This window comes from Chiroxiphia lanceolata, chromosome 14, assembly GCF_009829145.1.
Source record: "Chiroxiphia lanceolata isolate bChiLan1 chromosome 14, bChiLan1.pri, whole genome shotgun sequence".
Classification (NCBI taxonomy): Eukaryota; Metazoa; Chordata; class Aves; order Passeriformes; family Pipridae; genus Chiroxiphia; species Chiroxiphia lanceolata.
In genome coordinates this window covers 19,149,662-19,259,196 of record NC_045650.1, presented here as the reverse complement: position 1 = coordinate 19,259,196, position 109,535 = coordinate 19,149,662, and the positions used below count along the sequence as shown (strand labels likewise).

At 48.8% G+C, this 109,535-nt stretch overlaps 5 protein-coding genes and 1 long non-coding RNA gene across 9 annotated transcripts; 5 read left to right on the top strand and 1 right to left on the bottom strand.

The window, feature by feature from the left end:
- The first annotated feature begins 13,218 nt into the window (after positions 1-13,218).
- LPAR4 (lysophosphatidic acid receptor 4) lies at positions 13,219-27,053 on the top strand. Of its 3 annotated transcripts, none has more exons than XM_032702357.1 (2): positions 13,219-13,533; positions 24,269-27,053. In XM_032702357.1, exon 2 carries the CDS (start codon positions 24,422-24,424, stop codon positions 25,466-25,468), a length of 1,047 nt encoding a protein of 348 aa, XP_032558248.1. In that variant the 5' UTR covers positions 13,219-13,533; positions 24,269-24,421; the 3' UTR covers positions 25,469-27,053. The 3 variants fall into 3 exon arrangements, with proteins under 3 accessions (XP_032558248.1, XP_032558249.1, XP_032558250.1); XM_032702358.1 differs by lacking the exon at positions 13,219-13,533 and adding an exon at positions 13,965-14,477; XM_032702359.1 differs by lacking the exon at positions 13,219-13,533 and adding an exon at positions 19,009-19,703.
- Positions 27,054-27,770: 717 nt separating this feature from the next.
- On the top strand, positions 27,771-32,360 carry LOC116794040. Its single transcript, XR_004359673.1, has 3 exons — positions 27,771-27,859; positions 31,340-31,661; positions 32,216-32,360. It is a non-coding gene; the product is annotated as an uncharacterized LOC116794040 (long non-coding RNA).
- Positions 32,361-54,045: 21,685 nt separating this feature from the next.
- Positions 54,046-62,034, top strand: LOC116793786 (putative P2Y purinoceptor 10). The gene is made up of 2 exons (XM_032701908.1): positions 54,046-54,179; positions 58,999-62,034. The coding sequence occupies exon 2, from the start codon at positions 59,001-59,003 to the stop codon at positions 60,021-60,023; it is 1,023 nt and encodes a 340-aa protein (XP_032557799.1). The 5' UTR covers positions 54,046-54,179; positions 58,999-59,000; the 3' UTR covers positions 60,024-62,034.
- Positions 62,035-65,423: 3,389 nt separating this feature from the next.
- LOC116793785 (putative P2Y purinoceptor 10) lies at positions 65,424-71,239 on the top strand. The gene is made up of 2 exons (XM_032701907.1): positions 65,424-65,801; positions 69,049-71,239. Exon 2 carries the CDS (start codon positions 69,099-69,101, stop codon positions 70,206-70,208), a length of 1,110 nt encoding a protein of 369 aa, XP_032557798.1. The 5' UTR covers positions 65,424-65,801; positions 69,049-69,098; the 3' UTR covers positions 70,209-71,239.
- A 4,922-nt stretch (positions 71,240-76,161) lies between these two features.
- Positions 76,162-83,818, top strand: GPR174 (G protein-coupled receptor 174). 2 transcript variants are annotated; one of them, XM_032701909.1, is made up of 3 exons: positions 76,162-76,233; positions 77,727-77,798; positions 81,112-83,818. In XM_032701909.1, the coding sequence occupies exon 3, from the start codon at positions 81,513-81,515 to the stop codon at positions 82,488-82,490; it is 978 nt and encodes a 325-aa protein (XP_032557800.1). In that variant the 5' UTR covers positions 76,162-76,233; positions 77,727-77,798; positions 81,112-81,512; the 3' UTR covers positions 82,491-83,818. The 2 variants fall into 2 exon arrangements, with proteins under 2 accessions (XP_032557800.1, XP_032557801.1); XM_032701910.1 differs by lacking the exon at positions 77,727-77,798 and having other exon boundaries at positions 76,174-76,233.
- Positions 83,819-91,153: 7,335 nt separating this feature from the next.
- On the bottom strand, positions 91,154-101,000 carry ITM2A (integral membrane protein 2A). The gene is made up of 6 exons (XM_032701911.1): positions 100,834-101,000; positions 97,217-97,348; positions 96,807-96,995; positions 95,608-95,718; positions 94,367-94,517; positions 91,154-92,235 (listed from the first exon to the last, which is right to left on the bottom strand). Exons 1-6 carry the CDS (start codon positions 100,915-100,917, stop codon positions 92,147-92,149), a joined length of 756 nt encoding a protein of 251 aa, XP_032557802.1. The 5' UTR covers positions 100,918-101,000; the 3' UTR covers positions 91,154-92,146.
- Positions 101,001-109,535: the final 8,535 nt, after the last annotated feature.

The window sequence follows — 109,535 nt, the reverse complement described above, 5'->3', positions numbered from 1 at the left end:
CTCCACAAAGCTCTGAGACACTCGGACACCTTCAGCACTCAGCCAGGAAAATTATCAGGGTCAGTTTATTTTTCCCAATGCACCTGTGGGCTGGGGGAGGGTGGCAGACTCTCGTGGCTCAGACAGTGGGGGAGGACAGGCGGTTCTCTCTGCTGGCACTTGGCGTGGCCGTGTCTGCCCACAGGGCTGTGTGCTCCCTGTGGGCTGTGTGCTCCCTGCCCACAGCACCACGGCTGGAAAAACAACCAGAGGCAGGGCAGGCAGAGCTGCTGCTCTCCATGGCAACCCCCGGCCAACTCTGGGAGCGGGGTGGCTGCCAGAGCTCTGGGGGCTGCACTGGGCTGCTCGATGTGACCTGGGTTTGCGGGCGAGCTCGGCCGGTGCCCACAGCTCACCCTGCTTGGTGTGGGACCCCTGAGCTGAACAGAGCCCTCAGTGTGAGAACAGAGCGGGGCTCTCACTGAACGAGCCTCCCTGGCTTCGTTTCTGGGCACAGTTAATGAGCAGAGGCCGAGCAGCAGCTCCAGCCCTGCAGGGACGGGGGCCCTCGGACACAGCCAGGACCCCCAGCACAGCACGGGGAGTGTCTGCAGTGCTTGGTGCTAACACAGGGCCATGTTTGTAAGTGCAGACATGCAAACTCACACAAACCCATGAGGAATCACGGAATTCATTATGGTTTGAGAAGCCCTCTAAGATCATCGAGTCCAACTGCTAACCTCAGACTGCCGCCCTCACCGCTAAACCGTGTCCCCAAGTGCCACACCTGCACGTTTTTTGAACGTTTCCAGTGATGGTCACTGCACCCCTGCCCTGGGCAGCCTGTGCCACGGCTTGACAACCCTTTCCAGGAAGAAATTTTCTCTATTATCCAGTTTAAACCTCCCCTGGCACAACTTGAGGCTGTTTCCTCTTTTCTGTCACTTGTTACCTGGGAGAAGAGAATAACCCCCCCGGCTCCCCCTTCCTGTCAGGGAGTTGTGAAGAACAAGAAAGTCCCCCCTGAGCCTCCTTTTCTCCAGGCTGAGCCCCCCCAGCTCCCTCAGCCACTCCTGGTGCTCCAGACCCTTCCCCAGCTCTGTTCCTTTCCCTGGCCACACTCCAGCCCCTCAATGTCTTTCTCATCACGAGGGGCCCTGATACCGTCGTGAGGCTCTAAGAATGTGTTGAATTACCTGCTTTCCACTACTATGAAAAGCCAGAAAAAAAGCTCCTGGAGAAGTCTAAGTTTACCTGAAAATCAAGCCAAACGAGTTTCCCTCCCCCTTTCTGTGCACTTCTGTCATGGAGTGAGTTTGAACGTGGAGGTATCGAGTTCGCAGCAGTTTAAATGCTGAACGTGGCCTGGAAAAGCAGAGCTTTTTAAAGGATTTCATTGACTGTTGTTTCCCCTGCGCCGTCTCCTGCTTGTGCAAATGGCACGTCCCCCCTTCCACAAGTGCTCCATTCATCTGACCTGGCTACCAGATCTCCCAGAGTTGTTGGTCCAGCCCCGGTGCCTCGGCCTCATTAAAGGGTTTGTGTTTGGGGGCCGTGCTGTGGCTCCTTTCATCTCCTGGCCCCATCTGGGCTATTTTTACCCGGCAGGTTCCAGGGCTGGGCCAGTTGCTGGGTCACTTCTCTGTGCCCTGAGTGTTTGTGGAGACCTGCTCAGCTGAGAGCAACCTCAGTGCTCCACACAGAGCTTGGAGCGGGCTCAGAGTCGAGGCAGCTCAAGAAATCCTCCCAGACTGAGGAAAACTCACCCAAACACACCAATCCAAAGGTGCACGGGCTGAGGGACAGCCCAGACACCAAACCCCTGCCAGCTTGTTCTCACAGAGCTTTGGTGAGAAGAGATTTTGCTCTATTTGTGTTCCAAGGCTTCTTTTGAGGGAGTTTATAACATTTGTCCTGGTTTGTGTAACATTCCCTCCCGCTCGTTCCCCAGAAGCACCAGCTGCTCCCTGAGGGAGAAGGGACCAGAGACTTGCCTTCCTTTCTCCCTCCCAGCTTCCAACCTCCATTTAGAGGGCAGGGACACAAGTCAGCAGATTATGAGCTGGGAGCCACATCTCCAAACTCTTTTTCTCTGCACCATAAAGGTCAGTGACAACACTCCCAAACTGCATTTAAATTGCATTTTCTCAACCTGTCCCGAGAATCTCCACTGCTGTTGTTTGAGGAACCACTTGAAACCTGGGCAGGAAAAACTCCTCTGAACTAGATAAACTCTTTCTTTGAAAGACTTGGTCAGTTTTTCAAGTCCTGTTTTATCATCCTGTGCACCAAAATGGAGTGGCAGCTTGTGGAGAAAACAATATGAAGAAAATATACAGAAGATATACTTTCTGGTGCAAAAACCATGCAGATTTCACAGCTTTGGAGGGCTCTGTTAGCAGCCTAAATCTGTTCCACTGCTCTCTCCACACATGGCTGATGTTCAGACACTGGGTAGGAAGCAAATTCTTAATGCCAGTGTATGAAATCATTGTTATTTGTAGAAGCAACTCATACAAAGCCAACAAAATGGTCTCAAACCCTTGTTTCTGTCAGTGCTGCCAAGGCAGTTCTGCAAAACACAATTATTTTGTATATTAAAACCTTCCTCCTCCTTTACCAAGGAGTTCTCATTGCACCTGAACCTCTTGCCCAGGCTGGGTAAATCTGACAGTTGTGGCTCAAACCACAGTTTTTCAGTGTAAGGCATGTGGAGAACTGTTGCTTTGAACCACAAACAGCACAAAGAGTTGCCAGTTGTCCTCATCCAGCCACGGATGTTGGTGTAGGTAAAGCTACACGACCCACTGACAGGGCCCAGTGACACACAGCAAACCAGGAAGCCTTTGAGAGTTACCACAGCTTTGGGAACACAGATGTCCACCTGCCAACAGCAAAATTCAAGATCTCCTTGTGGCAGCTCCAGGATATGCAGATTTCTGCCAAGCTTTCCCTCAGAATGCAACAAACACAAATCAAAGTGAATCCCAAAGGGTATTCAGGAATCTCACAAGAGAAAATACACATCTTTACAGTCAGGTTTTCCCTTGTTCTCTCTAATCAAACATACAGGTCCCTAAGCAAAAATATTTCTGCAAGCAAGCACATATTTCTCTAAACAAATGTATATTTCTCTAAACAAACATGTATTTCTCTAAACAAATGTATATTTCTCTAAGCAAACATGTACTTCTCTAAACAAATGTATATTTCTCTAAGCAAACATGTATTTATCTAAACAAACATATGCTGCACATTTCAGGAAAGTTAATACAAAATATCCATCCCTGGATTTCAGGATCCCCTGGTATTTTGAACGGCCTGTATTAAGAACTTCTGCAAGTTCTTTTCTGGTGGCTGGATATCTAAAAACCTCTTTGTGCCTGTTGCCCTCCCAGTAAATTTGGTAGGAACAGTAAATTGGCATTCCTTGCTGGACCCTGCCCTGGGTGGAGGAGAAGCCTCGTGGGATGCCCAGCTCCCCCCTGCCCCGTGGGGGGACAAACCACCCAGTGAAACATGGCAGTGACGTCTGGATTGGAAAAGAGAAAACATCCCGAGCTGTCAGAGAGCAGCAGCTGGTAAATCTATACATAGGAAAACAAATACCCACGAGCTCTGATTGCTGAGCTCACAGCAGAGATTACTTACCTTGGCACGTCCACATTCAAGACATTGGGCTGTAATTCCTTCCCAGTGCTAAGCAAAACCATGTGTTCCTCAGGAACAAGGGGAAAATTTAACTCCAGGGCTGGGCAAAGAGTGAGCTGGACAAAAGGAGGCTCAGGGGGGACCTTCTCTCTCTCTGTAACTCCCTGACAGGAGGGGGAGCCGGGGAAGGGTCGGGCTCTGCTCCCAGGGAAAAAGGGACAGGAGGAGAGGGAACGGCCTCCAGCTGTGCCAGGGGAGGGTCAGGTGGGACATCAGGAAGAATTTCTCCATGGAAAGTGTGCCCAGGGCAGTGGTGGAGTCACCATCCTTGGAAGAGTTCAATAAACACGTTGATGTGGCAGTTGGGGACATGGGTCAGTGGTGGCATTGGCAGTGCTGGGGGAATGGCTGGACTTGATGATCTCAGAGGGCTTTTCCAATCTTAATGATCCCAAGTGACCCTCATGCAGCCCAAACAACATGCAGAGGAAGCAAAACTGAGCTCAAGCACTGGGGAATTTTTCCCTTCCATCAGGTGGCTTTATAAAGATTCTTCCTCCCTTCTTTCTCCAGAGAAAGGTACATTATTTAAAATAAACCTAGAAATGGTTTTAAAGCTGCTGCTCCCACCGCTCACCACTCAAAACAGGCTTAATTCTAGTTCACCATCCCAAGGATGATATTTGGTTGGTGTTGAAAAACCATTGCTTGATGTCACTGTCCTCATTAAAACATAACCCAGTCAAAAAGAAAGAAAAGCACATAAAAAAGGAAGATTGGGAAACACGAGACGCTGGTCCCTGGGCTGTGCTCTCCACCATCCAGGCCAGCAGCTCCCCAGGAGTGGGCACAGCATCAGGGGCAGCAGCTGCCCGAGGCACCTGCCAAGTGCTCCTGTCACCAGAGATGCATCAGCAGCACCACAAGTCGACGGGAGCCGAGTTGGAGCAGGAAGAGCCAACAAAAAGTTAAAAAAAAAGAGGTTCCAGTTTCCTGTCACTCTCATTGCACACAGATGTCACCAAGGCTGAAGGACACCTCAGCCAAAGGAGTGAAACCCTAATTCCCAAGGGATCCTTAGAATTAAGTCATTTACTCCAAGGTGAAGGGGAGGAGCATGTGCTTGGCAGGTGAGGGCAGCACGGCCCGAAGGGCTGGGGGTGAGGGAACACTCAAACATCGGGAGGAGGTGGTGGAGTCCCCACCCCTGGAGGTGTCCAAGGAAGGACTGGATGTGGCACTCAGTGTTCTGGGCTGGGGGACAAGGCGGGGAGCAGGCACAGGCTGGACTCGATGGCCTCAGAGGGCTTTTCCAACCTCCCAGTGATTCTGGGATTCTGTGAATTTGGAAGAGGTTCAGTGGGATTTTGGAAGAGGATAGGAGAGGTGGTTTGGGAAAACTAAAGAAAACAAAAAGAGAGGAAGTAATGTTTACAGAAGAGGTGTAACAACGACTCGGCAGAGAGGGGAGAGGCTCTGGCAACTCCTGCTGGTCAGAGAAATGTAGGATCAAAGCAGCATTTAGGGAGGACCCACTCCCTTTCAAACTGCTTCAGTGAACCACACTCAGCACAAGTGAGAGTGGTGAACTCTTTAAGCAGGACCTGCCATGTAACTGTGCTATTTAAAGATGTGTCAGTGTTAGGATAAATATAGGATCTGCTAGTAATGATCCCACAGGTCACCTCATGGGAATAATTACCGTGAGCTGCAGCCGAGCACAGCCAGGGCACTGCCACAGCCACAGCTCCTGAGGCAAAACCTCCCTGTGCCGCTGTGGGAAACTGCCCTGGAAGGGCTGGACATGGAGCTGGGTCTGGCCCATCACCCAGAGACCCCTCCCAGGGCTGGTCCCACTGCCCCTCCCAGTGCAGGGACCCGGCCACGCATGGCTGTCACAGTTCTGCAGGAGATGGGGTGACAACCCCGAGGACCTGGACAAATTCCAGGCTGTTTAATTGCTTTCTGTCTCCCTGAATTCCCCCAGTGCTTCCCTTTGGGTGTGCTGGTCTCTGCTTCCTGCCTCAAATGGCAGCTGGAGCTGGAAACCCCAGGATGGAGCTGAGAGCTGCTGAAGGTGCTGCCCTGACTGGAAACCAAGGACTTGGATTATACAACCATATTGCAGCCCAAGGAGCTTGGGCAGGAGGCAGTCAGGTGTATTATAAACAAGAAAAGCATCCTATTTCCCCCCATTCCACAGCCAGTTTGCCCTGGGGGAGCCCATCATGATTAATAATTAGTGCAAGAAACAAGAAACCAGCAGGAAAGACATTAATCAGACCATGTAAATCTAGAGGGGTCGATTTGCTTTGGTCTTTTCCCTTCAGTCAATACAACCACTATTAAATGTGAAGTAAAATCCTTGCTCTAAGTAAATCCTCTCCCACAGGAGAAGCAAGACAGCAAAGGAGGGAAGACACGAAACCGGGAGTGAATCCTGGGAGATGCATTTGTCCTTCCCTGTTCCCTTAGTGCTGATCAAATGGGAAGTCCATGAATTATGAGTGAGGGGCTCAGGTTTCAGGGAGAGCTGTTCCCTGGAGCAGCACGGGGGGCAGTGGTGCCTTCCCGAGGCTTGGAAGGACATCATGAGTCAACAGGGAAAAGGCAAAAGGAAAAAAAATATAGTCCTGGCCCTGTTGGTGCTGCTTCCCTTTTTAAAACAAAGCTTTTAAAAGAGATTCTTCTCTTCTGGTAACAAAGGGAAATATTATACAAGGATTTCCATTCTTATCTAGGAAGCTCCTGGACAAGGTGGCCTTTCCCCTGGCATGGTGAGCTGCCTCTCCAGACTCCTCCTCCCTCAGGAATAAAAACGTTTTCATTATATAGGCTATGATTAGGCAACTCCTGAGCTCAGTCAAACTGTTAAACGCTAAAGAAACATCTTTTTCCTATCATTTCTGGTTTAAGTGGCAACACACTTAGGCCTCGTTAGCAGAATCTTTCCTCTTTACTGCTCTTTTCCACAGAACATCCTGCTTTCTGTAGGAACAAGGGCACTTTTTTAGTCTCTGGCAGAAGAAACCTTAAGAAATTATTTTACGGATAGAAAAAGCTTTGGGAAAAAAAAAGGCATAACCCTAAGGCATTAAATATGGATATTTCTCCCCTCAGAAACCGCTTTTCAGTCAGAAAAACAAACCAATTAAGACCAAAATAACGTCCATGAGTCACAGAAAGATTCTCAAAGCTGTCAGACAAGGGCACTACCGACAGAGCCGGTCGGATATCCCCCTGAACATCCACGATAGGGAACCTTCCAGAGCAGGAGCGACCGAAGCTTAATTGCAACGAGATAGAGGCGAGGCCAAAGTCCCACCAGCCACGGGCTGGGGAGAGCAGGAGCTCAGGGAGGTGCAGCAGGAATAATAACGCTGTGATTTGCATAACACTGGGAGAGTTTGTGCAACAGAAAAGCACGGACGGGGCACGATTAGCTCTGGATTAGCCGCGTTAATGAGCTTTAGTGCCGGGCCCTGGGAGAGGGACAGCCCAGAGGTTTGGACCTCGAGGGGAGCTGCAAACACATCCTGTGAGCTGGACACTGGTCGTGCTCCCAACAGTCTTTTGGGTTAAGATGGAATCATGGAGTGGTTTGGGTTGGAAGGGACCTTAAAGCCCATCCAGTCCCACCCCCTGCCACAGGTTCCACTAGCCCACGTTGCTCCAAGCCCCGTCCAACTTGGCCTTGGACACTCCCAGGGATCCAGGGGCAACCACAGCTTCTCTGGGCAACCTGTGCCAGGGTCTCACCACCCTCCCAGCCAACAATTCCTTCCCAAAATCCCACCCAACCCTGCCCTCCAGCAGCACGAAGCCACAGCACAGAATTTCTCCAACACTCAAAGGGGGCATCCCTGGAGAAGACGGGGGGAAACACAGGCTGCACCAGCTCCTAGGTAATGCAATAACATGGATGCTAATGAAAATTGGGAATATTTAGCTGTTCATCCCTTCCCCATGTTCCTTTCACCACTAACTTCTCTGATCACAGCCATGCTACTCTATATTGTGATGCTGCAAGAGGCTCCCTGGACAGTCAAGGCACAGAACATGATGAGTTTGAACAGTTTAGCCCTGTTTTCATTCTCCATCAGGGACAGAGCCATAAAGTGGTTTTTCAGGCCATAAATCTTGGAGAGAAGCCAAACAGGAATTTTTATGATATCTTTTACACTTTTTTAAAGTGTTTGTTTTGTTTTAGGTGGGTTGGCAGTTGCTTCTAATCCTTCTCCTTATTATGTTGTGGTTGGGTTGTTAGTGGCATTTGTCATAGGATGGGGATGGTTGATGAGTCTGGGGATGTCTTTTGTGTCGCTGATGTTGTTAATGGCATATTCAGGTGACTGGTGCAGAGCTGAGGGGAGGGACCACCCTGGGGCTGTGAATCCCCCAGCATCACCCTGTGCTCTGTGGCACAGCCAAAATCCTGCAAGTCCCCAAAAAACACTGCAGAGTGGGAACCAGAACATGCTGGGGGGGAAACGTCCCCTCCAAGTGTCCCTAGGGAAGCAGGAGCCCTCCAGAGAGGGCAGGACCTGGGTTAATTGAGATTTCTTATAAAAATACAGAAAACAAGGACGGACACAGGCAAGGCAAATGCTTTGTGCTGTTGGGAAATGCAGGGCTTGATGGGCAGTGTGCCCTCACCTCTCCCCCTTCTCCATCTCCACCTCGTGGGGAGAGGACCTCCACAGAGACCTCCCATCCCAGCTCCCTGCTTTCCAAGGCTCTTCTAAATCTGTGACTCAAAAATGCAACTAAAGACATTATTAACAACAACATCAGTGCTCTGCTCACTAAGAATTGCCCATCACTGTGCTGAAGGATTTCTTTCCATCATATGTACACCATGGTTTTGTCTAGTTTTCCATTATTCAGCCCATGTGGGCTTTTCCCACTTCCCTTGGGAGCCTCCACTGAGGCTCAACACTCCTCATTGTTAGAAAACTTCCTGATATTCAGCTGCTTCTTCCTTCTATTCATCCCAGCAGGATTGTGCTCCTGCCCGGCTGTGCCTCCAATTGTTTGGGTGCTCCAACCCTTCCAAACCCGGATTTTTTGCTGTCAGAACACAGAATATATTCATTGACTCCTCTTGGCCTTTGGGCTTGTTGAAATTTAATATCTTTCCACTGCTCCCAGATGCTGCCCCTGCTCTGCCTGGACTTCTCTTCATTTACTGCCCTGCAGTGGCTCTTCATCCTTCCCAATCCTCCTGGTTACTCAGGTTACTCCAGTAAAGACCAGCACTTGTTGATGTCCTGTTCCAGTCTGACTGCAGGCAGCCCTTGGCATCAGCCCAGGGAGGCTGGGAGGGATGGAATATGGGTACAGGACCTCCTGCTGGCACAGGACCTCCAGCTTGGGTTGGGAGGGACCTGAGAGATCATCCAGTTCCAACCCCCTGGCCATGGGCAGGATCATGTTCCACTATCCCTGCTAAAAAACCAGGCTCCACCATGCCTGGAATAGGAGCCACTGCCTGGATATCACTGGGATTCAGACAAAAAGAAGAAATCAACTTTATTTCACCCAATTCTCACTCGAACCTGCTCTGCTCCCCAGCACAAAGGGAAATGTTCCAGTGTCCCCTTGGACACGGTCAGACACCACAGGAGGGATGTCACAGCTCGGGAATCAGGCTCTGCTCAGCTGGTGCTGGCAGAAGCTCTGCTGGGAAACACCTGTTCCCTCTCCCAGGGGTAGCATTTCGGGATCACTGGTGCCTCTTTCAAAACAACGGTGCCCGTTCCCGCCGGCTCTGGGGCTGCAGGGCTGGGAAAGTGCCCCTTTGTCTGGGGAAAAAGGACCAACAGACCCAGATCCCACAGCAGATTAGGACACAGCAAGTGTCTGAACCTGTTCTGGAGGAGGGAATAATCAGGAATGTCTTTCTGGCCAGGAGTGACTCCTGGATGTGGTTTCTGGAGGGAGACACTGGGGACTAGATTTGGTCGTGCAAATTGAAAATGGCTCCAGGTTATGGGGAAGGCAAAAATGAGTCTGCAAACTGAATCCCTTCCCCATCAACAAGAGAAATTAAAGGCTCTGAAATGGTTGAGACAACCTTAGAAGAGCTGGATTTAATTACTGCAGGACATGGAAAGCAGGGGAGAGAGGCAGGGCACTAACATGGGGCTCTGGCCAGGGGGTGACAGTCCCCTGGCAAATAAAAGCAAAGGTTGGGGACAAAACACAAGGTCTGGAAGGATATTCAGGTTCAGGCCCTGGTGCCACTCGAGCTTTGAATTTGCCTGAGCTAGCAAAAAACATGAATTTTTGGTTTACTTTTCCTGCACTGAAACACATTTCAGCAGCTCATGATCTACTGCCTTTGCTTAAGTGCATTTAATACAGAAAGGCCTAAACATTTGGAGAAGAAAAATCCTGGCATCTGTTAGCAAAAAAGTCCTGTTGGATAGAGAAGTAATGGAATGTTAAGTGCTGATAAATAACAAACCAGGATTTTTAAATGAAGCCTTTTAAAAATTGCAAGGGGACTGCTTCAAATGGGCACTTACTTTCATTTTTCTTCTCTGCCATCTCTCTACAGCACTTAAAAGTATTAAAAAGCTCCTTCTAAATGTACATTTATTAAACTAAAAACTGAACAGGATGAGGTTTTGCACTTCCATTTGTTTCCAAAGTGATTTTTGATTGCTGTGTTATAAAACTCTTTAAAAAGGATTTCAGATGGAAACCCTGACAAACCATTGAGAATTGGTGAACACCACAGCATTTGGGAGCTCCTGGAGGGTTACAGGATCATAAGGTCATGGAATGGTTTGCGTTGGAAGGGCCCTTAAAGCCTCATCTCATCCCACCCCCTGCCATGGGCAGGAACACCTTCCACTAGACCAGGTTGCTCCAACCTGATTCTGCTACATCTGCTCAGGAATTTTCCTTTAAAATCTCTTCCAGCACCAACTGCAGCTTCTGTAAAGTGACTTTTTTCCTTTTTTCCCCCCAAGAAAATGCCAGTATTACTGGTTTTTTCCTTTAGTTTTGCTGGGAAACACCTCAGTGAAAAGGCCCATTCAAACAGAATTGAATGTTGGTTTAATCATCCCAATAACGGCCCTCTGGGATCACCCAGACATTAAACATTATCCCACAGGACTTGTGGTCCTAAAGCTGATGCTTTAAAAGTGTAAAAGCTTGGGGAGCTGGATGAGAGAATGATACAAGATATCATGGATGTCTTGCAGACAGGCAAAATTCCTAAATCCAACAGTTTGAAGCACAAAGTTGGTATTTTGGCATCGTGGGGGTACCTTGTTCCCCAGGCAGGGTCCCTAAACCCCCCTGGTGCCATGGAGTCACTCCTGGCACCCTTTTTAGCTTGTTCATGGACTCTCTGGATGGGAGGCTCCATGGAAACCTCGGGATGAACCAAAGCCATGAAATATTTACCTCCCCAATGACAAATGAATTCTGCTGTTGCAGGAAAGCACAGGAAGGAAATGATTCCTGCCAATGAACAGAGGAGGGAAGGGACAAGTTAATACCTCTGTCATATATATTCTGGTGGCCTTTAAATGCCATTTTGATTTGGGTTCTGCTTTCTGGCTCCTTTGAGTGCTCCTAAGGGCCCAGAAGAAGAAAATTGGCACAACAAAGCGTCATTTTACTGACAATATTCGCTGGGTTTGACAGCAGAAGAATTAAGCTGGGAAATGCAAAATTATTTTTAAAATTCAGGTATGCCTGTGTGGCTGAAACCCATGGAAAGTGCATATGCCAGTCCCAAAGCCACCCAAGCACTGACACAACCAGAGACATCCCAGAAGCATCATAGCAGTGGGGTATCAGAAAATCCTGCAAACGAGGGGAAACTGCTGCTCAAACACGTTGTGCCTTCTCAGCAGCCTCGGGTTCCAATAAGATAACAGCCCAGTTTCCCTTGTTTTCCAAAATAACCCGAGATTATTGATGTGCTGCCAATATTTTAACAAGGAGAGTTCACCACATCCCACCCTGTCCCCAGTCTGGGACGAGCACCATGGGATCAGGGTGGGGACCCCAAATGGGTTGAGCAGAGATGAAGAGCCCAGGAGTCGATTCATTGTTTTTCCATCTTAAAGAAAACACTTGCCTGTAACTGTAACCCAGAAGAGAGGCAGCCTCTCCTTTCTTCATGTTTGGCAAATAAACCCCATGTTAAGGGCACTTCGTTGGAAATGTTTGTACTTTATTTATTTTTGAAAAAAGACACAGAGTGGGTTGATAGCACAGCTTTTGGCCTATTTGAGCTGGTGTGAAGAAGGATAAAGCCCTGTGTGTGTGTTGCTTTGAAAAATGGACCTTGGAGGGCAGCAGGAATATATTGCTCTGGGGATGTTTTCTTTCTCATCAACACCAAAAATTTTGTGTTCCATAGGGAAAAAGGTTGGGATTTTACTTTTTTTTTTTTGGTGATCTCTAGAGATTGGAGAGTGGCATCACGGGTCAACCTAGAGATTCCACTTCTCCAGCTTCCAGTTTTGGCTACAGCTAGCAGAAAAAAATGCTCCTTTCTAAAGAAAAAAAAATCCAAACAACCCCCAAAATAAGTGGTGACTGAACAACCTGCTCACTAGAGATGTTTTTGGATTCAATGCCAATCACGGATGGATATGAAGCGGGAACCACTGCAATGGTTTAGAAGGATGGACCCCATAAGGGGCAGAAATACCATTCCCAGTCTCCTGACAGATTAGAGGTAACATTATTAGTTCTCCCAGGCCTTGAAGTTCCCAACAGCTGAAGACTTTTGTTAGGAGTCTTTAATTAAACCAATAACTCCGGAGAGAAAGCAAACATCCCAACCAGGCACAGCTGCCTGGGTCCCTTCCAGCAGCAGAGCTGGCACAGCCACCACATTCTGCCCAAATGCTGCGAGAGGCACACAAGTTTTGTTGTAAGATTTATGTTGTATTTAATCTTCCAGGAGTCACCCGTCGCCTCTCTAATGGGTTTGCCCAGCTCTGGTAGTTGGGAAGCTCAGACAGAAGATGTTAATCTGTGAAGGGTTTCAGTGAGCTCGTTCTAATCTGTGTCAGCACCCCCGGCCTCCCACATCCTTCTTTGCCCTAAAAAGGGCGATTTCAATCGCCGAGGTGTTGGTTAACCGGTCCCCACTGAGAGCTCCCAGCCTCGCATAAGAATGGGTGTGAAAGTCTCGTCTCCCCGGGGATCAGGATTTCCACAAGACCAGCCCGAAAATGCCCAAAGCCACGAGACTGGATTTCTGCATGTAAACTTACTGGCGATACCGGCGGATTTTACATCCTGAGCCCTCTGCCAGCCCCCACACTCAGCTGTGACCAGTGACACCCGATGCCTTTGGCCACCCCTTCACCATTCACCCACATTTTTTGTCTCTTCAGCAGCTAAACAAGTAAAATGGACCTTTGACCCTGAGGAGCAGGAAACATCTGCCCCGACACCATTTTCAATCCGAATCCACGCTCCTGTTTTTAGGTTTGGTTAAACCGTGAGCTCTGCGAGGCTGAGGTTTTGCAGCCTGCAGTTGGGCTGTTACATGAGATATTCAGGAAGTTATTTGCATGGCTGGATAAAAGCCTGTGGCAGCAGCTGGTGCTGCAGAGGCGACTCCGCGGCCACCAGCCCAAGGAATAACATCAGCTCCAGCTTCACAATGAGTTGTTTACTGGCCTTGGCTGCCTGTGGGAACAGCCAAGGAGAGCGGAGGAAGAGGAGAGACAAACACAATGCGAGCGAGACGCGTTAGGTGGGAGGCTGGGCTTTAGCAGCAGCCCCAGGATCACGGACCTATGGAACCAGAGAGGCTGAAAATGAAATAAAGGGGCACCGGCTGCAGCAAATGAAGCCGCTGAGCTGTTCCTGCTGCCAGAAGATCCTCGTGGCCAGTGGAAGGGCTTGATATTGAAGGTAAGAGAGAAAAATAAACAGCTTTTAGGCGGGGGCTGTGCTGGGGGCAGATTCACCGAGCGGCTCCCGGGGGAGCTCCCGGGCGGACACAGCCACGCTTCCCTGGAGCACTTGGAACGATGACCCTGGAAGTGGAAAGCTGACCGGGTTTCCAACAGGAATCCAGCGCTTTCAGAGTAAGCTGCTGGGGGAAAAGAGCCCAGACTTTTAGTCAGCTCCTTTGAGAAGATATAACACAAACAAACCCCAACCTAACAAACAACCCCTTTCCAAATCTCTTCAGAAAGATACTTTATTTTTATGGCCAGCTCTGCTCTGCAGCTTCCCAGTCTTACCCTCTGCTTTCCCGACTCCCAGCTCCCCCCTCTCCTGCTCACTTTTTTAATTGGGAGGCAAAACAATTGCAGCCGTGGAAAGGAAAATCCGAGCTCTAAAGAGCTTTTCCCACCGGGCACGCTCTCCCAGGCCGGGTCCACCAGCTAATTGCTCAGGAAATCCGCGCTGCTCATTGTCGGGCTGTCCTTAAACTGCTAATTCCGAACTGGGAGAGGCTCTGGAAGGGAATCCGGGGCTAGTGCCCCGCGAGAGGGACCCACAGAGCCCCGCCGGGGGCGGGCTCAGCGCTAATAACACATCCCTGCCCAATGGAAAGCGCTTCCTATGGAGACCCCCAAGAGTTCCCCCTGCCCAGACATCGGGGCCATTCCTGCGTCCCGTTTTCCCAAGACACGATGGCAGAGCTCGGCAGCGCCGATCCCTGTCGGAACAAAGGCCGGGAAGCGGCTGCCACCCACCGCGGGGCTTAGGGATGAACGGCTGAACTCCGGCAATCCCGGAGGTTTTCCGCGTGGGAATAACGCGGCCCGCGTTCCACAAAGGATCCATGGGGGCTGTCAGGGCGGGATCCCGCTGAACCAGCGAGCCCTGGGAATGGTGCTGCCCTGGTAAGTCCCTGCTCCCAACCCTCTCCAAGTCAGGGAAAAGCAGCCGGATTTCAGGGCAGGGTCGCGGTGGTTCCTAAAGCTCAGGCTCGGATGGATCTGGGGGGTGAGACCAGCCGGGATGGGCTGGAGCCGGGATTAGCGAGGTTTGTCCTGGAGCCGGGATTAGCGAGGTTTGTCCTGGAGCCGGGATTAGCGAGGTTTGTCCTGCCCTGGCAGATCTCTCCCTGCGGCTGGGACGGGAAGGGCGGCCGGATCTGCTGAAAGGGGGAAAGATGAGCTCCAAGTTTTGGGAAGTAATCGCTGTGTGAGCTGCTCCCCAGCCTGGCAGGGGCATCGTTACCACTCCCCCCATCACCCTCACTGTGGCACCGCAGATGACAAGTTAAGGACTTTTCTGTGCTGTTGCTTCTTTTGTGTTTGAGAAAAATAGCCCTTGGTTCCAGCTTTCTTTTGTACTTGAACTCAGCATCATAAAGACACTTGAAGCTTAAAAAAGGGGTGGTATGCAAATGTGGCATAAGCATAGACTTTCAGCTTGCAGTGATAGATGTTTTCAGCTTCATGTAATGGAGAGCTGGTTTCTGTGAGCTATGTTAAAATGAGGAATTAAGTTATAAATTTTTAGACTGAAAAACTGAAAAAAAAAGTATCACTTTGGCTTTCATTTATGGCTAAAATCTACTCCTTTTAAGCTGCAAAATTCAATGAGAAAAAATCAAATACAGCTCTAAGCAGATAGAAAAACTGGTGCCAGAAGCAAAATGAATGATGAGCACATGATTTAAAGATTCAGCTGTTTAGAAGAAAGGGGATTTAACACAATATAAGCCCACTGCAGAAGAATTTGCAGGAAAAGTTTAGGATTTTAATGACATTCCCTAATCTTTGTTTGAGAGGAGACAGTCGTGTGTGGTTTTTGTATTGCTGCCCTCCATGAGCAGAACAGTAAAATCCAGAGGATGGGAAGTGCAAAGTTCACAGCTCAGTGATAAGGATATTCCCCCCTCAGAGCACTTTTCCATCTTCTTTCCCTTAGGAGGATTCCCAAAGCTGAAAACAAACCAAGCAGGAAACCTTGGTGCTTTGGGGGGTTCAAACCCTCTGGATTTCAAAAGAAAATTCTGAAACACATGAGATGGAGGGAGGAAGGGGTGGGAGGGGAGGCTGAGCACACATTTCTAAATGACTGAAAATGAGAATCCTCCTCGGTTGATAAAAATCAGTGCCTTTCAAATCCTGGAGTGGAGAGCTCTGCACAGACACAAGTAACTCCTCAAGTCCCCTCAACTCTCATTCAGAGCATCCTAAGGAGGCACAGAACGTGCAAACCTGCAGCTCAGACCCCTGAGGAGCTGGGATGGAAACATTCCCTGTGCAGGGAGAGGATGCACTCCCAGCTGTAAGATGGTTCCCCCCTCCAGCTGTGACCTCATGGCTGGAGCACCAGGGTAGGAATTGAGGGAATTTGAGCCAGACTTTGGGTCAGATCCCCAGGAAAGGGTGCCCTGTGGGAGGGTTCGTGGCAAAGCAGTTTGGATTCTGTTCTGCTGGTGCTGCCTTGGCACTTGGATCATGGCCATTGCAGCCATGGAGATTGATTCCAGTGTCCAGGATCCAGCTGTGCCAGCTGTCCCTGACTCTGCTTAATGCATTTTTGGGATCTGGGGCTCTTTCCTAGTGTCTGAGTGTTGGTGGAGGGTGTGGTGGTCCCAGCCTGGTGGCTCAGAGTGCTCCAGGATCCCAAACAAGACACGGTGAGCTATCCCATCACAGCCTGGGATGGGTTGGGTTGGCTCCTGGAGCACACAGCCACCCTCAGGAGGTCTTTCCAGGTCAAGTGTGTGTGCAGAGGCTCACTCTGCTCCTCCTCCCTAAATAAGGATCCGATTTAGTCTCAGGGAAGAGGAGCCACCACCTTTCACAAAAGGGAAATTCTCTCCCTGAAAAGAGGAGTTCTTTATTCCCAGAGCAGACAGTGGCTCTGCAAGGCTTCCTCCTGCACCAGCTTCCCAGTTCAGCCCCATAAAGGGGAGTAAAGATCCACCCAGCTCCAGAGCCAACCCAGCCTTAGCTGACCCTAGCTGCAGGAAAGTTTGCTGAATTATTTGTAATGGGTTGGGTTTGCAAAAAAAGGAGTCTCTTTATCCTGGCAAGTGGAATTAAGGGACATTCATCAGTCCCTGAGCCCCGAGACAAAGGTGGGTGCTGGCAGCAGAGCAGGTTCTTTCTCTGGACAAAACACGATTTCATTGTACTTGGAGCCCCTGTTATGGCTGTGAACAGACAGCCACATCACACCTCATATTTTCAGCTAATAATATTCCCATTTTCATGTCTTGAACCTGCAGATAAGGCGCCCTCTTCCACCCCAGCCTGTGCTTTGCAAGTGGAAATCACCATATTTAGCAGTAAAAACAGCATCCATCCCTTACACAAAATGTCATTCCCCTACTCTCAACTCATGGTTAGCAATCTGATTTCTAAGAAACTTCACTGTTCAAACATTTATTGTTGGTTGGGATTTGATATTTTTGCAGTGTGGAGTCATTTCTTACTTAATTTAACACTTTAGTGCAAATTCCCTGTCTGTAGTTCTCCCTGTGCTCCCTCACACACCCTTCCATCAGACACCACAGGATATTTTTCAGAACCTGAATGCTTTTCCACACAGGTGAGGTGAGGGAGATGACATGGAAACCCCAGTCATGCTCCAAATTCCTTGCTGAGGAACGTGTCCCGAGGGGAACAGGGAATCCAGCAGCTCCAGGAAGGGATTGGGGATCTCCAGGGTGCAAGGACAGACCATGGAGCAGATGAAACCAAGGCTGGTGATGCCACATCCATGCTCTGTCAGAGGGAGTTCTGTCCAAGGCCAGGTTGGATGGGGCTTGGAGCAACCTGGGCTGGTGGAAGGTGTCCCTGCCCATGGCAGGGGGTGGGAGTGGATGAGCTTTAAGCTCCCTTCCAACACAAACCATTTTATGAGTCTCAAACCTTCCCTTTTCCCCACAGAATAAACCAATTTAAGAGAATAAAGCCCTGTTTTATCAACTCCCTGCAGTCAATAAATGCAGGGCACAGATCCCTCGAGGTCCTAAACACGGATTGTGTCCAGCCCCATGGAAAGACTGTCCCCAGCACCCCCAAGAAAACCAAGCACAGCCCCTCCCACCCAGCTCAGCTGGCCAAGGTGAAATAGGTGTTTGTGCTCCTGGATAGCAGCTTGTTGGTGCTAATGGGCACAGGGAAGGGAAAAAAAAGCCCATAAATTTGGGATAAAGAGGTGAAAGTTCATCTCTCCTGCTTCAGCAAAAGGGCTGCAGAGGATCCCAGTGGGTCGGACAAGGCCGGGTGAAAGGAGGGTTTCATGTGGCTGAGAAAAGGCACCAAGGAGCCAAAAAGCCAAGCAATCACCAAGGAACCACTGGAAATTGTGTCAGGGAAAGCGAAGAAAGGAAGCTTGTTGGGCAGGCCCCTGACTGGAAGGCCTTTGGAACTGTAAGCAAATAAACCTTGGCCTGTTGTTGGAGTCCCCAGTGGTTTAGGGAAACAAGACTCGCTTATTTTTTATGTTTTTTTCTTAACCACGCTTTGTAAATAAACAAGGCGACATCAAAGACACGGCAACCTCCACCACAAACATTATTCCTGGGTGAAAACGACCTGGTCAGACAGAGTAACTCTGCTTTTCATCAGTTCATCAGCTTTTCTTTGCATCTAAATCTTCTCCAGTGAATCAAGCCATGCCACTGTACAGCAATCCCCCCTCGGTGAGAGCCCTGGGGGTCACAACAAGCAGCATTCCTGCTGCCCTCCATCCACAGGGGCAAAGCAAAAATAATGTAAACCTTGCTGGGAAGTTTGGGGTGAGTTCCATCGTTTCGGGGCTGTGGACCAGCCCCTCTGGAAGCTGCAGTGGATGGGGAAAGCCGAGCCCGTCAAGGGTTAAAGGGGTGATGTAAATGGAGAGAGACATTCTCAGTGAAAACAAAAAGAGAGTCATGCCCTGAGGATCAGTGGCTGAATGTGGGGTAAGGCAGTTCACTATTCTCTTCTGAAGGAAACATTTTAATTAGCTCAATACAAAACAGATACAGCCCAGAGAAGGCACCACGAGCAGGAAATGCTTTGTAAGTCTCAGAGGACAGTGAGGAGACAACGGCGGTGCTGAGCAATTAAAAACCAAAAGAGAAAAAAGGAAAGAAAAAAAGCAAAGCGCCTTTAGGGTTCGCTCCGGGAGAGGCTCAGGTTTCCTCCTCCCTGCTCCATCCTGGAGGGGAGTTAAATTGGGGTCCTGCTGCAGTTCGTTCACAACAGAAGGTTGTGCTGAACCTGGAGGGTGTGTGAGGTCCCCCAGGAGCCAAAACCACCCCAGGAGAAGGGAGTGGCCGGTGCTCTCCCACCTCATCCCAGCGGGTCCCGGGGCTCTCCCGTGGTGGCTGAATGAAAGGAGACGCCTCGGGGGTCCCGTGTTTTGGGGCTTTTTTTCTATCAAAGAGCATTTGAAAAGCAGCTGGTGAATCCTGACTGAAGCGAGTAACTCACAATTCCACCTTCCCAGCAGGTACAGGAGACCTTGTTCCACCCACAGCAAATCCCGGGGAGTGTCGGGACCGATGGCACTGAAGGACCTCAGCACAATAAGTGTCAAAGCCATGAATAAGAGCCTTCCTGCCTTGTCTTTTATGCTAATCACCCGAAAACGTCCCCTTTCCCCAGCACACCGGCCGGGCATTCACTCGATAAACCAGGCAAGAAAGGCTCTTTGAAGCTGCACAAACCTTCCCCGGACTTCAAAGTCACACTTCTGTCTGCTCCTGTCCTACTGTTCTCGAATACATCACTTGGGATTAGGAAATGAAAGAGATTAAAGCATTTCTCTCCTTCCCATCGCTTTGGATCCTCAATAGAGCTTTGTTTACAGGCAGCTGCTCTGCTTCCCACCCTGCAATCCCACCCTTTCCCTGCTCCCACCACACCAGGGGAGGTGACTGGGAAGCTGCAAGAGGCTCTGGGGAGGATGGAGAGGCCACAGACTGGTCGGTTTAAGAGCCAAGCCCAAAACTGGTGTCCCAAACTATTTCCCATTCCCAGACATTTCTCCGGATCCAGCATCCAGCTCGGGCTGGTCCAGTTTTCCATAAGACCACACTGGGAAAACAGAGCTGTGCAGAACCAGTTACTACCCTGACAGCCTCATACAGGGGAAATTGCCCCAAACTAGAGGTTTGTCCTTATATCCCTTTTCAGTTGATTCTCTCCGAGTTCTCTACAAACAAAAACATCCAATGAAACTTTTATCAAAAAGCAAAAGTACGAGTCAGTGGAGATCCCACTGCAGGAACTGAGTTACAAATAATTTTTCAGGTAGAAAAAGTTTCTTTTTCATCACACAGCTTCCATTTTACCTACTCAAACAGTTGCAGTTTATCTCACCTTTCTTATGGTTCTCCTGCCTGGAAGAACTAGAGTCCTACAGCCCTATACAGAATTATCATCTCTGCAAAAATCTTCCAAAAAATCAAACATCCCCCCCAACAAAACCCTTTTTTTTGAGCCTTCTACCTAACTGAAGTGGACTGAAGGAGGGAAATAAGCCCCAAGAAGTTGCAGGAATGAGTTTGTGGTTGCAAAGCCATAACCTGGGCTCGGTGGTGGGAGCGAGTTACACATCACACACTGATTGTAGCAATAGGGTCAGTACCAGGGGAGGGCAAACTCTCCAGTGAATGTAGTTCTTGTCAAGAGAAGGCACAAAGCACATGCTGTGCCCGAGGAAAATACCTGTTTATTGCCAAGGTCAGGGGCTGAGACAACACAACAAGTGGTGCCATGACCTTGAGACACTTGGGGACAAACCCCAGAGAAACCCCCAAATTCCCAATATCCCCACCCGGAATCCTTCAGGTTTTGGCTTCTGTACCTATAAACCCTCTGTTTCTCAAGATTTAAGAGATAACCTGAGCACACACAGTGATAATCTGGCCAGAGATCCCTGAGATTTGGAAGGTTTTCACATCAGGGCTGTAGCAACCTCACAAGAAGAGACTTTGCAGCGTTTAGTTATTTAAATGAACACACAGGATGTCCTGCAGATTCACACTGATAAAGTTCCACTCATCTGACATCTCACAGGAGAAAAAGAAAATGTGGTGATGCAAAAAATGTCAGTCCTGACCTTCACCCTGTTTTTCCTGACCTCAGTTTGCTGGACACGTGGAGAATGGGATCTGGGGGAATGGGCTCAATGGAATTACAGAGTTTCGTTTTTACCTGCAGTAATTTCTGTTCTCACAGATAGTTGTTGATCTGAGTCAAGCTGCAGTGTGGCTGTTTGGAAGGTTTCTTGGGGTGCCGGGAGGAGGAAACACAAGAATTGTAAACAGGATACTCAGGCACCATAGGAAGTCACAGGGACAAGTTTTCCTTTCTTTCCAGTACATGGAGGATGGGATATTTCTACAAGTGGGAGCAAATCCTGGAGCTACTCTGCTGAGCCATAACTCTGAATGACAGGGTGACATGAGTAAGTGATGGTTTGCTTGTACCATCCCTGCTATGAGAGAGAATATTCTGAATATTATCACAATATATATTAAACTGTCCTCCCAGTTTAAGTATAGGATTTAAAGCTTTGCTCTGCCTAAAATACAGAGTGGTAAAGTGGTCTTCTTTATATTTACTTAATTCAGCTTTTTAAAATATATTGCTTTACTCTTTCCCAGCAAGACAATAGCAGTGGTGCCCGTGGTGTCCATGAGGAGCATCCTACTGCTTTAATCCCTGGTGAAAAGGGAGGAAAGTGAATTTTACACTCCAAAAACTCAATCTGTAGAGTCATACTACAGAATTTAAAGCACATGGCTGGGTTTCAAAGCCACTTGTCAGCTTGTTTCAACCCCTCAGGGTTCCGTAGGTAAACAAGCCAGGCTGTATTTTAAAGCCCATAAGTTAACTAGACAATTGCTGGCAGGCAATTCCCAGAGATTACCCACTAGAAAAAAACTGGGATAAGACCTTGAGGTTGTCTGGTGCAGAGCAGGGAGCAAAGATTAAAGTGAGGGAGCATCTTTTCTCTGTGAGGAGCAGCTGGGTCAGGCAAGGAGCACTTTGCCAGTGGGAAAGGGGAGAGTTTCAAACCTGCTGTGCCAGGCTGTGTCTTGAGGAGCTGCCAAAGCCCTGGACAGATTGGAAGGCGGGGTTTCCATCTATGTGAGGTTTCAAAGAACACCCAGTCCCTCTCAAACCTCCCCAGCCAGGACCCAGATGTGAAGCCTGGACCAGGAGAGTCTGGCACACCTGGTTTTCACACACTAACAGGAGTCACATTTCAGCATAAACAAAAAGTGTTCCTGATGGAGATAACAGGCAGTTCTGTACTGAAGGGGAGGTACAAGCCAAGAATTTAATGCTTTAGGCTGAGGGTTAAGCCAAGGCACAGCTATTCCTGTTGGAGTTCATGTGCACTTTTCAATCCAATAAGTTCTTGCTTAAAGGCATTTTAACTTTCAGGCAAGACCTTTCCTTATTTAGACTGCCACAGATCCAAAGACAGTGCACATTTGAGATTTTACTGCTATACTTCCCATAATTTAAATGTTTGATGTTTTTTTTAGGCTACTTCACAACAAAGCTCATTTGGTCATGAATTTAGTAGGAAAAACTCCTAGATGAGCACAATCCAAAGGGGTCCAAGGGACAGTTTACTCCCTACCTGTCCTTGTGCAGCAGCACAATGAAGTCCCTGCTGTAGAAAAAGCCCCAAGGTGGGATTGGTCTCCTCTGCCATTGCCACACTGTCAACATCAACCAGACAAAGACAGATCTGCCCTTGGTCTGATCATCTGCTAGTGCTGGACGTCATCACAAGTGTGCAACTCAAAATGAAATCAGAAGGAAGGAAGAATTGACTCAGGGGGGTGCAATGTGTGCACAGAGACACCCCCGAGAGCCACGGGCTGTTCTGGAGCTCAGAGCACAGCAAAGCCACCCAAAGCACCCCTTCCCTCCCCAGCCTGCAGAGAGCCAGGGAATCCTTCAGCTGGGAAAAGACCTCCTTTGAGTCCAACCCTCCCACAGGGCTCCAACTCATCTTTTTGGGTGTCCAAAGGTTCAGGTCACTTGAAAGCCAGCTGGGAAGGGAGATCTGGTCACCCTCCCTTCCTGCTGCTTGGCTTTGTGTCCAGCTAACCTACAGGGTGTGAAGATGAGGTGCTGCCTCATATCTGGGTCACAGCACTGGTTTTGGGAAGCCTGTGGTTCTCCAGGCATTCCCAGGTGAGGGCAGAACTGGCACCTTCCACCTGGCAAAGCCGTGGCTGTTCCACCTTCCCCACCTTCCTTGACATCCCACCAGCTGATCCACCGCCAGCTCGAGTGCAACAAGAACAGTCAGCCTGAGCTCGGCTGGGAGGAAAACATATGGAAAGCATCTGATTTTGACCATTTGCATCCCAAATTGTCCCAAATCCATGCTTTCTCCCCCAGTTTATTTGTTTATATGTTGCCATTTCAACCTTTAGCACAACTCAGTGACACGTTTGCTGTCGAAACTGCGCTGTCAGGGGGTCACCCTCTGGAGAGGATCCTGCTCCTCCCAAGGGTTTCGGCTCTAAGTCACTCAGAGTTGTAACTACTAAGAGGTTTCTTAGATTACAAGGAGATTACAAACTTTGTTTAGTATTTGGTTGGCTGTGATTTACAAGGCAAAGGTCTCTCCCTCAGTGATCCAGCTTTGCTCCACGTTTCCAAGACGTGCCGTGCCCACGATCCAACTCCCAGACCCTCCCTCAGCTCACAAACCCTTCCTGCTCCAACCAGGGAGACTTTCCAAGGGTTTATCCTCACAGGCATTAAAAGTACTTAGAATAGCAAGAAGGGAAGATCAAGACAGTTCAGAGAGCACTTTTTTCCTAACAAACAATGTGGTTACATCAACCCTACGTATCTCTAAAGCTTGCTGAGCTGGGACAAAGGTTTACAACACGAGATTTCCCGAATTTCAGGTTCCAAACCTCGAGAAAGAGTGAAAAAGAAAGGCAGCTGTCAGTACACATTAAGGAATCCCTTTTTGGGAAGCATTTTACCCTTGCAAAAAGAGTCCTTTTGGAAGTAATACCATTTTTGCAGACGTTTTTAAGGAAAATAAAAAAGGGCAGCAATTTCCAAAAGCGGCAAACACAACTTTGGAAAGTGTTTTTGAGAAACATTTCTGAGGCACAACATGGCAATTTTTCACTTTGAAAAACATGTATAAGGATGCTCTCAGTTTCAAGTAGAAAAAAGGCAAAGCAGGTCTTGGTTATCATAGGTTTGGGGTTTTCTTTTAATATTTTTGCTTCAGAAAATGCTGAAAATCCACAGATTTTCAATCTCTGCACAGTTTTTAAAGCAAACACTAAAACTTTCAGCTTCTTTCACCTCTTTTTGCAAGTTTAGGTGAATATTTCAGACTCTCTGATTGGGCAGTATCATGGGTCCACAATTCAATTTTTTTCCAAACACACTGGGCCAATTCCAGTCCAGATTTTAAATAAATATGTTTCTAAGCAGCAAGCTGGAATTAGGGATCACTCTCCTTCCATTAGGAGGATGAGGCATGAAAGGAAAGGAAAGGCTGAGTGCAGCAAGTGATTTCAAAAAATCCCAATAACAGTGGAATCTGTAAAGGCCTCCCTGAAAATTAATTCCTGGTCTGGTTTGCACATCCATTAATTTGGGAAGGGAAGAGAACATGTTCTCCTGCACAACTACCTGGCATGACTGATGGCAACTCTCTCTCTCTCCTTTAGGATGAAAGGATCCGTGATGGAACCGTGGTAGCAGAGTGTCCATCAGCCTCCCTGGAATGCGTTCCTTGGGGAAGGGACGAGCTCACGGCCTTATTTTATGGATGTCCCTGCAGTAGACTTTGAAGGCCTTTGGAAGCACATCCCAAACTTGGCATGGGAAACCACAGCAACAATCATACCTGTCTGACAGATGATTCCTTCAAGTACAACCTGTATGGAGCCGTGTACAGCGTGGTTTTCATCCTCGGCCTGATCACAAACTGTGCCTCCCTCTTCGTCTTCTGCTTCCGCATGAGGATGAGGAGCGAGACCGCCATCTTCATGACCAACCTGGCGGTGTCCGACCTGCTCTTCGTGTTCACCTTGCCCTTTAAAATCTTCTACAACTTCAACAGGCACTGGCCCTTCGGAGACAGCCTGTGCAAGATTTCTGGCACGGCCTTTCTCACCAACATCTACGGGAGCATGTTGTTCCTCACCTGCATCAGCGTCGACCGGTTCCTCGCCATCGTGTACCCGTTCCGCTCCCGCACCATCAGGACCAGGAGGAACTCTGCCATAGTCTGTGCTGGGGTCTGGATTCTGGTCCTCAGCGGTGGGATTTCAGCTTCGCTGTTCTCCACCACCAACGTTTCCAACACCAGCACGACCTGTTTCGAGGGTTTCTCCAAACGTATCTGGAAAACCTACCTGTCCAAGATCACCATATTTATTGAGGTGGTGGGGTTCATCATTCCCTTGCTCCTCAACCTCACGTGCTCCTCGTTAGTTCTCCGGACTCTGCGGAAACCCGCCACCTTGTCCCAGATTGGGACAAACAAAGAGAAAGTACTGAAGATGATCGTTGTGCACGTGGCCATTTTTGTCGTGTGCTTCGTGCCCTACAACTCCATCCTGTTCCTCTACGCCCTGGTCCGGTCCCAGGCCATCGCCAACTGCTCCCTGGAGAGGTTTGCACGGACCATGTACCCCATCACCTTGTGCATCGCGACCCTGAACTGCTGCTTCGACCCCTTCATCTACTACTTCACATCAGAGTCCTTCCAGAAGTCATTCAACATAAAAACCCAGATCAAAATGGATTCTCTTTTCAAGACAGAGACACCTCTGACAAAGACGGCGCTGCCGGCGCCGCAGGACGAGCTGAGTGACCAGGCCATCACCAACGGGGGAGACCCCACCTCTGAATCCCATTTCTAGAGAGATGTTTACACGTGGAGTTATCCCCCGTTAGCTCTTGATTGACACCCCGTGTGGGAGGGCTGCTCCACAACAGTGGGTTCACATGTGGTGTCGATGAAGAAAAGCTGCTGGGGGACAACTGCACCCCCAGACAAACCCTCACCCAGGGATGGTCCCGTCAGACTCAACGGCTGAACACGAAATACAAAAATCCCAATGGATCTCCCTCTGGAGATGGTGGATAGGCAACAACACGTGCACCAACCGAGGAGGAAACAGAACAACTTGAATCCCAAAATGCCGACATTTGGCATTCTTCCCCCCCCCGGCAGTTGACGTGGGGACCGGTTGGGAAATAGAAAATTTCATTTTCCTGGAGATTCCTGCCAATATTTCCTGGCTTCTGGAGATGCATCATCGTATGTTAACTCAGTAACTTCACACAATATGTATGTTTGCTTAAAAAGGCATAATAAAAGCTTGTGGCTTTTCCTTATTCCACTGCAAGAGTGTGCAGCCTGGTTTTCCTAGAGACAGGAATTTACTGTGTGGAGAAGTTTGAAGTGTAAATAACTGTTTTGAAAGTAGGCAAAAAGAGTTGCTTGGTGACAGAAGAGAAAAATAATAAGAGAAAACATAATTAATAATGCAGTGTTGAAATAAGTTTCATTTTCGCAAGATTAAGCTGCCTTTTAATTTATTTTAAATTTAAATGCCACCTCAAGGGAGAAGGAAAGAGTGAAAAGTTCTGTTGCACCTGGGGTTTCATATTCAGGGGATTATATATGATTATTTCTGAGAAGGGCTGGGCTATACAAAGTCAGCTGGAAAAGGGCCTGAACCCCAGAATTCTTCCAAGGGCAAAGCTCTTGTGTGGAAACCAAGAGCAGCTGAAGGACCACGGAGCAGTGACCTCACTGGATTATGGACAACTGGTGTCAGAACAGCCAATTAGGAGAAAATCTTGTGAGTGATTGCTTAATGGGTTTTGCTATACAGTCAATTAATTAAAAGGGCTCAAAGTAACTCCCCAAAACCAGTAAATCAATTTGCTGCACTCTTTTCTTAGTTGGTTACAGCAACATTGTCTTGTTTTCCAATTCATTTATTCCATTTCCTTTCATAGATGACAGAAAAATATGGAAAGTTAACTGTCTGCAGTCATTCCATTTGATCAGATGGTTCATTTCTCCAGCTATTGATTCATAGTTGAAGCTCTGCTGACCTTCACAGGCTGATTCATTCTTAAGTGTGAGATGCACAAATGAGGAAAACAATTTAAATTGGACAAAGTTACAGCTTGTTAGATCAGCAATCGACCTTTTCCATGGGACAGCATAAAGCTACTTCTAGGACTATGCTGCCAAAAAAAAGAGAGACTAAGTATTAATTGAACAGATGTTTTCCACTCAACTGTGTTTTAAGTGTCTGTGCTGAAGCCTCGTGAGATGTGAGAGCTGCACGTCCAATGTGATCACTACTCAAAGCTACAGAGGTTTAAGTGTGAAAAGAATTCAGCTGTAAAATATGTTAATGCTTTGAAGGGAATATTTATTTAGCACTGCATTCACTTTGAATAAAGAAGTCAGTTGCTTACCAAGGCTGACAGACCCCAGAAATAATCCTATTTCAGCCCTGAAGTGTCACTTATTGGCTCTTACTGGAGAAACAGTGTTTGATCAACTCCTTGTATACAGAGAGTGTGAGAGCAGCCAAAATATTCTGTATCATTACACATCTCTCAGTTCCAAGTTACATTGAGATTTGCTGGAAACTTGCACACAAGACTGGCTGGGGAGGGTTTTGCTGTATATTAAACCCTCAGATGAGCACTTTCAAGCAGAAAAATGTGAAAACAAGGAAAGATCTTTCACCCAAGTTGGTGGATGAGGTCGATGTGGCAGGACAAGGGAATTTCTCAGCAGCTGGGAAGGGTTTGCCTCAAGCAGAAGGAGGAGCTGGACTTTAAGAAGCAGCAATATTTGCCATTTAACCAAGGCAAAGTGTCAGGCAGTGCCCTGCCCCTTTCCTGCCAGACCCAAACCCTTCAGGGGGATTTTTCAAATCCATATTTCCTTTGGCTGGTGAGCCTGTTCCAACACTCCCCACGAAGTGTCTGCTCTGCAGAGGAGCTGTTTCTGTGCCTTCACATCAAAAGGCAAAGTGAGGCCAGAGGGATTTTTCAGGTTTCCACCCTGGGAGGGTGTTCCATGTGCAGCAAACCGTCCTTCACCCCAAACCATCCTTCACCCCAAACCATCCTTCACCCCAAACCATCCTTCACCCCAAACCATCCTTCACCCCAAACCATCCTTCACCCCAAACCATCCTTCACCCCAAACCATCCTTCACCCCGGGAGAAGAGGAGGGTTGTGGAGCCACCAACGACTCTGACACATCCCAAACTGGGTGAGAGATGGGACACCCTCCTCCAGCACCCCACCAATAAATGGTTGTTAAAATCATGTTTAACGAGACAAAAGCTGCGTTTTTAGGGATGGGAGAAGGAATGAGGGTGGAAAGAATTCACTAACAAGCCCTGTTTTTTGGGGGTGGGTGAGAGAAAGAACGAGAGCGAGAAGGATTTGCTAAAAATTGAGGGTGCATTTAGAATCACAGAATCCTGAGTTGGAAGGGACCCACCAGGATCATGGAAGTCCCAACTCCTGGCCCTGCACTGGTCACCCCAACAATCCCCCCCACGTCTAAAAACCCATCTCCCTATTTGCAAGAAAAATATATGATACATGAATAAAGGTTCTTCTCCAAGGCAAACCCCTGATTAATTCAGTTTTACAGAGAGATGAGGGACCTGTTTACACACAGCCTGGTCTCAGTGGGCAACATCCAACTGTCACCTCGTAAATCTGGTTTTAAAGCTGCTTCTTCCCACTTGCAGGCAAGAAGCAGTCAGATGAGATTCCTGAATTCTGTGGAGTTTGGGAGCTTTGTGGGACAGGACTGTTCTCACACGTGGTGGCTGCAGATTCATTTGCAAGAGTCCTGCAAGACCTTGTGCTCAGTGTGTGCTCCACAGACCTTCCTCTAGTTAAATCCAAGGAAAGAGAGAAAAATCCAGCCTAGAAACCACTGTCTGGACTTGTTAAGGAAATGTTAAAAGAGGGGGGGGGAAATTCTGTGGGACTGGACAAGCTCCAGCCTCTACATCCATGGCTGGACTGTAATCCCAGTATAATGGGTGTCTTTTTTGAAGCCAAACCAGTGCCAATGGTTACAAATTTCTGTTTGCAGTTTTATGGGGCAAGAGCTGTGGTTGATATTCTCACATAAAATGTAACACTATCATCATGTGCCAAATGCTAACTGAAAAGAGCCATTATTTTGTAATTTAAGACCTTATAAATTATATGGAGATCACATGTTGACTGACACATCTGGTGGGAGAGGTCTTGACTGATCTTTTTTTTCTAGGCCAGGTACACGGAGTAAACACTCCATGGTTTGTGTATAAATAACCAGTTATGCATTCAGAGAGAGGAAAAGTAATTTTTCAGATGTCAGGAAAGCCAAGCTGGGAGGAGAGGGTGGTAGAAAAGTGGATTCACAGTTTTTCTGGCCGAGGGGCAGCTGAGTGTTCCTCCTGCCCTGACAAAGGGCTGTTGTCAGCAAAGGCAGATGCCACAATTATGAGTTTAAAAACAAAAATCCAATTAATTAGAAGCTGATGCTGTTAGCTGAAGCTGAGACAGGGCCCAGCAATGCTCAGCTGTTAAACATACAACATAAATCCTGGATTTCCTTGCTCCCAGCCAGCTCCCTGTTCCCACTGCCCAGCCCTTCCCACGGCATCCATCCACCACGAGCTCCTCTGAGTGACACCAGGGGCTCCACACCAGGTGAAAGGTGCCAAGAGCTCCTGGGACAGCATCAACTCCACCAGCTTTGTACAGTCACTGCAAACCTTCAGGCCATGTCCACAAAACCAAGGGCAAAGGGGCAGCACAAGCCACTTATGAAAGTAAGGACAAAAGGCTCCTGGCTGCTCCTCCTCACCTCGCTCACTGCAGACCTGCTGTGTGGATTCAGCCTTTAAGTCCCTCTAAACCTATCCCTGGGACATTTTAGGCAGCTCTCCCTGGGCTGGATGATGGAGTGAGACTCAGCAAAAAGCTGTGGGACCCAGAGAGGGCTCTGATGAGCAGCTGGTGAAGGAACACGGGATCCAGCACACTGAGGAGATGATACAACATCTCTGATGACCTTCCCAAAGGCCAGTGTCCCTTAGGAGTCCCCAGTAACACTCCGTGTCATTCCCAGAGGGTGGATTTGCTGTCAAACAGGCAGGGATTTCCCCTCTCAGAACAGGGACAGCAGCAGGTCCAGTGAAAGTGGCTTTTGGAGTGACCTGCTGGAACCCCAGGACCCTCAGCACGGGGTGACCCCAAAGCTCTGCTGTGTCCCCCAGGACAGGATGCAAAGAGCTCTCTGGGCAGGATTTAGGAACAGGGACAAAGCCCCCCTCACTTCACTAAGCAGATTATGTTGCTCAGCATTAATTTAAGAAAGAGCCATAGTTTTTCCTCACAGGATTAGCAGCCCAAGCCTTGTTTCCCCCCTAATACCAGGAAAGCTGTAAGTTTTAGTTCTGAATGCTGACCTTGAGCTCACCCCAGAGCCCAATCTGGGCACGAGCTGGGTGTTCACCCTCTGACATGTTCCTAAGGGTCATAACCCCCAAGATACCAATCCCTGGTTGTTCTGGCACCCCTGAAGGGAGGGTGGCCATGGGGGGAGGACAACAGGGACCTTCAAGCCACCTCTGCAGCTCTGGTTGGTGCATCACAGATCCCCTCTCTCAGAACAGAGGGCAGGGGTGTGGGGAAGGGATTTTCATTTCCCTGTGAAGTCTCAAATACAACCCCTGAACAACTCCCTGGCTGATAACACCAGCACCTCAAAGCCATCTCATCCTTGAAGCCCAGCACCAAGGCAGCATATCTGTGGTTCAAATCAGAGCTACCCAGACTGAAAAAACACTATTTCACTGTTCAATATAGAACTGAACCCACTGCACACATCATTCACACTGTGCAGCCTTCTGACATCCCCCAGCAGACAATCACCTTCCTTACTCCAAGAGCCTGACTCATGCTCCCTTTTTATTTAGTTGTCTGAACCTGTTTGGGTTTGCACCCCAGTTCTCAGAACACCTTCTGCTGATAGAGCAACATGCCCTTGGCAAAGAATAAAAAGTACTAAGAATATCCTTTGCAGTTATCAAGGAAGCAGCATCTGAGAAAGGACAGTTCTCACCATATCCTGTTAGACAAAGCAGGACAGACTGAGGCTGTGGATCAGTCACAAGGCCAAAAAGAGGGGGGAAGAAAAATCAGAATAACCAGCATAAAACAGTGAGAACAACTGCCTGGGTGCTTGAGGGGTCTGTGTGTGACAGACTGGGATGGCCTTGAGCCAGGTTGGGACTGGTGTTAAAACTGCAGGGCTGGACCTTTAGGCTATTTAGGGATTTTAAAAATCACACAAGGATTTGTCTGTCACCAAAACCTCAGACTTTGAGTGATCAAACATTTCAGTGAGGGGCCCAAGGACAGTGGAACACTCAGAAGTTGTTTAGAAGTAAAAAAACCAGCAAACTGATATTGTTACTAATTGTGAACAAATAACAGACCCCTCAATATGGAAGCCACTGAACATTAAACCCACATAAACCTGTTATAAGCAAAAGTGCCTTAGTTACTACTAATTAATCAAATTTTTAGTTGTACCTTCTGCTCAGGCCATCAATCTTTTCCCACAGTGATAAGAGGTACAGAACAAGGTGTTGTATTAGAGCCAGAGATTTGTTATTCAGTTTAAGGGGTATTTGGGGGCATAATTCACACTGACAGCACCAGTTTGTGTCCTCAGGGCCTGAAGAGCTGCCCCACTACAATGCCCAGGGCACACTGATGTGGAAAAGCCCCACATGCCAGGGAACCAGCTCTGAATGACGTGGTAACAGTGACTGAGAAATGCAAAAAGGTCACAAGTCTGATTCTTTCTAAACAACTGACTGAGCCCCCAAAATCTTTGCAAGGTGCTCTGCAGAAACAATGTTAAAAAACCACCACAGCTCTGCTACAGGAGGACTGACCCAGGGGAAGAATAAGGAGTCCAAGATAACCCCAAATGCATCTCCAGGAACTTATTTAGGGAATTCTAGAAGGAGTAGCTTGTACTACAACGGAGGGTAAGGATCTGGGGACATGTTTTATGGTCGTGCACTTGGCAGTGCCGGGTTAAGGGTTGGACTCGACCTTGGATGTCTTTTCCAACCTAAACAATTGTGTGATTTGGAAGGAGGAAGGCTGAGGGAGAGGAGAGGGGCTGTGTGTTGGAATTAGAACATAAATTTCCCCAAATAACATTCGGGCTTGAATCTTCCCCAGGACTCACATCCCCTTGCCAAGCTGGGTGAGCGCCAGGCAGCTCACACCTGAAACCCCTGCCTCGGTCCAGCTCCGTGCTCCAGGCTTAATAAATCCCAGCTCTGGGCAGGGATTGCTGGAAAGGGAACAAGGTTTCCATTCGGGGCTTGGTTTGCACCTGGCCAGCCCCGAGCAGGAGCAGGGCCAGCCCCGGGTGTCTGCACAGCCCCAGCCTCAGCCCCTCAGGTGCTCTCCAAACAGATTTGCAACGGGGGGTTTTGATGACAAACAGGAGGGGTTTAATCACAACAAGCTGGAAAATTGTTTTGCAAACGAGTTTTATCACCTTGGACTGGAGGTTTTGTCTCCATCTTAGGCTGGAGGAGGGAAGAAAAGCCCGGCCCATTGCCAAAGGCACCCCCCTTGTCTGTGAGTCACCGCTTGACTCTGCCTGCGGGACAGGAGCCATCTGACAACAATAGGAGTCTGCACTTTGCATCCCAGAGTTCAACAAGCTCACGAGCCCTAAAAATAAACCCTGCTAAGCTGCTGAGGTCGTATTTTCCTCCCAAATTTCCTGCTGAGCCGCTCCAGCCATCATTTGACCACATACTGCCTCATTGATAGACCTTCCAGGTTATAGGCAGAGAGGTTTAATTAGTAAGGAAGGAAGAAGGGAATTCCTGTTGGTGGGTTGTTTTTTTTTTTTTGAGGGGGGGATAGGAGGGAAGAACAGATGAGACAAAAAGAATTATGAGCAGTGTACACATTTTCCTGGCACTGGAGTTGCTGCAGAGTAAGGGATGCTGTAGAACACCTCCTTCTTCCTCACGGGTCTGTCCTTCCTTCCCTTCATCAAGAACGGGTTAAATAAAGCAACATCTGCAGAAACTCCACAACAGATGAGCCCTAATCAGGGAGAGATAAATATAAGTATCTGGGATGTGTGTGGGGGTGTAGGATACCAAGGGGCTTTGTGAGAAACGGGTGCCAAGTCACTTGAGCAGCGGATTAGGGTTGGCAGGGATTCCAGGGAACCTGGCCCAGCACTGGGAAAACGTGCTGCAGGACTGCCAGCCACGGCAGCACCGACAGGAAAGTACACACTGAGTGTCCCGGGTCAAACAGGACAGCTCAGGGAGAAGGGAAATGCTGCAACAAGATCTATGTCACAGATGTGTGGAACAAACTCCTGATTAGGCAGAGAAACCTGTGGTGCGTGAGCGAAGCTGGAATTACCCTGGGGTTCAGGATGACTTGTCCCACATGTGGGAGCTCCTAGAAGCAGCTCTGTGTAATCTTTACATCTTCCTGTGTGTGTTTAGGGAAAACCCAAGGCCAGAGTTCCCGTTCTGACAAGAGTTGTGATTGGGAAATGGGAGCTTTAGAGGTCACAGTCTCAGAAAAAGGGTCTCTCTGGATGTTTTACAGGCCAGGTTGGACAGGGCTTGAAGCAACCTGGTCTGGTGGAAGGTGTCTCTGCCCATGGCAGGGCATGGAACTGGATGAGCTTTAAGGTCACTCCAACCCAACCCACTCTGTGATCCTATAAGGGGGTCAAATCCTCTGCTCCTAAGGGATGTTCTCAGTGCTTTCCCCCATGGAAGCAGCAGCCTCTGCACCAGCAGTGCAACATCCTTGATTCCTGCAGAGCCTCTTAGCTGCACTGTCTCATCATTAAAAATGACCTTTATCTGGTTCCAGTGATCAACACCCCCCATCTCCCTGCTCCAAACAGGAAACCCCAGTCAGCACCACGCAGGGCTCTGAGCAAACAGTGACTCTTCCAGCAGCTGTTGCTGCAGAGTTTTCACACCTCTCTCTGTTCTTCCCCTTGCTCTTCTGCTCCAGATTTCCCTGGGGGGAGATGGGTAACACAGGAGATTTAAAGCAGCTCCCCATAAACCCAGCTCAGTTTTCCAGCCCCAGCAGGAAAATCTCCTCTGCTGAGGCTGCACAGGCAGTTGCAGCTGGAGCAGGGGGAGCCCAATGGCTACAACAGGATATATTTTTACTGGCTTTGTCTCACTTGACTGCTGCAGAAAGCAACCTAAGGGCTCTAGGCAAGGAGCAGAGATCAAATTTACTTCCTTTCCTTGCAGAGTTTGAAGTGAAGGAGCGTATTCCAGAGTGCTCTCTTATGAAAACATATCAAGCATATTTTTACTCCTTTTTCCTCCCCCCTCCTTTCTCTTTTCCTTTTTTGCAATAACCTCTGGATAAAGTCCAGGGACAGGGCCTGGTGTCTGTCTGGATCATTGACACTGCACTGGATGGGCTGAGCCACATCCCAGTTTGAGGTACATTAAAGGACGTGTTCACAGGAAGAATTCAACCAGCTCAATTTTGGGCCCTGTGAGAGGCCTGTAGGCACCTCACAGAGCTGCTGAAAGCTGTGCCTCAGCTTCATAACACCCTCCAAGCCACAACTGTGAGGGGCTTATCACACAGAGTCAGATTGTGCAGCTCAAGGTCACATCTTGCCCTGCATGGAAGAGCAGAGCCCAACTGCAGCCTCACACCACGGGGAAAAAAACCCTCTCACTTCAGTTATGTCACTGTTTTTTTGTTATTTGTTCTTCCCAAACCTCCATCTGCCCAGTTATTTTTGTAACAATGGAGCTCAGCATCGCAGCATTCCACAGTTTCAGACCTCAAGAAGCAATTGGCTAAAAAACAAGTGATCTCAGAGGTTTCCACTTCATTTCTCAGGACAAAAAACTGGTGACAGGGGCAGGTTTCTGATTCTGAAAAGCCAGAGGAAGGAAGCTCCATCCCCGTATGGAAACCAGTATTTTAACTAAGGAAACACAGGATAAATTGAAACACAAAGGGATGCAAATACTTCAGAGGTTGAACTGTGTGTTAGGTAGCAAGTCCCAGTGGTATTTTGGAGACTGTCCTAATAAACAGGCTGTTTATTCCCAGCACCATAGTGACCAAAAATCACTGGTGTCAGCTCTGCTTGTACTGCAGCCAGGTTTGCAGGAAATCAGGGAAGGAATTTTGATTACAAGTGATCAGTGCTGAAGATGCCTATTCAGAGAAAAAGACTTTTCATCCAGTTCCTTTTGTTTCTTGATTCATAGTCAAGCTCTAATACTATGGCCTGGCAAGTTGGAATTCCCATAGCAACTCCTTTTAAGCAGGGAAAGCTGGCAAAGGGGAAAGGGCACTATTTAAATACCTAATTCCTATTTCTTCTACAGCAAATCTGATGCCAAACACACAAACACTTATTTTTAAGCCTAATCTAAAAGTAAAAACTCCTCTAAAGTGAAAGTCCAATGTGAAAATCCTTCATTTTAGGATCTGCAAATTCTTGGTCTGCTCTTGCTGTGTGGTCTGTGTATCCCTACTCCACTTAACACTTGTGTTTCCTGATGGAAGAGGAGAAATGGAAAGATTTGTGGTGAAGATGCAGGGCAAGAGAGCAAAGGAGGGTTTATTTTCAGGGGAATCACACAGAAACACTTATTCTTCTCTCCTGTAGTCCCTGATGTCAGAGCACTTATCTTTTGTAATCACACTGATGGGCAGAAGAAGAACCAGAGCAGGCTGTTGACATGGAAACTAATTTCCCTTTAAATAATCTAGATTTTCTCCATTAGCTGAAGGACTGTTTATTTAGAAATACACAGAAAAGAAGGAACCCAGCCCACTCTGCTGTCCACATTCATTTGTTTCTGAGCAAACCCACCCGTGAGTGGCTCCAGCTCAGGGCTGTGACACAGGTGGGACTGAGGCTGAACCCCAAAACAACCCTTAGAGACTGTGCAGACCTTCCTGAAGCCATCCCCAAATCCAAAGGGTTAAAACCAGGCCTAAAGAGCTGTGCTGAGCTGGCCCAGGGTCAGAGAAACCCTGGCTCAGGGTTTGGCTCAGGGCTCACACCGAGCTCCTGTTCCCCACATTCTGTATTTCTGCTTTTTCAGGGTGTTTTTCCCCAACCATGGAAATGACACAGGCAATTTTTCCTTAAAACAACAACAACCCCCCCCAGACACTGAGCTGTACAGTCCAACCAACCAAGCCATAAAGCCAGAGCCTGCAGACTCCTGCAGTTTGGACACCTGAAGCAGCAAACACCCCCTGCCCGGGGCCTCGTGCATGAGGCTTCTGCAGCCACAAAGTTGACAACAGTGTTTTACCTCCTCTAAAAATTCAACATTTCAGTCAAATCCAGCAGTGGGAAGCAGGCTGGGAATATCCAGGTGTGCCACATTTCACTTTAGGTGGCCAGTGGTCCAGCACGACCACGGTTATGCCTGACCATGTGATGCCAGACCACCGTGGCCACCCTGGATTTCATGTTAGTTTTTAAGAAAACAGCTGTGGAATTGTTTCAAAATACCAAGAATTTAGTCTCTAGGCAATGTCAGTATTTCTCTTTGGCCTTTGAAGCTCTGGTGATGAAAATGATGAGAAGTGAGGTCAGAATTCCTGCCTGGTCCAGGGCTCAGGGCCGTTTCCAAACACACTCCCATTTCCCTTTGCCAGTTCTCTCACATCACCAGGATTGCTCACGAGACACCCCAACAAACAAAAATGCAAACTATCCCATCTCAAAATAAGGCTCTAGATTGTGAGACATCCTTTCTTTCAGCTTCCATGAACAACATAAGCATAGGACACCAGCTCCTTACCTCTGCTCCAAAGGCACGATGTGGGACCTCATCAGGGCTGGTGTCTGTGGGCAGATGGTGCTCCTGGCACATTCCAGGACTGATCAGTCAGGATCAGGTTTGAGGATCATCCCAACACTTTCTGCCTTTGCTCTGGAGTGGAACCCTGAAAAGGAACAGCTTCATCAGCCTGTGTTTGTGCCCCTGCCCCACTGCAGGCACAGAGATGTCACCCACCCTTAGGCAGGTCCTGCTTACAGAGCCTTGGGACACTTCTGAAGGTAAGATCAGCCCTAGTTCTGGTTTTGCAGCATCTCCCTGCCCTTGGAAATCCACCTGGGTATTTCCTGGTAACTGCTGCTCCCCAAACACATCTCCCCACCTGCCCCTCAGCTGGATTTTACCCAGTTCATGGTGTGACCCTGAGGGAAAGAATCAGAGCTGAGAGTGGGAGCAGCCAATATGGGTTGGGGGCTTCCACCTAATTAAAAAATAGAGAAAGCAGAGTGAAAGTCCTTCCATGATCCCAGGGGAATGGGGGGATTCAACGAACACCAGATAGAGATGAAAAGGGGACGTGCAAACAACTGGCAGAAAGACATGAAGGGGTAACATGGGACTGGGGAAATAAAGAGGGAAAGCAGAAGGAAACCCGTAAGAGCTGGGTCCAGAGCAGATGTAATGGGGCAGAGGGGGGAGGTGATGTAGGACAGATAGGAAAGAAAAACCCTAAACAAAGCATAAAATGGAGAGATAAGTTAAAGCAGCATGAGTCACATTTTTATAGCCACCCCCATCTATCACAGGCTTCAACTGCCCCAGAGAAAAGGGCAGAGGCTCAGAGGTCCAGAGTCAGTGATGTTATCAACTCCTACACACAAGTGTCTCAAACAGCATCCACACCAGCAGCCCATCCTGTCCTCCTCTACAGAAATGACTGGGCTGGTGTAGCAAGACAGGAAATAAAAACACAGCAGTGCTCGTGCCAGGAGAGCCCAGCAAGGGGCAGCTGCTCTTGTGGGACCCCATATGGGGCTAAGGGGGCAGAAAACCACCTCCTCCCCACCACGTGTCAATTAACTCCTAAATAATTAGCAGGCCCAAGACAGTGAGATCCCATCACTTTTCTGTTGACCAGAACATCACCGAACTTCTACAACTTTACATCAAACTAATTGAGCCCCCAAAATCCATGTGGTGGGTGCTCAGATTTCTGGGGAAGGCAACTACTGATTTCCTCTGAAATCCCTCAGGGCCGAGGCACCTGCTTTGCTCAGCACCTGAGCTCTCACTGGGAACATCCCCAGACCCCTTTTTCTGGGGATTTTTTGAACCTGTTTGTGGTGCAGCAGCACAGCCCCTGCTCCAGCTGCAAACTCCTCATCAGCCTGGCTCTGGCAGGAGAGTTTTGATGCCAACGGGGGGTGGGTGACTGACACCCCCATTCCCACCCAAACCCCATCCTCCCTGCAGCCATCCAAGACCTGACAGCATCCAGAGGGCTGTTTTCATGGAGGTGGAAGTCCCCATCTCCAAGGCTTTCTTCCTGCTCTCAGCTCAGTAAAACTTCAGGAGGCAACAACTCATGATTTAAAGACACCTCAGACTCTGATTTCACACCCCCCCCCTCTGTGTGTGCTGCAGTCTGCAGGTGAGCTGGTCACCACTCCTAGATTTGGGAAGAAAAAAAATCAGGATTTTCCAGGATATGTCTTGTGATTCATTGCAAACCACAAACTCTTGTTCTCTGAACTGCATCCTATTGAACTTGCTGGCTCTGCAGTGAGGTGAAAGATTAATACTGAGCCTTAGAAATCGCAGGGGCTTTTTGAGACCCCTTTGAGTGGTGCCAGTAAGAAGTTTTTGGCGAGTTTTAATCCTTCTTTCCCACCAAGGAGAGCTGGAAGGTGGCCAAGGCTACGTGGGAGCCCTGGTGCCTTGGACAGCTTTATGGGAGCACTGGTGCTTTGTTTGTCCTAATGCCCAGAAGGCACAAGTGACTTGTCTCCTCTCCTGATCCTCCTCCTGCAGGAACTCTGTGTCAATACACTCCATAGGAAAAGTCTGGGAATTCTGCACTCGCTGTCATTAGGACTTGGGTCTCTTCAATTAACCCCTTCAGTGTTCAAAGTGCTGTGCTGGAATCCAAAGACTTGGGTTCCAGCATTCCTGGGTCTTCAGGACTCTCCCCAAGACATGCCCAAATCCCTGCTCTTTATCCCAAAGGACAGCTCCCAGAACTGGGCTGACCTTCCCTTTTCTAAGGCAGATTTTGGGGAAGTCTGAGCCCTGAAGGTGCTAAAGGATGCTCCTCAGTTTTACACATGTAATTATTTGGGTTCTGTGTACAAGGAGAGCATTTTCCAGTGGCAAAGGATTCCATCCACACAATCAGTTCTCCTCTGGTGCTTAGAAAAGCAAGTGAATCCAAGGTGCTCCCAAATTACTTAGTTTGATTGCTTGGCTTTCTGAACTAAAAGCGTTGTCTCACACAAGCGAATAGGGTTTCAGTTGCTGCAAAAATAAGGAAAAGAGCCACGTTTTCTTTTCGGGTGTGAAGTTCATTGTATCCCAGACGAAAGGGTTGTAGATATAAAAAAATAAGAGAGAGCAATTCAAAATGTGCATCAAGGGAAGAGGTGCAGAAATTGCGAAGCATTTAGTAAAGAACACAAATCTAGTTGTGAGAAATCACATTTTAGGGTAAAAACCACAAAACAATGTCTGCATTAGGGGCTGTTCACTGAAGACTGGTCCTGGATTATACTTTCAAATGCAGCAACATGAAAGAAAACCCTCAGTAGCTCCAGGCTACAAACTGTGTATGAAAAGCTGCTGAGTGACACCCAGAGCTGAGAAGGGCTGAGAGCACCAGAGGGCAGCCGTGGGACACCAGAGATGTCCTGCAGCTCACAGGAACCAGGAAAACACAGCAGAAAGAGCTGCCTTCCATAAATTCATCTCCTGACAGAGAAAAGTGAGGGTGTCTGTGGAGGAGAAGCATCCTGGCCACCCACACGACCCCTGTAAGTAGAGGAAAGATAAGGGAAAACAATTCATAAGGACCCCTCCAAACCAGCTCATCTGAAAGCTGCTTATCCAAGGCACTGCAAGTCCTCCTGCCATGTATTCACAGCGAGAATTTCTCCCCTCCAGCTGCTTCTTTAAGTCCTTTTCCTCTAATCTGCCTTCTTTTTTCCACCACTGACAGGTTCCTTTGATGAAATGCTTGTTATTCCAATGCCAGGAGTTGTTTTCCCGCTGCACTGCCCTGAGCTACAGATTGACTGTCAGTAAAACCCCAAACCTGGGTTATCTACACCGGGGAAGCCCCATCTTGCACAAATCCCATTGGGATTCAAAGCCACGGGATCATCACCAGGAGGAAATTCAGCAATGTCAGGAATAAGGGTAGAGATAATTAAAGGGAAAAAAAATAAAGGCTGGATCACATTTTTTATAAAGGAAAGGGAGATATTGAGCCATGGGGGAATAAATTCTTCTTTCATCTCTTACAAGAGACTCTAAAAGGAAAGAATCAGAATTATAGAATCCCAGGATGGTTTGGGTTGGAAGGAATCTTAAAGCCCATCCAGTTCCACCCCCTGCCATGGGCAGGGACACCTTCCACTAGCCCAGGTTGCTCCAAGCCCTGTCCAACCTGGCCTTGGACACTTCCAGGGGTCCAGGGGCAGCCACATCTTCTCTGGGCAACCTGTGCCAGGGCTTCCCCACCCTCACAGGGAAGAATTCCTTCCCAATATCCATCTAATCCTGCCCTCTGGCAGCGGGAAGCCATTCCCCCTTGTCCTGTCCCTCCATCCCTTGTCCCAAGTCCCTCTCCAGCTCTCCTGGAGCCCCTTTAGGCACTGGAAGGGGCTCTCAGGTCCCCCTGAAGCCTTCTCTTCTCCAGGTGACCCCCCCCCAGCTCTCCCAGCCTGGTGAAGTTTGTGCTCAGGAGTTTGTTTGCAGTTTTCCAAAGTACCCATTGGGAAGGGATGTGCTGCCATCCTGCGTTCAGAGGGACACACTGGACAAGGAAAGGAACTCCTGGCAGCTCTGGGGGGCAGAGAACAGCTCTGCTGTGCAAAACCTCCACACCAGCCTGGAACACCAGCTACTCCCAGGCACCAGCATTAGGTCCTGCTTTACTGCCCTGAGCAGCTCAGCTCGTTTGCCCAAATGAGCTCTAAAATACTCCTATGGAAAGAAAGTTTCTCCCCAACAGTGTGGTGCTTCCTCAGGGTTCTGAAACTCCCTTCAAATGGCACTGAGAGAATCAACAGGAGGATGGCAAGAGTAGAAAAAAACAACTCAGAGCTGACTAAATCAAATTATTCAACCAAGTCGTCACACAAACTTCTCCTCTTCTGCCTTTTCCATCTTGACCCAGACCCAGGGATGGGGCTCAGGTGTGAAACAAACCCCAGCTGTGCCTGTTTTCCAGCTTTTCTTCCACCACTTTCCCTCCTTCTCATGAGAAATTGTTCACTGATTATCAAATTTCTCTCAGACTTCAGTTCAGAGTCACCCTTGGGCAATAAAAGCCCTTGGTACTGAGATGGCAGGGCCACAATTCCACAGGCAGTGGTATAGAAATTCTTGGAATTGGCAGTGTGAGACTCTTGAAATACAGGTCTTTCCAGTGATTCTCCTTATAAATCCACTTATCCAGAGTGTCCTTGCCCTCAGATGGAATTTGGACATCACAGGAGATTTTTTAAACAACTATTGCTACAAGATGGACACAAAGTAACTGTCACACAAGAATCCCAAACTCTTGATGTCTCCATAATCCCACAGTGGGTCAGACACAGCCTGAAAGACCCTTAGCTTCCCATGGGAAGCTGATGTGAAACTGTCTGACCTTCAAAGCAGACACAGCTGAAGTGGTTAAAACCGAAAAAACAACACAACAAAAGCACCTGTTGGAGCGTCAGCCAAGCAGAGTTATTTCTCCTTTGAGGTTTAGGAGAACAAAGGGCTTTGTGCTCTCCACTTTCACACTTTTTAGCAAGTTATTTAATCCCAAATTGGAGGCACCTGGAGCTTTGCCCGGGCCCACCACGAGGGCACAGAGGGAGGGTTCATTTGTCCTGTTTTCATGGAGAACAGGCACAACCCTGAGCACTGACCCAGCTCTCCTCCACCCTGAAGTTCTGCTCATCCATGAGCTCAAGTGCTTTTCCAGTTGACTGGAAACTCGAGGGACTGGATCAGCTGCCTTGGCTCTTTCTAGGGAAGGAGGAGCTAAATATCCATGGTTTTGGTAGCAAAGTTGCATGTTCAAGATAAAGACCTGAGAGATAACTTGTGTCATGGAATCTCCTGAGTTGGGACCCACAGGGATCAGAGTCCAACTCTTTTCCCTGCCCAGGACAACCCCAAAATGCCACCCTGTGCCCAAGAGTGCTGCCCAAACACTTTTTGTCAGTGATGTCCTGGGAGAGGTCAATTATTTATTTATGTCCATAAGCCAATGACTGGCAGGTCCCCTCACAGGCCCTGGAATGGTCACAGCACCCAGGGGTGCCTGAGGGGGGACCCTCAGGATGGTGCCCTGCTCCTGGATGGGAACAGAGTGACAGGGACTCGTTGTCACTGCTCCCTCTGTCCCCACAGCCAGGACACCCTGCCTGCAACAGGGGGGAACCCATTATTGCTGCCCATCTAGGTATATTTTTAATTAAAGATAAAACCCCAACAGCTGCACAGAGTGAGGAGCAAGGGAGGGATGAAACAGCAAGGGGATGAAGCACTTGTTTGTGGAACCTTTGCTTAAAGCCCCCAGGTGTGTATTCACTGCTAAAATAAATGTAGGTTGGGTGAAAAAGTCTGTCAGACCAAAAGTGGTGAAAGAGCTTCATGTCAAAATTTCAGCAAATTCTTTGTTGCAACAAAACCTCTTTTCCTCATTTCAGACCTTCTCAATAGCACTGAAATCATTTTCTGCTTTCCCTACACCCACAGACATTTTTTCACTCTTGTTTTCATTTCAGCCAGAAACCATGTAAAGTTCATTTAAAACTACTTCAAATAGGGTATTTTTTGTGATTATTTTGTTGCCTTGTGGGTTTTTTTGACAATTAATATTTTCTTGTATTGCTTCACATCCATTTCCAACTCCACATCCTTAGACTTCTGTGCTAACAATTCAAGACAGGATCCAGACTTTAATAGCACATTTGCAATGTTTTATATGTATAAATTCCTTCATTTCATTGCATTTCAGTAGTAGATACCTGCCAGCCTGGGGCAAATAATGGCTTACAGAAATTTTACTATCTGAAGTGGAAGTGAAGCTTATTGTTACAAATAGTCACATAATGAGGTTAAAAGGGCCATAAATCTTCACAAAGTCAAGTTCCTTCCTGCTCTGAAGGCAAATTTTCAGCCAGGGAAAGTCTGTTTAGCCAGAGCTTGAGGCTGAAAAATAGGCTTAAAATAGCAAGTCAGCCCAAGAAGCTAAAAAATCATTGTTATAAAAATAATTTCCCCTGTAAATACAATAGCTTGGAATTGAGATGAGCTCCACAGCCACTGCCAGAGAGCAAGAAACAGGTGACAGGGGTTGGCAGGGAAGAAGGGGGGGTTACATCACCCTGTTAGTGGGGGTTTTGTGGTTGAAAAGAAGGAAAAACAGGACAAGGGGCCAAGCCCCTGCTCTGACCTTCATGCCAGGTTAGATGCAAAAAGCATTTTGGCAATTTATTTAAAGTGAAATTTAGGGGCTTAAATCCCCAGCTGACATCCCCCAGATTCCCTCAGTCTGAGCTCTGGAGCAAGCTTGATCCCAAAACCCTTCCGTGGCTCCAGATCTGGGCCAGGACCTGCCTGATTGCTGAGGAGTCATCTTGGCTTTCCTTTAGTCTCTGGAGCAAGACAGGCTCTGGAATTCTGCTCTCCTACAAGAGGTGCCTGACCCAAGCCCACCCTGACCATGCCCCTTTCTCCTGGGCACCCAAAGGAGGGCCCAGCACAGGGAGCTCATGGCACAGGACCCAACAGACCCTCTGGAGAAGCTAAGCCCAACCATTCCCTGTTTCTGCACTCCAAAGAGCCAGGGCCAGCAGAGCTCCCACACAGGTGACATTTTCCTAAAAAATAAAAGTAAGAAGTGGTTCCTGGGCTCAGTGAGCTCAGCTCGGGTTGGTGGCTGCTCCAGAGCCCGTTTTAAGACACTTCACTCTTCCCTGGGAAGCACCAACACCTCATCAAGCCCTGCAGCCACTCTGAACCCTAAAATGAACCACTCTAACACTGACCTTGAAGCCTACAAATCCATTATTTGATCCAACACCTTTATTTGGAAGAAAAGACTATTCAGGCATCCTCAGGAATTTGGGTACAACCTCAGACTGAGCAGGAGGATGCCAGGGAGCAGGAGGGTGGCTGCTCCCTAAAAACAGGGGACTGGGAGCCAAGGGTGGTGCCAGCACAAGCAGTGCCCTCCCCCCCCAGGGCAGGCAGCTCATCCCATCAACAGCCCAGTGTCCATCCAGGCATTCCAGACAGGAATAAAGGGAAACAGAGCCAGGGGCAAAATCCCAGCTGGAAACCAACCACAACATGCACCCAAGGGCCCATCCCAGAGGGAAGTTACCTGCAGGGTGAAGGTCTGTGCTGGAGGCAGAGGCATAGCTGGGCAGCCCAGGGCAAGAAAGGAGGGAAGGGCTCCAGGCTGAGCTTAAATAGAACCAGAGGCAGGTGTGGGGAGCCCCAGGTGAGGCTGTTCAGGGCCATTAAGGGGTAATGAGCTTGCAAGGATTTAGTAACTGGGTGTAGCAGCTGCCTCCAGCTCAGAATATTCTGGGATTCTGTGAGATATCTCTGCTGTGACTTTGTGGTCTGGGGGGCCCTGCAGCCTCCAGATCTTCTACAATGAGACACTGAGTCACTCTCACACAACCTTCCTTTCACCAGCCCCCTAAAACCTCCTTCCTTTTCCAGCAAACCTCTGTCTGCCTGCACAGTGCCTGCACAGTGCTCTTTCCTCTCTTTTTTCCTCCCCTCACCACAACCATAACTACTGGACATGGATTGGGAATGTGCCCTCTTTCTGCACTGGGGATCTGAGCAACTTCTGAAATTCTCCAGGAGATCCTGTATGTCCTGTAGACCCAGAGGGTTGTGGCAGCCCCACGTCCATCTGCCTTTCCCTGTGTTACCCCTTTCAGAGTCTTTTCCAGGACTGCTCAGAAAAAGGTTCTAGATGAAGTGCCACACCAGCAGGTAACTAGAGAGGATGGCACAACCTGGAAACCAGCCCCAGGAATGGAAGTTTGGTTTGAAAGCACAGAAATAGGGAGAGCTCTCAGTCCTGTGATGCAGGGTCTGTGTGACAGTGGCACAGTGGCTGCCTCCCTCTCCAGATGGAGCAGGGAATGGCTTGAGAACCAGCTGCTGTTTCAGAGGGAGGGATTGGAGACTGCTGTGGTCTTTAGGAAGGCTAAAAGACCCAAAAGTCCATGAGGATCTCTTGGGGGGGCTGTGGGCTGGCTGGCGTGGTCCATCCACTCACAGAGCTCAGGGATGTGATCTCCCATCAGGGTAGGCAGATTCAGAGGCAGAGCCAGATAAACAGTGACACGAAGGGCTGGGGACAAAGGGACAAGACCAAAATGAGAAATCAGAAGAAGAAATAAGAAATATCTTGGCCCTTGTGGTTTCTTGGTCCTACCTGCGAAACAGAGCTAATGCCTCTGTCTGCCTCAGTGGGCTGAACACGAGGCTCTCAAATAATTAATCAGGGTCGTTATATAAATACACAAACACTCATCTCACAGCTCGGTTGTCTCCAGACCTGTTGCCTGGGGAACTAATAACAGTTCAGCCACAGCTGCACGAAACCGTGTGGGCTCTGCTGCCCACAGAGCTGCTCAAATATCCCCCCCAGCTCCTGCACAGAGCTCTGTGTGCTCTCACAGCCACCCTGCTCGGGGCTGAATGCTTGGAGGGGGAAGGTTCTGTGGCTGCAGCACAGGATGGGTGTCCCACAGGGTTATCCAGCACTCCAGAGGTTGTTTGGATCCTGCTCGGGGCAGTCCCGCCTCGGTCAAACAGACCAGGAGAGCCATGGGGGTACAGGACACATTTACACAGAAGGACACACAGTTCCCAATTTGTCACTGCAAAGAGAATCTCCTCTTCAGGAGATCAAATCCACCTTCCCGTGGGATGCCACAGCTCCTTCCCAGCTCCCTTTGCCTGTTTGGAAGGAAGGTGAGGGCTCGGTGAGTTCAGCTGGGTGGATGTTGTGTGCCAGGCAGGTGTGCCCAGGGTGCCACTCTCAGCAGCCTTTGGCCCAAGGTTCCTCTCCTGTTTAGAAAAAAAAGCATTTTTTCCCTCCAAGCTGTCTTTGCTGACCTACATGGGGAGATCTTTTGCTGGTGATCAGCTTTCCATCAGCAAGCACATTCCCAGACACTCAGGCTGAAGCTGGACGGAGGACTTGGGACTCTTAAAAGTGGTTTTGGTAAGACAGGAATCAGCACTGACATCAGATAATGGACATTTCCTGCTGCAGCTTCAGCCTGACTTCAACAAGAAACCAACCCTCTGCTCTGCAGAGGTTCTACATTCAGTGTCTGTGGTGACACTCAGTGCCAGGCTGCACGTGGCCACTCTCCTCTTCCTCCTCCTGCAAGCCCAGGACGTGCTCATCCTTTTCCTACACCTCTCCCACGGCAGCCCCTTCCAGGGCTCAGCCACTTCTTGCTTTCCTGAGCTGTCTGAGCACCCCCAGCCCAGCTGAGCTGCAGAGGTGAAGCTGCTGAGCCCTCACATGCTCTGGCTGGAATTTTCCTCCCATTCCAAGAGCTGCTGGGGAAGGTACATATTCCTTTCCTCCCAAGCATCTGACAAAAGGCAGGATATTACTTCCATGAAGCCTGATGTCTCTTGCTCTGCAGAAATCTAATTAATGCCTGTTAATGCAGCTAATTTGAAATGCCTGATACAACAACTGCCCAGTGCTCCTTCCAGACATCAGTTCTCCTTCCAGACATCAGTTCTCCTTTCAGCTAGAAAGAAAGGAAGAAAAAGGAATCCATGGATGATTTTTGCACCCTGACACCATTAAAAAATTCAGTAAAACTTTCACATCGCTGATGTCTCGACCACAAACCAGTGGTTTCTTTTTTTTTCCCCTCCAACTGCACAATAATTCTCAGAAAAAAAAAAATTGCACCCTGAATTTATGAGCTGCAGTTATTCCAGACAGAGTGGTTTGTCACATAAAATGGTGGCTAAAAATGGTTTTTATCTGGACACAAAGATGGTGAGATCCTGGGAAAAGTAGAGAAGAGGCTGATATTGATGTGGAAGAGGAACATGATGGATCTGGGTGCTGCTTACGAACAGAAAACAGAAAAAGAACAACCCCAAAGTGTTTTATGTAAACTCAGCAAGCCAAAAAAACACAAACCTGACTCAAACAAAAAAGTCCAAACCCAGTAACAGCCTGAAATGAGAAAGTGTAAAGTCCAGCTCTAATTCACAGCCAGTTATAACCTCCCAGTCAGAGCCCAGTGCAAACTGGGATGAGCTATGGCTTCGTTCAGGGGGGAGCACAGGACTGTCGTGACTTCCACTGATCTCAGGGAGGAAGGGAAGCAAAGAACATTGCTTTCAGTCTAGAATTAGATTTCTTAAGAAGCCAAGTCTCAACTGCTTTTCTCTTTCACTACTAGTTGGGATGTTCTACGTGTGGAGCCTCCCCACACTCTCCATTTTCTCAACAGATTTTAGAAGCAGAGGCATTATCCCAGTCCCAAAAGCTTCTTCTCAATCTCCCAAATAGATTCTCAAAGGTTTTCATTTAAAAGCAGCAAGATTTGAAAGTTCCAATCAAATTAACCCCCCATTTTTTGTGGGATATTTCTTTTTTCAAGGGAGGGGAGGGCTGTTAGGATCTAGTGCCTTAAGGAGGTATCTCAGCTAAACTGCAAGGCATTTGTGAGATATGTTCATTGTAAATGCCCCAAATGTTGGCAAAAACTGGGGATTTTGCCAGTTAAAGCTCAGAATTAATGAAGTTGTGGTACTTGTTCAAGGGAAGTGCAACTGGTACTTTCTCTGTTCAAGTATAACTGTAACGCAGGGGGGAAATAAATTTAGGCTGACTCAAAGGCAACAAATTCCTTCTTCCAGCTCATTAATCCTATATATCATCATATGTGCTTAGAAACATCAACTCAGAGTCAAATCCCTTCAGGCAACTGATATCTTACCTTCAGAAATACCATCTGAGAAACTGGTAGTGTGATAAAACCCACATTATGCATAGAAAATGAAATAAAAATTATAGATGATTACTATATATATTATACAGATGGAAAGAAAATGAAATAAAAAGTGAGAAAGCAAGGGGAAAAAATTAGAAAAATAGGATGTAGCTCAACCATTGTGTCATCCCAGAATCTGAAGGATTCTTTCTGCCTGAAATGTGGCCAAACTTCACTTAATTTTTTTCTGTGAAAAGACCTGCAGAATGCTGCAGATGTGACTTAAATATTATTGTGTTGCATTTCCTCCCCAGGTGTCAGAGGAAACCGGTGAGTGAGGAGTGAAAGACGAATTTGAAAGAGAAAATCGAAAAAAGGAGCGAACCCAAACACAGAGACACTGGAGAAAGGAGAAGGAAAAAAATCAACAGGGCCAAGGAATTCCGGCTGCCAAGGAAATCTTGAGTCCTCCATCCAAATGAGCTGCTGGTAAGAGTAAAGGCTTACTCATTCCTCCCTACACACAGCTGGGTTTAACAGCCCTCGTGGGGTGCAGTGAAGGACGATGTTCTCCGGGTCTGGCACGGGGACCTGCTTGGCTCCTGCTCTGCTCCCTCCCACCAGGCTCAGGAGACCAAATCCACCTTCCTGTGGGATGTCACAGCTCCTCCCCAGCTCCCCTTTGCCTGTTTGCCCAGAACTTGTTGTACTGTAGGTCTGGAAGGCACAAACCTGGCTCATGACTGGTGGTGTTCGGCTTCAGTGGAGTTTGAGCACATCCAGGCACTTAAAGCTCACGAAAGATCCTTATAAGCAAAAAAAAACCACAAACAGATTAAGCTGAGCTAATGTTTCTCGGGAAGAGCTGAGATAAAGCTGCTCTATTTCATGGACACACATCCCTGCACCTCTGCTCTCGGGCAGGCAAATGAAACCAGCTCCCAAGCCTTTGTCCTGCTCTGTTACAGTCAAGGAAAGCAGTGATAAAGTAAAACTATCTCGTGTCTTTTCATTATTCCAATCCAACAGAGAAATCTGTGCTGCAGATGTTTTGATTTGTAGGTACTGCCAGTGTTTCTGATCTTAATGAAATGATAACATGTTTCATGAGGATGTTTTCTGCCATCAATCATCCTCCTCAGAGCAGCTTCCCAGAGCAGACCTGAGAAGCAGCTGCTGCTCTTGATCTCTTGGTGTCAGTCGTTGGTGTCATTGAACTCATTTTTCTCTCTGACCAGGTTTACATCTTGATACCAGGCCTAGGCCTAGCCCTGTGTCCATGGTTGTGAGACACCCTGTTTGTCCCACATGGCACCTGACTGGGTTCAAGGCCAGGTTGGATGGGGCTTGGAGCAACCTGGTCTAGTGGAAGGTGTCCTTGCCCGTGGCTGTGGGTGGAACCAGATGATTTTAGGGTCCCTTCCAACCCAAACCATCCTGGGATTCTATGAATAACCTGACAAGGATGAGGTGCAACCTGGCCTTGGACACCTCCAGGGATGGGGCAGCCGCAACTTCTCTGGGCAACTTGTGCCAGGGCCTCCCCACCCTCACAGGGAAGAATTTCTTCCCAATATCTCGCCTAAATCTCTCCTAGTTTTTAAATGTAATTAAGTTTTCCCTTTGCTGCAATCTTTGCTGCTGTTGCCCTGATGAAGTGAAAGGGGAAGCACAGCCTTGTGAAGAAGATGTGATGAAGAACACGGCTGGGGTTGATGGTGTTCATTAGGAGGGTATTTTCCAGTCTCTTGGGAATTCCCCACGGAGTTCATTGCTTTTTGTGTTCCAGTTCTCATGGTGTGCTTCTCCTTCGCTTTGCAGCCACCCCGTGCAGGCTGCAGCACCTGGCAGTGTCACCTGGGACAAGGGCACACCAGAGGCTTTTGAGGCAGCCCCACAGAATCATGGAATCCCAGGATGGTTTGGGTTAGAAAGGACCTTAAAGCTCATCCAGTTCCACCCCCTGCCATGGGTAGGGACACCTTCTACTAGCCCAGGCTGCTCCAAGCCCTGTCCAACCCGGCCACAACCTCTCTAGGTTGTTCCAGCTCCTTCCAGCCTTCCAGGTGCCCACTCCTCTGCCTCTCCCCACGTGGGAAATGATGATGTGCCCATGCTGGTCACCAGAGTCACGTAGCAGATGCGAACTCCTTTGGTCTGTGAGAGGAAGTCCTAAAAACATGCAAATACTTGAACCCAGAACCATAGACCTTCCCACACCGGTTTCACCAGCCTTCCCCTGCTGACCAGGCCCTCCCACTTCCCAGATGAGCTGTGCCCATGGGAATGGTTCCATTACAGGCTGAAAACCTCCTTTCCTGAGAGCCAGGGGTGATATCTCGGGGAGGATCCCAACGGGGATGTCCAGATTCACACCACTCCCACAGCATGTGAGAGTTGACATGTGACAGTTCTAACGTGAGTTTGGTTCCCTGGTGTGATGTTCCAAGACAAGAAGATCCTTATGCAGAGAACTCTAAACCTTGTTCATTTACAACCTTTAAACTGAGTTGGATCTCGCCAGACTGTGCCAGTGTTTCTCCTCCAGGAAAACTCCAGGAAAATAAAGCTCCAGAAGACATGTAAAGGATGAGTTCTACACCCTGTGCAGATAAGGAAAAGGCATCTCATGTGCCAGCTTGTAGCAGCTGCTCCAGGGTTACTCACCACCACACAGACCCCCTTGGGATGGGAACTGTTACAAAGAAATCAAACTGGGCAAAGAAATTCAAATCACCACTGACAAAAATAGGAGTTCATTTCCCTCCCCAGGTCCCTATCCCTCAAATTATTCCTTTATCCCCTCCAAAAGGGTCACTGGGTTCTGCCTGTCAAGGGATTCTGAACTGCAAAGGAGGGAGAAGAAGTTTCAGCAGAGACAACCACTGAGGTTATTTTTAGCACCAGCTGGATGGAAAATACTTCTCAGAGTCTCTGGCTGGTGAGAGGAGAAGACATTTCCTCCTTTTTAGCTTCTGCTGAAAAACAGAAGTTAGGAAACAACCAACAATAACAAAGGGCAACAGTTCTGACGGGCAAATCCTTGTGGCTGCTGTCGGCAAACCCCAGACAGCCCAGGAGAAAAGCTCCTGGAGTTTCCTCCAGCTCCAGGGATCCAAGGTGCTCAGCTGCTCCCAGTAAAATCTGGGGCAAGCTTCCAAGGTTTTGGGTACCCCAGACTTGAAAGCATTCCAAGATTTCCTTTCCCTTTCTGCTACCAGAGAGGAATGTTTTTGTTTTGTAGGAACACTCGGTGTGAACGTTTTCAGTTCGTTGTTTATCCACAGTTTCCAGAGCGCAGGGAAGGGAGCGACTGCCGTGGGATGCAGCCAGGGATGGGCTAAGGCAGAGCCAGCAGGCTGCTCTATTAAGAAATGCTCCTGTTTCAAATTAAAAATCTCTCCATTTCCAACAGACTCGGCCTCTCTGTCGGGCAGAAATGCCCTGTGTGTGTGTCTGTGCTGGGAGCAGATGAAACAATTAAAACATGATTTAACTCCCGGTGTAACTGTGGCTCTGGAACAGCACAAGAGTCTCTAACGAGCAACGAGGCTTCAGTGGCCAGAAAATGCAGGCAGAGAATTAGAGATTATTTCTCACAGTCCACCCCCTTCTTACCTTTTCCATGTGGCTGCTGCTTCTCTTTTTTTAGTGAAAGAAAAACTATTATCAGCTCAGGCCCCACATACAGAGATAAAAGGGCAGAATTTTACAATGTTTGCCACTCTCTGTTCCTTTTTTTGTTATCTGACTGTTTACAATAAACAACATATTTATGTAATTTAATCTGCATATGTGCTTTGCACTTTCTAAGTCATTGTGCTCCTTTAAATAAGCCTCTAAATTTTCCATGGGAAGAATCACAGAATCTGGATATAAAGATTTATTTTTTGCTTTAAGTTTAGTCAACTTTTGACTAAACTTAGATAAACTTCTTGGTAGTGTCTTTTGTTGAATATCTGCTTTTCCACACTACAAAGTTGACAGCAAAATCAATTTGCTATCCATGCTATGACATGAAATCTAAGGCTTTATTTCATTTATTGGATGCTCCACCCATGTAATTATTATTTATTGGATGCTCCATCCCTGGAAGTGTCCAAGGCCAGGTTGGACGGGGCTTGGAGCAACCTGGGCTAGTGGAAGGTGGGTGGGACTGGATAAGCTTTAAGATCCTTTCCAACCCAAACCATCCTGGGATTCCATCATTTCAGATAAGTGTTAATAATTATATAATACTGTTAAAATTTGTATATACTAATGCATTGGGGTTTTATATATATATTAATAATAATTCAGACACGCAACTGTTTTTCCCCTCGTTCCTACTAAAGGGCTGTAATTTGTCTTATTTGAGATTTTTCTCCCTTCTTTGATTTCTCCCCCTGTGCACGTGGAAAACATCAGACCTAAAAACCCAGTTTCCAAATATCCCAGGAACTAAAGCACACTGGTGCTGTTCCTGTCTGGTCAGCGCTTTGGATTTTGGGAAAGAGCTAGGAAAGCAAACAGGAGCATGAAAAAGGCACAGGAACAGGTTTCTACATGTGATCATTCTTTTGAACGTGATCTTTCTTTTGAAATCAGCTCCCTTACAGCAAACAGGAAAATGAGGAGCCATTTTTCTGCATTAAAACCACAGCTTTGCTCAATTATCCCTCACAGGACGGTGGCAGCACCAGCGTTGGTGCCCAGGTGGTTTTGCAGGAGCCAAACTCTCCTCTAACACAGGTAATTATGTTAACTAATATTTCTGGGAAGCGGTGGCCAAGAGCAGGAACAGCCTAATGCTCCAAAAATCGAAGTTTTACCTCCATAATTGGGGCAAAGGGCTCTGCAGGGAGATTACAGCTGTAACCAGTGGAACTGCCTGCAGAATCTCTCCAGTCAGGCCCCTTTATCAGCAGAAAAAGCCACTTCCTTGCCCTGTGTCTGCAGGATAATTGACAGGCAACACTGATAAACAAGGCTGGAATCCTCCAGGCTGCTTCTACCACAGTCCCTTCTACACCTGAGGGTGCAAGACACTGCTCAGGTCACCCAGAAGCTTGTGGAACGTTTGTAACCTCCCAGCTGAGCTTCACAAAAGCCCAGGTAGCAAAAGTCCTTCCATTTGGGGCAGGAAGACGTTCTCCTGCCTTTGCAACTGCATCAATTTAAGCAAGAAGAGCATTATGTGGTGATTTTAGATTGGATAAATTCCAGCAACTATGCTTCCATTGCTGATTGAATTAAAAATCAGCTAAACAGGATGTGCTGATAAACACTGAGCACCAGCCAAACTCTCACTATTGCTTTGCATAAGCCCATAGAAATAATTTTAAAATAAACACCTGGCAAGCTCCCAGCTTGTACCAACCTCCTTCCACAACTTGTGGAAATGGGACTGTCTGGAAAGCACAGTGCTGGATTTTAGGGGTTGCTCGTCTGGGGCATGAATTCTTTGAATCAGACCCATTAGTTTTGGTTTCTGAGGTTTCTGAGCAGTCAGACATCAACATCTCCATTGTCCTCACATCAGGTGATCACTGCAGTGATGTTTAACTTCACACCAAGACCACAACAGTGCAGAGTTGAACTGCCAAGGACGGGGACAGTCAAGTTGAACTGCCAAGAGCAGGGACAGTCGTGTGCTGGGAGCCAGAGGGAGATCCCAAAAGGGCAAACCAGGTCAGATTCCCAGTGGCTTTCTGAAAATCCAAACCATTAGATCCTCCAGGGGGTGAAGCCCTGGCCTCACCCAAGTGTTCAGCCCCTGGGATGAGGGGGAGGCTGGATCTGTGCCCCTTTCTCGAAGCAATGTCACAAGTGCCACCCTTTGGTGTTGCTGGCAGGGAGCTCCAGCGAGTGTAAACTGAGCCTCTGGCTGATTTAGTTCAGGAGAAATGTCAAGCAAGGTTCACACAGTGCTAAAAAAAGCCATTGGGAAGTAGGACCTCATCCCCAAGAAGACCGAGCCCGAGGTGGGACAGAGCAGCCGCCAGCTGAGGCTCCTGCACAGCGGGCACTGTCCTCGGTCAGGAGGGGAGAGCAAAGCTGAGCTTCCAGGGAGGAGCAGGCAGGACCCTCGGGAGTGTTTCCATGGTCAGCTCAGAGCTGTGCTTGGAGAGGAGGAAGAGCTGGAGAGGAGGAAGGGGTGCCCCACACCCAGCTCCCCTTGGGACCTTCTCCCACGTGGGTGCCGAGCCACCCCGGCGGAGCTACGGGAGAGAAAACACGTGGGACAAAGGCACATAACCCAATTTTGGGGCTGCTGGGAACACACCTGGCCGGGGCCGAGCTCGGCAGGGCTGGGAGCCGAGCGATTCCCGGCAGAGCAGCAGGGACTGGGATCCAGCAGCCCCAGCACCGCCCGCAGGCAAAGCAGCACCTTGTGGCACCGTGATGTCACCCAGGTCCCCGTGCTCGTGTAAACAGGGCTGGAGGGGGGCAGAGGGACTCGACACTTCCTCCTGAGCTGGGCTGCGCTGAGCTGGGCTCTGTCTGCAAGGTAAGGCTGCTTTTAAACTCTCTCCTTGGATCTAGGACCACCTCAGTGCGCCCGTGCTGCTCCCCGAAAAATCCTCCCTCTCCTCGGGCTTTTCCTTGGGGATTGGCTCTTGAGAGGAGCAGATCTGTGGCACTTTGAGTCTTGCAACAGCAGCAGCCGCTGTCCTGGTGTGCCAACCCTCTGTGTGAACACATGGAGGAGTTGAAACAGCAGCTGCTGGTGCTGGAGACAGCAAAATGTTAAGCGTGGGCAATTAGAGGTGCTCCAGCTCTCCTCCAGCATCATTACTGGCACAGTTACAATTTTCTTCTCTTGCCTGATTTCTTGGGGAATATATTGTATTTAAAAGTCATTCTCTGCAATAGGAGCAACTTGCAAATCTGTTTTTTTCCAATGGCAATTTGTATTGCCATAAAAAAACCTACAGGCTGCCTGTTTTGTGCCACTCAACCCTCTGTGACTGAGCTGCAGCAGGAGGAAATTATTAATAGTCAGGGGACACAATATGACAAAAATAGCAAGATTGCTTGGACAGGCATTTGTTAATGAGAATCCTGAGGTGGTTTTAATTCATAATTCAAACTGCAGTCACTGCTCTGGATTAAAACTTAACAGACTGAAGTTTTAAGCTGTAATTTGTAAAAGGCGGTTTTTTGCAGTTTTTGCTTTCACTTGCACCAGCAGCTCAGCTCTGCTGGGAGCCCAGCAAAGCAGCACGTGTGGGTTTGGTGCTCACAGACAGGATTCATGGTGGGTGGCCCCTGAGTGTGACATTTCTTCAAGTGAATGGAGAGGGAATCCCAGGGAATGGGGGTCAGGATGTCAGACTGCAGGAGAGGGTTCCTCAGCAGGCTGGAGCAGGAGCCGTGCAGGGAAAGTGGGATTTTGGTTCTAGGGCATGTTTTTTAGTGTCAAATGAAAGTGCTGGGACTTTGGCTCCAGTTCCAACATCCCCAGCCACGGGAATTACATCCATGCTGCAAATCCCTGCACGGGACAGCCCTTGCCCAGCCTGGGAGAAGCTGCAGCTGCTGGTGCAGGAGGGAGAGTTGCACCAGTGCTGCAAAATGAAAATTTCTCTGAAAACCCAGAGCTGCTCTTTTTCTGTGAAGAAAAAGTCCCTTTAACTGCTGAATGTTCCACTCCAAGGGCAGAGGTTTCGCCTCGTTGCAAGTGCAGTGGGTCACTCATAGCCCTGCTGGGAGGGCAGAGATATTTGTGTCCTCATCAAATCCATCAGCCTCTCTGCTCATGGACATCTCAGAAAGATCCAGCACTCTGGAATGACATTCCTGTGCTTCTCAGTCCTTTCCAGAGGAACACATTTTTCCTAGAAATGCCATGGTTATTTTCCAAAGATCCAGCAATAACATGCACACTTATTGTGTCCTTTTTGCAACAGCCTCAGAAATACAGACTAACAAAAATGTAAAAAATAGTAGTTAGATCACATTGTGTTTGCTTATCACCAATTTTTTTTTGAATTTCATAATCTGAGGGCACTGTTGCAGTAGGAGCTGTCTCTGCAACATGTAAATCAGCACTGATAAAATCTGATGGAACTTCTCAGCCTTCTACAGCCTTTGCTGCACACACACATCATGCAGAGAAGAACTTTGCTTTCTTGACAGCTCTGGAAACCTCATTTTAAGGCACTGAGTGGTATTTCTGTGTGTCTGCTTTTGTGCAGAGGTGGGAGGATAAGGGGATGGTGTAGGACTGAACTTCAGTCTCAGCAGAAGTGGGAGGAAGGGCAGAAACGCAGTAATTTTGTGGTCCCCTGTGCATATGTCTGGGAGCATTTTGTCTAAAGAGATGGTTTAATCTGGTTATATTTTTATGGCTTTGTAGTGAAGTCATTCATGTTCAGGCTGATGAGCCAGCAGACACCAGCCCTGTGTGCACTAACTGTGTTCATGCCTTAGCTCTGCCAGCCAGGTCACCCTGCTCAGCCCCTTCCCTTCAGTGCCTGACCCCGAGTTCCCTGAATGCAGAGAGGGATATTCTGACTCCAGGGAAATCCCTCTCCTGTTCACAGTCCCTATGTTATATTTGTTTGGAGTGGTGGGGCTGGGACATCACCTGCATTCCCACAGGGTGGGTTTTGTAACCTCTTGGCTCCAAGGTTCACCTCAGCTCCATGGTCTCCATCACAGTGCAGCTTTCCAGGGCTCTTCTACCTGTAAATAGAATCATTGAATCATTTAGGTTGGAAAAGACCTGTAAGATCATCAGCAGAGATGACACCAGCAATGGGACCACTCCTGGGAGCATTTTCCCCCTAATATCAGTTATTCAGCAACACAAGATGTTTTCAATTTGGTGTCACTCTAGAAGATAACACTCACAGCGCCGCCTCTGCCACTCAGACAGCACTTGGGGGTTAGAAGTGTAGCTTAAAGAGGGCGAAGAAATGAAATCTTGATTAACTCTGACACCTTGTGGACAATTAGCAGAAGGAGGTGATGGGCGAGGGGGAGCCTCCCCACGCTGTGGGGTGTGCTCAGCCCTGGGCTGCTCCCTGTGCCTGGGCATGGTTTGCTGCTAGCAGAGAGTGATGGCTGAGCTCTGGTGTCACCCTCGTGTCACAGAGACACATCCTGGACAAGCTGGTTTACCCCAAACAGCCCGTTCAGAGCCCAGTTTGAGTCAGCACCAACCCCCTGATCGCTGGTGCTGCACTCTGGTCACACGGGATGTAAATAAGGACTAACTGTAGCTGAGGACCTCAGTGAGCAACTGGTTGATGTGACTCACTGGAGTGAAGAACATGCACACATGGCCAGCATTTAAATATAAACCTGGCCTTAAAATACAGCGTTTTGCAAATGTCCCTAATCCTCCGTGGTTTCAGTTGGGTTTGGAGGAGCACCAGGCAGTCAGTCAGTCACACCTCACATCCAAGAAAAAACAGGCAGATAATGACACTGAAAATGGCTCTTTAATGGCTTCTTAGCAAAGTGAGAGGTCACCTGAAGGGACAGTAACTGGGTGTGGAGAGCAATGCTCTTACCAGAGACAAGGGCAGCAGATGGCCCCGTCCAGCTGGAACTGCAAAACCAGATGGAAATGAAACATCTCGAGCCCCAGAAATTTCCAGCACTGCCAGGAAATAGGATGTAACCCACATTTACCATTCTGAGAAGCAACAGCCTGAGGGAACACCCCAGTGCTCAGCTCCATGCCCTGCCACTCCCTGTCTCAGTGTCCCGAACACCAGGACGGAGAGTGGGAGGCCTCCAGTGTTGCTTCTCAGACTGGTGGAGACAAATCCATGAGCCAGCTGCATTTTTCTGCTGTGTTTCCAGCACCATTTGAGCCTCTTCCCTCTTCATGGGCATGTTATGGTGTTGTGAGAGGAGCAGTGTCCTGGGATGGGGCAGCTGGGGAACATGAACATCTTGTCCCAGAGCTGCCTTGTGGAGAGGGTTGTTGGGAATGAACTGGAGGGATAAAACCAGCTCTGAGGCCTCCAGCAGTTGTGCCGTCTTGGAGGAGGAAGGGGCCTAGACAGAGAGTTTCTCAACTGCAGCACTTCTGTGATGTTTGGCGCAGCTGAAGCTGCAGGAGATAAACATGCAGACCTCGGTTTTTGAAGGCATGAAAGAGAGGTTGAAAAAAAAAACAAGAATCTGTGTGGGGAGCCCACAGGAGCAGTGTCACTGTTGGTATCAGCCAGAGCCAGACCACCCATGGTGAGGGTGGCTGTGTCCCATGAGGACCTTGACATCTCTGGGCTTTCTGGGGCCTGAATCCCAACCCTTCCATGGCAGCCTGGAGCAGTGTCTGTATGAGCTGCCAAATCCAAGCACCTCAACGACTAACAACCTGAAAAAACAGCTACTGGTGTTCTGTGTCACTGAGAGCTCCAAACTCAACCCTTTTTTTATAGCATGAAGGAAAAAAACCTTAGTAACGGGGTAGGAGTTACTAATATGTACCTACAGAGACAGTTCTTCTGGCAAATGCCCCTTGCCAGTGGTGCAGGAAATGAGTCAGAAGCAGTGAATCAGTGTCTGCAGTGCCACATGAAATAGGAAGCTGATATTCAGTTTTAACCGTTATATTAACACAGGAGGGAATCACTGTAATGAGAATTATAACCCTGGCAGGAAAACCCCAGCAAAACCAAACTCCTCCTGCCTGTGTTGCCTTCCTGAAAACAAGTTACACAACTTACTGGTCCCAGTTCCAAAAGCTGACAAGACAAAGGTGGCCCAACAGTTCAACATGTGGCGTTTTACCAACACAGCTGTGCCCAACAGAGCCCAGCACACACCTGAAAGTGTCCAGGGCCAGGCTGGACAGGGCTTGGAGCAGCCTGGTCTAGTGAAAGGTCTCCCTGCCCCTGGTAGGGAGCTGGAATGAGATGGTCTTTAAGGTCCCTTCCAACCCAAATCATTCCATGGTTCCATGACTCAGTGGTTGTCACCCACATTCTGATCACTGGGCAATGTGATTGCTCACACACAGAGGTTGGGCTATGGGCCACCTTTCACCCCTGATACCCAGAGACCTAACCACAGGTGACCTCAAGGAGGTGGCCAAAAGGACAGGCAGCTTCTCATGCTGCTCTGTGACCAGTATAGTACAGCTTCACCCGTGCTTGTGGGACTGACACACCAGGAATGGTCCCCAGTTCTGTGGGAACAGTGGGACCTCTGAAAGGGCAGCTTTGAAGAAGGCAGCAGAATGCATCATACAGACAACAATTCCAAACCTCTACTTTGCACTGAACAGTCAAACAGGAAAGCCAAACATGAGTATTGACACCTCCCTCAGTGCCTTTGCCTTTACATCCCATTTTTGTTCCTGACAGGAATGACCCACCTGCCCCACACCACCACAGACACTTCCAGCAGCCCAGTCATGATCCAGAGCAACCAGTCCTGCTCCAGCAACAACATCACGTTCAAGTCCACCCTGTACGCCACCACCTACACCCTCATCTTCATCCCCGGGCTCCTGGCCAACAGCGCTGCCCTGTGGGTCCTGTGCCGCTTCATCAGCAGGAAGAGCAAAGCCATCATCTTCATGATCAACCTGGCCGTGGCCGACCTGGCCCACGTGCTCTCACTGCCCCTGAGAATATACTACTACATCAACCACACCTGGCCTTTTGGGAGCTTCCTCTGCCTGCTGTGCTTCTACCTGAAGTACCTCAACATGTACGCCAGCATCTGCTTCCTCACCTGCATCAGCATCCAGCGCTACTTCTTCCTGTACCAGCCCTTCAGGGCCAAGGACTGGAAGCGGCGCTACGACGTGGCCATCAGCGCCGTGGTCTGGCTCTTCGTGGGGGTGGCCTGCCTGCCCTTCCCCATCATGAGGGGCTACGGGCTGGCCAACAACAGCCACACCTGCTTCGCCGACCTCCAGGTGCGGCCCATCCGAAGCAGCGTGGCCACGGTGCTGATGACGGGCATGGCCGAGCTCTTCGGCTTCGTGGGCCCGCTCGTCATCATCTTGTTCTGCACCTGGAAAACAAAGAACTCCCTCCGGGGCTTCCACATCCCGCAGGAGAACAGCGGCGAGAGGCGCAAGGCCCAGCGGATGGTTTCCATGTGTGCCGTGGTGTTCTGCGTGTGTTTTGCCCCCTACCACATCAACTTCTTCTTCTACATGTTGGTGAAAGAGAACGTCATCACCGACTGCTTCCTGAGCACCATCACGCTCTACACACAACCCTTCTGCTTAAGCCTCGCCAGTCTGGACTGCTGCCTGGATCCCATCATCTATTTCTTCACAACTTCGGAGTTCCAGGACCAGATATCCAGGCACAGCAGCATGGCCATCAGGAGCCGGCTCATGAGCAAGGAGAGCGGCTCATCGGTTAAGGAGTGACAGGAAAGTCAGCTGAAAAAAACTCAGATATTTCATAGGAGATCTGGGACTGTTCTGGGATACTCAATTACCAACTCCATTGTGGAAGATCCTGCCAGTGCAGGGGAGTTTGGTGGCAGTGAAAATCTTTGATACACAGAAGATAAACCTCTGTCTATGACCGGTGTGTTGGGATCTGATGAGCGACCCACCTGGTGTGACCCTCCCCACCCCTGGGCCACCCACGCCCGACCTGGCTGGACTAGGAAACACACAGGAGGGAGAGACAAAGCTTTTGCTAGGAAGTGGTGGAAAAGTCCCAGGGGCTTTTCTTCTATTTTCCCAGTTCCATGGCTCTAGGATGAAGCCAAAGACAATCCCACATCCATACACTGACATCTGCTGAAGTGTCTTCTCTGGGACAACCACACAAGAACATAAAAATGGCCAGTAATCACAAGAGACAACTGAGGCTGTGGACAGGTGGAGGCTCCAGCCCACTCCTGGCTTTGTGTGCATCCCACTGCTCACCACCTCTGCTTCACCTTTCCCACACTCACCTTCCCACTCCCCTCCTCCATTTCCTCCTCACCCACCTCTGTTTGCTCCTTCACTGCTGACACATCCTATAACTTGCACCTACAGCTGGTGCAAGACCCCCTGAAAGACAAGTCTCCTCCAGCACCACAGAGAGTGGCACCTTCCCTTGCTCCGAGTGACTTTCTTCCCCTCCAAGCTGCCCCTGTTGGCAAGGGGAGCATCAGGACATGATCAGGACACGTTCTTCACCTTTGGACCCTGAGGGACAGGACCATGGTGGTCCTGCCACTCGTGCAGGTGGATTTATTGATGGTGGTGGCACCACTCAGGTCCTCACTCTCTTCTTTGTGGGGCGTCTTGGGCCAGAGGTACCTGAGGTGAATCTGCCCCATAAAAGCTCAGCTCAACAAGTTCAATCGATGTAGCTTTTTAAAAGAGGTCCTTGCCAAGGTGATGCCACTTACAGAGCACAGGCTAAGTGCATAAATTATTGTGGTTTTTTTCTGCCAGCTCCTCTCATGATCCTAATGTTTACATTTTTATGTAGCTGTGCAAAGCAGTGACAAGGGAGGACGCCATTCACCCCTTACATTAAATTAGTGACAGCTCTTCAGCTAAGTCTACCCACTGTGTAACTTCCAGGGTATCCTTGTGATACCTGGGAGTTGATTTGGCTGAACACAGGCACCAATCTGTTGCCTTTGAAAGCCTGTATATTTTCAAGAGAACGTGTACAATTTGTACAATGTGCAGTCTTGCAACAGAAAATATCTTACATGTTGCTACAAAACCAGCAGAACGACCAGAAACACTTGCTAAGTGTATTTTAAATCTTACCATTCAATTCCACTGAGTTACATTTGAACTCAGCCAAATATTTTCTGTATGTTATGTTTTCCCACTTCTCTGTTTTGCAAAACAAATGGGGGAAAGCAAACAGTAGCCAGGTTTAAACAACCATTTCACTGGGGTTGCTCTAAAAGGTGGTGGCACACTGACTAAGCACAATAAGCTCCCATAGTTCTCCTCCCACGTGTGAGAAGATGACTGTGGGCTGCAGTAGCATGAACTGGATCCTGCACTGGGGTTGATGGAAATGTTTTCTGTGATGTAACTGGCAGTTTGGGATGCCAGTGACACCCAGAATTGTTTACACACTGCAAGTAGTCCCTTCACAAAGGGGTTGATGCTCAGGAACAGAGTTAACCAGAATAAAATTGTTCTCAATTCAGCAGTTTCTCATAAGCTACACTCTGTATGATGTTGTCAGTGAAGGAGACTTTAGTTTTGAAGGTTGTTTTGAGGGTTTTTATAGACCTTGCTCGGCTGGCACATGACTGGGAGCTGTTTCCTGTCATTTCTTTCTCGTACAATCCTCCCTTGATCAGGTGAAAACAAGTCAAAGGCACCGTTATGGGAACTGTGTAGCTTGTTCTATGTTTTTCTTCCCAGGAACTGATGCTTTAAAAAATAAACACAGTTTTGCAAACATGAGCTGCATTTCATAGTTATCACTGGCATCTGGAAAACTCTGTGGGATCAGCTCCTCCTTGGATCGAGGAGTTCAAATGATGGAGCACATCAGCTTTTATAGATTTCTTGCTTGTCCACAGAGAGGTTTTCACCCTCACTAGTGTTTGTTTATTTATTTATTTAAATCTACCACACTCACATTGAATTTAGAAGCTCCCCAGTTCCAGCCACTCGAGTCATGTCACTGTGACATGCAGGTGACCAGACAACTCTGTGTTGTTCAGCTGCCAGATGGGGTTAAATCACAAAAGAAAGTCAACCAGGATGGTCATGAGGGTGAACTGGTCTAGAGAGCAACAACTCAAAGCAAAAAGAGGTCAAAGAGAACTTGGAGTTTTCTGAAAGCACCTAAAAAAGCAAAGATGATCAGTTTGGCCTCCACAAACCCAGATGTGAAATCCAAAGGTTAGTTCAGGTTCTCCAATGCCTCAGTGTGTGTCTCAAGAGAAGAACAGACAAATCCAGAGTTCTCTTGAGGAGAACAGTATTTCAGGTGCCCTCAGGGCTGGTCAGGGCTTGATCTGACACAGGACCTGAGCTGCAGGTGCTGGTTTATCTGCCAGTGCTCTCAAACATTCAAAGGTACAACATACCCTGTTCCAGTTCCTGTAATTCACCCTATTTCCTGTGACCAGAAAACATGTTTATTATTTTGACAAGAGTAAACACAATTTCATGATGTTGCTCCTGGATTATCTCTTGTGTTGGTCCCACTGCCCAGACTCACCAGCTATAAAAAGGCATCTTCATCCTTCTTGGGCAGACACAAAAAAAAGTGTTTCAACAGAGATGCCACAGAAAGGCAGAATTTAACCAGATCAAAAGGTTGGGAACAGCACAATGCCAGGAATGTGAAGGGTGGATCTGAAGGGCTCGTGGTGCTGGGGGATCTTTGTGTCCAGACTGGTCCTGAAGGGAATTGCTCAAGGTGGAAACATGGTGAGGTCTCCAAGCCACCTGCACAGACACAGTGCATGACCCCATGGCACAACCCTGGGCAAAACCACAGCATAACCTGTTCTTTTCCTCTAGAACACAAGCCATTCACCTGTTAGCAAAAGAAAATGTGTTTTCTGCGGTGCCACCCCATTTTAACCACTATCAGAGGTCTGGTATCTCCTCTCCTGCTTGAAAGAGCCCCCCTGTGCACGACAGCAAATGTTTTGGGGAAGAAGCCCTGTGGGATTTAATGCCTTTCTGCAAACTCAGGTTCTGAGCTGCAGGATCTCGTGAGCACCCCACCTTCATTTGCTTCCCTGAAATGAAATCACTCCCTCTCTGCACAGAGAAAAACCAAAATATGCTGTAAATGCAGGATAACAGCTCAACAACCCAAAAATACGAAACCGCTTCATTTCATTGAAAAGATTTTGGGGATGACTGGTGCATTTTAACCAAAAATGCTGTTTGTGGATTAGACAAGGGCTTAGCCCAAAAAGTAAGGGAGTGATTGACAATTATTTGCTGCAAAAAATAAATCCAAGCTTCCCCAAAACGCTCCCCCTGTAGAGAGAACTGTGCAGGGCTGAGGGGGACTCACCAGCCCCACGGGCCACGTGCCAATGGCTCAACTCAACCCACAGAAAGTGTGCACAAGGGTGAGCTGCTTTGTGTGAACAAACCCTCCTCCTCCCCTTATTTTTCATACATCCTTCAGGTGCATCCTGTCAGATATTCTCAGTGCTGAGCGCTTGAGAGGTGCTGATCATCTGCATTTGGTCTCCTGCCCACAGGATACCAGGCTACAGGCAGAGACAACCTTCATCTGGAGGCCTTAGGGAAAGTCTCCCAGTTATTTAAAAATTCCTTTGTGCCTTCTGCCTTTGAAAGGAGGACACTGCCAAGTGTAAAATGCACGTTGATGTGGGTAATGAGCCAGAAATACAAACGCTACCCAAAAACGTGCTCTCGGTTGAAAGAAGAACAGAGAGGTTGAGTGGTGTGTGTTGAAGGAGGAGGCTTGATGTCAATCTATCAGCATTTCATGGCCAGGAACATTGTGATCTTCTCCAAAAGTTCTCCAAAAATCCAAGAAGCAGAGGAAGGACTCGACATGGTTACAAACCCCTCGCTGTGGTCCGACATCCCCCGACCTCTCCTTCCTCAGCTATAAACAACCAGCTAAAAATAGGGCTCAGGGATGGCTGGATGAGCTGCTGGGGACACAGAAGTAGGATGTCCCAGGCAGGATATCCTGATAAAACAGCCACTTTGCTTCGGGATTAACCTCTGACCGCTGGGGAGGGCCGGGCGCAGTGCCAGCCTCCCTGCTGGGATCTGGGAATGCTTCACAAATACACCAGCTCTGCTCCTTCTTCCAGGGATCAGCATCAGCTGCTGCAAAAGATGCCCAGGAAGAAAACCTGGAATGATAAACACCTCTTGCATCTTCCAAATCCCTTTGCTGTCAGTGGAGATGACCAGTGTGGGGCTCCATGTTGCCCAGAGAAGTGGCTGCTCCATCCCTGGAAGTGGTCAAGGCCAGGTTGGACAGGGCTTGGAGCAACCTGGGCTGGTGAAAGCTGTCCCTACCCATGGCAGGGGGTGGGAATGAGATGGTCCTTACAGTCCCAATCCAAACCATTCCAGGATTCCATGATTTCCTTGCAGATAGAAACCTGGTAGCTGAGTGGGTGGCAGAGCTGATGGATTCTGGTGCACTCTCGATCCCAGACCCTGAACTGGGAACTAAAGCTTCCTTCTTTCTCTTCCTCAGCTCTGTTCTCGTTAACTTTGAGGGGTCATAGAACCAGTTACAGAAAATTGATTAATAGAGCAAGAATGGTTCTATTTATACTTTACCTAGAACTAGAAAAGGAAAGATGCCGACAGCCAGATAATCCATAGAGCTCTGGGCTGTGAGATGTGACGCTGGATATCAGGTAAAACTGTCCAACTGGAAATGAGGCACCTCAGAAGTTACACCACAGTATGTATATACCTGCAGTGCTCAGCAATGCAGAAAGGTGGTCATGCTCAGCAGGCAGTAAAAGAACTAAAAATTATATATATATATATATATATATGCATATAGAAAGGCAAGGAATTAAAGGAGGTAAAAAGAAAAAAATTGGGAATGATGCACATTATGAGGTTTTTTTATACAATGATATTTTGGGAAAATCTCCACCTTAAACCATACTATTATTTCAGGAATAAAGTCCAAACCCTTTAGCCTGTAGCCTTGATAGTCTGAGGCTAACCAAGCTTCCAAGAAAATGAAGGAAAATTACTCCCTTCCAGTAACTTACACTGGCAGAGAGTTCAGTTTTCCTTCAGCGAGCCCTTATTGGAAGGTTGGTGCTTCTGTATTTTATAGCTTTTAGCAGGCAAATGGCAAGTGCCCTTGGAGAGGAGCAGGAGCAGCTCGAGGGAAGAGCAACATCACCTCCCACAACTCCTGTGCCGAAACAGGGACAGAAATCCATGGTCTCCATCCCACGGCACTTGGACCAAACGACGTCATCGCCTTCCCAGCGGCTTTAACGTCATTAGCTGCACACGTTTTGTGGGAGAAGAGAAACAAAATACAGGATTTCCTGTTCTGCAGCCACCGGACTGGGCTGCAGATGCCGGCAGGATTCCAGCCCTCCGAAAACATGTGGAAGTTAAACGAGGAGCCGCTGGGATGGCTGAGGAGCTCGGTGGGCAATAAAAGCCGGGCGCTCGCTGCTCGTGCTCTCTAGCATGGCTGTGCCCCCCCTGGGGCACGGCAGGCACGGGAAGGTGAGTGGCATTTCTGTCTTTTCCTCGGTAGAATGAAGCTGGTGCAGTTTGCAGCGATGGTATTGCTTTTTTTAGGTCCTCAGGAGATGGTATCGGGCAGAGCCGGGCGACGTCCTGTGCCCGTGCCACGAGCGTCTCGCTCGGCTCCCGGGGTGGGTGAGCACAGTGGGTGCATGGGGCAGGCTGCTGCAGGGGGCAGGATGTGGGGAAAGCCTGTTTGATCCCAAACCTCTCCATTTGATCCCAAACCCCTCAGTTTTGCCCTTAGTGACAGAGGCTGCCGTAATTGCCCAACTCTGTTTACACGTTTCCTATTAGTGCCGAGATTAAACAAACAAAATGATTGCTTACAACGTCAGTGCCAGAAAACTCCACCACCTAAACCAGGAGCTTTTTTTTCAAGCCAAAAGTGGATCTAGTTTTTCTCCCAAGCCTGCTTTTCTCTCCAGCATCCCAGGGTTGAAGGGAGGCAGCTCTGCTCCCATCCTCTAGCTCTGGGGCTCTCCCCAGCCATGCCTGGAGTTCAGCTTCAGTCTGGACTGGCCAAGCAGGCCATGGAAAAGATGAGGATGAGTTTGCCAATGAATTGGGAGCAGTAAATGCAGTAATACCACCGTGGTGTGGGGCTGGGTGGGGCACAGGGTGATTCAGAGGAGCCGGGCGGTTTCCAGCAGTGACAGCCACATAACGCCTCCAGGAACAGATACTGCTCCAAAACACTCTGAAAATGAACCCAGAGATGCCTTGGCCTCCTAATTAATTGCAAAGGTACTTGATGTTTAATGAATTGTGGTGCTGCATCCACAACCAGGAGTCTGACTTCTTGGGCAGTGATACTGGTCTCCCCTCTGAAATTGCAGCTGGATAAAACTCAGCTTTGCCACTTAAAACAGTGGCTTCTGCCCATGAATAAAGCCATGTGTGGATGAAATAGGGAAAATAATCAAGGAAAAAGCAGGGAGGGTCCTGTCCAAGATTTATAAAGTTGCGGAACTAAACTCCAGCCAAAGGCCACAGGAGCATCTCTGTCCTGACACCAACAGCAAAGCAGGGGGAGCTGGAGGGGCTTTGGGCAAAGGGAAAACTGGAAAACAATAATAAGTTTTAAAATCCATCCTCCCAGGAATTGTTGTAATGAACAAGCCTGGCCTGACCCCAGAGCAGGGTGGAGATCTCTCCTGCTTTCCTGCCAGTGCCCTCACAAGCACTGCCATCCAACACTGTGTGTGACAGCCAGCACTCCTGACACACAGACACTCCTGTGCTCCCAGGGAAAGCCAAAACATGGAGAAAAACAACAAGGAGGCTCTTCATGGACAAGGTTTAGGATTTGGGCTGAGGCACACAGCAGGGAGGAGATGGCAGGACAGGGATGCTGGTGCCCTGTAATCCTTTCTATGTGCCCACACCTACAAGTGCCACCCATGTCACTGGACAACTGTGACAAAAGCTGCTCCCTGGCAATTTTCCCTCCCTGTTTTCTGCAGGGATGTGAAGACAAGGTGTCCTGCCACCCTTTGCCAGGGTTAAACAGTCAGTGCAAAGGGCACTGCCCTGCAGAGGCCCCTTGTGGGTTTTGAGGCAGGTGAGGAACAAGCACAGGGATACTGCAGGGAAGAAAAGGGTTTGTTTCCCACTGTCTCTTCATGACAGACGTCCCCTCTCCTGCCTTTCCCAACTCAGTGGAGCAATCAGAAACCTCTGACACAGTCAGCAGCCAAAAAGTGCCCTCACCCAGCAGCCTCAGTTCCACTTCAACCTTGCTATTTTTTGCAACCAAACCCTGAAAAAAATAACTAAAAGGAAGAAGGCAGTTTAGGAAGGGCTCAATTTGGAAAGCAGGGTGTGAGCATCAACCCTCCTTGCAGCAGAGCAGGGCACTGAGCAGCCAGCTGAGAGGCCAAGGATATATTTGATGTATTTATCTGTATATAAATATATAAAATATGTATTTCCTCCTGAAACTGAAGTCATGGTAACCCCACTGAAGAGCTGCTCAGCTGAGGAGGAGCAGGGAGGAAGAGCCTTCACTCTGTGCCTCAAAGCAGCTCCGGTCACCACTGCGGGCAATTCGTTCTTGGAAATCCATCCTGGGGTGAACACAAGGCTCAGGGCTGTGGGAAACAGCACCATGTCTGCTTCTTAATTAATTACCAGTGCTGAGGGGTCGGTGACAGCGACAGGAGGAGCTGAGGGCTCTGCCAGACCCAGCTCCAGGCAGCACAGGCTGCCCACAGGCTGTTTCCCAGGGGAAAATCTGTTTGTTACAGATGATGCTCCAACTCTTTGATTTGTGATGTGCTGCTGCCAGATCACCTCTTCCTGAAAGAGCAGATTGTTTCCCATGGGCTCTGCTCAGGAATGGCAAAATCCATCACCTCTCCAGAGAGCACCTGTGAACTCTCCATGACCCACTGATCCCCCCTCAGCGCTGACTGGGTGAGGTGGGCTGGGCAAATGGATGAAAAGAATTTCTGCTTTAACTAGAAGGGAGATGTATTTATCTTCCTGCATGTCCTGAGCAGCTACTGAAGGATAATTCCTGCTGCTGAGGGATAATTCCTGTTCCTGCAGCACGATGCCTGCGCAATGTGCTGGGAGTGCTGGAATTGAGTTAGCAGGACCAGCAGAGCAACTGGCGTGTGTTGGGCCAGTTATTAGTTTATAAATCCAGCCTTAAATCTGGAGCCAGAGCTGATAGATCTGTCTGCACCTCTCCCACTGGCCTCTGCTCCAGCTGCCTGCCAGCACCAGCCTTTGCAGATGTTAATTATTCCCTTTGCTGCTGATTCACATCAGATTTCTGCAAGGATCTGCAAAGACAGTGTCTAGATCCATTTAAAATCCCTGTTTATTTACAGTCCCACCAAAATTTCCTGTAGGCATCAGAGAGCACGAATTTGACAGGAGCTGGATGGAAAACTTAATAAAATAAAGTTGGTCCTTAACAACCCTGGGGAGCTAAAGCAACTCTCTGGCATCAGCAATGAAGAGACTGAGGCTGCAGAGCCTAGTGGGCATGTCACTGTAACTGGGGTATCTCATGAGATCCTGAGGAGCACATCCAAAGGAGATGGGTGGAAGATGCCCAGGATCACTCTCTGTGAGAGGGGTCTGGCTCCACACCCTTCCCAAAACACCCACACTGACTTGCCCATACACCTACACGAAACTTATTCTTCAGTACTAAAGTGCAGCTGCCCCACAGAGATGTTTTGGCTTTACAGTACATTTTTACTCCCCACAGAAACCCTCCACCTGCCTTAACCACCCCATGAGCAAAGAGACTCAGCCGAGATGGAGAGCAACGCGTCCTTCGGGAACTGCACCGACCCCCAGATGTCCTTCCAGTCCACCCTGTACGCCACCACCTACACCCTCATCTTCATCCCCGGGCTCCTGGCCAACAGCGCTGCCCTGTGGGTCCTGTGCCGCTTCATCAGCAGGAAGAGCAAAGCCATCATCTTCATGATCAACCTGGCCGTGGCCGACCTGGCCCACGTGCTCTCGCTGCCCCTACGGACGTATTATTACATCAACCACAGCTGGCCCTTCGGGAGCTTCCTCTGCCAGGTGTGCTTCTACCTGAAGTACCTCAACATGTACGCCAGCATCTGCTTCCTCACCTGCATCAGCATCCAGCGCTACCTGTTCCTGCTGCACCCCTTCAGGGCCAAGGGCTGGAAGCGCCGCTATGACGTGGCCACCAGCGCCCTGGTCTGGCTCTTCGTGGGGGCCGCGTGCCTGCCCCTCATCATCGTGAGGAGCCCGGCCCTGTCCAGCAACATCAACACCTGCTTCTCGGACCTGGGGGTGAAGCAGCTCAGCCCCGGCGCCTCCATCGCGCTGGTGACGGTGGCGGAGCTGTTCGGGTTCGTCATTCCCTTCGGGATCATCGCGGGCTGCACGTGGAAGATGTGGCAGTCGCTGCGGGAGGGCCCCGCGCAGCTGCAGAACGCGGGCGAGAAGCAGAAGGCCCTGAGGATGGTGCTGATGTGCTCGGCCGTGTTCTTCATCTGCTTCACCCCCTACCACATCAACTTCCCCTTCTTCATGATGGTCATCGAGAACCTCATCCGGGACTGCGCCGTGCACCGGAGCACGCTGCGCTTCCACCCCATCTCCCTGTGCCTGGCCAGCCTCAACTGCTGCCTGGACCCCGTCCTCTACTACTTCATGACCTCCGAGTTCCAGGACCAGCTGCTGCGCCACGGCTGCGTCGCCCTCCGGGCCCGGCTTGCCCAGCGCCGCAGCAGCCTCTCCACCGCCGACACTGACATCCTCACCAGGAACAGAAACTTCCCACGCTTCAGGTTTTGGTCTCTCCCCAAGTTCTTTGGCCGAATAAACAGCGTGGAAATGCCCCCTGTGCCGCCCGACGAGCTGCTGCTGGAGTCCATCTCCTGAACATCGGCAGCTCTGCCCCTGCAGGGGCTTCTCGCCGCTCGAGGACTGCATTAGGTCTCCAAACACACCTTGAATTCCCCTTGTGTGCCACAGATGGCAGGATCTGACCCAGCAGGATGTTGTGATGCCAAAAGACTTGCTGGTTGTGTTGTTGCTGCTGGGGGCTGTCGCCTGACACCACTTTCTGTTGGAATACTGTTAAAATCCCTCCAAAAGCTGTCAGCAGTGCCAGAGCTCCTTGTGCTGAACCACAGCAGCTTCAGTCCCCTCTCATTTTGGTGTTTCAGTGCTTCTACATATTTGTCACATTTGAAAATCCTTCTGAATCCTGAGTTGTGAGCGAGCTCTGGGAGTTCCAGCTCTGAACATGGGCACCTACAGCCCGTAGTAACTTAGAGCATCCACCACACTCACAGGAGGCTCTGGATCAGGATAGCTCAGTATCTCCACATAAACTGAACCTCTTTCCACTACAAAAATCCACCACCCAGACCTGATCCAGGCTAATCTGGACTGCAAGACTAAAACTCTACCAACACACACCAAGCAAAGATCATTAACCTACAGCCCACCAGTGTTAAAGGGAGTGTGCAAACAAACTGGGCTCAGCTCACACTACTGGGAAAGGCACCCAGAGCTCAGCAAGAGGATCCACCCTGGCTCCTGGGAGCTGCAGGGTGCTCAGCTGATGGGGGGGATGAATATTTGAAGACAAATAGTGATGGATATGCCACAAGCAAAGAGGAAGATGAAGGACATCTCCCTGGGCACGTTTACTCACAGAAACCTGGTGTGAGCTGCAAAAGTGAGGACTCATGTTGGTGTTGCTGTTTCTTGTGTTGTTATGAGGAGTGTTGTGTTATTTATCACCTTGCTGACGTCTGTGGTTGCAGATTCAGATATTATCCAAACATTCAGTTTTGCTTTGAATACCAGCAAATGTCCCAACCCTCGCCGGGTCCCGAGAAAAGTTTACAAAACTGACCCAAGTACATCCTGAAAGCTTCAAATTCCAAGGAAATAAAATGATCCCAACACGTATTTTAGCTTCAGGAATATTACTTTAAGTGCTTGTAAATGCCCTGAGAGCAGACATGGTGCATAATAAGAATAATTATACAATTTGGGGATGGACACCCCAGTCTGGGGCTCAAAGAGGTGCCATTGTCACCACGGCCCCTCACAGAGTGGCCAGTGCAAGGGGCTATGAGGTTTCCTCCTCCTGGGCCAAGGCAATGCCAAAAAACCCTTAGGGAATTATATAAGTAAACGTAGGCAGAGAGGGTTTGATAGAAAACAGCTTTTCCCGTGATTGGATGCACATTTCCAAGCCATGCAGCATTTCTGGGAAGAACAGAGAGGGCGGGGGTTTATCCTCACAGTGCTCAGGCTGGAGGGGGGGACCAGATGGGGAGATCCAGACAACCTGGAGGAATTTGCTTTGGTACCTACAGCCTGCCAGGGACTGGCAGCAAACCCCGGGACAGGCAGCAAACACGCTGCCCTGCGGCTCATTCTGTCCCGAATCTCCTCCTCCTCTCACAAAAAATATAAATAACAAAAGGGCATGTTTTCCTTGTTTGCCTCGGGGCAAAAAAAAAAAAATTAAAAAAAAAAAGTTTTCAGGGGTGGAAAAATGCTGTTTCAGATGGCCCAACCCAGCAGCGTGTGGAGGCAAAACAGGAAAGCCGGGAAAACCTCACCGATACCGGGACTGGCTCCGGGCACAGACAGGACCAGTCACACCACCAGCACCTTCACCAGGAGTGTGGGTTTTCCTGGGGGTGTGTTTTGGGAATGGTACAACCCTGAGTAGCTGGGCTGGACATCCAGGTAGCCCTCAGTGACCACAGACAGGTATTTATAAGTCCTGCTGACCCACAAATCCCGTATAGCGGCTCCAACCTTCCCAGCAGCACCAGCTCCGGGTTTCCCAGTAGCTCCAGTTCCCACTGGGACTTTGCCAGCCTGTTTTCACATTGCTTTGCTGACATTTCTGCAGTGCAGCTTCCCCCTCCCAAACAGAAAACAGGAAAGAGAAAGCAAACCAAGAACTCTCACTAATCTGTCACGTGTGAACTGTCACAGTGAACCCTTCCCTGGGCTGTGGGAAATACAGCAGGAAAATCCCTTCCTGGGACAGATGCACTGGGGAGCAAGGATTTTGCTGGGGTTTGTGCAAACCAAGCCCTGAAGAAACATTCTTTTTCAGTAGAAACTGGTGCTTTCTGCCCTTCTGGAGCCACAAGACACCTGCTAGCCTCCTGTTTTATCAGTCATAGAACCACCATGGAACAGTTTGGGTTGGGAGGGATCTTAAAGCCCATCCAGTCCCACCCCCTGCCATGGGCAGGGACACCTTCCACCAGCCCAGGTTGCTCCAAGCCCCATCCAACCTGGCCTTGGACACTTCCAGGGATGGGGCAGCCACAGCTTCTCTGGGCAACCTGTGCCAGGGCCTCCCCACCCTCACAGGGAGGAATTCCCCCAGTATCCCAATATCCCATCTAACCCTACACTTACATATACCTGCAGTTATGCAGTACTTGGGAGTATCCAAGAAGACATCCCTGTGCACAGCTCTTTCTAGGGCCCCACAGGGAAGGAGGGGAGTTGCTTTTCTCTCTGCTAAAATTACCTTTATCCTCCCTCCATGACCACACACTTCCAGTCCAACCCCAAAGTGACTTTGCCTCTGGAAAACCACTCAGCCCCAGCAGAGCTCACACCACTGAGCCAGCAGTGAGCCTCAGACTCTCCTGATTTTTGGCACCACTGCTGGCAAGGAGCAGCTTCTCCACCCACCCACCTTGTGCTGGAGAGGGGGAAGTGCTGTGCCTGGCAAAGGAACAAACACCAACACGGGCTTCAGTGCTGAGTACAACCCAAATACACAGAGAGCAAATTCTGCTGCTTCAAGCCCAGCTGAGCCAGGGAGCAGTTTTCCAGACAGCCGTGATTTCATCAGACCCCAATCCAATTTTGTGGTCCGTGGGCTCAGCCAACACCACCCTGCACAGCCCAAGTCACGGGGTGTGGTGGGACAGCACCCCAGGGGTGTCTGTCAGTCCCTCCTGTGCTGCAGGGTCCTCTTGGGGACACAAGGGAGGGGATTTGGGAATTCTGCCTGGATGCCATGGCCACGTTCAGCACTGCGAGGGTGCTCGACACCGCGAGGAACAGCCAAAACCTCAGCCCTGCCCCAGCCAGGAGGTCCCTTCCAGCAGGCACTGCCTCAGTTCAGTCCTGCTCCTTCAACAGGGATTTTTGGTTTGTAAAGAAAGATCCCCTGCCTTAGGCAAACAGGGCAGGAAAACACAGGGGATTTTAGCCCCAGCCCAGTGCCAGAGCTGTGTCTGCATCCCTGGCTCTGTGCAAGCCCAGCTGCATCCCCCTTTCCAGACACGCTCCTGCCAGTGTGTGTGCCCTCCCCTGGGACATCACCAGCCATGTGGAGAGCAGACACATGACCCATTCCCAGGAATTATTGCTATTAAAGACTCTCTGCAGATCAGAAAGGCCTCGTTTGCTTCTCCCTAAGGAAATCCCACAAGGTCATGAAGGACATTCTTAGCTAACCTGAAAACTTCCAATTCTTATAAGGTAAAAATGTGAGTAAAGGTAAAATATAAATAATAAGAGAAAAATACAACAATGTGATAAAATTTTATCTTACACTGTAAAATAATTGCTTTATGATTTGGTGCCCAGTCCTGATTTTTGGTGGCCTCAACTACAGAAGGACTGGGGAGGGTCTGGCCAGTGCTGCCACTCTGTGCCCTGGGGACAGCACAGCTCAGAGACTGGCACTTGGCTACCAGTAAAGGCACCCTTAGTTCCCACCCACACCCCCCAAGGAGGCTCTTGGAGTGATGGGAAATGGGATGGACGCTGGTGGTGATGCACACAGAGAGCAAAACAGGATATGGTTGTGCTCTGAAAGGTGTTTCTGAAACAAAAACTCTCTCAGTGCAGCACATCCACTCCCTGCCCGAGCTCAGGCTCTGCTTTCTCATAAACAGGCTGGTTCCTGGGGAAATGAAAGTGAAGTGGAGAATCCATCACATGTGTGAGTGGGAACAGCAAAGGAGTCCATCCCCAAGGCCAGGTGTGCTCAGCCACGAGGGGGTTGGTCCTTCTGCTCTTCCTGGGACTGGCCTCAGTTTTATGGTCTATTAAAGTCACTTCCAAACCATCCCCCTCAGTCCCCGTGGGAGGCAGGGGGTACCAGGGGCACACAGGGAAAGGATGGGAGGGCAGGGACAGAGCCTGGGGACCACCAGGGGTGACATCACAGAGTTTTGGGGTGAGGGAGAGGAAGTAAAAGGTTTTTCTTTAAATCCCTACAGTGAGAACACTTTGCAAAGTGTGAGAGCAGCAGAGGCAGCTGCTGGGAGGTGCTGGGAATGCTTCACATCCCAGATCCTGCTGAAATTAGGGAAACACCCCGGGACTGACGTGACCTGAGGCAGCATCCTCCACTGAGGGCTCAGAGCCCATCCCAGGAGATCACAACAGCAACAAACCCCATTTCAGCACTAAACCCCAAACCCTCAAAGCTGCCAATCCAAAAACATCAGAGAGAAACCCAGCCCTGCACCCAGGGGACAACTCTGCGGTGAAGATCCCACAGTGCTGAAGGCTCTGGCTCCCACACTACACTAATTAAGGCACATCAAGTCATCAGCAGCCTCAAAAGAAGGCTGGAAGCTTTAACCAGCAGGACTATCAGCTGCTGGAATGGGGACATGGCTGCATTTCTGGGAGGTGTGATCCCAGTGAGCAGCGGTGCCACCACAGGGATGACAAACCCCATGCCCTGCAAGGCTGTAAGAGCCCACAATGTGCCCAAGAGATTAATTTCTTATAAACCAAAATAAAAAGGGGTATCTAGAGCTACAAACCCCTGCCGTAAATAGGAATTGTGATCTGAGTAAATCAATGATGCCTGAAAGGTGTAGGTGGCACAGAGACCCTGGTACCTGCTGCAGGTATGAGATGCTGGGGTGGGGACACAGCACCTCACTACCTGTGTGACCCTTTGCAGAGCTGAAACCCTCTCCACAAACCATGCTGCAAAGTGTGTCCTGTTCTCCTGAGCAGACATGTAAGAAAAATGAGTAAATGCAAATTACGAAGTTGCAAATCTTCAATTTGATTTGCAAGGTTGAATTGCTACAGAAATGGTTAAAAAAAGTCACTTTTTCAAATTAACCAATTGAATGGAGAATCAGTGATCACTCTTGATCTTAAGAGGTGGTAATTCTAATGTTTCTTGAGCTGGAGTCCCCAGCTGGATAACCGGGGAAGTGCCGCTTTTCAAAATCAAACCAGAGCCAGCTCTGCCCTCTGCCGATGGGGACCACGATGGCTCGGGAACTTGGGGATGGGTGACACCGCTTCAGGGCACTCTTGGAAGAGTCCTCGGCTCTCACCCTGGTTTGCTCCGTGAAATCCACTGAACAAGAAAATAACGACCATGGAGAACCTGCTGCTTTTGGAGGAGCCCAAACCTGACCCTGATCAGCCCCCCTGAGCACTGGAACTGCAGCACGGGGGTAACAACATCCAGATGAGAGAGAAGGGGACAGCGAGGGGAAGGAAAATAATGGATGAAGCATCTCACTCCCTCAGCCTCAGCCCCGTGCCCTTCACAGAGGGGCTCTGCCAGTGGGCACCTGCCCCTGGGAGCCAGCTCTGCTTTACCAGGGGTCGAGCATCCCCAGACCCCCTCCTCTGACAGCAAGGGCAGCTACTGGGGCAACAGTTCCCAAAACACCCTGAAACCACCATCAGGTCTACAAATACAGACATAAAAGCACAAAAATAGAAAAGGAAAGAGGAGGAGGGTCCAGGCAGGCCCCAGGGCAGGGGGAGCACCCCAAAAGCGGTGCCCTCCCACCCCGTTCCTCTGCGCGGGCGCAGCCGCAGCTCCACCAGTTGCACTTTTGCTTTGCACGTCGAGGGAGGGACCTGTTGGCAGCACCCACAGGGCCACACGGAGCAGCCTGGCAGGACAGCAAAGGTAGGACTGATCCCTCTGTCCCAGCCAGCTCTGGTTCCAGCTAAAGGGTTTAAACTGGGCTTGTTTTCGATAACTGCAACAGAGCCGGTGCCGCTTCTGGCGGGTGCTGGGAGTGTTCAGAGGGGATGGGACACCCCAGGGAGGGACAGGAGGGTCCTGCCTTAGCACCAACCCTGTGTGTCTCCAGAAGTTAATGGGCAGAAGGCAGGAGACAGAGTAAGCCCAGGTACAGGTAAGGAGCTAATAACTCATGTTTTGCAAGAGCGAGCTCCTGTGCCTGCTCACGGATGCTCTGAGTACCCAAGGGAGAGCAGGGGGATGGCTGGAGCCAAAATATCCAGATATAAAGTGTCAAACTGTATTTTCTGCTATCATTATGTGAGCATCAAGAAGCTGAATTTAAGGATTAACATCAAATCCAGTGATTCTCAGCCTTTGCAAACCCACAGCTGCCTGGGGTGGGACTTGTTTGTAAGTGGACTCTGAGGCCACGCAGCCCCATCCCCACAACTGACCCAATTCTCTCACTGCTCTGGATTTTCCTGGGGTTTGTCTCATTCGATTTGTCCCATGGGTTTTCCCAAGTGGTCTGTTCCTCATAGGAGGCACCACACGAATTTTCCACAGGTCTTTTTCCACTTAATTGCAAGAATCAGGGAAGGGAGGAGGCAGGCTTATCACAGCCCAGGGGGATGTGCCCTGGTGACTTGGGTGGAAAACTCACAGCTTTGGTGCTCCTTGCTCTGAACATCTCCCAGGAATGCTGGGGCGTGCCAGGGAGGAGAAGAGAGCTGGGGGATTAGGATAACACACAGCACGGCTGCTCTGCGTTATTTTTCCCTTCTTAACCAAGATTAATATTGACAAAGGAGGACAGGAGCTTTTGCAAAGGATTAAAAGGCCAAAGCAGAGTATTTCATATGGCATTAAAACAGAGCATTTCATAGAATATGCTGAGTTGGAAGGGACCCATCAGGATCAAGTCCAGCTCTTGGCCCTGCACAGGACACTCCAAAAATCCCACCATGTTTTCCTGTATATTCTTGGAATTCAGTTAATACAGCAAAGGGCAATGTTGCCCCTCTGGAGGAAGACACAAACCACAAATATTTACAAGGAAACTGCTTCAAGGCAGAGAAGCTTTTATCCTCCCCTGATGTGAATTAAAAGAATCGAAAAGAAAACCTGTGCAATGATCAGTCTCTAGTTCTGTGACTTCTGTTCTCAGTTAATACCTAGTATTAATTAATACCCACTAGTTACTAATAGTTATCTCTGCCAAAACAGGACAGCAGCACTTCAGGTGAGCTGAAGAACAAGTGGGCACTGGGAGAAGCCCAGCACAGGACACCACTGGGCCCTGTCCCCACACCCCCAGAGAACCCACACGGGGGGACAGAACCACCCTCACTCCACCTCCACCAACGCAGCATCAGCAGGAAACTAAATTTCCATTTCGTATCACCCATGTGCATGTTCTGCTTTTATTTTAGGTTGTGGAGGAGAAGGAGTTAAAATAGAAGAGAGGTGCCAGGCAGCAGCACAGCCCAGCTCCCCCCAGAAGGGTAAGTCAGCTGGTGACACCAGGGTGCTGCTGCTGTGCCCGAGTCACCTCTGGCACAGGCCTGACGTGTTCTTACAGCACAAACACAGCCCCAAACTGAACCCAGGGTGGCTTGGCACCCACAGCTCACCTGTGCCAGCAGCAAGAACGGTGCTTGGGGGCAGGATCCATCCAGGCTGATCCCTCACCCTGGCTCTGGGAAGGAGCAGGAGGTGTGGGACAGCATCCCAGCTCCTGGGGGAACCTGAGCTCCAAGAGGGTTCCAGACACAACCCCACAGCAGGGACAGCACCCCAAACTGTACATGTTTGTACATGTACTGCCCTCCCCCCGGCTGGATTTAAAGCCTCTCCCCCACCCAGCTGGGTTTAAGGGCTGTTGTAGCTTTTCCTGGGGTAAAACCCTCAGGACTTGCTAACGAGCCCCTGGGTTGACTCATGATTTTTAAGCACCCTCAGGTGTAGCTGCTGAGCCCTGATGGGCTCTGAGGGGGGTGATGGGCTGTGATGAGGGCACGGGGCAGAGCCCACAGGTGTGACCCCTCAGTGACTGCTCCCACATCCCAGCCCCTGCACTGCTCACATGGCCACAGGGTTGCCCTTCAGCACGTGGAAGATGCTGCACACAGGCCATGGCCAGATGTAACAAGCTCGTTTAGGGTCTGGCTGCAAAATTTACCTGCTGCCTCTGCCTCATGAAGCACAAAGTCTTCGTCCAGTGCCCCAACGTGGCTGCCTGGGGGGTCTCCTTGGCAAAATCAGGGGGAAAATCCACTCAGGGGAAGAAGGGGGCTGTGCCTGGGGAGAGCCTCTCCCCTGCCCCTCTGTGCTGGGGGGAAGCAAGCATGGAGCACACGAAACAAAATTTCCTCTTTCTGGAGCTTTTTTTAGCCTCCTGCTGGTTTTTACACAGCACGTGGGGCTGAACTTTGTGATGTTGCTGTTTGGGATTTCCAGAGCACTGTTTCTCACGTTGCTGAGTTTTTATACCCCTCTCCCCGAGCTCCAAGGGTGTTTCTGGGGGCTCTGGGTGAGCACCCTCAGTGCTGCCCGCCTTTAGCTGGGCCTTCTGGGACCCCTCGTGCCACAGGGAGAGGCAGAAGGTGCTCCCAGTGCATCCCTGACCAGGGCCAGGCTGGAGGAAGCAGGGCATGGAGTTCCAGGAAAGTTGCTGTGCAGTGGGGATGGGAAGTGCAGGAGCTGGGGCACAGCAGGAAAAACATGAGTGTGCACATGTGTGTGCAGTGGCTGTGGATGGGCTGGGGTTGCACTTTGTCCTTCCCCCTGTGTGTCTCATGGCCCAGACACAGAGTTAAAGTGAGTTTACCCTTGTGGGAATGCAGCAGGAGGAAAAAGGAGCATGATTGAGTCTCCCTGAGTGGGTGACAGGAGCCCCTGCCAAGAGGTGAAAGACAAGCTGCCTTAAATTAATTAAAAAAAAAAAAGAAGATTAGAGAAATCACTGTGAGGAAGAGCTGGGTGACGTGGGCTTAGGGCTTTGTCCTGCCCTGGATGCCCCATGGATGATGCCCCATGGATGATGCCCCATGGATGATGCTCAGCCTGGTGCAGTGGTGCCAGCTGTGCTGCCATCTGGGCAGGGAGAGATGACACCTGAGCTCCTCTGCTGGTGCCTGGGAGCAAATGTCAGGCAAGGAGCTGATGGAATCATGGAATGGTTTGGGGCTGGAAGGGACCTTAAAGACATCTCATTCCACCCCTGCCATGGGCAGGGACACTTTCCTTAAAGCCCCAGCCAACCTGGCCTTGGACACTCCCAGGGATGTGCCAGTCAAGCCCCATCAAATGGAAATCAAGGCCCTCAGCCCAAGTTACCCACCAGTGATGGATAAAACCCCAGGGGTTTTAGGTGAGCACCAGTGAGTTTTCCTGCTTGATAAAGAGATTACTCACATTCCTAAAGGTTTGTGCATTGGAAGTTGGAGGGAGAATTGCTAAAGGAATTGGAAAGTCTTTGAGCTGAAAGCTGGTTTCTCTATGGTTTATTAATCATTGCTCCTGGAGTTTAATGGGATTATTTCAGGAGCCATTTTGCTCCACTGGTTCTGTGGATGCTGGCTCCCTGCAAGGAAGGAAGATTGTCTCAGTCTCCTTGGAATCATCACTCAGTGGTGATGAAAAGGCAGGAGAAACTACACAAACAGACACAGAAAGGCTGCACTCCCCCCAACCATTTCCTTTTGTAGAATATTTTCTGTTTCCACTCAAAGCTACTTCAAAGTTTCGGTGCCATCACACCAAGTATTGAACATCAGCACTGTTAATAAGCGTTCACATTTTAATGCCTGCACCTCAAAGCACAGGAAAAACCAGCAGGGACTGCAGCAGGGTGTCATTTTACCTTTCAAATGAAAAAAAAATAAATTAAAACCTTTAAAATTAAATAACTGTGCCTTTGGCATCTGGGTTGGTACCTCCAAACTTCTCCCACTTAGACCTGCAGGTTAATTCTTCATGTAGAAGCCAAAGGCAAACCTGAGAGAGTTTGGGCAGAAATCTGAATTTCCTCCAGATTTTTCAGAGCTGGCTGAGGTTTTTGTGTCTGGCACATTCAGATAACATCAGCTCTTTACCGTGCAAACAATTTGAAACAAAGTCCACCCACAATCCCCTTAGTGCCAGTGTCTGGTATTTCCAGCAGCCCCAGCAGTCCCAGGGTGGGTGAGGAAAGGCTTGGAAAAAGCAGCTGTGAGAAAATCAGATTCACTCTACTGCAGGTTGTTGTGCAGCAGAAGGTGGTCAATAAGTGGCCAATTGTCCCTGCTTGCAGCAGGGATGGTTCATGTTCTGTTTATGAGCAGAAATGAAAAAGCTGACCCTGGTTTGGTGAAAGCCACCGAGCTGTGACTTCCCCTCCTGACGTGGCGGCTGCTCCAGTGGGAAATGTTTGTGTCCCATCACGTGTTACACCAGGAGCAGATCTCCCTCTGCCACCTCTGGCCGTGGGGAGGGTTGAACCTTCAGAAGGGCTTTCCTGGGCAGAACAGGGGAGTGTGATGTGAGAGTGTCCCAGCCAGCCTGGGGGAGGCAGGCACGGCGCTCGCCGGAGCATCTCAGCCACGTGCCTGGACACAGGGAGACCAACAGAACTGGTTTGTAGCAGCAATTAAACACATTTTCCATTTATTCCTCAGTGGTTTCACACCTCCACTGGACAAGGCATGGTTCTTGTTAGGCAGGAGGAGAGCTGACCATCTCCAAAGCCACAAAGGTTTCTGCTGGACAGAGGTTCCCATGGCTCTGTTTGACCTGTGCCTCCCCACAATGCTCTAACTGCATCTTTCTGTCTTCCAGCTGTGGGGCCACGTCAGTTGTTGAATTCCTGCATTGAGAGAAGTGGCTGAAATGCCACCCAAAAGGTGACAGAGACACAGCTCTGTGAGGCCCTGCCCTCCTGGGCACACGGCAATGCCCTTCCCAGCGTGGATCCCCTCCCTGCCCATCCTGCAGGACAGCACAGCAAGGGCTGGTACCATCTGACAGGGAGCATGAGCATGGCACGTGAGCAGGGCTTGGATTAACTCCCTCACCCCAAAGTGACAGAGCTCCTCCCCAGAGCAGCCAGGAACCAGACCCTCACACAGGGATTCCAGGGCTGAAACACTTCACTGAAGCAGCTGAGGACAAGGTGGCTGCAGGGCACGCTGAGGGACATGTTATGATGCCGGGGCTGAGCACGGGCCCCGAGCGCAACCATGACCAACAGCTCCAACTGCACAGAGACAGACCTGAAGCGCTACTACGCCGTCACCTACACGGTGATCCTCATCCCCGGCCTCATAGCAAACACACTGGCCCTGTGGGTCTTCTACGGGTACATGAAGGAGACTAAAAGGGCCGTGATATTTATGATCAATTTGGCCATCGCCGATTTACTGCAGGTTCTGTCCCTGCCCCTGAGGATTTTCTATTACCTGACGGGCACGTGGGAATTCGGGGGAGGGCTCTGCCTGCTCTGCTTCTACCTGAAGTACGTCAATATGTACGCCAGCATCTTCTTCCTGGTGTGCATCAGCGTGAGGAGGTACCTGTTCCTCATGCACCCCTTCAGGTTCAGCGACTGCAGGCGTGTCTGTGACATCTACGTCAGCGTCGTGGGCTGGGTCGTGGTCTGCGTGGCCTGTCTGCCCTTCCCGCTCCTCAGGCTCCACAAGGATAACAAAAACACCTGCTTCGTGGATCTGCCCATCAAGGAGCTCGACCTTCCCACCTCCATTACGCTGATGACAATAGGGGAGCTGGTGGGGTTCGTGACACCCCTGCTCATCATCCTGTACTGCTCGTGGAAGACCATCCTGTCACTAAAAGAGAAAAACTCTGCTTTGCACGACCTGGGGGAGAAGAAAAAGGCTTTGAAGATGATTCTCACCTGCGCCCTGGTGTTCCTGATTTGCTTTGCACCTTATCACATCGGCTTCCCCCTGGACTTCTTTGTGAAGACGAAGCAGATCAAGGGGGGCTGTGTGCAGAAGGTGATCTCGGTGTTCCACGCCGTGGCTCTGTGCCTCGCCAGCCTCAACTCCTGCGTCGACCCCGTCATCTACTACTTTACCACAGATGAGTTCAGGAGACGCCTCTCCAGGCAGGATTTGCACGACAGCATCCAGCTCCACCACCTCAGCTACACCAGGAAACACTCCAGGGACGTGCTCATGGAGGACACCACAGAATAGAGACTCACTAGATGTTGGGCTTTGGCCCACTGCTCTCCCCATGACTCAGGCAAACTTCTGCTTTCAGTGAGGGTTGGAGTAAACAAACAACCCCCCCCCCCCCAAACCCCAAACCTGACCAAAGACGTGTTGATTTAATACTTTAGTTGCAATTTTTCTCTGAATATAAATAACAACATTTCCATTCCTAAGCTGGGCAGGCTGGAGCAGGTGGAGGACAAGGACCCGTGGCAGAAGTGATGCTGTGCCCTGTTGTCACCTGTGGCACTTCCCAGCCACGTCCTGGTCATGCACTTCAGCAAGAGGCAGCAAAGATTTTGGGCTCCTGCTATGCAAAATGAATTTGAGCCAAAAAAATTACAGGATGACACAATATTATATATTTCTGAAGCACAAGACAATCCAGCAGGGACTAACCTGTGCCAGGAGCCTCCAGCCACGTTGACCACAGAGTGAGGAGCAAAAAGTGGCCCCAAAGGACTTGCCATTTAAATAATTAAAGAAACCTCACTTTTGGGGTGTAGCAAATGACAGACCCCCAAATCACACAGTCATTGAAGCTTCTAGACACTATTTTTGTGCCATCAGTTCCCATTTCTGGCTGGAAAGTCACGTGGTTTGGAGCCATGTTGTGTAGGGGGCTGTGTTTGGAGGGTGTTTATTCAGGCTTTCAGGTCCTCTTTTCACCAAAAATGGGGCAAATTATTTCCCTTTCACTGATAACTGACCCACAGATCACATCCACTCCTCATTAGCAGGATTAAAACACAGTCAGAGGATCCAAACCTTTCCAGAGTTTGCTTTGAAACTCCCTGTGAAGCAGAGTCAAAGGTGCCACCCAAGAGGCTATAAGTGATTACTAAGAAAGGCTCAAATGTGGATGTATTTTTAATAATAACCTCTTCAAAATCAAGCCACAGAAGCTTTGGGACTTTGGGATTTCATTTGTTCCTTCTTGTAAAATGTATTTTTCTGTGAACATTTGAAATGTTACAGTTTGAATGTAAAATGCTGTGACAGTCTGAGTTTTTATTTATGCCAATGTTGTTTTATAATTTATAGGAAAAACATAAATATTGTAGGAAAATCATGTGGAGCCCAGAGAGCATCAGAACACAGATTTTCTTTTTTTCTTTTCAAAAACTCTTCCAGATAATAAAACAAAACTCCACCACCTCATTCCTACAGGAATCTGAGCCAGTTCTATACCTGAGTGAAGGCTGAGAAAGCACTGATAAATCAAGGAAACCACAGAGTACATTGTAATACGTTAACAACAGTGAAAAAAAAATATTTATTTTTGTATTTCCTCTTGTGTATAATAAATCCTTTTTAAAAATGTTTTTAAATGTGGTTCTTGGCCCACTTTTCCTTTTCCATGACCAACACACACTTACAGGGACCAACACGTGGCAGCACCCGGGTTGCTGATGCCTCTTGAGCACCTGCAGAACATTTCAGAGGCAAAATTATTTTAACTTCTCTCTTGTGCACTGAGGAGAAAAGCAAAGGGGTGGGTTTAGCTGGACAATAAGAATTCCTAAAGCTGCAGGAATCAAGCCCATCACTGCCCTTTCTGGTCCCCACGGGAGGGGACCTGTCCAACCCCCCAGAGCTACTTTTAGCTCCCGAGGGGAAAAAGATGTTACAAAAAGCGGTGTCAGAAGTTCAGAAATTGGTCAGTGAGAGAAACCTCAACAAGCTGATGTTTCCCCCCAAGAAAATCCCATGGGTGCACCCACTGCCACAGCAATGGGGGTTATTCAGATCAGAATTAAACATCTCTTTCTTACAGGAAGTGGGGTGGGGATGAGTCCAGGAGGGACCTGCCTGCCCTTCCCTGTGGCACCTCTGCTCCAGGTGGGATCTGTTTGGCCACACGCTCCATCACTGAGGTTTCACAAGCCCCAGGAGATGCTGCCATGGACTTTTGGAGAATCAAGGCAGCACTTAAATTAACAGGAGGTGTATTTTCATGCCCCAGACCAATCACACACCAGCAGGGAGGTTCTCTGCTGCCTTTCTGCCACCCAGGAAAGTCTCACATGGGGATGGCACGTGGCACAGGGGAGGTTTGGAGGAGCCAAGCAATGCCCAAGCACTGCTGCAGCAGAAACAAGTGCTGTTTGGTGGCTGTTCTGCCCAGCTCTTAGCTCTGTGCTTGGCAAGATCCCACTCCTCACCTGGACTTTGTTCTCCATCAGTCTGTTCAGAGCCAGCAGAAGCTGAGGTTCCCATGAAAATCTTTTCTCTGGAAAGATTTTTGAGTAATATAATCTGAATAATCTCTTCTCAGCACAGGACTGGGAATCTGAATGAGAACATAACTGAGAGCATGAAAAAATACCCCAAAACATCCCCTTTACTCTGCATGAAGTATTTCCTCTGCTTGCAGCTCTGCCCCCAGAGGGTTGTTATCGCTGAGGAGCAAAGCACTGAGGTCTCTGCCAATGATCTCACCAGGCTGAGTCTGTGCTGGAGTGACAAGTGGCTTTTGGACACTGAATTAGGCTTAATTTGGGCTGGGCCAAAAGAAAAGCCATCAGGGCAGCAGCACAGAGCCAGGGAAGGTCTTGGGGATGCTTTGGCAGCTTAAGCTGTTTAAAAAGAGCATTAAGGGTTTTGATAAGTCTTATTTACACAGAAGACAAGGCGAGTGAGGCTGACTCGGGGCTGGTTGGAGCAGCTCTGGGTGTATTTCTGACACCACCCATCCCAGTGCCGTTTCCATGGGCTTTCCCCACCTCCCAGCCTGAGAGCTGCAGGAGATTTCATCGCCCCCCAGGCTGCACTCCTCAGCTTCCTCTGCCCCTGTCACCACAATGGGTGCACTGGGGCTTTGGTTACTCATGGTGAGACCTGAACTGCACGTGCATGTGAAGGCTGGCACAGAAGTGGGAGCACACACCTGCTTCTCTGCCCGTGTTCCTCTTCACACCCTGACAAGGGCAGAGCCCCTCAAACTGCTCAGCCAACACCTGAACCGCCCAATTCCTGAAGTCTGGTGGCAGTGAATTCCCTATTTTGGCTATATGGCATTGCTGGCAAACACACTTCTGCTGCTTTGAGCCATCACGTGATGGCATCTTTGCTGTCCCTCCCTCTTGCACCAGGAGCAACTGGTTCCCTTTTCAGCTCCTCTGCAGGACTCGTGCTGTGGTGGAGGTGAGGTCTCACCATGCTCAGGACCTCCAGCCACCTCCTATCCCTGGAGGTGGGAGCAGAGCCACGTGCCAATGGCCATGGCACAGCTCCTCCAGCATTTCCAGTGCCCTCTTCATCTCCTCTGCCATCACCAGCCACTGCTCATGAACCCAAAATATCTCCTTTCAGCACAAAAAGAGCTGACTTACAGCTCCTCTTACCTAAGCAGAATTTTCCCCCCCTTACATGTCTTTTTTTATCAGCACTAGGTTTTATTTGCTATTTTGTCAGCTGGTTGCTCAACATCCTGGGCAGCCTCCTCGTTTCTCTGTAACTGTTAGATTTTCCTGCCCGGGTTAAGCTGCAGCAGCAGCAGCAAATTTTGACACATAACTGCACAGTTCACTTCCTTTTTTGCTGTTAGAGCCCAAAAATGAGCATTGTCCCCAGCTTGTTGGGCACAAAGGCACTCACACCAACCCACAGCCAGTGACCCACACACAAGACCACCCTGTCCAGCACAAAATCAAAGAGATAAAATCTTGTCAGAGATGGTTTGATAAAAACCTGTGAAAAAATAAGTTGGACCTGTCAAAGCAGTGTTTGGTTAAGTCAGGGCACAGGAGCTCCAGTCTTTGGGGTGATAAACTGAGCTCTGTGAATGTGACCTACAGGATCTACAGCAGTGGCCAGGAGATCTCGTCTGGAAAAATAAAAAAAAGCCAGTTACTTAAAGCATCAAGAACCAAACAACAGTAATAAAATGCAGTCATGTCACTGCTCCTCCCTGTAGTGAGGGAAACCTGCAGCTTCCACTTGATGACCAAAAATCCCCTGGAAGGGAAGGGAAGAGGAAGGTGATTTGGTTCTGGGGGGGTGATGATCCCAGTGGTAACTTGGCAATAAATAATTAATTCCCTGCTTTGGTTTCTCTGCACTTGGCAGTCGTAGCTTTTGTCACCCTCATGTCCTCAGCCCTGTTCACTGATTAATTCTTAATTTTTTAAAAATCAGAATCACAGAATATGCTGAATTGAAAGGGACCCATCAGGATAATCAAGTCCCACTCCTGACCCTGCACAAGGCACACCAAGAATCCCACCCTGTCCCTCAGAGCGTTGTCCAAACGCTCCTTGAGCTCAGGGAGCTGTAGAAGCCTTGTCACCCTGCCTGAAGCTGAAGCAGTTACAGCTTTGCCTCCTCACAGTGACAAAAAAACCCCCAAAGCCGGGGGAGGTTCAGCCTCTCACCCGAGCAGCGCCGGTGCTTCCGTGGTGGGAGCGGAGCTGTAACGGCCCCTTCCCACCCACCCCAGACAGGAAAGCCTTTGTGCTTATCAGCTACATCTGTGCTGCACTGAGAGCTGCTCTCATGGGCCTCTGAGGGCTCTCTGCCCTCCTCAGAGCTTCACACAAGTCACAGGTCACCACTGGAGCGGGTGGATCTCTGGATGATGCTCCAGAAACATCTCTTCCTCTTCCCGACTCTCTGAAAGGGTTTTCCATGGTGGAGCTGTGCTGGTGGAGGTGGTTTGGCAAAGGCAGCATGTCTGGGCTGAGGAGAGCCTGTCCCCAGGATTGCTGGCTCCTGGGGCACTGCTCAGGCCTGAGTTTCCCTGTAGATCAAGACCCTTGACTGAGGGAAAAGAGAGTTTCTGGTTGAGGGCCTTGAGTGTAGGAAAAAACAGTGAGCTCCAGGCCTCCACAGCCTTTAGAATCCCAGGATGGTTTGGGTTGGAAGAGACCTTAAAGACCAGCTGGTTCCACCCCTGCCATGGGCAGGGACACCTTCCACTAGCCCAGGTTGCTCCAAGCCCTGTCCAACCTGGCTTTGGACACTTCCAGGGATGGAGCAGCCACAGCTTCTTTGGGCAACCTGTGCCAGGGCCTCCCCACCCTCCCAGCCGAGAATTCCTTCCCAATATCCCATCGAGACCTCCTCCATCCATGGATCTATTCCTGATGGATCCCACACGCTGATGCTCCCACTCCAGAATTAAAGCACCTGGTTCCATTCCAACAAGGGATTAGGTCTGTGGGAAGGAAGTTCCTTGTTCCAGAATCAGGTGTCCACCCGTGGGCTTAACCCAGAGAGCTTCAAACGTCACCAAGGCCTAAAAGGGAACAGCTCAAGGGAACCCAAATGCTTCTGTAAGACACAACATCTACATCCACAGTCAGAAGGAGTTCTCAGACAGTAAACTCACTTTCACATCTGTTAACGTGGAACTTGGGGGTGTCCCAGTACAAAAAGAGAGAAAATACACCTAAGTAAACAGAATAGTTGAACTGTAAGAAATAATTTCCTTGGGAGGTAGAGTTTAGGTGGAGAGCCTCTAATTATTTCAAGACAGGAAATACACCCATCTGTACTGCCTAGGCAATATCACAAATATATGCACTTAATGAAGGACCAATTTTAATGAAATTATGCGGCTGTAATTATCCATATTGTAATTATTTTCGTTGCAGCCTGGAAGCTTCAATCAGTGCTGGCATTTGGGCTCTGTGCCACAGTTGGCAGCAAAGCCACCCCTCTATGGCCTGGAACTAGGGCAGGCACAGCAGCTTTAATCCTTCCAAACCTGTCCTGGAGCTCAGCCCTCCCAGGGTGGTGATGCAGCCCCAAAGTGGAGGTTTGGGGGGCTGCACCCCATTTATGTGGCCCCACACTGCTCTGCTCTGGTGACGCCACACCTGGAGTGCCGTGTCCAGGTCTGGTGCCTCCAATAAAAGGAGGGCACAGAACTGCTGGAACAAGTCCGGAAGAGGCCATGAATCAAAGAATGGTTTGGGTCAGAAGGGACTTTAAAGCCCAGCCAGTCCCACCCCCTGCCACGGGCAGGGACACCTTCTACTAGCCCAGGTTGGTCCAACCTGGCCTTGGACACTTTCAGGGATGGGGCAGCCACAGCTTCTCTGGGCAACCTGTGCCAGGGCCTCCCCACCCTCACAGTAAAATAATTCTTCCTAATATCTCACCTACATTTCCCCTCTTTCAGTTTTCACTCATTCCCCCTTGTCCTGTCACTCCAGTTCCTGTCACCCTGGATTCCTTGCTGGCCCCTTCAGATCCTGGAAGGTGCTGTGGGGTCTCCACACAACGTTCTCTTTCTCCAGGCTGAACAGCCCCAGCTCTCACAGCCTGCCTCCACAGGGGAGGCATTATCATTATCAGCTTCATGGCCTCTCTGGCCTCACTCCAACAGTTCCATGTCCTTCTTAGATGATAAGGGGACCAGAGCACCTCCCCTGTGGAGATTCTGAAGTTCTAAGTGTAGACCAGCACCTCCTGTAATGGAAGGCTCTGTCACCACCAGCCACCCACACCTCACAGTCACATGAAGCCAGGAGGCTTCTGCAAAGGTCAACGGCACCTCCTCCGAGTAACAAATCCAAGTGTGTTCTTAATAATTATTTTTCTCTTGTGTCTTTCTGATTAATGTCCTTGAACTTGAAGAAAAAAAAATAAATCACATGTAATGCTGGAAGAGGAAATATCCAAAGCACTGGACTGCCAACTTAACATTGCTAAAGGTATTTAAAACTTACATGTAAATGAACAGGTCAGAAAAACAACCTGCAAGCTAAAATAAACTGTCAATACATCATTGCAGAGCTGCTGATTGCCCTGTGCACACTGGCTGCTTTTCCAGTAAACACACATGTAAAGGAAGCTATTATAGTAAATAAGTTTGCATTTGCATCCCAGCAGTGTCATCCCTTCATCACCACACCCATGCCTGCAGTGCAGTCCTACCCAGATATTAAACAGGGTTTTGCACAGGTTACAGTTGTATGATCAAAACGATCCTCACTAAAAAAAACTAAGCAAAGACACTAAAAATCAGCTAAAGGAGGCTCTGATCAAATCATTTTAAGGTTCAATTTTGCCAAAATACCTGAAAAACTCTCTGTTAGATGAATACACCAAGTCTTTACCAGTTCCGCACACTTTACACCCAAATGTTTGCTGCCTGTGCCATCTACTGGTGCAAAGGGCTCCAACTCGTGCTCCCTCCTGCTTCCTACAGACCAGCTGAACACAGGACATGTTCAAAGCCAGACACAGCATGAGGAGATCCCAGGCATACCTTAAAACTCCAGTCTTTTGGCTTGGACACCCAGCCCAAAATGCTCAGGGACAGATCACACATGAGAGCAGCCCAGCTCCTCTCACTGCGGGAACAGGTAACGAACAATCCGTTCCTCCGTGTCCTGGCGCCCTGCCTGGAACATCTAATGACTTCTCAAGGAACTGACTTCATTGCTTTTAAAAGCTTTACCAGGCAAAGGTAAAAGAAAGTGTTTCAGCCCCTCTGGAAGCAGGTCCAGCACTCCTGTCCATGGCTGGAGGTGGCCAGACTCTGCACAGACACTCTGAGCTGGAAGGAACAATTCCTGGGGTCTATTTTCCATAAAATCAAACCTCCTGCTGCAAGAAAGCGCTTCTTGCTCTCCACAACCAACACATTTCCAAGCCCTTCCACTCCAGGCTACCAAAACAAACCCATCCTGGTTGTCCCCCAGACAATCCCGAGGAGGGAATCCCCACTTGCCCAAGCACACAGCAAGTCTGGAGCAGAAACATCCCAGTGCAGCTGCTTCCCCCAGCAACACTCCTGAGGAAAGCAAACCTGACTCTGTGACAGTGATTACAGCTTTCTGCAGCATTTTATTTCAGTAAATTCAAGTATATAATGAATACTCTCCTACACACACTATTTTAGAGCCAAAGCTGTATTTTTGGGACACATCCTCTGCATGGCATCACCCAACACCTCGGGGGAAGAGCTGTGTCGGTCTCTGCGTTAGAATTCCTGTGTTCTCTCCTCTGCAGAGTTTCATGAGCAATGACTGACTCCTACAGCCACTTCTCACTCCCCCCAGTCCTCTGCACAGAAATCCTGCTGTTTTCCTTCCAGCTGTATAATCCCAGCCACTTTCCAGGAAAGCCAGAAGGGGTCAGGACACACTTTAGCTCTTTGAGTCACAGACATTTCACTGCAGGACTGTTCTCTCTGAGCTCTCAGCCCAGCAGAGCTCAGGGGCAGAGCTGACCCCAAACTGCTCATTAACCCTCCACTGTCTCAGTCTATCATGACATGCTGAACAACCCCCTCATTAACAGTGCCCTGGGTACACTGGGACAGGCCAACCTTCCATCACAGCCTCATCAACACCAGTATTCAAATGAATTGCTAAAGACACCCCTGCCTTGCTGTGCCCTAAGTGCTCTGCTCAGCTTCCAGCACTGACCACAGCGAGAGCTCCCCGTGGGGATCACGGCTGCATTTCACACAGCAGTCAGAGCTGGAGTGAGGGGTCTGTTCTTCCCTCTGCTCCTCGAGCTTGTTTGGCACCACAAAGCATTTCCACAGCACCAGGAAGAGGAAATCCAGCTTCACAAGCTGAGAAAGAGATTAAGAGGGGTAAAAGGAAGAGCACTGCACGCTGCCCCAGGCCCACAGCATCACTCCCCTCACCTCTGAGCACCAGGAAGTCACACAAACACCAAAGTTTTAGAGAAACATTTATTATAGGGTTGCAGAATTTATGCCAATATAAAGTCCCTTAATAAAACTCTCGAGTTTATCGACTGCAGGACACTAACTCTTGGTTATCTTTAAACTGCAGCTTTCAAAAAAAAGGAACATTGCTCTGACTGCAGCAGTAAAGCTACTTGCTCATAAAAAGTTGATCTAAAAAGTTTATATAAGCTGGAGTAGTTTAAGTTTACAACTACAGTCACATTCACAAGTGAGCTACAGCAGAAGAGATCCTTGAAAGAGGAAGTTACGGGATAAACCAAGTCCTAACCAAAAATACTGACAAGCTTTAAGAGCAACTCTATCCAAATCTAACAACTAAATGCCACAAAACCAAACCGAGGGAGAAGAACTCAACGTAAGCTCGGGGAAGGTTCCAAATATACATACGAATTCAATACAGTAATTGCACAAAAGAAACAGGGTAGTGTTAAAGGTTTCTGGTCACTGAGCTTGGATTTTACATGCTTCACACATGGTCGTTAAAATAAACCTTTAATGATCCGGATCGGGGGGGTTGAGCCAGGACAGGGAGCGCAGAGCTACTCTACAGAACTACACAAGATGTGCAAACCACAGATTATTAATATTAATCATTCTGTGAAAGTTAAGGTGAACATAACTGGTTCCAGCCAAGGAACTGGTTAACATTTTTATATATATATATATTTTTCTGCCATTCCCAGGTTACACTAAATCAAACACATTCAACAGATAAACTGGTATTAGCCTTCTAAAAAAGAAAACCCTTACTCCAATTTAAGTTTTACATGAGACAACTAAAAAGTTATACCAAGGATCAACGAAAGCTGAAATGGTGACTTTGTCTTTTGAAATACAAGCAGTACACAGAAGATGCATAAGGCTTTTGATTATCACTGCACGGTTTAATTTCAGAAGTCGATGTCTAACGCTCAGACTTCCCAAGGGAGGTGTGAAGAGGTCACCTCTCATCCACCACCCTTCACTGCTGACAGATCTTTGTTTCAACAACGAAAGAGTTTTCGAAGTGTCTGATGGAGTGACAGTTCTCTGCTGCCCGTTTCTGCACACCTGGGGACGAGAGAGGACGAGAGCTGAGTAAAGCACAGCCACAGCCCAGCAGCAAGGACTGCCGGGTTTGGATCATCACAAACAGCAGCAAGATACCATCACTCAGTACATGGTGTTTCTTCAGCCAGGGGTTGCCAGCAGAGCCTGGCATTGGGTTGTTTTCCATCAGAAATCCCCCACCCAGTGTGCATTTCCCAGGGTGTGCTCTGCAGAGCTGCCTTCACCTTGGGAGGATTTGCCACTCAGCTCATGACCTCCCTTTAAGTTTTTCCTAACACTACTAAAGTGATTTTCTCTATTTTGGGACATGCCAGCATTGGGTCTGACCCAGGCAGTTTACCTGTATCAGCTGTGACTCTTCACTAGGGGACAAGAACAGAGCAGTTCTAGAATCAAAGACAAGCTGCTCACCTAAGGCACTTCAGCAATTAAGAGAAGATTTATGCATTGCTTCATAAGCAGAGAATGTTCACAGTAACCAAGAGAAGTACTAGCTCTTAAACCAAACCCAGCAGGGCACTGCTGTAGTTTATAAACACTTAAAACAGGCTGTGCTGCAATTCCAAGGCATTAAGATGGAGATGAAGTTTCCAATGCCCATCTAACAGGATGACCTGTCTGGTTTCTCCCAGGCCTTCAAGTTAGAAATCCAGGGAACTGTCACAGAACCTGAGGTCAGTTTGATCCAACAGATCACCCAGGAACTCTACAAAATCCAAGAGCCAAAGCAGCAACAGCTACATGAGAGAAGCTAAAGGAGTCTATCCGTTTCTGATTTATGTGTGCATGGCTCGGACACACTGCAATAAAGGTGTGCTTTATTATTATTATTATTATTGTTGTTGTTGTTGTTGTTAATAATAATAATAATAATAAATGTGATTGGGAAGGCAAGACAAGCCCTGAACAATTTTCTCCTCAGCAGCAGCAGGCTGCTGTTTGACTTGACTTTCCACCCTCTCCCCTCCACAGGCAAACAAGGAGAGTTATAACACAGCAACAGTACCAGGAAACATTATTCATTTACCAGAATTCTTTTGTGCGAGAATTCTGTAGAAATCTTTTACTCTGCAGTGAAGATGTCAACAACATGCTCTAGCAGGATGATTTAAGGAAACATCACAAACACTCTTCACAGTACTGTCTGCAGACTTGCAGCGACAGCAGCTGTCAATTTAGCCCTGTTCCCAAAAATCATCCTCCCAACAGCTCACAGACACGTGCCTCTCCCTCCCAGGAGGGCAGCAGTTCCTCTGCCTTCACGTGCCCTACACCATGAGTTACAAAGAATCCCTTCTATGTTCCCACATAGGGAGCCTGCCCTCCATCCAGAACAGGACATTGTACAAGCAGCACATGTGGCTCCTGATGCTGCAACTGGGCTGAGGGAACTCTTGCCTAAGAGCTTGGCAGGAAAACAGGAGCAGAGAGTTCCAACAAACCAAACATTTGCATTCTGAAAGGCTCTATCTGACAAAGGATTAGCTCCCTGGGTTTGGTGAGAACAGCAGATATGAAATGATTGAAGAGCTACAGTGAACCAAAATTCACAGCAATGGATTTCTGTACCCCAGGCCTCCTCCCAGAAGGTAAAAGCACTGACATCTCAGGCTCTTCCTAAGAATGGCAGGGTGGCAGGAGGAGACAGGCAACGAAGGAACAGCTCAGCAGCTCCTCTGAAGTGTCCTTCCTCTTTCAGAGAGGAAGTCTGGGATGTCCGGAGCTCACTGTTCAATTACTTTGTTTTTCAGAGCAAGTGAAGCAGAAGATAATGTTTGTACTTGGTGTTCCTGTAACCCAGTTTGAGATAGGACAGTGACAGAATAAGCTGCACCTACAGAGACTCACATTATCTGACGGATTATATGAATTTTGGGGCCAAACTAACTTACAACTTCAACCAAAAGACATAACAGAAATAAGCTTAAATTCCAGTAATTCTGTAAGTGAAACTTTCTCAGCATGTTCAAGTGACACATACATGGAAGCACAGGAAATAGCCAGCACATCTATGCTTGGCCTCAGCTCATGCTCAGCACTCAGATTTCCAAGTGTAAAAACTCCCAGGGTTTAAGTATCTCCCTCCTCCCTACTGAACAATAGATTTATTTTGTTACTGAGGGGAACTTACCCAGGATCTGGTCTCTGCGCTGGAGTCTGAAGGTCTCTTTTCCCACACAGAGCTGGTAGATGAAGATGCCCAGATCAGACACATTATCAATCTCCTCTGTGACCACCATCTCCTCACGGACCAGGTAGGTCTGAGGCAGGTAAGAGCCAGTCTGAAAGAGAAAAAACCTGAAGATACAGACTTCTGCTAACAGACAAACCTCTACATTTTACTCCTTGTTTTGGAAGGGCTTCAGGCTGCAGATTGCAGCTTTCCTTCTATTTAATACTAAGATATGCTGGGCTTGACCAGCTGCATACCAGAGAAGTTAAAACCTGACAAAGGCCATTTCAAACAGTTGCAGTTACACCCAAACAAAGCACATTTAACCTCAACGCTGCCGGCCTCACCTGAAGCAAATGTAAACAGAACCTGGCCAAGTTTATTTGTGCACAACAAAGTTTGCAGTTAAAGGAGAAACAAAGTATTGTGAAAGGTTCTAGGTTTGAGGCAATATATTTCTAATATAAAAAAAGCAGGGCAACACACAAAAGGCTTCATCAGAAGATCACAGCACTACAAACAGCTTCCCACCCCTCACAAGCAACTCCTAAAAACAGAGGCAGGGAGACGCTCCAGGGAGACACAGAGCTTGTCTTCAAGAAGCAAACAAGACCAGTGGCCTCTCGAATTAGGTCTAAAACAGTCAATGACTTTTTTAAAAAGTCCATTTGACACCCCATAACTGAGTACTGCATTTAATTGGGAAGTAGCAGTAAGCTCTATGAACTTGACCCATAAGTCACCTTGGAAAAACACCAGTTTTAGTGACTGAAGAGTCCAAATGCTTGTGGTGAGCTCATAACTGCAGTGCCAACAACAAGGGAACAAGTTACCATTGTTCTTTTCATCAAAACTCTCACGGGGCAAACGAGCTTTCCGGGAGGAACTTTCAGGTTTAGGCTTTCAATGATATTTGGAGCTTTATCAAATTCCTTTCTAACAGCTAAATTTAACATTATCTGCTGGTTGCTTTCAGCTCTCATAAAGCCAGGTATTAATAAGAGCATTAGGCATGAATCTACTCAACATAATATCCACTGACAGCTGGCCTTAACTCCAGCACAGTGACTGAGCCGGGGGATTATGGACTTTGATGGCAGGAGGACTGTTCCAGTAAGAGCCTGGAGTTCAGGAGCAGCACCAGCTCTCTTATCAAAAGCCATCTTGTCAGCACAAGTCAGCAGCAAAGCTCCACATACCGCCAGCTTTGCAAAGAGATCCATCAGGTTCCTTGGAGGCATCACTATGGACGTGTTCAGCGGGATCACGTAGCAGTTGCCCAGTTGCAAGTCGAGATACGCTGTCAAAAGCTATTTTAGAAAAATAAGGTTTCAATTAATTAAGGGGGCCTTGGATTATTAAAACACAGCTTTACAAGGACTAAGGAGGAAGCTGAAGAAGCTGAGATCACACACAGCTACTCTCAAGAGATGCATTCAGGAACTGTCTACTGTGAGAACTGAAATGTTAACAGCTTTGCAAGCCAAAAGTGGTTACGGTGATAGTTTACAAAACTTCTGTACAGAATAGAAAGCTGACTATAAAAGCAGTTTTTATCATAATTCTAAAGGAGTACAGTTTGTACTAACACAGAGGAAGTATTTGTGATCATGCTCTCAAAACTGAAGAGGTCTAATTAGGTACAGTGCAAACAAAAGGTAGCCAGCTGCTGAGAAACAATCATTCCCTGTAAATAGTTCTTCAGGAAAAGTATTAAGCTCTAGAAGGTCTCATCAGCATTACCACCGAGCACAAGAACTGCAGAAACCAGAATTATCTATTTATTCTATCAACATGGCCAAGCTTGGCTTTACAAACAACCTACCAGAGCTTTTACAGCTGACTAAGGATAAATGTTAATACTACTGCCATGACTTCAATAAAAAAGTCAAATTAAAGCCATCCTCCCATCTTGGCCTCACAGAAAACCCATGCAAGTAACACAGCGTTGTCAGGTCAAGGTTTCAGCTGCTTCAAGTGCTTTTTCAATTCCCTTCTCCAAGGCCCACACCTGTTTGCAACTCTGCATTTTGCTGTAAGTTTGGCAAAGCCGTAGGCTGAATCCTCAGTTTCCTAGCTCACATTCACAATATTCTTCTACCCTCACTGCCATTTACAGGGGGTTCCTGACCAAACAGCAAGTGGCACTTCCAGACATCCCATGGGCAACAACATTTAAAGTTGCATGGCAGGGAGATGTATCGTCCTGAGAAACAACTCAGGGAGAGGAGTTCACCCCCACGTGACTCCAACACCCTCGCAAAGTTAATCCTGTTGCAGAGTTCAAGGGGTCATATCCCCCACACTGAACCCAACCCCGAAGAGCAGCTCGCGCTGGCAGAGCTGTGAGGCCCCAGAGTGGCAGCCCCGGGGCGGTGCCGTGCCCGCTGTGCCTCACCCTGTCGAAGTCGTGCACGATGGCGGCGGGGTCGCTGTCGGAGAACTTGGGCACGGGCACGTCGATGATGGCGATGTTGTCGTCCTCGCGGATCTCGGCCTCCTCGGCGATGGGCAGGAAGTACGGCTCGGCCGCCCGCTCCCGGCCCTCGTTCTCAAAGTAGCACATCTCCCCTCGGTACACCTTGTGCTGGGAGAGCAGGCTGGTTAGGCACAGCACACGAGCCTGAAAGCTGCATCTCTGACAGCTCTGCTGCGACGCAGCACGGGTCTGTCACGCCTGCAGCTCTTATAAAGGACACCGCGGTCCTCACATCCCACTTCCTGAAGGTTTTCTAGTGTAGTGTAATCCATTTATAATTACACTCTTATATTCACTGCTGCTTAAACAAAAAAGAACTTGGAGATTACCTTGGGCATGAAATACTTGTAGATGCAGGCTCCTCCAACAACCACCCCCGCCAAGATGAAGGCGAGACCCAGCAGAGTCAACAGGCATCTTCCAGACGAGCTTTCACCCCTGTGTGTGGCAACTTCTGGGTCCTTGAAATAAAGAGGGATGAGAACTTAGAAAGTGCAGCTGCTCTGAATTTAAAGTGAGCTGTTATCGACTGCTTCACTTTGACCCACCATCATCATCTGTGAGAACTGCAAGCCAGAATCATACAATAAGAAAAGACTTACATGAAATATTACTGCATCAGATTAAGATCAATTTTCAAACAGTCCTGAGAGTATTTTCTTAGTCAGATGATGTTTTCTAGACAAACCCTTGTCCAGAAACTATTTGAAGTGTAAGAAATTTAAATAACTTTAATAATAAAGATACAGTGCTGCAGCTACAACATAGTTCAAAGAAAAAGCAGGATTTGTAGATCAAGGTCATTGAGGAACAGAGTGTTTTCAGGCCTCTCCCCTCTCCTCCTCTTGCTATCACGTGCACTAGCACTACTTTTCCTCACAAAGCTGGATTAAGAGACGAAGCCAAGATGCGACTTTGGTGGCTGGGGAACAGACAACTGGCACAAACCACCAGGTTTAAGAACTTTTAATAGGCACAAGCAAAGTCCACTCTGAAAGAAAACCACTCGTCAGCTTAAACTCAGCTTCCAACTATGCCAAATAAAAACAAGGCCCTGTGGCACATCCTACCCTGCAGCTTCAAAATACTGCCTCTTCTACCCAAATCCCAGGAAGTTTTGTTTCTAGCAGCCTGAAACGTCCCTCTTTAGTCCAATAACTTGTTCTACCCCCACCTGGTGTTCCCTCAAACACAAGATGACTGCACCCAAGGGAAACTACTCTCACATAACATGGTGGTGAGTTGAGCAATACCAACCAGAACTGCAGTGGTGGTGTCTGAATGGCAGATTTAACCCTCCAGAGTTCCTTCAGCACCTTCCCAGACTTCCAGGTGAAAGGCTGACACAAGCCAAGTGGAGAGGGGAACAGCAAAAATACTTTGCCCAAAGGAAATGTCTGTTCTGATGGTTTGGTGTTTCAAACACACACTGTGTTTGGGTCTTTCAAATGAAAAAAAAAAAAAAAAAAAAGGCAAAAGCCCAAAACAACCAAACCCACAACATTTAGATAACCTCTGTATTTGGTCAAGTATGTCCCTTTAGTGGTTCCTGATTCTGGGATTTAGTAGCTCACTTTCAAGACCTGCTCTTTGTACTGGTCAGGAAAGAAGAAAACTGGATTGCACAGTAAAAGATCTTTTCCTGTGAGGTGCTCCCAGTCAGTGGCTGGACTGGGCACAGCAGCTTCCATGGCCTTCATTGGGTCCCACTGTCTGCACTCCCAGAGAACACAGCACATGAAGTGACCTGTGCTCACAAGCCACAGCATTATCACCAAGGCTCCACATATTCCCTGCTCAGCAAGATGCAGCAGCATAAAAGTCAAACATCAGTTATGCAAGTCCTGAAACAAAACCCAAGCTGTTTTGTGAAAGTCAATACTCCCACATTCCACTCGCACATCCTCCAAACACAAAAATGTTGCTTCAGCAAGACACAAGCTGCTACAATTGGCTTGATAAGCATTTGTTCAAAACAAAACAAAACAAAAAACCTGAAAAAGCAAACTCAACTTCAAGTCAGAATTATGCCACATTTATATGGTGCTACGTGAAAAGCATTTTTCAGGGTTAACCAGCTTTATTAATTCTGTTCTCTTCACGTTCTCCCACCTGAACCTACACCTTTCAGTGCCTTACTCATCCAGCCTGTCACTACTTGAACACACCAGTCTGCAGCAGTTTTGGCACCCCAGCCATCCCAGTGCCGGGATGATGTCGACATGTAATTAGCTGCACTGGCACTACACCTATTTCAAACAGAGCAAAGGGATTTTAGCACATTAAGCAGCAATGTGGACAGCTCAACCTGAAGGGCTGACAGAGCCGAGAACACAAGAAGACTTTGCTCCAGTAGGTTACAAAACCTCTGCTCAAAAATAACAGATAAAAATCATTAAAAAACCTACACAGAAAATGCAGTGCTAAGCTGTAACAAGCTTAGACCTTGTTACAAATGAGGAGTAAGAGAGGAAAAGAAAAATCACTTATTTTAACACTGTTGCCAGTCAGTCCCATCCCAAAGACTCTGCAGGGAGGGTATTCTGCAACCTCTTCGTGCAGATATTCCAGGGGACTTTTATTGTGCTGTTTCAGCCAACATGAGCCCTTAAGCTTGTTTGCTCTGCACAAATATTCCAGCAAAAAGGAGACATTAACAACCACTCGAACAAGTTTGTCTTGGAGTAAAATTATGAACTTGATGTTTACAGGCAACTCCAAGCCCTGAAGTCAGAGTGAAGAGCTGTTAAAAACCCACGTAGTGCAAACAATGAGAATATTCCAAATTGAGAGGAGCAGCTCCCACGAGAAGAAAATAAGGAGTGTAGGTGTTTATTAGAACTATTATGTTCAGAACTTGCACGGTACAGGGCTGTAAATATATATATATTAAGAAGTTGCCTCAGGAGTAGCTGATGAGTTTGTTCCACAAGAAACTGATTAATGACATCTTCAAAATTTAAATTATTTATCTACCCTGTTTCCCTACTTTCTCTCCGTCCTTTTGATCTTGTAACTCGGAGCTACGGTATTAAACCTGCACACATAAAAGTCCTAAACCTCAGAAGAGTGCACTGAGCAATAAAATCACTCTCCATCCCTTCTCCTTCTAAAGGGAGGCTATTTCAGGTGAGGCTGAGTGGGCTGGAAGGCCAACTGCCTTTCCTGATTACAGCTTAGAAGGGGAAAAAAAAGAAAAAACCCAGACATTAGAGTCCAACTCCACAAGTTCTGTTGTTGCTTTTTTAAGTTTCCTTACTCCTTCATTACAAATAAACTCGGATCACCCCACATTCCCCCTCCAGAGCCACTGCTGTATTTACCCAGAGGGTGAGCTCCTCCGACTAAAAGCAAGGCACCTTCAAAACGAATGTCCCACAAACTGGGAGGGTTCTACCCGAGCCAGGGACGCGCGGCTCACTGGGAAGGAAAAGCCAACCGCAGGGCGCTCGCCCGGGTTTCTATTTAAAACCCTTTATGGCAGGTTTCTTAATTTAAGCGCCACTCAGCCGCCTCCCCGGGAGGCTCCGGGCGCCGCAGGACGAGCGCTGTCCCGCTTTGTTTGCCTGGAAGGCGCTGCCGGGGGGGCCCTTTCCCCACGCTCCCCCTGGGCACGGGCTGGGAGGTTTAAAGCCCCATCAGGAAACGCGGCGCTGGCTCGGGCCCAGCTGCGAGATAAACACCCGGTGCCGTCCGGGGGTGTCGCGGCACGGCACAGCGGCACCGCGGCCCCTCACCCTGCGGGCAGCGACCCTCCCGCACCCGCCCGGGGCAGCGGCCCCACACGAGCCCGGGCCCCGCGGCCGCCGCCGCCGCCTCCCCCGGCCCGGCCGCGAGAAAATGGCGGCGGCGGCTTCACCTCCTCCCGCTCCCCCCCAACACCGCCCCGCTCCTGCCGCCGCTGCTGCCGCCGCCGCCGCCGCCCGCGACACCGCCGTGCCCGCACCTTGTCGGCCACGAGCGCCTCGGCCGCCTCTTTCTTGGGCTCGTCCTTGAGCGCGAAGGGCGAGTTGAAGGCGATCTTCACCATGGCGCCGGCGCTCCTGCCGCCTCCCGGAGCGGCAGCGGGGACAGCGCGGGGGGGGCGGGGCACGGGTAGGACACGCCCCCGCCGGCCCCGCCCCTGGCGGCGCGCACAGCGCCCCCTGCTGGACAAGAGCCTCACATGGCTCGCCCGCTTTCGCGCTCCCCCCCCCGATCCCCTCGGGATTATCAGACAGGGAGCCGAGGGATTGCTGAGGTGGAAAAGAGCTCTGAGACCATCGAGTCCGGCCTCTGACCAGTTGTCAACCACCTTGTCACCCAGCCCAGAGCTCTGAGCGCCACGTCCAGGCGTGCCTTGGACACCTTCAGGGACCAGGACTCCATCACCTCCCTGGGCAGCCCCTACCAAGGCCTGACCTCCCTTTCCATGCAGAAATTCCTCCCGCTGTCCAACCTGACCCTCCCCTGGCACAGCTGGAGGCCGTTCCCTCTCCTCCTGTCCCTTGTTCCCTGGGAGCAGAGCCCGACCCCCCCCGGCTCCCCCCTCCTGTCAGGGAGTTGCAGAGCCAGAAGGTCCCCCCTGAGCCTCCTTTTCTCCAGGCTGAGCCCCCCCAGCTCCCTCAGCCGCTCCTGCTGCTCCAGACCCTTCCCAGCTCCCTTCCCTGGACATGCTCCAGTCCCTCAATGTCTCTCTTACTCGAGGGCCCAGACCTGGACACGCCATTCCAAGTGTGGCCTCAGCAGTGCCCAGCACAGAGGGACAATCAGTTCCTCAATCAGTTCCCCAAATCCTGCTGGCCACACTATTCCTGATGCGGGCCAGGTGCCACTGACTTAAAGCTCTTGGGGTGATCCAAACTCCCTTTTCTCCTCATGTTTGTATGATGAGCTCCTTTGAACAGTGTGATGGGCCAGGTATGGGGATACTTTTATCCAGGTATCCCCCGTATCATGAAATACAGCCCAAGACAATGCATCACCATTCATTTAACATCTCCAGAGAGGGACAATCACAAGATCACACAGAATCACAGGATGGTTGGGGTTGGAAGGGACCTCTGGAGATCATCCAGTCCAACCCCTCGCCCAGGCAGCATCACCTGGAGCAGGTGACACAGGGACACATCCAGGTGGGATTGGAATGTCCCCAGAGAGGGAGATTCCACCCCTTCCCTGAGCACCTGTTCCAGGGCTCTGCCACCCTCCATGGATAGAAGTTCTTCCTCATGTTGAGGTGGAATTTGTCTTTTAGTTTATGGCCAAAGCTCTCCAGATGTGGCCTCAGTAGGGAGAATAAAACGTTTCATGTATTAGATTGTCTGAAACAATCTTCTCCTTCATGTGCATGGAAATCTGTGTCTGTCTCACTGGAGCTTGGCTTTATAGCTCTAGAAAGAAATCTGGTTTGAATCTGGTGCCCACACTACGGACCCCTCCCTTGCAGACAGCTGTAATTAAACAGAGCTGAACACTTATGCAAATATTGCAATAAGTAATTCTGCTGAGAGTAAACAACCTGCAGTGTGTATTCCAGCATTCAAAGCATGTTCCTGTTATTCCACAGATGCAATTCACTGTGTTTCCTTTCAAGATCATAGGTTTGATATTGCTGCCTTTCATGTTCATAAGAATTTTGACTTTGACTTCAGTCAGAGGAGAACAAAGTCTTCTGTATCTATTTAGTCTGACTTGGTCTAGTACCAGAAAACACTTTAACCCCATTTTACCAGGAAACCAGTGAAAAATCAATTTTCATGCTTTCTAGCTTTAGCATGTTAGGAATAAGTCAGACCATACTCCCAAAGTCCCTAAGACACAGATTTAGGACAGATTAAGAAGTTTCTCAATTTTTCCTGTCCTTACACAGCTGATACCGACTGTCAGCTCAGCCAGTACCTGCTCCTTCCAAACACATCTCCTCCTACAGTAATCTGAGTGCATCTTGTAGAATACCAGGTTGAGAAGACAAATTCCACCCCAGAAGAAAATTCAGATTTTTTCCCATCCTGAAATCATCAGGCTGAATAAATATTAAGAGATCTCCGTGGATGACTCCACTGCTTCACCTCTAAAATGCTTTTGCTTCTTAGTCCTGCCCCAGTTTTCTTTCAGGCTTTTGTCATTTATTGCAGGTCAGGCCTGGAAATCCCAAGACATCTAAACAATTAATATCACTTCTTCTTTGGAATTCTGTAATATTTCTGATTTTCTTTACTGTTAAAATACTCTGGGTTTATTTTACCGGTATTTATTCCGAGATCGTCTTTATCACCTTGACTGGCAAGAGATTATCCTCTGATCCTTAATTATCCTTTCGATCCCTCTGGTGTCTGTAATGTTAAAGCAACACTGCTTAAAAAAATAACAAATATATGGAATAAATTGTCTTAGAGAGTGAGGGAATTTGTCCAGAAGAAGGGAGAACTGGTGTGCTGGGACAGCTGGGATTCTGTTAGGTTTAATTTTACTCACAAAGAGGACTAAACTGTATTTCTTAAAAGTGATATTAAACCCTGACACCTCCCATTTAGTGGTAGTGATGCTGTAAGGAGCCCAGACAGTCTAAGAATATTAAAGAGCAGGGTTTGTAAGGTGAGGTAGTACCTTTTATTGCACCAATCCCATAATCCCACTGGGAGCTCCTTTTTGAGCAATCCTGCATGGCACTAAAACTAATTTTTACCGTGTGAGAGTTTTTAACTATTCTAATACACTCTGTAAAACCTCCAACTTTAAAATACATTGATATTTTTTCCATCTTCTCCTTTTTTTTTAATGCCGGGAGAACACTTCTTTACCTTTTGGGAACAATGTGGTGTTATATTTGTCCTAGTTTTTAAAGTATTCTCACACACTTTGAAGTAGGAGGTGCTGCGTCTGTGCATAATCCTCAGTCGTGGATCTCGTTCTAGTTCAAACAGAGCTGGGGGGAGGAAAGCTCAGTCTGGCAGGACGTGTAAGCACACGCTCAACATTTCAATGGTCACTCACAGCTCCGTGTTAAAAGTGTTTGAGGGCTTTGTTAGACCTAAATGTATTTGCTTAGTTGGAGCTTCACACCCTCCCTGGCATTGCAGGAGCTCACGGGGACAGGGTTGTCAGAGCGTTACACAGCTGAGCCCAACCTGGACTCGAAGTGTAAAGAAACAGTAATTAACATATAATTATTAACAGTTTTAAATATACACTATGTCCAGCAGTTGGATTTTTTTGTGAGCACTGTAATTACTGAAGAAGTACCACAAAAAGTAAACAACAAGTGCGTCACACAGGACTGTTAAAAATGAAAGAGAAACTACAGACTTTCTCCTTCAGAAAATACCCTCTCCCTAGTTTGACGGGTTTTATTTTTCCAGATGTCTGAAGTTCTATTTTTTACCTCCAATCCTTTTCCAACTATCTTGCTAAGAATTCCTCCCTCCTCACCTCCTCGCCCTCACTCTCCAGCTCTGGTATCCCGTGTCTCCATTCCTTCCCTAATCAGTGACCTGGGACCTCCTTTGCCTTCCTACCTGTTCCTAAGGCTGTTTAGACAGAAGCCATCTGGATTTCAGACTGATGACAGCTGCCACTATAAACTTTGGTAGAGGAAAGTTTTTCCCACCAAATCGAGGTGACTTTGGGCCCTTGACTGAGGATCTGTGTGTCTGGACAGCAAATGCTGTTTGCTCTGCAGCCTTCTCTTACTGCCTGGCAGGCTTTTCCTCACTGCAGCAGTGTTAGATTAACATCTGTGGCAAAGAAAACACACATTACTCATTTCTACTGATGGGCTTGTTACAAAACACTACAACAGGAATGTTAGATGGAAAATCACCTATTTACATGCAGGGAGAAGTCATGAGTCCCTTTTCTCTGCAGTGATCAGGAGTGGAAGGGATGACTAGAGGGAGCCTGAAGGAGACAAAGAGTTGATTACCAATAAAGCAAGAACATCAAGAGCACATCCTGGCTGTGTTCAGGCCCATGTTGAAGAGGGCTCACTGCCCACGTCTGCCACTGCCTCATAGAACAGAATTCCATGAGATATTCCAGTCCTCTGGAAAATCTGCCAAGCAAGCAGCATGCCCAGAGAGATCAGCAACCCCAAAGGATGGAAGGGCCAGCTGTGCCTGTGGTGTAACTGCAGTGAGGCAGGAGAGATCTGTCAGAACCCTGGCAGAGTCCTGGCAGATCTACAAAAGCACTGGAAACATGCTGCTGGAGGGCAACCAATAATCACCCAAAGTGCCTTTTATGGAACTGACTAAACATACATTTTTGGATAGAGATTAACGTTTACCTTGCCTTTGAAGGGTGGTATCTGGGGTTCCCCCTTTTCCTTTCAGGATTGCTTCCCCCCAGATCCACCCCAGCAATTCTCCCTCTGGCCAAGTGAGCTCAGGTCACTGCTCAGCAGCACCGTGGTGTGAGCTCCCCTGCCTGGGACTGCTGCAGATCAGGGCCCCCAGACCGGGCAAGAACCATCAGGGACTGTTTCTTGTTGGACACCCGAAATGGGAATGTGCTGAGGACAACCCCACCCCTCCATCCTTGGCATTCTCTCTGTCTCCCGATCCCTAAGTGAGAGCAGGAGCTGCAGTGGCTCTCAGCCATCCTGCTGGAATCCAGCACAGCGGGAGAGCTCACACCCACCCCGTGCAGACATTGCTGCAGTGGGAGCCTCTTCTCCCCCAGGGGTTGCCCATGCTGTGCCCACAGCCGTGTCTGAGCTCAGTTTAATGCTGAGTGTGGACGTGGGTACACCTTGTGTGGCTGTGCTGTCCCAAACTGTGCCCAGCTGGCCCTGGGCTGAGCCAGAGCTGTCCCTGCACTGCGGCCGGGTGAGGATGTTCCCGGCTGGGTGAGGATGTTCCCACTCCACGGGGCTCAGCTGGCAGAGATCCCCAAAGCTCTGTCACAACTCTGTGTGCACTGGCAGAGCTTGTTTGGCTTGTTCCGTGTGGGTTTGCTCTGCAGGAGCCGATAGGGCCCTGCCCACAGGGACAGCTCTCTCCTGGCTTAATGACACACCTACAGAGCTGGAACTCCTGGACTCTGGAAATCCTTGCTGGGAGGCCACAGCGTCAGTTCAACATGGGTTAAATCTTCCAGTGAATCACAGAATTACTGAGGTTGGAAAAGACCTCCAAGATTGTTGACTCCAGCCTTTGACCAAACACCATCATGTCCACTATACCAGAACACTCACTGCCACATCCAGATGTTTCTTGGGCAGCTCCAGGGATGGGACTCCACCACCTCCCTGGGTAACCCTTTCCAATGTCTAACCACTCTTTCAGTGAAGAAATTTTCCCGATATCCACCCTGACCCTCCCCTGGCACAGCTTGAGGCCATTTCCTCTCCTCCTGTCTCTTGTTTCCTGGGAGCAGAGCCCAACCCCAGCCTGGCTCCCCTTCCTGTCAGGGAGTTACAGAGAGCAAGAATACTTTATTATATGACACTTACAAACTTTACTTCATTAACTGACATAAATAAACCCTGGACTGTGAGCAAGAACACATCACCAATTTTTGCAGCAGCTGCGCTGCCCTTTGCTTTCTTCTACCTAATGAAATAACACAAACTTTTAAAAAACCCAAGTATTGATGGAAAATGGACCTGCTTTCACCCTCATTTACTCCTATGGATGCTTTTTTTTTTTTTTAGAATACAGGTGCCTCTTTCCATCTGTGCGAAGCCTGTGCTGTCAAAAATAGCAATACCACAGAACACCTGTGCCAACAGCAGCTCCGAGGACAAATATTGTCAGTTAAAGAGATTTAGTGCTGGTTTGTCCCGCGGATCGTCAGTGACACTGTGCAGGGGGTGTGGGTTTTCTGTTGAGGTGACAGTGGTCTCCTGTGAAGATGTTTATCTGTGAGCAAAGGGTCTGACAGCTCCAGAGCCCGAGCACAGTGTGGTGGAGATGAAAGGTGGGTGTAGGATGCTGCCAAGCCCGGCTGGTGCTTCCTGTTCACAGTGTGGAGGAAGCCTGTGATCAACACACACATGAGTTTCCTCTTCACAGAGAGAGGAAGAGACACAGTCACAAACACACAGGTTCACACAGGCACAAGCACAGACTTACAAAATCCAAGTTTAATCCATGTATGAAATATTACATTGCCAAAACAGACCTTAACAAAATCGTCCTAGTTTTGAGAAGATGCCTTTTGATTTCAAGGGAAAGCAAATCTGCAGATCATGGGTTTCACTGCAGAAGGTGTTTTCCGTTCGTGGCACAGACACCACATCATGATACAGGAAATGGCTTGTGGTACTTTCTTTTCCTGTTCCAAAAAATCTCTTCATACTGAGGAGACACCTGGTGATGTGACAAGTCTTTGATGGGACCCCATGTGCTGCTGTCTTTGAATGTGTTGGCTCTCCAGCAGACAGTGGAGTGAACAGCATTTGTGTTTTGAAGGAGTGGAAATAAAAAGAAAAATCACTAAAAAGTTGTAGTTTTCTTCTATTTCAGTTTTGTGTGAAGCTTCTCAATTCAGAAAAAAAAGTATTTTTAAGGAAAGCAATTCAGGATGTCTTGAAATCTCCCTAAGTTAATGTTAAAGATGTCCATTAGCCTGAATTTAAGATCCAGAAACATGGGAGTGTTTGGAAGAGAATTCTGTTGATTTTTAGCCCAACCTTCCTCTCAAAATAGAACTATCACCAACATTAGATTTGGTTTTCTGGAGCTGAATCAGTCATCCCAAAGAAAGGACCTAGAGGCAGGAGGAAGTGTTTTCTTCCACTTCTCCAAGGGTTGCATCACACAGAAATACACTTCTCGACAGTTGTGGTGCAATGTTTCATGTCCTGGTAGTGCTCCCATAAACCAGGAACCACATCATGGCTCATCATCAATAATCTCGAAGTCCTTGTGTTGGGAATTCATCCAGGATCATTTTCCCAAAGGCCTACAGACTCTTTACAGATTCTTCTCTTGGGATTTCTAATATGTTCCAAAAAAAATAGTGTTTCCCCTGCTCACAGCCTGCTGCCTTTGCTGCCATGTGAAGTGGCCTCCACATGCCTGTGAGGCTCAGCAGGAAAATTAGTTCATTCTCAGCACTGCTTGAGTCTCCCATGGGGCTGTCAGGAGAGTGATGACCTTATTTCCAGGTTATTTTCTTCTACTTCTTCCCAGGTGAATATTCCCATTAGTGAAGGACACGATGTCCCCTACTGTGTCCCCCTTACTCTGTGTCATACTCTGGAGGCCTGGAGATGAGACCATTTTGAACCCAGATTTAACCACTCTCCTGAAGTGTAGCTGCTCTCATTCAGCAGAGTTGGATGGTGGTTTCTGATCGGAAAAGATGCCACTGAAATTCATAGAGCATTTGAAATTCTGCCATTTATATCCTGTATAACCCACTGGGAGTGATAAAGATACCATACAGAAGGTATGTCTTTGGAATTGCCTGCTGAGAGCGTTGCTTCCATTTCTTGGATGAGTTGTTTTCTCACCTCAATTAGCAGTGGCTGCCCCATCCCTGGAAGTGTTCAAGGCTGGGCTGGACGGGGTTTTGAACAATCATTCCATGATTCCATGATTCAGAGATCTGTTATGGGTAAGTTACTGCAGCCTTGTGGCTGCCCTGGACTGAGGACAATTCCAGAGCTCTCTTTATTCTCAGGAAGTTGATCCTCAGTGCACTCAAGCTGAGCAGATCCCTGTCTCCTTACACTTTTCTCTGCCCCAGGAACACTGACATTTCCAACTGAAAAACAGAAAAAGGGAGCAAAATTCTTTACAATGTCTGAAAATAAAGATTCAGGCACAGCTACAACTGAGTCACTATTTACAACTATTTTTATGTTCATAAAAAGGAACTGGTACAAGAAACCTCACGAAAGGGTGTTGGCTTTTTATCTGAAAAAGACAAAGACCTCTCCAAGGGTGGAGCTCCCAGGAGAGGGATTGCTCAGTGCTGGAGCTGCAAGGGCTGGAGAGGCAGCTGCCTGCAGGAAGCCTGTCCAATCCTGCCTATCCATGCTGCCCAGTCCTGCCTGCCCATGCACTTCCCAGTCTCAGCAGGCTCCTGGATTTGTGCTCTTGGCTGGGGATGGGCAGGGAATGTGGTGTATTCCACACAAAATACCGGTCAGGTAGATTTTCTTGCCCCCTGCAGGGACTCGGTCAGAAGTCAGCCAACAATTCTGCTGGAAGGGTGTGGACAGGAGGAGTTCCAGAGTGCTGGGAAGCCTGGAGTGGTGAAACCCTGTACTGGGTTGACCATGGCACTGGATGTGCTGATCCAACACCTCCTTCTCTCTGCTCACACAGGGTTTCAGGCCTTTGCTGCTCCCTCTGATCTAGAGATAGTCCTGGAGTGGTTTGGGTTGGAAGGGACCTTAAACTCATCTGGTTCCAGCCCCTGCCATGGGCAGGGGCACCTTTCACTAGCCCAGGTTGCTCCAGCCTGGCCTTGGACACTTCCAGGGATGGGGCAGCCACAGCTCCTCTGGACAACCTGTGCCAGAACCTCACCCAAGAATTCCTTCCCAATATCCCATCTAATGTGATCCTAAGGGTGAAATTCAGGAGGGAGATCATTGATCCATGAGCTGGATCATTCCTTTGGGGTCCATGCACCAAAGGAGACAAAAGGCCAGAGGAATGAGGATGCCAAGAAGTCTTGCAGGAGGGATGCCTAAATACCCACATTTGGGTT

Bases quoted from the DNA above. Each gene is read 5' to 3' on its own strand.
- LPAR4 (XM_032702357.1), top strand. From the start codon at position 24,422: ATGGGAAACCACAGCAACAATCATACCTGTCTGACAGATGATTCCTTC.
- LOC116793786 (XM_032701908.1), top strand. From the start codon at position 59,001: ATGACCCACCTGCCCCACACCACCACAGACACTTCCAGCAGCCCAGTC.
- LOC116793785 (XM_032701907.1), top strand. From the start codon at position 69,099: ATGGAGAGCAACGCGTCCTTCGGGAACTGCACCGACCCCCAGATGTCC.
- GPR174 (XM_032701909.1), top strand. From the start codon at position 81,513: ATGACCAACAGCTCCAACTGCACAGAGACAGACCTGAAGCGCTACTAC.
- ITM2A (XM_032701911.1), bottom strand. From the start codon at position 100,917: ATGGTGAAGATCGCCTTCAACTCGCCCTTCGCGCTCAAGGACGAGCCC. The intron at 94,518-95,607 runs GTATGTGGAGCT...TTTCTCTTTCAG, and splicing joins ATCTCTTTGCAAAGCTGGCG to ACTGGCTCTTACCTGCCTCA. The intron at 92,236-94,366 runs GTAAGTTCCCCT...TCTCGTCCCCAG, and splicing joins GCGCAGAGACCAGATCCTGG to GTGTGCAGAAACGGGCAGCA.